This window comes from Spinacia oleracea, chromosome 2 (assembly GCF_020520425.1).
Source record: "Spinacia oleracea cultivar Varoflay chromosome 2, BTI_SOV_V1, whole genome shotgun sequence".
NCBI classification, from domain to species: domain Eukaryota; kingdom Viridiplantae; phylum Streptophyta; class Magnoliopsida; order Caryophyllales; family Amaranthaceae; genus Spinacia; species Spinacia oleracea.
Window position 1 is genome coordinate 18,107,603 of NC_079488.1, and position 144,179 is coordinate 18,251,781.

The 144,179-nt window shown below is 38.5% G+C and overlaps 5 protein-coding genes, 1 long non-coding RNA gene and 1 other non-coding gene across 8 annotated transcripts; 3 read left to right on the forward strand and 4 right to left on the reverse strand.

Moving 5' to 3' along the window:
* Nucleotides 1–36,685: 36,685 nt before the first annotated feature.
* On the reverse strand, nucleotides 36,686–39,943 carry LOC110775471 (uncharacterized). Of its 2 annotated transcripts, XR_002529763.2 has the most exons (5): nucleotides 39,789–39,943; nucleotides 39,615–39,685; nucleotides 38,348–38,439; nucleotides 38,045–38,212; nucleotides 36,686–36,972 (listed from the first exon to the last, which is right to left on the reverse strand). It is a non-coding gene; the product is annotated as an uncharacterized lncRNA (long non-coding RNA). The 2 variants fall into 2 exon arrangements; XR_008927501.1 differs by having other exon boundaries at nucleotides 39,615–39,912.
* Nucleotides 39,944–43,781: 3,838 nt separating this feature from the next.
* On the reverse strand, nucleotides 43,782–53,717 carry LOC110775470 (probable polygalacturonase). The gene is made up of 5 exons (XM_021980073.2): nucleotides 53,018–53,717; nucleotides 50,371–50,491; nucleotides 48,814–49,062; nucleotides 47,408–47,561; nucleotides 43,782–44,569 (listed from the first exon to the last, which is right to left on the reverse strand). Exons 1-5 carry the CDS (start codon nucleotides 53,417–53,419, stop codon nucleotides 44,044–44,046), a joined length of 1,452 nt encoding a protein of 483 aa, XP_021835765.2. The 5' UTR covers nucleotides 53,420–53,717; the 3' UTR covers nucleotides 43,782–44,043.
* Nucleotides 53,718–57,562: 3,845 nt separating this feature from the next.
* Nucleotides 57,563–58,974, reverse strand: LOC130466808 (uncharacterized). The gene is made up of 2 exons (XM_056835392.1): nucleotides 58,265–58,974; nucleotides 57,563–57,977 (listed from the first exon to the last, which is right to left on the reverse strand). The coding sequence occupies exons 1-2, from the start codon at nucleotides 58,956–58,958 to the stop codon at nucleotides 57,943–57,945; spliced, it is 729 nt and encodes a 242-aa protein (XP_056691370.1). The 5' UTR covers nucleotides 58,959–58,974; the 3' UTR covers nucleotides 57,563–57,942.
* An 851-nt stretch (nucleotides 58,975–59,825) lies between these two features.
* On the forward strand, nucleotides 59,826–62,365 carry LOC110775467 (photosystem I chlorophyll a/b-binding protein 6, chloroplastic). Its single transcript, XM_021980071.2, has 5 exons — nucleotides 59,826–59,972; nucleotides 60,120–60,287; nucleotides 61,104–61,141; nucleotides 61,229–61,743; nucleotides 62,057–62,365. Exons 1-5 carry the CDS (start codon nucleotides 59,926–59,928, stop codon nucleotides 62,072–62,074), a joined length of 786 nt encoding a protein of 261 aa, XP_021835763.1. The 5' UTR covers nucleotides 59,826–59,925; the 3' UTR covers nucleotides 62,075–62,365.
* Nucleotides 62,366–62,510: 145 nt separating this feature from the next.
* On the forward strand, nucleotides 62,511–66,639 carry LOC110775466 (pollen receptor-like kinase 3). Its single transcript, XM_021980070.2, has 2 exons — nucleotides 62,511–64,589; nucleotides 65,646–66,639. The coding sequence occupies exons 1-2, from the start codon at nucleotides 63,215–63,217 to the stop codon at nucleotides 66,218–66,220; spliced, it is 1,950 nt and encodes a 649-aa protein (XP_021835762.1). The 5' UTR covers nucleotides 62,511–63,214; the 3' UTR covers nucleotides 66,221–66,639.
* A 766-nt stretch (nucleotides 66,640–67,405) lies between these two features.
* On the reverse strand, nucleotides 67,406–73,928 carry LOC110775469 (uncharacterized). The gene is made up of 6 exons (XM_021980072.2): nucleotides 73,424–73,928; nucleotides 72,965–73,072; nucleotides 72,033–72,194; nucleotides 70,801–70,972; nucleotides 68,073–68,146; nucleotides 67,406–67,914 (listed from the first exon to the last, which is right to left on the reverse strand). The coding sequence occupies exons 1-6, from the start codon at nucleotides 73,772–73,774 to the stop codon at nucleotides 67,834–67,836; spliced, it is 948 nt and encodes a 315-aa protein (XP_021835764.2). The 5' UTR covers nucleotides 73,775–73,928; the 3' UTR covers nucleotides 67,406–67,833.
* A 12,292-nt stretch (nucleotides 73,929–86,220) lies between these two features.
* Nucleotides 86,221–86,327, forward strand: LOC130468333 (small nucleolar RNA R71). Its single transcript, XR_008928724.1, has one exon. It is a non-coding gene; the product is annotated as a small nucleolar RNA R71 (small nucleolar RNA).
* Nucleotides 86,328–144,179: the final 57,852 nt, after the last annotated feature.

A 144,179-nucleotide genomic window follows, 5' to 3' on the forward strand; every position in this document is an offset into this window, starting at 1 on the left:
CCAACCCCACTTATTTTATTACTTTATTTCATTCAATTCTTTTCCTTAATACCCGTGCCTAACCAAGTATATCTCTTAAAAAAATACGGAGGGAGTATAAGGTTAAAAAAACTGGGCCTACGTTCTAAAGTTTTGACTATAATGAATAGTTTATAGTAGAGAATTGAACGTTATACAGAGTATTGTCAATTCTCATTGAAATTTGTTAATGTAATTTTTTTTTAAAATATAAGAATGTACTTTGGCCTTGTTTGGTAGAGAGAGTTTTGAGTAGAAATTAGAGGTTTTGACCACTATTAGAGGTTTGACTAGTCAAAACCTCTAATTGTGGTGTTTGGTAAACAGAGGTTTTGAAGAGAGGATTTGGCTCAAACCTCCAATTTCAAAAACGTTGCTATGAGCAGCGTTTCAAATGGAGGATTGAAATTATGTAAATTGAAAGACAACTTTGCCCCCATCTTCACCCTCTACTCCTCTGGCCTCCATTAACACACCTGAAAAACTTTTCTGTAAGAAATTACTAAGTACTACTCCCTCAAAACTTTTCTGTAAGAAATTACTAAGTACTACTCCCTCAACTTTTTCATAGAACCACAGAAAACATACAATTGATAGGAAATGGTGATAAATGAATAATTACCCCCTCAAGTCTCAACTACACAATTGTTTATCCTACCAAAATTCATCAAAATTGCTGCTTGATAATTAAATCACAAGAAGACCATGAAAAATTTGTTTATCTACCCTAATTCATCAAAATTGCTGCTTGATAAGTAAATCATAAAAGACCAAGGAAATAAGGAGGAGATTAAATAGGCTGGGCTTTTTTTTTTTATATTTGGGCGATCGAATTAAATAAGGTGGAGATTGAATGGATGGAGTATTTTTGTTTCTGTTTGTAGGCGATGGAAACAAGAAGTTATAAGGAGAAATAGTGAAATACGGAGTACTTCTCATTACTCTGCAAAAATAATTTTTTTGGGGTTTGTTTACCTTTTTTTTTTAATAGTATTTACTTATAATTTATTAATTTTGTAATAAATTTTCATTAAGTTTGTCATTAATTATTAAAGGAGTTTAATTATCTATACTTGTCTAAATCTGTACACTTGTGCTTAAAGCAACTCACCATTTACATTTTAATAAAAAAAGAAAATGAATGTTACATAAGACCAATGTCCATAAATGTCATTTTACACAATAAATTAGTTAATTTTTTTTAACAAACCTCTAAATATTACCAAACACATTTATATAAACAGTTAGTCAAATCCGCAGTCAAATCTGCTAAACAAAAAAAAATCAGCTAACTGCTATTGTGAACAGTAAACAGCTAAACGCTAACCTCTAGTTGCCAAACAGGGCCTCGTAAGTAAGTAAAAAGTGCATTGGATTCTTGTGTGTGTCTCGTCATATACTTTCAACCTAGACACTACTCAAATATTTATGGCTGAAGTACCGACCCTTCACAAATATGGTATTCAAGAAGCTCTTAATCTTCATATAAAACATCTACACTTCGAAGCGGACATTCTACTTGTCATTGATCTATAAAAAGGAATCTGATCCGTCCCGCGAAAATTACAACGCACCATCTTTGACTTGATGCCAAGATTCTGCTATAATCTTTGGATTCTTGAAAAATCAAACTTGCATGTCTAACATGACGCTAACAAGACAACAAATTGGATAGCAAATATAAATCACTTAGTTGTAGTACGTATATTAATACAATAGTATGAGATTATCTTCGATTGTTTCTTAAGTTTATTTTTCTTAGCTTATATATATATATAAAAAAAAAGGGTATATAGGTATTATCACTACAAGTTGGACTCTTAGAAATATTTTCCTTATTATAAAAGTAATTATTAAATTAAGTAATAGGGCCCATAGTTGTTGGATTATGGGAATTGTCAGGGGTGGAATTAATAAAAAAATAAAAAAATAAAAAAATGGAAATTATGGAAGTGACTTGGAAAGAGGGGTTCACGGGGTGAAGGTGACAAGTCCCACTATCTCCACTAACGTAACGTATTAACCAAGTGTTTTTAAACTCCCACGTGATTTTTATGTCCGTTTATCAATGATTACTACCAAACCCAATTCTTCACTCTTCTTTAACTTTTAATTTGCTTATTTTTTTCCTTCATCATTTCCAGTTTTCTACGTACTCTTAACCATCATAATAATAACCTATATATCATTATACGAAGTGGAGTACTTCGTAGTTTCACTACAAAAAATTGTACCATTAACGACGGGAAATTCCGTCGATAAAGGCCAATAATCGTTGATTAATGACAGGATTTCCTGTCGCGAAATCGTTAAGGGGTCGTCGTTAATGGAAAATCACGTCGTTAACCCGTCATAAAAGACATTTACGACGGTTGTTCCCGTCTTTGTTTGTTTGTTAGCCCCGTCGTAAAAGGCTTTTGCGACAAGATTTTTGACCCCTCGTAATTAGGTTGTCGTTAAAGATACAAATTTTTGTAATGTTTCTACCGTATGCCGACTTTTAAAAGATCGAGTTGGTACATAACTCACATTGTAACTTAGATGTTATATGATCGAACCTCATCAGCTGAAAAATGTCTAAAAGTAGATCAAGCGAATTCTTAAGTAACTGAGCTGACTAATCTGTAATAAGTGTGTTCAGTAAGGTCTCATCGATCTTCTTACCTTTAAAAAATAAAAAAAAGTCCAACTACAAATCCTAGGTTGTACTGAGATCGGGTACATGCTCAAAAGTGAACAAGGAAATTAAATTCGTCATTTTAAAGTAGAAAAATCATCCTTCAATTACTCGTGCTTTGAGTTAAAGTACATTGATTAAGACTGGCCTTTAGTTAAGGGTGTATTCTTTTTCTTCTAATTACTTAGGGGGCGTTTAGTTGGGGGTTTTCAGAAAAGGGAAAGGGAATGATGGGGTTTCATTCCGTTTGTTGTTGTTTGTTTGGTGGTTTTTGTCATTCCCTTTACCCTATTTTCTTTTTCACTTACCCCCAAATCCCTCTACAATGATACCCTACCACCCCCTAAGGTTTGTCATTCCCTTTCCCTTGACCACTCTCTATAAATAATAATTAATAATAATAATTAATAATTAATAATTAATAATTAATAATTAATAATTAAATTAATAATTAATAATCAAATTAATAATTAATAATTAATAATTAATAATTCATAATTAATAATTAATTATTAAATTAATAATTAATAATCAAATTAATAATTAATAATTAAATTAATAATTAATAATTAAATTAATAATGATTAATTAATAATTAAATTAATAATTAATGATTAATAATTAATAATTAATACTTAATACATAATAATTAATAATTAATACTATTTATTATTTAGTATTTAGTATTTAGTATTTATTATTTGTTATTTATTATCTTACTTAGGAGAGAGAGAAGGGAGAAGAATGGACAAACCAAACAACATTCTTAAACAAAGGGTTTTCATTCCATTCTCCTTGATTCTCATTCTCATTCTCTTTCCCTTTCCCCTTCTCCAACCAAACGGTCCCTTAATCTCTTGTTCTTAATTATCCGATAACCCAACTTATAATAGCTTAGGTAGTTAGGTTTATGCAAAGATGTTGTTTGGGCTCCCAATTGAATATCAATTGGGCCATTAAGTCAAAAGCCCAATGACTCAACACAACAACATCAAACCCACTGTTCGCTTAACATGGCTATTCAGCCACCAACAAGGCCCACGGCCCAACAGTAATAAATGACCTATGGGCACATTTATTACACAAACACTATAAATAGGCCGCCAAGGCTCACACCTCAAGGTACGTCCAATTTATCGCCTTAAGACTCCTCTCTAGAGAACTTCTCTCTAGAATCCGAGCATCGTTCTTACTTAGGCAACGTAGGGGCTTTCCTCGGAAACACCCCTGTGAGGGGGTCGAAAAAGCACGAGGCTAATGCGTGACCTCGTCCCTCGTGGGCGTGACGTTTCTTTTTGTCAAATCAAGTGCAATTGGATTTTCTGTGAGTTTACACCCAATTGACTAGTAATATAGGAGTCGCCATTCAGTTTTTAACGATAATGAGAAAAACTGACAAAACTCGGTTATCGTGACATAAAGGGAGTGCAATTATGTTTGACCACGACGGACATAGGTTCCCTTGTGATCCCTGGTGTGGGGATCGCTCAACGTACACCCGCAGGGCAGAGATTGAGGGTTCGAGGGACTGTAACTACCGAGAGGAGTACTCGCTCTTCGATAACTCCATAGGCAGGATATCCTTACTAGCTCAGCATAAATAATTGAAGGGACATGCGTTAACTATTAAACTAATCTGAATTGATTTTAACAATATGCAACATATAATACTAGATCGATCGTGATTATCTTGTTTGGGTTGATTTAAGGGACCTAGCATGATAGTTCAATTGTCCAGGATATTATCTTTATTAGGCGTGATAGAACAATCAGATTTAATAGTTTAACAGTTTTATAAAAGGGCGAGGAAAGCGATTAAATCATGCGAAGGGACACATTACGACGTACCCTTGAGAGGTGCGTCATGGTTCTCAGAAAACTAACCACTTTGGCTTTGCTATTTCTCCTTTTATTTAACGAATCTCAAGTTTCCGGGCTTAATTCTTCAGCTACAAGGGACAGGATACGTTCTGTTCGATTTTTGGATCGATTGCGACAGAACGCGGGATCAATTTCGCAGCGTGAGGCTTAGGCTTAGGGGTTGGAGTCAATACTCAGAATATGAATTGTGTGCGTTGTCCTTTTCACGTCGAATTTGGGGCTGTATTTACAGGGAAGAGTTCGTGGAAAGATAGAATTTTAGAGCACTAATCCAAGGAGAATTAGGAGAGAACACATACCCGGGTAATTTCAGCGCCCAGGGCTGGGCGCCGAAGATTTCGGCGCCCTGAGCCAGGCGTTGAAAATAGGGTCTGGGCCGTATTTCCTTGTCAGATTTGAACTCGTGGAATACGGAGTCTTTGAGACTTATCCGAGTCTTTTAGTGCGTATTAACTTTATGACGTAATGCGTATGGGCCTGTTACGAACTCTAGGTTCATTAGGATTTTAATTAATACGTAACTCTTATTTACGAGCTATACTAGGAATATGATTCCTCTTGCAAATTCTATCTCTTTTAGGATTTATGTTGGAGTGCAACACCTAATTCTGACAGGTTTCTATCTTTTATGTCTTGCCACTTTTAGCGACTATCCGCTACGGCAGTTACTATTTTTAGCAGGTTTCTATAAATAGCAGGTTCAGGTGAAATGAAAAGGGTGATCGAGATTCGTTATTTTATAGGAGATGCGTTGCCAAGTGGAGATTTATGTTCTCATTATCGAACCTTCCCTTTCGGGAATGGGGACAAAAGTAGGTGTCTACAACCCCCGAGGCTAGTAACTTTATCGAACCTTCCTTTTCGTTTTGTGCCAAACATTTGCGAATCTTTTTTTGTGCGCCAAATGCTTCTTTTCCTCTTTTGTGCGTTTTGCAAAGTTTTTTTTTTTATCATAATTTAATTTTTTTTACGTTAAGCGTAGAACGTACTTTTCATTTGTTTTTTTTTATTCGTGACTCAAGACGTCTTGAAAGACGGGTCGAATGAGATAGGATAATTTGTATAGGTATTAGTCAAGCATGAGGATTACATCTGTTAGGGCTTACAATTTGTAGCCTCGTGCTAGTGTCATGAGTTTACATCAACCGAGGCCAATGAGTAGCATGGGGACGACTCAAGGGTGTATCCAAACAAGTTATATGGTCATTATACTAATGGTAGTTTAAGAGCAGGTTTGGGATTTGGAAATAATGGGTATGACGCACGTGTCAAAGGCCGTACGTGGTTTGCAGTTGACAATAAGTTCAAGAACAAGAGTCGAGGTAATGGTTTCTTGGGTTATGGAAATGAGAACATGGATGGGTTAAATGAGCTGAACAGGGGCCCCAGAGCGAAGGCGTCTAAGAACATAAGGATTGGAAAGGGTAGACATCGTAGAATTTTATGTAGTTTTTGTGGCATGATTTGGATTGGTTGACTCAATTCTTTTCCTTCGTTTACTTGGGTAAATGTTGCACTTTGGGAGGTACGGGCTAAGTATTTCATGGATCGCTCTTTTCGCTCTCCCTTTTCTCTTTCTCTTTTTTCTTTTGGGTAAATTTCGTACTTCGGGAGGTACGGGCTAAGTATTTCGTGGTTCGCTTGAAGGAAATAATGCCCTTGGTCCAAGTATGCATTCAATGATAAGTCTAATAAATGCGGTTCAGTATTAATTAACAAGTTAATAATTCAGTGAGATTAAGTGAGCTGAATGCCTAGCTAGAGGCCGCTTCAGTTCAAGTGGAATTAATGATATTAATCCACAGCTTACTCTTGACTGAACCCGTAGGGTCACACAAATAGTACGTAAACGGATCAAGTATTTAATGGCATTAAATACTCTATCTATGGATATTCGGAATTGACGGATCTTGGTTTCAGTGGGAGCTGAGATCGTCACAAGCAAGTGAATACTCCGGAAACGATGATATTGCCGGAAACGGAAATATGGATCGTATCGGAAATATAAATATTATCCAAATCGTAGATGTTGCCGGAAACGGAAACATGGTACGTATCGGAAAATATTATTGGAAATGGAAATATTGCCGGAATCGGAAATATTGCCAGAAACGGAAATATTGTCAGAATCGGAAATATTATCGGAATCGAAAAATAGTTCCGGAAACGGAAATATTAAATATTTGTTCGAAACGGAAATTAATTCCGGAATCGGAAATATTAAATATTGTTCGTATCGGAAATAAATTCCGGAACCGGGAATTTAATCGGAAGCGTATCGTACGAATAAACATCGGACGAGGCCTGCCGGACGACGGCCCAGTACGAAGCCAGGCCATCGCCCAGCAAGCAAAGATGCGCGCCAACGCCCAGCCCAAGGCAGCGCCAAGCCCACCGCAAGGCAGGCCCAGCGCGCCAAGGCGAGGCTGCGCAGCGTGGGCTGCGTGGGCCGAGCGCACGCGTGCTGGCGCCCTCGTGGCTCCGTGCGTGTGTGTGTTTGTGTCCATGCACAATTCCTAAATCTATTAGGATTTGGTGTATGATTAAATTCCTATTCCTAAAAGGATTATTTAATTAATTAGAGTCCTTGTGGGATTCTAAGTTTAATTAAATCGTATCCTACTAGGATTCCAATTCCCTTTCCAAACCTCTATAAATAAGGGCCTAGGGTCATAATTTATGTACATGGGATTGAAGTATTCTAAGGGTAAGTTTTGAAAGAAAAATAAGCCAAGCACTTGCAAACACTTAACCGAATTTTCTAGTAACCTTAAGGGCGATTCTAGTTGGTCTAACTTGAGGCGGATCCGGACGTACTGTGGACTTTCTACGGAGGGACGACATTTGGAGTCCTAAAGACTTGTTCTTGTTCGGTTCGGGCGCAGCTAGGGAGGGCACGCTAAAAAGTTTATGCTCCTAAATTATGCTAAATGATTATGTGTAAATAATATGTTTCCTGGCATTAAGGTTTTTCCGCATGATTTATGTTTTGTCATATGTATCATAACCTATCATCGCTCTTTTCGCTCTCCCTTTTCTCTTTCTCTTTTTTCTTTTTTTCTTGGGATTTCTCCCCCTTTTTATTTGGGCTAAAAGGTAGATGGTTGTGGTCTTTGAGTCACGAGGCGAGACTGAGTGAGCCTCGTTTGGTAGGCCTATAGTGGACCTTTAATTTTAGCAGGCCTAGGGTGGGCCTTTAAATTGTCTTTCTTTGCAAGCGTATTTAGTCGTTTCTTAAAATGTGCAAATAGCGTAGATTCAAAATGTTTTTTTTATTGAAATTTAACGAAAGAATTACATCGAAAATAATTTTTTGTTTCTTTTCAGATTCCAGTTTCAGGGATTTAATTGGAAGTCGTGATTTAGACTCGAACTTTCATTAATTTTCTGATTATAACCCGTGTATGAATACAAGGAGGTGGCCTAGACTCAAAATAATGACGTGGCGTAAGCCTATAATACTTGACCAAGCAACTTTCAGGTTTAGACTTATTGGACCATTACTTTCGTTTGGTTGACACTTTAGATTTTAACCCTTGGGTGTTCATTTGTCAAGCGCCATTTTGCTTAATTTGGCAAGGTAGTTAGTTGGGGAGATCGGATTTTTTTTGCAAGACTAGAATCATTAGTGCGGCTTCCCTCTTAGTGTGTATTGCTTTACCTCAATGGTAGCCTGATGGCATGCCGATTTGGGTATCTTCATGGTTCGTCATGTTGCATTCATGGAAAATCTTTTAGTCCGTACTTAGGAGTACTTCAAGGAGCGAGTGGCTCGAGAGGACTATGATAGCCGTGACCCAATGTGATCATAAGCCTTGAGGCCATTAAATTTTTTGCTAAAGGTATTGACACCTTAGGCTCACTTTGGGGGTTGTGCGACTATGGAGGAATAATTTTCAGAATGTGACTGTTTCCATTTTGCAAACACTTGAATTACATAATATATTCTTCTTATTGGTGAGAGAGAGTATTGAGGCCGTAGATTCTTAGCAAGGGATGACAATTACATATGGGTGCTTATTGATTTATATGTTAGGAAGGGAGACTCAATATGGTTTAACCTTTTAACTTGCAGAACGACACCAAGCATTAGGACCGATTCTATGTATAAGACAACTAAGACTTAGGATTTAGATTGTACTTTGGCATGGCCTAGTCTAGACTCGGATTTATTTATTTTTTATTCGATCATTATTTTTCCTTGAAAACTTTATTTGAACATCATTTTTTGAATACTTTGCCCATGTGACATTCAAGGTTATTTAAATTAGCATGCTCGGTTTTGGGGCCGAACATTGTCGTTTATAGGAAGCCTAACAACGACACAAAGAGTTATTTATATATATATATATATATTTTAAGTCGCTTTTAGAATCGAGTGCATTTTCGTACGCCCTTGTAGCAATTTTGCGAATTTTCTTTTATTGCTACGTATTTTTTTTTATGCGCGGGCACCGAGGCTGCTGTGCCTAACCAAAAGGCCAGGCAGCAACTTCAGCGCCCAGCGAAGGGCGTGAGAAATATTGGCGCCCAGCCAGGGGCGCTGAAAATGCGTCCCTGACTGGTACTCGTTTTCTGCTCGCGTATATTTTTTTGTTTAGGCGACTTAATTTTGCGTGCTTGCCTAATAACGTCCTTTACGCGTTGTGCAGCGTTTGTGGCGATCGTTCGGGGTTGCGGAACACGTATTTCGGTATAACTCTTTGGCTAATTGGTGTTTATAAATGTTTGGAAAATTTTTAAGGTCGTTGGTTTTCTAGCATTATTTGTCATGCAATCACATAATTCGCTACACATAACTAACGTACATTGCAACATGAAGCAAAATAATAATATGTCATGTAGTTTATGATAGGCTTCTATGGGTAGTATTTGCGCCGGCTTGGTACCGCTTCTATCGCAGATCCAACACATGCCCCGGTCGAGGTAGTGCCTTCAACAGACGAATTTCGCCCAAGAGGCCAATCACGATGTAAGCCAAGGGGGCATGCACCAATGAGAGGGACCTAATGGGTGAGCGATTGGGTTTGGGACGGGTGTACTACTAGCGAAAAGTCCCGAGTGGACAACATTCGAAGCGTATGCACCCCCCGGTTGGCGATGGGTATCCTTAGTCCCAACTCCCGAGATGAAACATCCAAGGGAGCCGAGATTCGTTATGCGGTTCTGTCCTTTCACATTAATATGCTGATTTTCAGGTTGTCCCAACTTGATGGGGAAATAAACGCGGGGTAGGATCGTTTCACCCTTCGGCTATTTTGATTACCTACGAGCACGAGTATTTCCTTCACTATCCCCAGTGGAGTCGCCACTGTGAGAGGGTCGAAAAAGCACGAGGCTAATGCGTGACCTCGTCCCTCGTGGGCGTGACGTTTCTTTTTGTCAAATCAAATGTAATTGGATTTCCTGTGAGTTTACACCCAATTGACTAGTAATATAGGAGTCGCCATTCAGTTTTTAACGACAATGAGAAAAACTGACAAAACCCGGTTATCGTGACATAAAGGGAGTGCAATTATGTTTGACCACGACGGCCATAGGTTCCCTTGTGATCCCTGGTGTGGGGATCGCTCAACGTACACCCGCAGGGAAGAGATTGAGGGTTCGGGGGACTGTAACTACTGAGAGGAGTACTCGCTCTTCGATAACTCCAGAGGCAGGATATCCTTACTAGCTCAGCATAAATAATTGAAGGGACATGCGTTAACTATTAAACTAATCTGAATTGATTTTAACAATATGCAACACATAATACTAGATCGATCGTAATTATCTTGTTTAGATTGATTTAAGGGACCTAGCATGATAGTTCAATTGCCCAGGATATTATCTTTATTAGGCGTGATAGAACAATCAGATTTAATAGCTTAACAGTTTTATAAAAGGGCGAGGAAAGCGATTAAATCATGCGAATTGAAGGGACACATTACGACGCACCCTTGAGAGGTGCGTCATGGTTCTCAGAAAACTAACCACTTTGGCTTTGCTATTTCTCCTTTTATTTAACGAATCTCAAGTTTCCGGGCTTAATTCTTCAGCTACAAGGGACAGGATATGTTCTGTTCGATTTTTGGATCGATTGCGACAGAACGCGGGATCAATTTCGCAGCGTGAGGCTTAGGCTTAGGGGTTGGAGTCAATACTCAGAATATGAATTGTGTGTGTTGTCCTTTTCACGTCGAATTTGGGGCTGTATTTATAGGGAAGAGTTCGTGGAAAGATAGAATTTTAGAGCACTAATCCAAGGAGAATTAGGAGAGAACACGTACCCGGGTAATTTCAGCGCCCAGGGCTGGGCGCCGAAGATTTCGGCGCCCAGAGCCAGGCGTTGAAAATAGGGTCTGGGCCGTATTTCCTTGTCAGATTTGGACTCGTGGAATACGGAGTCTTTGAGACTTATCCGAGTCTTTTAGTGAGTATTAACTTTATGACGGAATACGTCTGGGCCTGTTACGAACTCTAGGTTCGTTAGGATTTTAATTAATACGTAACTCTTATTTTCGAGCTATACTAGGAATATGATTCCTCTTGCAAATTCTATCTCTTTTAGGATTTATGTTGGAGTGCAACACCTAATTCTGACAGGTTTCTATCTTTTATGTCTTGCCACTTTTAGCGACTACCCGTTACGACAGTTACTATTTTTAGCAGGCTTCTATAAATAGCAGGTTCGGGTGAAATGAAAAGGGTGATCGAGATTCGTTATTTTATAGGAGATGCGTTGCCAAGTGGAGATTTATGTTCTCATCATCGAACCTTCCCTTTTGGGAATGGGGACAAAAGTAGGTGTCTACAACCCCCGAGGCTAGTAACTTTGTCTTTGTGCAGGTGAATTCGGACACAACTCATTCAAGCTAGCAAGATCTTCAACACACACGAAAGATCCTTCACTCGAAGCCCATTGTTTCCATCGTTACAACACCGGAACAATTTGAGGGACACGGACTAACAACCATTGCTTCTTCCACTCATGGATCGAAGAGACGTACGGATAGAAAGTCATGTAAAGATCCTCGCCTTTCATTTGTTCTTATTATTGATGGCCCACCAACCGGCCTCAGCATTTGAGTTCCTTACAAGCTCGTGCATCTCCTTGAAAACCTCGATCGACGGCTCGTAGCCGAGGTAGTCGCACATCCAACGATACCCCACAATATGGCGCATAGAGTTCGGAGTCAATTGGCCCAGAGAGACGTTGTACTCCTCCAACACACGAGCAATAAACGGATCCAAGGGGAACCGAATCCCGTAGTCAAAATGATGAAGATACACAACAATGTACCCCGGAGGAGAACGAGTCACCCTCGCATGCTTCTGGGTCGGGAGCTCATACCAGTAACCCAAGGCATGCTGAATGCCATACAAATCCTCGGCAAGACGATGATACCTCCCCTGCTTTGCTTTCACCAGCCATTTTCCATCAACTGGCGTACCATCGGGCCCAACAATCTCGGATGGTCATTGAAGAGGGGCGCGAGCCTCCCTGCGGGTCAGCTTCTTCCCATCTCCTCGGAAAGAAAGACCGAATTGGAAAGTGTCCAGTAATACTAGTTCCTCGACTGGACTCAGCGCAAGCTCCACTCTCCGAGCGCCCTTCGGCATCAACCTCGGAAGAGACCTGCTTCGCCTTCTCCTCAGGAACTCGATTCTCTTCCTCATCACTAGAGGAGGAAACCATACCAGACTTCTTCTTGTTAGGTTATGATACATATGACAATTCATAAATCATGCGGAAACAACCAATAAGCCAGGAATACATATTATTTACACATAATCATATAGCATAATTTAGATGCATACTCTTTGTTGCGTGCCTTCCCCAGCTGCGCCCGAACCGAACAAGAACAAGTCTTTAGGACTCCAAGTGTCGTCCCTCCGTAGATAGTCCACAGCACGTCCGGATCCGCCTTAAGATTGACCAACTAGAATCGCCCCTAAGGTACTATAAATTTTCGGCACTTTTGAGCAAGATGTGTGACTGAATTTTTCTCTCAAAAACTCACTTTGAATACATGAATAACTCGTTATAAATTGTGAACCCAGGCCATATATTTATAGGGGTATGGAAAGAGAATTGGAATCCTATTACGATACGAATTAATTAAATTAGAATTATAATAAAACTCTTATTTAATTAATTTATCAAATAGAATTAGGAATTTAATCATTAAACGAATTCTGCACGTTTTAGGTTTCGTATGCGAACACAAACACTTACGCTAGCATGACCCGCAAGCGTGCAGGCCATGCCCGCGCACAACCCACACGGCCGCACGGCCCACGCGAGCTACAAGCCCACGCGAGCTGCAGCAATGCTCGCAGCCCACTGCTCGCAGCTGCGCGCGCTGTGCGCGCTGCCACGGCCTGCTGGGCCTGGCCTTGCGCTGGGCCTGGCGTGGCCTTGGCTGTTCGTGTGGCGCGCTTGGCTTGCTGGGCGATGGCCTGGCTTCGTGCTGAGCCCTCGTCCGGCAGGCCTCGTCCGATGCTTATTCGTACGATACGCTTCCGATTAAATTCCCGATTCCGGAATTTATTTCCGATACGAACAATATTTAATATTTTCGATTCCGGAATTAATTTCCGTTTCGAACAAATATTTAATATTTCCGTTTCCGGAATTATTTTCCGATTCCGATAATATTTCCGATTCAGACAATATTTCCGTTTTCGGCAATATTTCCGATTCCGGCAATATTTCTATTTCCGATAATATTTTCCGATACGTACCATGTTTCCGTTTCCGGCAACATCTACGACTTGGATAATATTTATATTTCCGATACGATCAATATTTCCGCTTCCGGCAATATCATCGTTTCCGGAGTATTCATTTCTTGCCTGTGACGATCTCAGCTCCCACTGAAACCAAGATCCGTCGATTCCGAATATCCATAGATGGAGTATTTAATGCCATTAAATACTTGATCCGTTTACGTACTATTTGTGTGACCCTACGGGTTCAGTCAAGAGTAAGTTGTGGATTAATATCATTAATTCCACTTGAACTGAAGCGGCCTCTAGCTAGGCATTCAGCTCACTTGATCTCACTGAATTATTAACTTGTTAATTAATACTGAACCGCATTTATTAGACTTAACATAGAATGCATACTTGGACCAAGGGCATTATTTCCTTCAGTCTCCCACTTGTCCTTAGGGACAAGTGTGCATTTCCTAATTCCTTTGTCGCTCGATGCTTGCTCTTGAACATAAGGTAAGAGTTGTCATCCTTATTATGTCCAGAGGTGTTCCTCGGTTTCAGAGTTCAACTGATCAAATAAACAGATAATCATAGCCTATGATTCATCCGAGCACGGCCATGCATTTCACAGTTTCTAGCTCTCCGAGTGGCCTTGTACAACTTTTAAGCATCTCATCCCGATTTATGGGAGGACAATCCCAATCTTGTGATCTTGAGATTAGACTTCGTTTGATAGGTGATTACCTGAGCGTTGCCTTTATAGCCTCCTTTTACGGTGCGACGGTTGGTCAACGTCAAAGCAACCAGTTCTCAAACAAGTAATCTCAAATCACTCAGGTATTGAGGATTTAGTGTCTAATAATTTTAATGAAATTTACTTATGACAGATTTTCATCTCTTACAGTAAAGTTTCATAGGTCTTGTCCGATACTAGTCTTCCCAAAGTAAGTATCTATGCAAATGATTATGACATTGCCATGTCCACATAGTTCAAGAAACAGAACTACTAGTCATCTTGCATTCTAGTCGTCTAACGTTTTCTATGCGTCCGATTTTATAGAAAACTCCGACTAGGGACCATTTTCAACCTTTGACATTCAAGTTCACTTGATAGACATTTCTTAGTCACAGGACTGGTCCTGACAGTCTATCTTGAATATATCGTCAAATTGAAGGGACTCATCATTTAATACTAAACCAAGATTAAATGGAATATGAAAATTCATTTCATATATGATAAATGTTCAACCCCAATGTTTTACAACCATGGGCCTCGAACCCATCTTTAAAACATTTCATGGAATTCAAAGCTATGCTTGATTTCCAGTGCTACAATGTGAGTGTTGCTTTCTCACTTGTTGCATAGGTTTAGTTATCATGCTTTGCCAATCTTAATATCTTTTTCATCGAATGATATTCGAGATAGGATGATAAGATCTTTTGAGTTTGTTTATTATGTGATCTAGTCTTTCTTACTTCGATAGTGGTTCTACGCATTTTGCAATGAAGAGCCATCAAGTTAGTAGACATGTGATCCACCAAAGTTCAATGAAGAACTCATTAATATAAACAACTCTGTTTTATTGCTTCTTAGGCAATAAGTACTTTTACTTCGACTGTTTAGGTTGCTAGTGATGCTTTGTTTGGATTTACTTATCCAAGCAGTTCACAGACATGTGGAAGACTTTCCAGCTGTATCTTAGAACATAGAAATTAATATTTTAATTTCCCACGCAACAACTCATGGTCTCCAATCCATGTTGCCATTTCAAAACACGGTGCTCTATAGCTCGTCCTTATCAATGGTTAACTCCAAAGGGTCTTGCTTGATCCTTTGCCAGTGTTTATGCGTGTAGCATCAATATTTAGCATATCTTTATTTCCTTGAATCAAGAACTATTCCTATGTACCATTTCAAGTACCATAAGTATTCTTGATCTCAATCTAGTTGATCTTCACTTAGATCAATAGAGATTGGTATATGTTCGTCATGCCTAAATTCATACGATACGTTTTTGGCGATCCTCATATTATATCATACATGATAAATTCTTTTGCAGAATATTTCCCAATTGAATTCTATTCATGTAACTTTAGCTTATCTAGTTTCAGTAGATACTAAATTCAGCTAAATTCTTTGACATATAATATAGGTTAAGAATCTCATTTAGACTCTTTGATGTTTAACTTAGTAAATGCTTATACATAGTTCAAACATCCTTTACTTAGATTTATTCACATGGGTCGAATATCTCCAATGGAGACTTTCGTGTTTGATTTAGTAAATGCCATTACTTAATCTAAAACAATATTATAAGATCTTTGTAAATAGATCTTAATACCCAATATGTACTAAGTTTCGCCATGGTCCATTATTGATGAATAATTTCAAATCTAAGTCATTAGCATTTGAATGTTATTTCACAATAGAGAGATATGTGTGTGATACACATAGGACCAAATAAGTTTTTATGTACTCCCACTAAACTTCTTATACATCTATAAGAATCATGTATATTTTATGAAACTAAAATGCTTATTAGCTTCACTTAAAATACAGTTCCAATTCCCAATTGTTTGCTTAAATCTGTACTTAGATTTTATAAGCTAGCTTTCCTTTTCAAGCATTTATTTGGATCCACAAATTCTATGACATACCATGTACATATTATATTCCAACATTTGATTGAGGAATACGTTTTGTCATCCAATTGCCATATGTACCAATATGCAATCATTGCTTGAATTATAGACTTAAGCATTATGATTTTGCATGAGGTTTCAACACAATCCATGCCATGAATTTGCTTGTAACCTTTAGCAACTAATCTAGCTTTGTGTGTGAACACAATTCCATGTTTGATGGTTTTTATCCTTAAAACAAACTTGCAACCAATAGGTGTGAAACTATTCTTGCAAATCAACAAAATTTCAATTTTGTCATCAAAACATTGAGTATGTTTAATGGCCTTTAACCAATTAAACATATAGTCTATATATGGCCTCTAACCATTTTAGGGAATCTGGGTTTCGTCATAGCTTTCTTACAAGTCACTTCTTTTAGTTTGACTGCAAGTTGTAGGTTTCTTTACTATCTAATAGAAGAATTGCATAGTTTCAGTGACCTGAACTCCATGTTTCTTCACTATCTAATAGAAGAATCTCATAGTTCCAGTGACTTGAACTCTATGCCTACTAGGGTATAGAACATCAAACAATAGAATATCAATAGCCACTTGAAAGTCCTTTGAATATTCTGTTCTCCTTGAAGCACTTGTAAAGTCTTCTAAGAGATGTCTATTCTTTAAAGCCACTTCTAAAGTCCTTAAAGAATAAGTTCGGATTTTCTGAAGCACTTCGAAAAGCCTCCGGAATGTCCGTTTATGTTTGTTGTTCGCCTCGAAGACTTTCGAGGTCTATTTTCTCCCACTTGTCATTTTGGAAACGAATCTCCAAAAGGACATCATTTCGAGCAAACAAACATTATGTTCTCAAAAATTCGTGGTAGAAACAATACCCTTGTGTCTCATTTGAATAAATCACAATGAAACATATATCTATACTTGGGCCTTAGTTTGTTGAATAACAAACACTAAGCTCCCACTGAGTTTAGCAACTCTCTAGATATATATTATCGAAAAGATATTCTGAAATTTCTTTTCTATAGCTTTGACGAATTTAGTTTAGTTTGGTGGTAGTTGAGCATTTTGTTTTAGAAATTATAGGAAAAGTCTTTATGATTCATCATTGATCGAATCAAGTACTAATTGACTTCGATTATTCCAACTAAGATATGCCATATCTTATGGACCTAGATTGTGAAATTACAACACACAATCATTGATGATCATATTTGGTCTCAAGTAATCATCAACATGATCTAACCTAGATCTTTATGATTTCTTGCCAAGTGGATTTTATACTTCTGAATCTTTGAACTAGCCAAATAGATTCAACTTATATCACATTTGAGTAAATAAACCTATATTCACTCAAATCCATGTGAAATAATAAAGTCATAAAATCTTTCTTTAGCTTTGAACTCTATTGTCTAGGCGTTCTAACAATAGTTCATATCTTTTGTTACTTTCAACAAGTAAGACTAGTCGTCTTAAATTGATCTAGAAATCAATGAACTTTCAAAAAGTCCATCAAAATAGAGCTTATGAATGTTAACTTGTTGATATGGCCTAAGCAACAATGCCAAAGATTAATGGAACTCAAATCAAGGGTTTGATTTGAACCTAGTAAAGTTCTTTAAAGAGTTGTTTGTTTTAATCAAGCATATTGACTCAACCTGTAATTGACCATTTCATTCAAATAAACAAACAAACAAGCATTGTTTTTGTTCTTCTGAATGTGAGTCTTTCTGTGTTTGAAGCAGAAATTTAGGTATGTTGATTATGGAACAAAATAGCCATTAAGTTCCAGCCTTTGAAAGGACTTAAAACAAACTAGATGACCCTACAACTAATGTAGCATTGCCATGCTTCATTTCCCACTTGTAGGTCATTAGTGTTGAAGGAAATAATGCCCTTGGTCCAAGTATGCATTCTATGTTAAGTCTAATAAATGCGGTTCAGTATTAATTAACAAGTTAATAATTCAGTGAGATCAAGTGAGCTGAATGCCTAGCTAGAGGCCGCTTCAGTTCAAGTGGAATTAATGATATTAATCCACAGCTTACTCTTGACTGAACCCGTAGGGTCACACAAATAGTACGTAAACGGATCAAGTATTTAATGGCATTAAATACTCCATCTATGAATATTCGGAATCGACGGATCTTGTTTTCAGTGGGAGCTGAGATCGTCACAGGCAAGAAATGAATACTCCGGAAACGATGATATTGCCGGAAACGGAAATATGGATCGTATCGGAAATATAAATATTATCCAAGTCGTAGATGTTGCCGGAACGGAAACATGGTACGTATCGGAAAATATTATCGGAAATGGAAATATGGCCAGAATCGGAAATATTGCCGGAAACGGAAATATTGTCAGAATCGGAAATATTATCGGAATCGGAAAATAATTCCGGAAACGGAAATATTAAATATTTGTTCGAAACGGAAATTAATTCCGGAATCGGAAATGTTAAATATTGTTCGTATCGGAAATGAATTCCGGAATCGGAAATTTAATCGGAAGCGTATCGTACGAATAAGCATCGGACGAGGCCTGCCGGACGAGGGCCCAGCTCGAAGCCAGGCCATCGCCCAGCAAGCCAAACGCGCGCCACAAGCCCAGCCAAGGCAGCGCCCAGGCCTACCGCAAGGCAGGCCCAGCGCGCGCCAAGACCGCGGCTGCGTGGGCCTCGCTGCGTGGGCTGCTGCTCGCACGCACGCGCATGGGCGGCCCATCGTGGCTGCCGTGTGTGTGTGTGTGAGTTTGTGTTCATGCACGATTCCTAAAACGTGCAGAGTTCGGTTAATGATTAAATTCCTAATTCTATTTGATAAATTAATTAATTAGAGTTCTTGTAGGATTCTAAGTTTAATTAATTCGTATCCTAATAGGATTCCAATTCTCTTTCCATACCCCTATAAATATGTGGCCTGGGTTCACAATTTATAACGAGTTTTCAAGTATTCAAAGTGAGTTTTTGAGAGAAAAATTCAGTCACACATCTTGCTCAAAAGTGCCGAAAATTCTAGTACCTTAAGGGCGATTCTAGTTGGTCAATCTTAAGGCGGATCCGGACGTGCTGTGGACTATCTACGGAGGGACGACACTTGGAGTCCTAAAGACTTGTTCTTGCTCGGTTCGGGCGCAGCTAGGGAGGGCACGCAACAAAGAGTATGCATCTAAATTATGCTATATGATTATGTGTAAATAATATGTATTCCTGGGTTAATGGTTGTTTCCGCATGATTTATGTAATGTCATATGTATCATAACCTAACAGTGGTATCACGAGCCCCTTATTATTTTCATAATCTAATTTGCATGAACATGGTTAAATATTACAAATTTGCAAGAATTAAAAGGGGTGATTAATTTTCGTAATTGTTAATTAATTGCAAATTGCGTTTATTTAATTATACGTACGCAGTTTTTCGGCAGTTTCTTCGTTACTCATCCAAATCGAGTGATTTTTGTGTCAATTCCGCATGTAAAAGGCATTCTAAAATTTTGACAAATCTTAAATTCTCAAAATTTCAAAATTTCAATTCCGCCGAACCCAGAATTCTCAAATTCGAAGCCTAACTATGACTTTTCGAAGGTTTTAGTTTTTCGAATGCAAAATTTCGTAAATTTAAGATGTTAAATTAAATATTTGCGATTCTTGTTGATAAATCTTGAGTTTTTGATTGACCTACTGTATATGTTTAACAAGTTTGAATGCCTAGCCTTGTTAATTATGCAATCTAATTTGTAATTATGATTAATTTGTTGAAAATTAGAATAATTTAGAATTAATTTGATTTTCATAATTAATTATAATTTAATTAGAAACCTATGATTAAAAACCACCATAAAAATTGTAAATTTATGATAAATTTTAAATTTTTATGACCTAGACTTGAATCCATAACAATCGGAAATCAATTGAATAATAAATTTCCGATTTTTTCGCCCTAAAATTATGAAATTAATATTATTTATTAATTTGTCATTAATTTTAAATATAAATTTTAAATTTTTTATGCGATTCGTTCATATAACTTGCACGCACAAAGCAATGGACGCTTCGTGTTACCCTTAAGGGGTGTTGTATAGTGCGGGCATGCGACGACGAGCAAGGGAGCTCGTCGCCCGTGCGGCACCAATGCAATGAGCAAGGCATGGTGCACGAGCACAAGGCAGCAGCCCTGCCTTGTGTCGTGGGCCACGAGCTATGAACAAATGGGCATGGGCGAAAGGCAAGCCAAGGCAGTCGCGTGTGGGCAGCAAGCGAGCTGCGCCACAACGCGCACTGCCTCGCGCAAGAGCGCGCAGCCTCGCGCGCAGCGAGCGCAAGCTCGCGTGCCACGAGCGCTGCGCCCAGCGTTGCTCGCGCGCACAGCGAGCGATGTCGCGCGCCCAGCGAGCGATGTCGCGCGCACAGCGAGCGATGGCTCGCGCGCACAACGAGCGATGGCTCGCGCGCACAGCGAGCGATGGCTCGCGCGCACAGCGAGCGCTGGCGAGGGCGCACAGCGAGCGATGGCTCGCGTGCATCGAGCGCTGGCGCGCGCGCAGCGAGCACCACTTGTGCGATGGCTTGCGATGGAAGATGCAGCAGCTATGCAACGAGCGCATGGGCTGCGCGCACATGGCCAGCGATGGCTGTGTGCGTGTGGCCCATGGGCGTGCGATGCGTAGGGTGTTTGCGTTGCGATTAGATCGTTTTGAATGTTTAATTTGAAATTTTTCAGTTTACGTAATTTTAATTAATTTTAAAATTAATAATTTAAATTATTTTCTTGGATTTTAATTTTGAATATTGTAATTATAATAAATTTTATTTATTCTAATTATTTTACTAAAATTAAAATCATGAATTAATTTAAATACGACTGAAATTAAATTAAACTTTTTGGATTCAATTATAAATTCATATGAGCTTTAAATTTTAATTAAATTTGTATGTTTCCGGTTAGACTAGAAATACATTTTTATGTTTAAAATTAGTAAAGCATATAAATTTATTGGTTTAAGTGGGAGCGCTTTTTAGTCATAAACTCTTGATTAGGTCTACGAATCCTTAAGGTTAAAACAACTTGATTAGAATTAATAAGGACTGAATAATTGGTAGATTATTGGTGCCCTTGATTAATTGCTGCAAATGTTTACGTGATGCATAATGTGTTTTACTAACCAGCTATGTGGGCCATTCATGATAATGAATGGGTGAATGGTATATATATTGTATATGTACTGTTTTGCAGGTTATGAAGTGACTAGTATGGCCCAAATAGGATAGAAAATATGGTCTGCGTACCATTAATTTGAATGTAATTGGTCTAAAGTACCAAAGTTATTTTTCAATTCAAATATGGTCTGCGTACCATCAAATAGTTGTAATTAGTTATAGCTTATCCTATTTGAAGAAAATGGTGCCTCCCACGGAGATTTTCAAGACGGACTTTGAAGTCAAAGCTTCAAGATGAAGTCGGGCCATACTAGATCACATTTATCTTATGCATGTTTTAAGTTATTTATTGCTTTTAAATATGTCTTAAAATGCATGAGATCAAAAGCTTGATTATGTTGCATGATTAAGGATTTTAGTTCACTTAAAATCTAACCAACATAGTAAGAGCCTTAAGTTCCAAACTTAAAAATTGAGTTAAAAGGTGCCATGCCAAAATATACACTTGCTTGGATATCCTTTACATCAATCTAGTAATAGTTTTCGCTCAGCGAGGTGTTACTTATTGGTCCTAAAGGGGCAAGGTACACAAATAATTGTGAGTACATGTTAGTTTTGGTGAAACTCAACGATATAAGTAAGGAGTCCTTTTGTGTCGTGGCAAAATCGATAGGTTTACCTAATAAGTTCTTAGACGTACCTATCAACCAAGAATAGTTTCTAGACTATTAGCAAAAGGCTTTTGCTTACCTAAGATGTTTTAGGATTAAGTCGACAAACTGTGCTTAGTTCTTCAATGATTTTAGGATCTTGGAATCATTTTATTCACACCTGCCGGAACAATAAAATCGAATAAAATGCTAATAACTTGTTTGAATTGCATGGTTGCTTTAATTTCAAGTTATTATTCATGATAAATGTTTAGACTTTGCATGCTTCAATGTATGTTTTAATTATTGTTTATAATTAAATATCTTGCACTGCAATAAATCCTTTTAGAAAGGTAACAGTAAATTTCCTCGATTGGTAGTTAATCCAAGAACGATTCACGGAAAAGAGAGAAAGTGAGCAATTTAAAATGTACGTTTCTTATATCGACTTTTATGGTTGTTTTCGAATATCAAAATCGAATGGCAAACCAATTGGTGCTTGTGAATTCAAAATACAATGTAGTTTTGAGATCATAAAGCATTGAGTTTAAACGCTCAGCCTTACCAATGGTTAACAACCTAATATCTTTGTCCATTTAATTCTCGAATGAGTCTAATCCCTAGACATCCGAATAGATCGATACTTAGAGAACTTTAGAAGCTTCTGGTAAGATCATCTAGTTGAAACAAAATATTCAACATAAATTAAAATGGTAAAGAACCTTGTTGGTGACATTGGACATGTCTAACAAAGTATAAAAGTCAACACTAAAGAATTCAATTCTTAAGACTATAAGAAAGGGTACAAGAAATAGGAAAACGAGGAACAAATGAAAGGAATTTACGATTCCGTTTCTACCTATAAATTTATGTTTAAAGAGAAGTGACCTAGCAATCAAACTTCCTTGGTATCATATACCGCTTGAGGTTCTTACTTCGGTAATAACTCAAACAATGGAAGCTAGGATACACTAATGACCTACAAGTGGGAAATGAAGCATGGCAATGCTACATTAGTTGTAGGGTCATCTAATTTGTTTTAAGTCCTTTCAAAGGCTGGAACTAAATGGCTATTTTGTTCCATAATCAGCATACCTAAATTTCTGCTTCAAACACAGAAAGACTCACATTCAGAAGAACAAAAACAATGCTTGTTTGTTTGTTTATTTGAATGAAATGGTCATTTACGGAATGAGTCAATATGCTTGATTAAAACAAACAACTCTTTAAAGAACTTTACTAGGTTCAAATCAACCCCTTGATTTGAGTTCCACTAATCTTTGGCATTGTTGCTTAGACCATATCAACAAGTTAACATTCAAAAGCTCTATTTTAATGGACTTTTGAAAGTTGGTTGATTTCTAGATCAACTTAAGACAAGCTAGTCTTACTTGTTGAAAGTAACAAAAGATATGAACTATTGTTAGAACGCCTAGACGATAGAGTTCAAAGCTAAAGAAAGATTTTATGACTTTATTATTTCACATGGATTTGAGTGAATATAGGTTTATTGACTCAAATGTGATATAAGTTGAATCTGTTTGGGTAGTTCCAAGATTCAGAAGTATAAATCCACTTGGCAAGAAATCATAAAGATCTAGGTTAGATCATGTTGATGATTACTTGAGACCAAATATGATCATCAATGATTGTGTGGTGTAATTTCACAATCTAGGTCCATAAGATATGGCATATCTTAGTTGGAATAATCGAAGTCAATTAGTACTTGATTCGATTAATGATGAATCATAAAGACTTTTCCTATAATTTCTAAAACAAAATGCTCAACTACCACCAAACTAAACCAAATTCGTCAAAGCTATTGAAAAGTAATTTCAGAATAACTTTTCATAAAATATATCTAGAGAGTTGCAAAACTCAGTGGGAGCTTAGTGTTTGTCATTCGACAAACTAAGGCCCAAGTATAGATATATGTTTCATTGTGATTTATTCAAATGAGACACAAGGGTATTGTTTCTACCACGAATTTTTGAGAACATAATGTTTGTTTGCTCGAAATAATGTCCTTTTGGAGATTCGTTTCCAAAATGACAAGTGGGAGAAAATAGACCTCGAAAGTTTTCGAGGCGAACAACAAACATAAACGGACATTCCGGAGGCTTTTCGAAGTGCTTCAGAAAATCCGAACTTATTCTTTAAGGACTTTAGAAGTGGCTTTAAAAAAATAGACATCTCTTAGAAGACTTTACAAGTGCTTCAAGGAGAACAGAATATTCAAAGGACTTGCAAGTGGCTATTGATATTCTATTGTTTGATGTTCTATACCCAAGTAGGCATAGAATTCAAGTCACTGAAACTATGAGATTCTTCTATTAGATAGTGAAGAAACATAGAGATCAGGTCAATGAAACTATGCGATTCTTCCATTAGATAGTGAAGAAACCTACAACTTGCAGTCAAACTATTATCATGTAGATTAATGAGTTTGTGACTTGTAAGAAAGCTATGACGAAACCCAGATTCCCTAAAATGGTTAGAGGCCATATATAGACTATATGTTTAATTGGTTAAAGGCCATAAAACATACTCAATGTTTTGATGACAAAATTGAAATTTTGTTGATTTGCAAGAATAGTTTCACACCTATTGGTTGCAAGTTTGTTTTAAGGATAAAAACCATCAAACATGGAATTGTGTTCACACACAAAGCTAGATTAGTTGCTAAAGGTTACAAGCAAATTCATGGCATGGATTGTGTTGAAACCTCATGCAAAATCGTAATGCTTAAGTCTATAATTCAAGCAATGATTGCATATTGGTACATATGGCAATTGGATGACAAAACCTATTCCTCAATAGGATTTGTGGATCCAAATAAATGCTTGAAAAGGAAAGCTAGCTTATGAAATCTAAGTCCAGATTTAAGCAAGCAATTGGGAATTAGAACTGTATTTTAGTGAAGCTAATAAGTATTTTAGTTTCATAAAATGTACATGATTCTTATAGATATATAAGAAGTTTAGTGGGAGTACATAAAACTTAATTGGTCCTATGTGTATCACACACATATCTCTCTATTGTGAAATAACATTCAAATGCTAAATACTTAGATTTGAGATTATTCATCAATGACGGACCAAGGCGAAACTTAGTACATACTGGGTATTAAGATCTATTTACAAAGATCTTATGATATTGTTTTGGATTAAGTAAATGGCATTTACTAAATCAAACACGAATGACTCCATTGGAGATATTCGACCCATGTGAATAAATCTAAGTAAAGAATGTTTGAACTATGTATAAGCATTTACTAAGTTAAACATCCAAGGATCTAAGTAAGATTCTTAACCTATATTATGTGTCAAAGAATTTAGCTGGATTTAGTATCTACTGAAACTAGATGATCTAAAGTTACATGAATAGAATTCAATTGGGAATTATTCTGCAAAAGAATTTATCATGTATGATATAATATGAGGATCGCCAAAAACGTATCGTATGACTTTAGCCATGACGAACATATACCAATCTCTATTGATCTAAGTAAAGATCAACTAGATTGAGATCAAGAATACTTATGGTACTTGAAAAGGTACATAGGAATAGTTCTTGATTCAAGGAAATAAAGATATGCTAAATATTGATGCTACACGCATAAACACTGGCAAAGGATCAAGCAAGACCCTTTGGAGTTAACCATTGACAAGGACGAGCTAAAGAGCATCGTGTTTCGAAATGGCAACATGGATTGGAGACCATGAGTTGTTGCGTGGGAAATTAAAATAATAATTTCTATGTTCTAAGATATAGTTGGAGAGTCTTCCACTGCTTGGATAGGTAAATCCAAACAAAGCATCACTAGCAACCTATACAGTTGAAGTAAAAGTAATTATTGCCTAAGAAGCAATAAAACAGGGTTGTTTAAAGTTCTTCACTGAACTTGGGTAGATCACCTATCTGCTGGCTTGATGGTTCTTCATTGAAAAATGCGTAGAACCACTCTTGAAGCAAGAAAAACGTCTGCTAACTTGATGGTCCTTCATTGCAAAATGAGTAAAACCACCATCGAAGTAAGAAAGACTAGATCACATAATAAACAAACTCGAAAAGATCTTATCATCATATCTCGAAGAACATTCGATGAAAAGGATATTAAGATTGGCAAAGCATGATAACTAAACCTATGCAACAAGTGAGAAGCAACACTCACGTTGTAGCACTGGAAATCAAGCATAGCTTTGAATTCTATGAATTGTTTTAGAAGATGGGTTTGAGGCCCATGGTTATAAAACATTGGGGTTGAACATTTATCATATATGAAATGTATTTTCATATTCCATTTAATCTTGGTTTAGTATTAAATGATGAGTCCCTTCAAATTTGACGATATATTCAAGATAGACTGTCAGGACCAGTCCTGTGACTAAGAAATGTCTATCAAGTGAACTTGAATGTCAAAGGTTGAAAATGGTCCCTAGTCGGAGTTTTCTATAAAATTGGACGCATAGAAAACGTTAGACGATTAGAATGCAAGATGACTAGTAGTTCTGTTTCTTGAACTATGTGGACATGGCAATGTCATAATCATTTGCATAGATACTTACTTTGGGAAGACTAGTATCGGACAAGACCTATGAAACTTTACTGTAAGAGATGAAAGTCTGTCATAAGTAAATTTCATTAAATTATTAGACACTAAATCCTCAATACCTGAGTGATTTGAGATTACTTGTTTGGGAACTGGTTGCTTTGACGTTGACCAACCGTCGCACCGTAAAAGGAGGCTATAAAGGCAACGCTCAGGTAATCACCTATCAAACGAAGTCTAATCTCAAGATCGCAAGATTGGGATTGTCCTCCCATAAATCGGGATGAGATGCTTAAAAGTTGTACAAGGCCACTCGGAGAGCTAGAAACTGTGAAATGCATGGCCGTGCTCGGATGAATCATAGGCTATGATTATCTGTTTATTTGATCAGTTGAACTCTGAAACCGAGAAACACCTCTGGACATAATAAGGATGACAACTCTTACCTTATGTTCAAGAGCAAGCATCGAGTGACAAAGGAATTAGGAAATGCACACTTGTCCCTAAGGACAAGTGGGAGACTGAAGGAAATAATGCCCTTGGTCCAAGTATGCATTCTATGTTAAGTCTAATAAATGCGGTTCAGTATTAATTAACAAGTTAATAATTCAGTGAGATCAAGTGAGCTGAATGCCTAGCTAGAGGCCGCTTCAGTTCAAGTGGAATTAATGATATTAATCCACAGCTTACTCTTGACTGAACCCGTAGGGTCACACAAATAGTACGTAAACGGATCAAGTATTTAATGGCATTAAATACTCCATCTATGAATATTCGGAATCGACGGATCTTGTTTTCAGTGGGAGCTGAGATCGTCACAGGCAAGAAATGAATACTCCGGAAACGATGATATTGCCGGAAACGGAAATATGGATCGTATCGGAAATATAAATATTATCCAAGTCGTAGATGTTGCCGGAAACGGAAACATGGTACGTATCGGAAAATATTATCGGAAATGGAAATATTGCCAGAATCGGAAATATTGCCGGAAACGGAAATATTGTCAGAATCAGAAATATTATCGGAATCGGAAAATAATTCCGGAAACGGAAATATTAAATATTTGTTCGAAACGGAAATTAATTCCGGAATCAGAAATGTTAAATATTGTTCGTATCGGAAATGAATTCCGGAATCGGAAATTTAATCGGAAGCGTATCGTACGAATAAGCATCGGACGAGGCCTGCCGGACGAGGGCCCAGCTCGAAGCCAGGCCATCGCCCAGAAAGCCAAACGCGCGCCACAAGCCCAGCCAAGGCAGCGCCCAGGCCTACCGCAAGGCAGGCCCAACGCGCGCCAAGACCGCGGCTGCGTGGGCCTCGCTGCGTGGGCTGCTGCTCGCACGCACGCGCATGGGCGGCCCATCGTGGCTGCCGTGTGTGTGTGTGAGTTTGTGTTCATGCACGATTCCTAAAACGTGCAGAGTTCGGTTAATGATTAAATTCCTAATTCTATTTGATAAATTAATTAATTAGAGTTCTTGTAGGATTCTAAGTTTAATTAATTCGTATCCTAATAGGATTCCAATTCTCTTTCCATACCCCTATAAATATGTGGCCTGGGTTCACAATTTATAACGAGTTTTCAAGTATTCAAAGTGAGTTTTTGAGAGAAAAATTCAGTCACACATCTTGCTCAAAAGTGCCGAAAATTCTAGTACCTTAAGGGCGATTCTAGTTGGTCAATCTTAAGGCGGATCCGGACGTGCTGTGGACTATCTACGGAGGGACGACACTTGGAGTCCTAAAGACTTGTTCTTGCTCGGTTCGGGCGCAGCTAGGGAGGGCACGCAACAAAGAGTATGCATCTAAATTATGCTATATGATTATGTGTAAATAATATGTATTCCTGGGTTAATGGTTGTTTCCGCATGATTTATGTAATGTCATATGTATCATAACCTAACAAGTGTATCCTAGCTTCCATTGTTTGAGTTATTACCGAAGTAAGAACCTCAAGCGGTATATGATACCAAGGAAGTTTGATTGCTAGGTCACTTCTCTTTAAACATAAATTTATAGGTAGAAACGGAATCGTAAATTCCTTTCATTTGTTCCTCGTTTTCCTATTTCTTGTACCCTTTCTTATAGTCTTAAGAATTGAATTCTTTAGTGTTGACTTTTATACTTTGTTAGACATGTCCAATGTCACCAACAAGGTTCTTTACCATTTTAACTTATGTTGAATATTTTGTTTCAACTAGATGATCTTACCAGAAGCTTCTAAAGTTCTCTAAGCATCGATCTATTCGAATGTCTAGGGACTAGACTCATTCGAGAAATAAAAGGACAAAGATATTAGGTTGTTAACCATTGGTAAAGCTGAGCGTATTAAACTCAATGCTTTATGATCTCAAAACTACATTGTATTTTGAATTCACAAGCACCAATTGGTTTGCCATTCGATTTTGATATTCGAAAACAACCATAAAAGTCGCTAAAAGAAACGTACATTTTAAATTGCTCACTTTCTCTCATTTCCGTGAATCGTTCTTGGATTCACTACCAATCGAGGAAATTTACTGTTACCTTTCTAAAAGGATTTACTGCAGTGCAAGATATTTAATTATAAAAAATAATTAAAACATTCATTGAAGCATGCAAAGTCTAAACATTTATCATGAATAATAACTTGAAAATGAAAGCAATCATGCAATTTAAACAAGTCATTAGCATTTTATTCGAATTATGTGTTCCGGCAGGTGTGAATAAAATGATTCCAAGACCCTAAAACCATTGAAGAATTAAGCACAGTTTGTCGACTCAATTCTAAAACATTTTAGGTAAGCAAAAGCCTTTTGCTAATAGTCTAGAAACTACTCTTGGTTGATAGGTACGTCTAAGAACTTATTAGGTAAACCTATCGATTTTGCCACGACATAAAAGGACTCCTTACTTATATTGTTGAGTTTCACCAAAACTAACATGTACTCACAATTATTTGTGTACCTTGCCCCTTTAGGACCAATAAGTAACACCTCGCTGAGCGAAAACTATTACTAGATTGATGTAAAGGATATCCAAGCAAGTGTATATTTTGGCATGGCACCTTTTAACTCAATTTTTAAGTTTGGAACTTAAGGCTCTTACTATGTTGGTTAGATTTTAAGTGAACTAAAATCCTTAATCATGCAACATAATCAAGCCGTAATCTCATGCATTTTAAGACATATTTAAAGCAATAAATAACTTAAAGCATGCATAAGATAAATGTGATCTAGTATGGCCCGACTTCATCTTGAAGCTTTAACTTCAAAGTCCGTCTCGAAAATCTCCGTGGGAGGCACCATTTTCTTCAAATAGGATAAGCTATAATTAAAACTAATTACAACTATTTGATGGTACGCAGACCATATTTGAATTGAAAAACGACTTTGGTACTTTAGACCAATTACATTCAAATTAATGGTACGCAGACCATATTTTCTATCCTATTTGGGCCATACTAGTCACTTCATAACCTGCAAAACAGTACATATACAATATATACCATTCACCCATTCGTTATCATGAATGGCCCACATAGCTGGTTAGTAAAACACATTATGCATCACGTAAACATTTGCAGCAATTAATCAAGGGCACCAATAATCTACCAATTATTCAGTCCTTATTAATTCTAATCAAGTTGTTTTAACCTTAAGGATTTGTAGACCTAATCAAGAGTTTATGACTAAAAAGGGCTCCCACTCAAACCAATAAATTCATATGCTTTACTAATTTTAAAAATGTATTTCAAGTCTAACCGGAAACATACAAATTTAATTAAAATTTAAAGCCCATATAAATTTATAATCGAATCCAAAAATTTTAATTTGATTTCAGTCGTATTTAAATTAATTCATGATTTTAATTTTAGTAAAATAATTAGAATAAATAAAATTTATTATAATTACAATATTCAAAATTAAAATCCAAGAAAATAATTTAAATTATTAATTTTAAAATTAATTAAAATTACGTAAACTGAAAATTTCAAATTAAACATTCAAAACGATCTAATCGCAACGCAAACACCCTACGCATCGCACGCCCATGGGCCACACGCACACAGCCATCGCTGGCCATGTGCGCGCAGCCCATGCGCTCGTCGCATAGATGCTGCATCTACCCATCGCAAGCCATAGCACAAGTTGGTGCTCGCTGCGCGCGCGCCAGCGCTCGATGCACGCGAGCCATCGCTCGATGCACGCGAGCCATCGCTCGCTGTGCGCGCTCGCCAGCGCTTGCTGCGCGCGCTCCAGCGCTCGATGCATGCGAGCCATCGCTCGCTGTGCGCGAGCAATTGCTCGCTGCGCGCGATCGACGCTGGGCGCAGCGCTCGTGGCACGCGAGCTTGCGCTCGCTGCGCGAGAGGCTGCGCGCGCTTGCGCGAGGCAGTGCGCGTTGTGGCGCAGCTCGCTTGCTGCCCACACGCGACTGTCGTGCCTTGCCTTCGCCCATGCCTCATTCGTCCATAGCTCGTGGCCCACGACACAAGGCAGGGCTACTGCCTTGTGCTCGTGCACCATGCCCTTGCTCATTGCATTCGTGCCGCACGGGCGATGAGCTCCCTTGCTCGTCGTCGCATGCCCGCACTATACAACACTCCTTAAGGGTAACACGAAGCGTCCATTGCTTTGTGCGTGCAAGTTATATGAACGAATTGCATAAAAATTTAAAATTTATATTTAAAATTAATGACAAATTAATAAATTAATATTAATTTCATAATTTTAGGGCGAAAAATCGAAAATTTATTATTCAATTGATTTCCGATTATCATGGATTCAAGCCTAGGTCATAAAAATTTAAAATTTATCATAAATTTACAATTTTTATGGTGGTTTTTAATCATAGGTTTCTAATTAAATTATAATTAATTATGAAAATCAAATTAATTCTAAATTATTCTAATTTTCAACTAATTAATCATAATTACAAATTAGATTGCATAATTAACAAGGCTAGGCATTCAAACTTGTTAAACATATACTGTAGGTCAATCAAAAATTCAAGATTTATCAACAAGAATCGCAAATATTTAATTTAACATCTTAAATTTACGAAATTTTGCATTCGAAAAACTAAAACCTTCGAAAAGTCATAGTTAGGCTTCGAATTTTAGAATTCCTTTTACATGCGGAATTGACACAAAAATCACTCGATTTGGATGAGTAACGAAGAAACTGCCGAAAAACTGCGTACGTATAATTAAATAAACGCAATTTGCAATTAATTAACAATTACGAAAATTAATCACCCCTTTTAATTCTTGCAAATTTGTAATATTTAACCATGTTCATGCAATTTAGATTATGAAAATATTAAGAGCGCAAGCTCCACTCTCCGAGCGCCCTTCGGCATCAACCTCGGAAGAGACCTGCTTCGCCTTCTCCTCAGGAACTCGATTCTCTTCCTCATCACTAGAGGAGGAAACCATACCAGACTTCTTCTTGTTAGGTTATGATACATATGACAATTCATAAATCATGCGGAAACAACCATTAAGCCAGGAATACATATTATTTACACATAATCATATAGCATAATTTAGATGCATACTCTTTGTTGCGTGCCTTCCCTAGCTGCGCCCGAACCGAACAAGAACAAGTCTTTAGGACTCCAAGTGTCGTCCCTCCGTAGATAGTCCACAGCACGTCCGGATCCGCCTTAAGATTGACCAACTAGAATCGCCCCTAAGGTACTATAAATTTTCGGCACTTTTGAGCAAGATGTGTGACTGAATTTTTCTCTCAAAAACTCACTTTGAATACTTGAATAACTCGTTATAAATTGTGAACCCAGGCCACATATTTATAGGGGTATGGAAAGAGAATTGGAATCCTATTAGGATACGAATTAATTAAATTAGAATTATAATAAAACTCTTATTTAATTAATTTATCAAATAGAATTAGGAATTTAATCATTAAACGAATTCTGCACGTTTTAGGTTTCGTATGCGAACACAAACACTTACGCTAGCATGACCCGCAAGCGTGCAGGCCATGCCCGCGCACAGCCCACACGGCCGCACGGCCCACGCGAGCTACAAGCCCACGCGAGCTGCAGCAATGCTCGCAGCCCACTGCTCGCAGCTGCGCGCGCTGTGCGCGCTGCCACGGCCTGCTGGGCCTGGCCTTGCGCTGGGCCTGGCGTGGCCTTGGCTGTTCGTGTGGCGCGCTTGGCTTGCTGGGCGATGGCCTGGCTTCGTGCTGGGCCCTCGTCCGGCAGGCCTCGTCCGATGCTTATTCGTACGATACGCTTCCGATTAAATTCCCGATTCCGGAATTTATTTCCGATACGAACAATATTTAATATTTTCGATTCCGGAATTAATTTCCGTTTCGAACAAATATTTAATATTTCCATTTCCGGAATTATTTTCCGATTCCGATAATATTTCCGATTCAGACAATATTTCCGTTTCCGGCAATATTTCCGATTCCGGCAATATTTCTATTTCCGATAATATTTTCCGATACGTACCATGTTTCCGTTTCCGGCAACATCTACGACTTGGATAATATTTATATTTCCGATACGATCCATATTTCCGCTTCCGGCAATATCATCGTTTCCGGAGTATTCATTTCTTGCCTGTGACGATCTCAGCTCCCACTGAAACCAAGATCCGTCGATTCCGAATATCCATAGATGGAGTATTTAATGCCATTAAATACTTGATCCGTTTACGTACTATTTGTGTGACCCTACGGGTTCAGTCAAGAGTAAGCTGTGGATTAATATCATTAATTCCACTTGAACTGAAGCGGCCTCTAGCTAGGCATTCAGCTCACTTGATCTCACTGAATTATTAACTTGTTAATTAATACTGAACCGCATTTATTAGACTTAACATAGAATGCATACTTGGACCAAGGGCATTATTTCCTTCACTTCTTCCATCTTCCCCCAACCATGGCGAAGTGTAAAGCGCCGAAGAGCACAGAAAAGGGTAGAAAGAAAGAAAAACAAAATTAACTTTCCAGAAGCAGAAAACGCCGATGAAATGAACGAAGTGAGATCCCAAAGCAGATTCTCAGTGAATTTGCGAAGATCTGAAGAAAACACTCGAAGAAACCGCTGGAATTCTTAGGAAGTTTTGAGAGATTTGAGCGAATAAAGTTTTGGAATGAAGAAAATGGGCGATATTTATAGGCCACGATCTAAAAACCGCCCAACTTCCACTTTATTCCCAACCAATTAATCAAAGACACTTCCGAGGACTCTTCTCGACACTTGTTCCACAAGTACACGAATCCAAGTGCTTCTTTTGAAAAAAGGAGGGAACTTTTGGACTTCTGACAGTTGGAAACCCACCCATTTAATTCTAAATGGGTTGGGTCTGGGGGGCATGTTGTTTGGGCTCCCAATTGAATATCAATTGGGCCACTAAGTCCAAAGCCCAATGGCTCAACACAACAACATCAAACCCATTGTTCGCTTAACATGGCTATTCAGCCACCAACAAGGCCCACGGCCCAACAGTAATAAATGACCTATGGGCACATTTATTACACAAACACTATAAATAGGCCGCCAAAGCTCACACCTCAAGGTACGTCCAATTTATCGCCTTAAGACTACTCTCTAGAGAACTTCTCTCTAGAATCCGAGCATCGTTCTTACTTAGGCATCGGAGGGGCTTTCCTCGGAAACACCCCCGAGGCTAGTAACTTTGTCTTTGTGCAGGTGAATTCGGACACAACTCATTCAAGGTAGCAAGATCTTCAACACACACGAAAGGGCCTTCACTCGAAGCCCATTGTTTCCACCGTTACAACACCGGAACAGATGTTATGACTTTACATGTTTACTAAAATTTAAATCTTTTACGGGGAGATTAATTAAGGGTGATATTTCTTAAAAAGGTTTATTTTGATTATAACTTAGCGTTAAGTCTCAACTTGCTTCAACTTTTGTAATTAATGCTAGAAGGCTTGGAGCTATGCATATCAACATATAATTCGATATAGGGAGCTAGAGCATTATATAAACAGTGGGGCATGACTCGTAGGGCTCACAACCAGATCAAATCGACATCCGATAAAAATCGAAATGACCCGGGAAAAAAAATTCCACGCATTCAATCCTTATGAGCACAATGACCCCACACAACATTATTCAATTACACTCAATCCGTAACCGACTGCTAACTCAATTTTACATCCCCGCATGGCCGCATGAGACGATTCATGATCATCTTAGCGAGGCCAAGTTGTTAGCTAGCTATGTAATTTCTTAGGAAATTTCCACTTAACCTTTTGGTTAGACCAACTTGACCTACCTACCTCAATATTATATATAAAAGCGTCATGCTAAATTACTCTATTTAATACGAAGTATTTTACTTGCATTTATTTTGATAGGTAAGAAGAACAATTCCTATCAGACAGAAATCTATACATAATACAAGTCAACTCGACCCAAGTCCACAAGTTAAACCCTTCCAAAGTGGGAGAGAAGATCTATTACTATATACTAAAAGAGACATCAGGAATGATACGTGTCATTTCCTGATTCGATTTTTTCCCGTCAAATTTTTTTTTTTAACTTTTTTAAAAGATTTTACTTTGCATTTTTTTTTGAAAACTAAGATAAAAATTGAAGTAAAAATATAATTGAATTACCATTGATAGAATATGCAGTTATTTTGTAAATATTATGTATTAATTATATTCCTAATTAATAGCCTCATATCATGCTATTGTACAACAAATAGTTTGTATATATACTGACAATACATAATTAATGAAAGTCAGGGGAATTATTTCTCACAACCATAAATGTAACTACGTAATACATGATATATTATTGGAGGAAAGATGAATCAATATTATTTTCTCCTTTACAATTTGATTTTATTTATGTATTGTTATAACTTTTTAATTAATTTATATAATATTGAAGAATTGGTTTCTAAATTCTAATGTTAGTCTAATAATAATACACGGTGAGTACGTACGGATGTTAATTAAAATAATAATAAGTGGTAAGTATACAACTATATAATCCTTAACTTTGTACTCCGTATTGTACTAATATGCATATTTAGCTTATTTGGATATATATTTTATACACTATGAACTCATACTTTTGTATATATTCTTTTTACTTTCATGTTTTCCTAATATCACAAGTATTTTATTTAGATACTATTGAAATAATAAAATATTTTAGTAATCCGCACGGGACCTAACCTAGTAACTGCATAAGGAATACCAAACCAAAGAACCCATAGTGATAATTAATCTCTGACCTTAATTAAAATGCAATACCTCAAAATATCTTAGAAAATGTTTTCCTTTTTTTAAAGGACTGAGGTGACGTGGATATTCGGGCATGTGTGCAGACTAGGTCAAGTATTAATAGTTCATGTACTGCATGTCAAGTTTGGCCAAGAATTAATAATGCTGATCGATTAAGGTAGTCAACTACTTTAATTATGTTTTTTTTTGACATAATACTTTAATTATGTAAAAAGCATCTTCAAGTTGAAACCATTATTAAAAAAGAAAAATACTAGTACATGACTACATGCTTCCTGCTACTCCTTATAAAGCATTGTCAACCTTCTTATTTTTTAAAACACAACCATATATTAATGCCTATACTAATATGCTATAAACATTTCACCCATGTCTTGAAAATTAACTAACTAAAATCTACTCCATTATCAATGAGATTAACTCGGAAGCCTTTGCCGAAATATAATCCAAGGAAACACAGTGTGTGTTCTATTCACCGGATGAGATTTGAAATTATCTGCACTTTTTGAACTAATTAAGATTGATTGGAGCCTATTAGACTCGATTGTAAAAGAATAAACATTAGAGAGTACCTGATTGTATGAATGCAACAAATCTAAAGCGAAAATGATAAAGGTCGCAACATGCGACCTTTAAGTCGTGTCACAATGATGACATGGCATGCTTATGTGTCATTATTTTAATTGGAAAATAAAATATTTAATTTATATATCCTACACTACTACAAAACGCGTCATTTTTCGACGCTTTTTTGGCTATTTTTCGACGCCTAAAGGCGCCGAGAACATTTTTCTCGACGCCCAAAGCAAGCGCCGAGAATTTGGCCGTAGAGAAATTCTCGACGTTTTGCTGCGTCGATATTCTCGACGGTGTTTGTCGTCTACAGAATATTTTTGGCGCCAATCTGCGTCGAGAATCTCGACGGTGTTTGGTGTAGCTAATTATTTCTCGACGGTCATCTGCGTAGTAATTTTTTTTACGGGCTTACCAACAATTTTTTACGCGAATCATGTTTTGACACTATATAGCGTCGAGAATATAGTTGTTTTTTTTTTTTTATCGTTCATTGTTGCCCGAAGCAAAATCAACCTGAAACTAATTCAAACCAAACAGATGTAATTAACTATATATAGCATGAACACCTTTAAAATGTAATAATACGTACTTAGCTCGCTCCAAATCATATCATCAAATTAAGTTTACACATTATCCAAACTATTAAATTAGCTAGCTAGTATCTCCAAAACACAAATTTAATACCCAAAACACCATATCTACTATTATAATTCCAACTTATTATTCTAAAATGTCATCTTCAAATTAAAACAAAGGCCACTCAATACAAGTTCAAGAATATCAGCTTCATAGTTGAAGGAGCTATGCATCACCACTTGATTCTTTTCTTCCACCACCATTATCTCCAAATGCATCCTGGACCTTAAGAAAAAAAAATATACAAACGGTAAGTAACAGTTTCTACCACGGTGTAAAATAAATTAAGAGAAGTCCACGGTAAACAATAGCACGCAAAAATTCCCAATCAAAATTATTGAATTGGTTCACGAAAATAAATACTTTTCTAATTAATTGTAAGTATATGTTCTGATTTCGGCATATTTACTCCGTAGTAGTTTAGTACACTATTTAGGCTCCTGGATAGAATTCCTAGAAGTCTGAACATCAGTAATACAATTTTGGCAGCTATAAATTCAGTAACAAGTATATAAAATATCACATCAAGAAAATTATAGTTGATCCAAGTCGGACCAGCAACTTATAGTGGAAGCGAAAATGTAGTCCTTCAGATGTTTCACAACGGGCCATGCATTACCATCTGATACTCTATTACCCAGTTAAGAAGTAAGTTGGAAGCTCCCTATGCCTTTACTACTTATTGACATAAGAAATGCAACCATTGGTAACATTAACAGGTCAACGCTTTAACTACCAGACTCCAAAATACAACAGAGCCACCCACTGCAGATTAGCAGATATTCAGATTAGGGTGTTTCTGTCCCTAATCTGAATATCTGCTAATTATGTACAAATTATAGGGGCTTGTCTAATCAGCAGTGTGTTCATGGTATTGAATTGATTGGCTCGACTGATTTTACGGGCTTAGATGAATGTGAGAGGAAAAGGCAGTTGAAGCTTACATTCTGATAGTATATTGGATGTAGAATCTCATTTAGTAGAACCAGTATGGTCTAACTTTCTCAGGAGGAAGAATATTATACAACAAATTGATCCATTCTAAAAGAGGTAAACTGAGGAGATATTAGGGAATTAACAATTAAGGTGGACCGAAGTTTAATGTCAAATTGTGCACATTAGTAGTTAACTAGCCATCTTTAATTTGTTCTTTAGCATGTAGAACGTTTCATCAAAAACTCCCAGGCTAGCTGCTAATACATCACCAGAAGAACACCAACCCCAATCTTCCAGCACCACAAATAACCAAATCAAAAGGGTGAGACAATTTCCAAAAGCTACTATAATAAAAGAATACCTTGAATAGAAAAGCATGGAGTCTCCTTTGATTTGCACTATCCAGTATTCCAGTTCCAGAGCTAGTCATGTTCAACCAAGTTTCACATCAAAAGATTAAAGAGGTAAGCCTGCAGCTTCCGCTACTCATACTTCTGATGGTCTAGCAACTGTCATGTCTCTTTTTCCACTGCATATTCAGCCAGTGCACCACCGGTCAGTCAGTCAATGAAACACCAGTCACGTTGGTTTTTACCCCACTGTAAGCTTCTAAAAAAAACTATTCTGATTGAAGAATTATGGAATTGAGAAACAAGCAGCTTACATCATGGCTTAACAGGGTCAGAACCTTGTCACCAGCTTTGAACTTTGTTGCCGAAGATCCAACCTCGACTACCTCCCCTACAACATCAATTCCTGTAAAAAAAACAAGAGTTGGCCTTCAGCTTGAAGAGTAATGCAAGAAATACATCTTGGCAAGAACAAGAATCATTTATTTCTTGAAAAACACAAGTAGTGTTACGCCTTGTCAAACTTTTACGCTATACATAAGACATATTCAGCCAGTGCAACATTTACGCTATACGCCTAATCATGCAAATGACAATAAAATAGTAATTCAATACTCAACTGCCCTGAATCTAGTATTCCGTATGTAATAGTCTGAAATCTAAACTGGACACTCGTGTAAATGAGATTCTATGAGATTTTTTTAGATTAAATCCAGCCTCAGCAAATTTGTACAGCGTCGAGAAACTACGGAAATTGTAGTAGTGTTGATCAAGAAATATGAAATTAATCTAAATCCAGCAGATGCTCAAACAGTCATCATCAACTTAGATAGTGTAATGAAAATAATTCTAGTACCAAACTCGTAAAATTGGGAACATGGAAATTAACAGGAAACAGGAAATGTAACTGGTAGGAATAGAGACATAGACTTAGAATAGACAAGCATGTTTTCTATCCTTCCAGGCACTAATAGATAAAATTTATTCAGTATACTCTGTTATTCATGATGTAACTGATGCTTGATATTTAGAACTGAAAATATTACTGAAGCTTTCATTGTGCCTAAAATGGCCAGCAAACCACATGTGACAACAACTTAGAATAGCAGTTTACAATTACTCAATATAATCATCAATCAAGCATGATACAACGGAAGATATTAAATGCATCATGGCTGCATCCACAGTCAGATACAAGAGGGGGGAAAAATACTTGTAACAATTGAATTTTTATTCTAAAATTATCAATTAAGAAATCCCTTAGCATCTAATAACAAAAAGTGAAACGAAACTATAAAATTGTTCAAGCGGCAAATACTGCGAAAATAAAGAAGGGGTTGGACTGTCATAAACAATCAATTAAAAAACTCAAACTTGGATTTTAATGTTGATTACAAACTCAATTTCCAGATCATTCACATGGATCAATAAACCAACATTGCATTTCCCGAATCATCAAACCCGATAATCAAATTAAACAAATTCCGGATCAATTTTTCTAACCAGAAATTAGACCTAGATTACTTCACCAACAAAAGGGAGAAAATAAATAAATCAATGAGATTGTAATTGTGAACTGACCTGACTACCTTCAAAGTATCCGGAATCGTGTTGAACGAAATCATAGAACCGAGATCTGAGAGCGATGAATCCTGAAAAAAAAAAGGGGAAAAAAATTTAAAAAATTTAAAAAATTCAGTGGATTTTTAGGAGATGAAAAGTGAATTTCAAAGAAATGAAGAGAAAGAGGAGAACTTATTGAAAGAGATTATTAGAAATGTAGATCTGAAACCAGTGATTTGAGAGAGCGTAGAAGTTACGGAGTACTATCAGTTTAGGGTTAAGATTGAGAAGTGAGAACGGCGGGTGGTAGCGGGGCAAGTTCTCACCCAAAATGAATACGCGGAAAACCAAATAAGACCACGTGAGGGTCATGTGGCTGCTGACCAATATCTCGACGTTAATATTAGACGAGAAAATTGAATGGCATTTATAACCGTCGAGAAAACACGGATACCATAATTTGATACCAGCGGTTATCCTCACCGTCGAGGCTATAGTGTCGAGAAATGACGCATTTTGTAGTAGTGCTACTTTAAATGTTTTAAAAAAAACTAGGAAAATCTTAATATTCTAATTTATTTCCTTATTTATATCGACTACCTTATTTACATATTTTTATAGTAAAAATATTACATTGATAGTAAAAATATTATTATGACTCATAGCCTACGTGTCGCCTATATGTACCAATTAAACTGCGACACGTAAGATTGCGACAACTAAATGTTGTCGCAACTTGCGACCTTTATCATCACCCAATCTAAAGTTACTAAAGTTGACTTTTCTCAATGGTACACAAAATCTAATAGACTCCTCTTTGATACCCGTATACTAATGACTTATCAACTACGGAGTACATTAAATGCACCTAATAATAATTAAATGCTATTACATGTTACTCCGTATACCAATTGAGGTTGGCATGAATGGTTAAGGGCCTCTTGCTCCTTAACCAAGGTCTTGGGTTCGAGTCCTGGGAATGGAAAAAATCTCAACTGGGAGGGATGCTGCCCATCGAGGTACCCATGCAAACTCCCGCGGGAGATTAGTCCACTCGCCGAAAGCGGTGGGAACTCCTCGTAGTAGAACCAAAAAAAACATGTTACTCCGTATATTGGAGTGTGTTTAACGTTAGTTTGTATGTTAATAATATGATAACCACCACGTTAATAAACCACCATATGATACATTGATAATTACTAACTACTAAAAAGTTAGTAGTTCAATATAATGAAGTAACATATACAAATTGACCATAAGTACTCACTAATGTAACAATCTAATAACTTAATGTTATTTTGCAAGCGAAAGTTGAGGTTATTTTAGTAAATTCACTTTTAGTGTCTCTTTTTATTACTAAAATATCCTCCACACTTATAAAATATAGAATATAATGATAACCTACTCAATAGGAAAAATCAAAGAAATATTTTAATCAATCTAGCCCCTTAAATAAATTCTTACCATTTTCGCATCGCATTCATTTTATATTTTTTTACATGTTATCCCAGGTTTAAATGTAATAACACAAATTTGTTTCTTATATTCGCACGCATCTCGTGTATACAAGACTAGTAAGTCAATAGTATAAGAGTATAGGAGAGAACCCAATTAGATTTTGTGTACTATTGAAAAAACCAGAAACAAAAGGATACCAATGAGAATTTTTCCTTATTTATTTAAGGTGAATGTAACTTCCCGTGTTCAATTCAATGCAATCCGTTTATAAAGTTATCCACACATATATAATCTGCATTATGTACTATCTATCTAAACTATCTAAGACTGAGTAGTGAGTACCTTACATTTAGGAATGGTCCATGATTTGCTTAATATAGCTTCCACAAAAGCATTACACATAGGAAGGTCAAATATCTCTAGCTTGAGACTTGGAGTGTCCTACGAATGTCCTAATCAAACATGTTTACAAATTGGAGGTTTTGGATTTTATTGTAACAAATTAAATTAAAGGAAGTGGGTTGGAATGGAGGATATTAGGCATTATAGTGTAGATATAATTCTGGTACTTATATTTAGGAGTTTAATTATGTGGTGTTAGGGTTGTGACATTATAGTACAAACATCTTATAAAAATTACGAAAGGGTTAAGCCATTTTCTCCTAATCATTATTGAGTTTAACAGAGGATAACGAGTAACATACAATAGAGTATAAAATATAAAAAGTTTAAGTGTGCGTTGTTCATTTTCTTTATGTTTTTCTCAAATGCCCCGTTTGGTTTAGCGTAAAATATTTTCAATGAAAATGATTTTCCTTTGTTTGGTTCTTTATAAGAAAATCAATAGAAAAAGAAAAAAAAGGGAGAATGTGAGAAAAGATTGATGGGAAGAAGGAAGAGGGAGGTAAGGAATAAGAGTGGAAAAATGGTTTCCTTTCCTTTCAAATGGAAAAAGTTTTTCATCCCTTACAAAACCAAACAACGTAAGGAAAAATCGTTTTTCATGAAAACATTCTACAACAAACCAAACAGAGCATAAAAGTAAAACGAGAAAAGAAAAATATTCTGTATTTAAATTATTTATCACAAAATTATGCACACAGTATAGTTAATACTTCCTCTGTTCTTTTTTAAATGACACAATTATTTAGTCACGTTTGCCAATGCACATTTCAAACATTAATATCTTCAATTATGGATAACAAAAAATTATAAAAAGTTGATATTTAAAAAATATTTATTGAGATGATTCTAATAAGACCCCACACGGCTATGTTTTTTCTTAAGTATAAATCACAAAAGGAAGTCAAATGAGCTTGTGTGAATAGTATCGAAATCCAATTGTGTCATGTTAATAAGAACGGAGGAAGTAGTTTATGGTACGATAGCAATTGTCATGTTTCAAAGAGCTTCCAGTGAAGTCAACTTAACTCAAACAAGCCCAATATCGAGCTCGACCACTCTTGGATTAAAACATATGGATCCAAATTTGCCCGATTTCAATGGGTCTTAAAATTTGACCCAACACTTAAAAGAAAGGGCCAGGATTAACCGTCCGAGTCTAAAGTAGTAGAGGATCCACACAACCAAGCCCATCTATAGTTGGGCGACTTGTGACTAGACCTGGTTATCGGGCGGGTCGAATCAGGGTCAGTGCGGGTCAAAAGTGGGCCCGGTATGAAATGGTCCTTTTTAGTGGGTCGATAATGGGTGGGTCAAAAGTAGGTTGCGGGTCAATAACGGGTTGCTAGTGGGCGAGTCAATAAACGAGCAATGAAAAATGAAAAAGAACTATGTGCAAGTACAAGTGAAAACGAAGCTATGCACATAATTTTTGTATCATTACTATTTTAGTTTTCAAAATTATTTCTGTATAAGTTTAACCCTCTAATGACCCTGTCCAGAGCCATGCCTATTAAAAGCCCCGCAAAATAAAAGCCCTATTAACTTGACCCTAACCCTGTATTCATTAAACTACCCTATCCAATAACCAGGTTTTGTTGTGACTCAATATGACTCTGATTACTCGACCAGAGCTTGAAGTAGCACACTAATACACTATACATTAGATTCATTACCATCTGGTTTATCCGTACTCAAATTCATATGCATAACCAACTTCGCGATGAAGAGTTGTTAGAATGCGACTTGAATCGGGTTAAGTCCCTTTACTAACGCCACAACACTGAGATCTCGCTGCCCGTCAGCAAGTCGGTATCCGGGGAAGCAACGTAGTCCCTAATGGGGGGTCCGGGAGCAACGCCCCCGAATTTTACGAAATCTGTCATTCTGGACTTGTTTTATCTGTCTTGGACCTATTTTCTAGGCTTTTATGTAATCTGTATTCCCGAGAATCAATAAAACTTTCCTCTGCATGTAGACATGGCTAACATATTGCTAGTTAACCACGTTAAATCTCGGTATTCTTTATTTACTTACGTTTTTTATTGTCTTTTTTTACTTCTGTTATAGGAGTAACAAGGGTGCATCATGTAATATGAAATTTCGTCTACTTCTGAAGCAAAACTGGAAGTTCAAATGAGGGCGCAATAGTAAAAGTCTGATAAGTCTCATGTTCACATCTTTCAGAAACAAGAGGCATGATAATACAGAGTACTTTCTAGTCTCTATACACGAATAATCTCATCTCCAAAACAAAAATTTCAACAGATGATCAACAACACAAGCAAAATGCAATACACTACACATCTTCCTCTTTACTTAATCTGTATTCAAAACTCAAGATATATTGCTTCCATTCCCCTTCAATTTTGTATACATTATCTGTGTATCTCTGCTCTATTTACACATCCGGCATAAAAAAAAACCTAGCAACAACGAAGTAATACACAACATATATAAAAGGAAACCTAAATAACGCGAAAGGAGAATATCTTACCAATAAAACTAAAGCTATAATAATCCCCTGCACTTCAGCAAAAACTTCTGTATAAAGGCACAAATGCAGCAGCTAATCTGAAGAGAACCTTCAAATGGTATAATCAATGTCTGTTATATTTTGTGAAGAAGACGGTCTCACGAGTTTTCCTATTTCGTCATACAAATCAAGATTCTCACAAGGTGCAGGGAATATGGTCCCAATCACACGGCCATGGACATACGCACACTGGAAAATCCGTTTCTTCTTGTATGAAATTCCAACAGACATGTCACGGAAAGTGATGTTTTTAATGGGGATTTCTTCACTCCCGTGGATTCTAACGGGTACACGAACTCCCTGTCCATGGATAGAAGTAAAGCTAATGTCTTCAATGATTGGGAGAGCTTTAGGGTCGTATCCCTCATCCGGGTGTTCGTTGTAATCGGTCTTTATAACTATCCCGACCCTCACTTGGTCAAATGTTAGATTTCTGTAGGTAATTTGTCGTACGTATCCACCCCTACCTGGGGCTGTTTTGATACGGACAGCTCGCCTAGAATTCCATACAAGGACGTTCTCAATGGTAACGTTTGAGACGCCACCGGACATCTCACTCCCTATCGATATACCAGCACTGCACCAATTGTTAGAGAGTACATGAGTTATTATAAGTCTTATAACAACTTAATTTGTCAGTAAAACATAGCTGAGGGGTAAAATAAACAACTTCTAGGCTCCGTTTGATAGGGTGTAAAACGATTTTCCCCTTTTCAAATTTTACGTTGTTTGGTTTGGCAAGTGATGAAAAACAATTTTCCATAACTCCCTCAAAGGTGGAAAAACCTTTTCCATTACCTTCCTCTCCCTTCTTCCCCTCAATCTTCCCCATCTTCTCCCATTTTCTTTTAAGGAACCAAACAAAACTAGTTTGGAATTGTGTTTTCCTTGTAAAAATGTTTTCCATGGAAAATCATTTTGTACTGAAAACGTTTTACACAATATCAAACGGAGCCCTAATGTTCTTGAATTTCAACTAGAAATGATTTGCAAAATTCTCAAGCATATTCAGCTACTACCATCACATTTCATCTATTAGAAGGATCTCTAGATTTCACAACTAATCTTATCAGTCGATCCTCAGAGACTCCCAGTGTGCTACGAGATAGGATCCTGAACTACTACTGTATAACTAAACTTGGCCAGCCCTAGGAATCATAATTGAGGTTGTGGAACTGCCTATTGGATCTAAACTTATTATTAGATAATGCTCAGGCAAGGGAGACAACTTGTCTTCACATATAGAATATCTATGCTAAATGCTCAAGGAGCAAGATTATAGCTCAACTTCTTAAGCTTGTAGCTGATAATAATGTTCTAAAGAGAGGGACAGTAATGTCCGTCATAAACCTAAATGAAAAATCCAGATTTCAGCAGTGCAAGAGTCAAACGAATAGAAACAGATTAAAAATGTAAAAGTGAATTCTGAATAACTGCACACAAAAAGTTACTCCCTCCGTCTCAGATTAGTTGTTACACTTATCTTTGCACAAATTTTTAGGTGATAAGTGGTTGTGTGGTTATCAATTGTTATTTTATTGAAAAAGTAGATGTGATATGAATTAATGGGGTATTTTTTAATTGAATGGAAGAGGGTGTGGGGACAAAAAATATTTAGTGGGAAGAGATAGACAATATAATAATTGTGGGGTCATTCCTAATTTAGAAGTGTAACAACTAATCTAGGACAGACGAAAAAGGAAAGTGTAACAACTAATCTGGGACGGAGGGAGTAGTTAGTTATAATTAGCTTGTCGAGGAAGGCAACTTGGAGTTATATACTTCGTGTACAGGAGGTAAATGAGAGGGAAGGTTACGAAAAGAAAATTGTGTAAAATTTTAGGATAAATTGTTTTTTACCACCTAAAAAAATCGAAAAATTATTTTTTACCACCTAAAAAACTAAAACTTGTATTTTACCACCTAAAAGGTTTTAAAAAATTGTTTTTTACCACCTGAAAAATGGGACATTAGATGAAAATGTTATGTGGAGGGGCACAATAACGCTAATATTTCATATATGTTCTTTTCTTCCACTATTTCATGTAATTAACTCTCTTCTCTTCCCACGCTTTCTTATTTTTCATGAATTCACATAATTTTTCACCATTATTAATTCACAAAATTAACAAAATTTAATGAAAATAAAGAGAGAAGGGTGAAAGAGTTAAAGAAATTCATAAAGAGAGTGTAAAAAATTGGAGAGAAATTGAATTAGGTAGCCACACATAAAGGTTGCATCTACTTTTTTGTTTTTAGGTGGTTAAAAACAAGTTTTTATTCTTTTTCAGGTGGTAAAATACAAGTTTTAGTTTTTTAGGTGGTAAAAAACAATTTTTCGATTTTTATAGGTGGTAAAAAACAATTTGTCCAAAATTTTATGTTGTGTAAAATTTTATGTTACTTTTGTTTATCTTTAAAATGTGTTTGGTAACTTGACTTTAGATTCCTCAATTTTACCACGTATTGGGAGAGAAAACTATGAAAAAGAAAATGTGTGGAAGTATGTGAGTCGTTTTTGTTGTAATTGGGTCATTTAGTTTTCCTTTCAAAATCTATGGAAAACTAGGGAAATCTAAAATTCTCTTTTTATTTTCAACAGTTTTCCTCATTAAACTAACAAAACAATGGATAACTAGGTAAAATATTTTCAATAGTTTTACTCATTACACAATCAAACAAGTGAAAACTAGTAATTTCTTTAAATTTGTTTTTCCACATATTTCCGCAGTTTTGATTTTCCACATTTCACCAATAATTATATACCCAAACACAGTGCTAGTGTATCCCCAATTTAATGATTTAATCGCATTGAATTACAATCAACTACCGTTCCCCCCCCCCCCCCCCAACAAAATTCTCTTCCTTTTCTTCCTCATTTCCATTCTCTGATTTTCAGTCTAATACATAATCATCCCCGATTTGAGAAGCATCAAAAGGAAGAGACAAACAAAATAGTTGATAGTCTATTATATTATGTTTCTCTTTCTCTTTGTAGATTTGATTGTGATCAGCTGGATCTTAGAACCATCAAACTCAAAAAACTGAATCAGCAAACTAAGAAAAAAAGCTGATACCCCAATGTTGTAATTGTTTTCTACTGCGGAATGTGTGCGTGATTAGTGTGGTAAAAATAATCAGGGAGAAAGTATTTTTAAGAGCTTAACACATTCGGTCAAAACTGAAATTGAGATGACCCCTATTTAATTCCTTGAGGCTGACCCCTATTTAACACATAGGTTTAAAGTTGGTCCTCCAATGAGGTTGACATCACAACAGTCATTGCATGGTCCAACTCTGGAGTTCACATCACATGTTTACACAACTTTACTCATCACTATCAGTATTACTATAAAGGGAAAGGACAAGCAATAAATTCATGGAATTGTGCAGTTGTTAAACTGAATTCACTCACCTGACCATAGAGCGAACAACAAGATTTCGAATGAGAATGTTTTTAGAGGGTCGGGCATAAGCTGTACCATACTGATCCCAGCCACTCTTTATTGCTATTCCATCATCCCCCACGCTGATGTAGCAGTCCTCAATCACCATATCTTCACATGAATCTGTTACGTAGGAGCAAGGTTAGTTATTCAAACAGGGTTGCTGGCAAGATCAGTTTGATTATTGCATTCCACTCTTTGGGATGCGTAGTATGACACGGAGTATCTAATAACTCATTCAAAAGCCAACAAAATTCTACTATTGCCAAAAAAACAACAGACTTCAGGAATCACAATCACAGACATAAGTCCATTTATAAATCACTGTTACTTAATTCTCTACTACAAGATTGGGTATGGCCGTACGGGAACTCAATTCGTTTCCCAGTTTTGTAAATTAGGACAAAATCTACCATGTATTAAACTATTAATATACCTTTTTTGGTTCGCAGGGGATTAGTGAATTAAGTAACACTAATTTAAATCATATAATGGTTTAGCCGAAAGAAAGATTGATCTTCAACTTTCAACCCCCTGACAATATAGATTATCTACCCAACTCTATATCCGAAAAGACATGGAAAAAGAGAAACAAACAATGGTTAGAAACAGCAGAGCAGTTTGACTAAGTTGGAGTCAAGAGAGGTATTTTATCCTACAAAATAGATGCTGACCATATATACCATTGCACCAAGTGTATCTAGAGGCTCATGCGGTCATGCCTCAAGGGGACTCCTCCTGTAGAGTTGTGTGGGAGGAGGAGGGGGGGGGGGGGGGGGGAGTGGGGAGAGTTCAATGTTGCAGTCAAATCAAAGCAAGTGCAGCGATGTCATTGCCATTTCAAGCAATTGGACAATTCTGCAGCCAATGATCAACAAATCCCCGGAAATATAGAAACCTGTCAAACAGTTTCCTTAATTTTATAGTAGTGTTGGCTAGGAGGTGATTTGTCATGCAGACTCGTTAGTTCCAAATAATTTGCAAGCATCAAAATGTCACAATAATAGTCAGATGGAGTAGTATTTGGAGCCAAATCTTTCTTGACTTAGGAACTTTTACACCACATGGACCTTTTTTTAACCAATCATTGACATATATTTACTTTTTCTGGTAACAGTATCTCAAATTGACCAGAGGCGAACAAAAGAGCAGCCGTTTAAGGAGTTTGTACAGAGATAAACAGTAAGATGTCTAATACTGGGAAAGTTGACAAATTGGTAACTTAATGGAAAACTGAGAGAATTCTCTTTTTTTTGAGATGGGTCACTGGGCATTTTGACAAGAATGCAAATAATTTCTGGCTTTTTGCTCCTATATTTCTCAAACAGAGATGACACACTCTTTTTGCTCAGAACAATCTGTAAAATGAACTTACCGGGGTCTATTCCATCAGTGTTTGGTGCTTCAAATATAGGAGCCAAAATCGTGACATTCCGTATTGTCACATTCTTGCAGTCATAAGGGTGTAACGTCCAGAAAGGAGAATTACGTAGAGTAATGTCACTAATAACAATGTCACTTGACCACATGATCTGTACAAGAGGACCTCTAGTATTATTAAGGACCTTCCGCTTGTACTTCTTCCACCATGTTTGTCCTTGGCCATCAATTGTACCATTGTTCCCTGTCAGCAGGGGAATATTTCAATTATGATGGACGTGGTTGCAATATTATCATCAGCTATAGCACATCCATGAAAAATAAATCTATCTAGACAAATGTAACGACATCAAAAACAGCATCTATGTCCAATATCAACAAAATTGGAACTACCCATGCAGTAGATGCTTTATCCTAGGAAAGTACATAATCCCATATAATCTCAATATATTGGATCACAGCAAGCAGAAAATCTACCACAAATTCAAATCACGGGATACATATTTTTCAATCACAGCAAGAACAATATCTACCATGGATTATGTTTCCTCTGTTTGTTTTCAGTCGCTACATTTCTCTTTTATGGAAGTTCCTATTACTTGTTACACACCTATATTTGGTATATCATTGTTATACTTGAACTTATCAAGTATGACAATAATTGAACTTATCCTGCAACTCAACAATACTCTGAAATCTACACCTAAAGGTAACTTCTAAATCAATGTTCCATCCGGTACAGTAATTCATCTCATCAACACTTCGGTCTCCATTGGCAATTATACTTTAACAAATTGTTTCTGTGCTCAGTTTGCTTGTAACAAAGTCTTTGCTGAAACTCCAATCATAGTTTAACATTGGACAGAGCTCAGAGCCCAAGAGATGGGATTGCATCGAGTGTCACTTGGCTAAATAAAGATAAGAAGCCTCCATGCCCAAGGGGGATCAGTAATTTAAGCAAAAAGCAGAATGAATAAGAAATAAAGAATAAAAGGACGAGGATACTTTTAAAGGCAGAAGTTACTGAACAGTCTAGAAAGCATGAGAACTGTGAAGGCAACGGAGATTTTTTTAAGGACAGTGAAAAAATATTTTTTTTCACAAGTGAAATCAATGAAATAGTGGAAGTTTAAGATTACTAGAGTAGTACCTTAAGCAGGTCAACCTTGGAGAACTTGGTAGGTATAAAGGCCATATCTTAGTAAGATTACAATTAAAGAGCCTTTTAATTTTGTTATAACTCTATTCATTTATAACCAGTCTTTTTATGCAGACATTGTGCAAATTTTTCAGTTAGAAATTTTGAACAATCAACAAGCTCGCTGCCATGTGCAGTTTGAAATTTAGGCATACAAAGCTACAAGCTCATACATGCACATCTGCTATTAGGCTGAGCCGCTTAGACATTACAACACTACCACAGATGACTCCCGGTCCATTGTAGGCAAACGTGGCAACATTTTCTCTCATTAGTGAAGGTAAGAAAATTCTTCCTTTCAAATTCAATTACCAAGAAAAAAAATAAAATTGTTAAAATACTAAGCATACTTACCAGTTATGACAACATCTCTGAGATTTTGACCATGAATCAAGCTACCATACCGGGGCCCGGGATGCTCTCTCCCATATCCATATGACGGCAATGGTGGCATCAATGTCCACTTCTTCTCATCCTACCCAGTCAAATGGGAGCTCCACGGTGAGAAATAGCTTTATAGGGAATAAACCATAAAAATGACAGATTCCAGCAACATTCAACTCAGTGAGTGCAATGAAAGAAAGAATATTTAGAAAAATATGGTTGTTCACCCAGACGCTCTCAAGAAAATATCTGACATGCTATTCTTCTTTCACCAAAGCTCACACTTTCCAATACTAGATTGACTTGTTGATGATCTGTCCTTGCAAGGAGAGTAAATGTAAATTGTCACATGAAGAATTATAAATCAAACATTACTTGCTCAAGCTCTTTCCCCAACTCAATCAACCAATTCTCTCCGGTCATGGGGGTTCATATGTCAATTGATAGTAATACGATTTGCATCATTACGCTCAGAATAAGAACTAGAATGAATGTGTCTAATTTAGAGATAAACAGGAAAAATTAACAACGATACTCCCACCTGTTGATGACCTTCACAAAAAAGTCACAACTATTGATTAACTCACAGTAACGTACTACCCAAAAAGCCATAACAGTCTCGGTTCATTGTTAACTGTTCAAGAGTTCAACCGGTTAGAGTCATGATGTGTCACAATATAATTAGGCATGTTATGATTAATTTTCTCTCTTTTCCTCCCTCCTCTGCACCAGCCACAAGTCCACAAGCCAACCCAGCATCACCCTACCTAATCCTTGTCTTCTCCGTTTCTCCGGCCATCAACAGCCACCTCCCCTTATATTCCCTTGCTTCCTTCTCCAGCAATTCCTCCTGTTCCCTACAGCCTTCTCAAATCTAATGCCATTTTCATGGTTATTGAATAACTGTCAAACTTGAAATCAATTGTTTTACTAACAAAAACAATTGTCAAGCAAACCATGAAACCAATCGAATTGGAGAACACTTATCATGGCACCCAGTTGATGAATCATGCCATAAAAATAAGAAAAAAGAAAAAGAAGTATCCCCTTTGACAACAATTATAACACCATTTACCATGATATTCACCTCCACCATTAGTCCATTAGCACTCGTTTTCTCTTTCCTTTAATTTTTCGTCTTTCCCTTCTTACTCTCCCTAACTTCTTCTATTAGAGTTGTTTCCCTTATCTCGATATTTTGTCTAGAGAGGGAGGGGCTGCGGGTTCAGGGGATTGTGGAGTCTGGGACCGGCTAAAATGGCAATGGCTAATTGGCTATTATGGTTTTGATGGCGTCAAAGTGGGAGAGGGGAGAGATTACAATTTTAAAACAGAAAAGAGCAGAGATGATTAACTGGTACTAAAGATCATAGGTAAGGTTCGACTTTTTTGGGAAGGGTAGGCTAACAGTTGTGATTATTCTTGGAATTGTTATGCAGTGCGCTTCTCTGCAAAGAACCTCGTCACCACTAACACACACCACACACCGAATGGAAAACAACAATGCTGATTCTACAACATGAACATTAATTCTCCTCACCATATGGTCCCTTTTGACAAAAATACTCAAGAAATCATCTTATTTGGCTTCCTTTCCATATCCAAGTAAATATTCGCAATGTAATAATATGACACAAGACCACAAGAGGTAATTTTTATAAGCATTATTAATCAATGCAATTATTATGGTCCAATAGCCTCAGTTCCCTCTTTGCTAACACCACAATGTGTAATTGTAGCACATATAGTATGACTTGCAAATATTGCAGTAAGATATAGTATCAATTAACTTATAAACTACGCTAGAAAGAAGAGATTCAAACTTCTAAATTAGCAAATTTAATTCTTCAGAGTAAATGTTATATGGAGCTCCCAAATCAGCTTTACAGCTTTAAATGTGCACTGCAACGCTCAGTCTCTCACATTCTTGCACAGGCTCATATTAGATTATCAATTCAATCCCAAATTTCCAATGCTTTGGTCATTTACCCAAAAATGTCACTCCTTTGGTCTACTCAACTAACTCCATAGCCCATAGGGGACTCCACTTAACTAAAATTCCAAGGCACATAACCACCCCCCCTCCCACATTCCACGTTATAAGTACCTAACAACACAATCTAATTGAGGCATACTGCAAACAAGAAAGCGAATCACTCTAAACAAAGCAAATAAATTTTCAAATCCCTTTCACGCCAGCTTCCGCCAACGATATCCCTTTCCTCTTTCAATCAAACTGGAGCTAACTTACATTCTGGCATCATATTACCTCAAACAACTCCCAACATTTCGCCATTCAAACAGTTGACAAAGCACAATCCACAGGCGGGGTCATAAGATTAAACCTTATTCTTCTTTCCCTAAGAACTAATCAAACCAAATCCTCCTACACGAATTCGAACTTCAAATACCAAAACCATGAAAAGAAGATGAATGCAACCTTTTCTCCTCTAATAACAAACCTCAAATTAACACATCAAACGCTCAAAGCAACAAACTTAACTAACTGCAAACTAAACTAACTTAACTAGAAATTCAAAATCATAACCAAACTCAAATTAAATCATCAAAACCTATAAACATAACAAAACAAGTGCAAAGATTAGATTGAACTCACATCAACTCCAAGAATAACAGCTTCTTCAGCAAGATACAAAGTCATATGACTGGTCAAATTAAAAGGGCAAGTAAGCCAAACCCCAGGAGGCACATTAAGCTGAGCTCCACCTTTCTTCCCTAGCTTAGCTATAGTAGCAATAGCCTTCTCAAACGCCGCCGTGTTATCGGTAACGCCATCGCCTACCGCCCCAAAATCCGAAATGTTAAAAGCTACAGGGCGGAACCTCGGCATTGGCCGCCCCGGAGCTCGCCGGAAATTCAAAACACCGTCAACATTGTTGCGCTGCCATATGAAGATAGATGCAAACCCCACGATCCACAAAACGGTGAAAAGGGTTTTGTGATTTGACAAAATTGAGACTACCCATCTCCTTAATTCCACTCTTTGTTGATGAAACATGGCTTTATTATAGACAAACCCAGAAAAAGAATGGAAGTTTATTTTGGGGATTTTTAAGGTTATTGAGTGTGAAGCAGTGTGAGTTTGAGGAGAGAGAATGACATTGATGAGGTTAGATTTAGCGTTGATTAATGTTGAATTTTGGGAAGGAGAAATGTCAGAGATCAAAATCAGGTGGAAAAGTTGGAGTAATTGGAAAGGTATAGTGATGGAATTGGAATCTGGGAAATGTTTAGTGAAAATACTCCGTAGTTTGAAAGTTAGGAGGTTCGTTTCTTTGTCGACAAATCTAATCCAGGGTTCGGTATGAGAAATTACTCAATTAGCAATTGATTGCCTGTGATTGCCGAATTTGGTCAATCAACCGGTTTACTTCTTCTGTATTGTATTATAATACTTCCCCCGTCTTTTAATACTCGCAACGTTCCTTAATTTCACGCACGCAATGCACAACTTTGATCATTTATATCTTAAATTCTCTTTATGCAAAAATTATAAAAAGTTGATATTTTGAAAATACATATTGAGACGAATTTAACAAGATCCCACATGACTATGTTTTATCTTATATAAAAAATACTACGAATAGTCAAAGTATATTATATGAATAGTGGCAAAAGTCCAAACGTTGCGAGTATTAAAAGACGGAGGAAGTATGAGTTACAGTTTGATCGGTACGAGATTGAGTCTCACCATTGGATATTCGAGTTTCAAATACGGTTCGGTATGAGAATTTGGCAATTGATTGCCGTGATTGCCGAATTTTGTCAATCAAAAGACTTACTTCTTCCGTATTCCAATGCTTCGTATGAGTTACAGTTTGATCGGCACGAGATTGAGTCTCACCATTAGATAATTGAGTTTCAAAACGTATTTAGAGACAAGAACTCGCAAAAAAAAAAAAACACGATTGTGAAAGGTTTTTGAACCCCGAGTGAAGGTTCAAGGGTGATGCTCCTAAGGAGACACCAAACTGCATTCATATTAGTGAAGCTCGAGTTCGAATCTATTGTTAGATTGATTGTTCGGGATCGAGTTCGAACTGAAACAATTATCAAAGCGATGGATGAATATAATTATAGAATTTTTTTTTATCGCAGTGATGCAAAAGTCTTAGATTCCAACATTAAATTCTTTGGGACATAGTAAGGTTTCTCAAGCTTACGAGTCGAACTCTATAAAGTTTGAGTTTGGCTCATTAATTATTCGAACTATATTTTCCAAGCTCGACCTCGGCTTTGGCTCGTTTATAAACGACTCCAGCTCGAACCAAACTTTATTTGAACTGCCTATAAATTATCAGTTCATATCCACACCTATTTCACCTACTTATGGGCTTTCTCAAGACTCAATCTCGAAACATAGAAACAACAATTATTATTGTCAAATATTGTGTAATCTCGTATCATTCTCATTAATCACACACGTATATATAGTACAACTCAGTTACCTAAACCCTAGGTACACATTAGGTAACATACCATAGTTAGGACTCTACAGAATATTCACAGAATAATATCTAATATCTTAACATATCTTAACATCCCCCCTCAAGATGGAGCATGTAGATCTCGAATGCCCATCTTGTTCAAAAAAAACTCAAATTGCGCCTTCCCCAACGCTTTGGTGAAGATATCTGCTAACTGAACCTTCGTCGACACGTACGACGGACTGATGATCCCTTCCTTGATTGCATCTCGAATGAAATGACAATCTGACTCGATGTGTTTTATCCTTTCATGGAACACCGGATTCTGTGCAATATGCAACGCAGACTGACTGTCGCAATACATCCTCATGCCTTGGTCGTGTGTCACCCCCAAGTCGCGTAGTAGTTGTTTCAACCACTTCAACTCACACGTCAGAGCTGCCATCGATCGATATTCTGCCTCAGCAGACGACCGAGAAACAGTATGTTGTTTCTTGGTCTTCCAAGAAACTGGCGACATACCAAGTGACACAAACCATCCAGTCACCGACCGACGCGTCATTGGACACCCTGCCCAATCCGAGTCGCACCACCCCTCCAACTGCAACGCACTGTCCGACCGAAGTAGTATACCTTGACCCGGACACTTCTTCAAGTATCTCACTACTCGCAAAGCTGCTTCCCAATGTGCCTCCTTTGGTGCTTGCATAAATTGAGATAGGACATGTACAGAGTAGGCAACGTCTGGTCGCGTGACAGCCAAATAAACCAGACGTCCGATCAGACGCCTATACTGCTCACCGTCCGACAGGTCTGGCCCGTCTGCCAATGCCAACCTATGATTCTGTTCCATGGGAAAGTCCACAGGCTTTGCTCCCAACAATCCGGCCTCTGAGATGATGTCGAGGGCATATTTTCTCTGACATACATAGAACCCTTGACTACTTCGTGCCACCTCTAACCCAAGGAAGTACTTCAGAGCCCCGAGGTCTTTCATTTTAAAACACTCCTTCAAGTATGCCTTAAAACTCTCAAGCGCAAACTTGTTATTGCCTGCGATAATCATGTCGTCCACATAAATGAGCACACTCAGCTGCAACGTACCTTTAGACAGAGTAAAGAGCGAATAATCGGATAGCGACTGTCGAAATCCATAGTGCGTCAATGCCGTCGACAACTTCTGGAACCAACATCTAGGTGCTTGTTTCAACCCATACAACGACTTTCTCATTCGACACACTTTGTCAAAGTGATTCTTCTTGAATCCAGGAGGAATCTTCATATAGATCTCTTCCTCCAAGTCACCGTGCAAGAACGCATTGTGGACGTCCATCTGATGCACGTCCCACTGTTTGACAGCTGCGACAGCTAGGAAAGTTCGAACTGTCGCCATCTTCGCGACGGGAGCAAATGTCTCATTATAATCCAACCCTTCCTCCTGATGATTCCCTAAACATACCAATCGAGCCTTCAGTCTCAACAAATTCCCATCCTCATCACGCTTCTCAGTATACACCCATTTACTCCCCAATGCTTTCTTCCCTTCCGGCAAATTTTCCAACGTCCATGTCCCCTGTTCCTCCAACGCGTCGATTTCAGCAGCCATTGCCTGACGCCACCCCTCATGTTGCATCGCTTGTTTAAAACTCTTAGGAACTTGCCCTTCTTGCAATGCTGCTATATAATGCCTGTGCTTTGACGAAAAACGCTCATAATTAACAAAATATGTGATAGGATAAGGAGTACCTGAGGGTGGTGACGCCGTAGGTGTTTGGAAGTACTATATTTTTCCCGTATTGTATGTATCACACAGTCTTTCAGCTTTGTCGACGGAAACTTCACACGCTTCCCCCTTCCAAACTCCGTATCCTCCACACACTGCCTTGTCTCACTCTCATCACTACCCGTCGTCTCATCTACACCTGAGACGACGTCTGATTCACCTCGACTAGGTGTATCATGTTTTTCTTCCCTCACAGTCGACAAGACCTCCTCCGTGTCACCCGCAGGCGACGACACCTCCTCTGTGGCACCTGCAGGTGACGACACTTCCTCATTGTCACCTGCAGGCGACACCTCCTGAGTACATCCAGTCCCACTCTCATCCAAACCCCACTGGTCAAGCACCCCACCACCATCATGCATTGCAGGCAACATAGTCGACGTGTCTGCGAATGGAAACGTCCGTTCATGAAATTTTACATCCCTTGAGACAAAGAACTCGTGTGTCTCCAGGTTGTACAGTTGCCATCCCTTCCTGCCAAACGGGTAACCCAGAAACACACATTTGCGACCACGAGACGCAAACTTATCCCGTTTACTCCGGAGATTATACGCATAACACAGACACCCAAATACCCGGATAGACACATACGATGGTGGTTTTCCAAATAACATCTCATAAGGGGTTTTATTGTCAAGGACCGGTGTAGGTGTACGATTGATCAAGTGACAAGCAGCCAGAATACATTCCCCCCAAAATTTTATAGGAAGATTCCCTTGAAACCGTAACGCTCTCCCAACATTCAAAATATGTTGGTGCTTCCTCTCGACTCTCCCATTCTGTTGAGGTGTCCCAACACATGACGACTCAAACAGAATCCCATTTTTAAAGAAATAACCTTGCAAACAATTAAACTCAGTACCATTGTCACTGCGAACAACTCTCAGGGATCGATTAAACTAACATTTAATCATGGCAACAAAATTAAGAAACGACGATTCAACTTCCATTTTATTGCACAATAAATAAATCCACACACCCCTAGAATAATCATCCACAATGGTAAGAAAATACTTCGCCCCACTCGACGAGGGTGTTTTGTAAGGCCCCCATAAATCAAGATGAACAAGGTCGAATGGGCGACTTGCACGACTATCACTATTTGGAAAACTCTCCCTACATTGTTTCCCCCGTGGGCATACATCACAAATGTTTTTATTATTCCTAATCTTATGACTCACAGGAGGAAGTAACTGCAACACTTTTTCCGACGGATGCCCCATACGTTGGTGCCACAAGTCGACCACACACTCCACTGCTAGCACACGAACCCTTGGAGCCCCACGGAAAAAATATAGTCCTTCCTGTCGATCACCCACGCCAATCACCATCCTCGTCGAGCGGTCCTGAAGAACACACATTTTGTTAGTAAATTGAGCAGCACAATGTAATTCGTCACTTAATTGAGTTACAGAAATTAAATTGCAGTTCAATTTAGGCACAAATAGAACGTTATCGAGCACAAAACCATCCTCCAAGACCATCGAACCATATTGATTTGAATTTGCAGGTTGACCATCTGGTAACACAACCTGTTGATTACTCGATGTTTTGATATTTCTCAGAATTGAAATATCACCCGTCACATGACGTGAGGCCCCAGTGTCAACAATCCATCGTAAATCAAGATTACCTTGCAACTTGTTTGGTGGTCGTGATAAGATGTCAACAATTTGCTGGACTTGCTCCTTCGTCACACCAACAAGCTCATGATTGGTTGTCGTCACTGCTCCCTGCGATCCGCCTCCACTCGTCACAGTGGTTGTCGCCCCTGCTGTGGTATTACTCACGGCATTGGCGCGAGAGACACCACTGGTCGACGACGCTGCCCCACGAGCTCCTCTGCCTCCTCTAATCGACGTCCTGCCTCCTCGACCAGGCCCTCTACCACCTCGTTTCTTCTCATCCCACCATTCGGGAAAACCAATCAGCTGATAACAAGTTTCTTCCTCATGACCCTCACGATTGCAATGACCACAAAATCTGTCACTCGCATCTCCCGACCTCGACCGACCCTTAGTCTCGACCTTGAACGCCATGACACTCTCCTTACCTCTCGTTGCCTTGGCGCGCATGGTCTCGGTATTCATAACCGTCTGGTATGCCTCGTCGAGGCCTGGCAACGGCGATCTTGCTAACAGTTGTGCACGAATGGCTTCATAGTGATCGTCTAGGCCAATTAAGAAATAGTGCAGACGATCTTCATCATGAATGTCCCCCACCTGCTTCGCTATGTTGCACGTGCAACCCGCACATATACACCTTGGAACTCGTGCATACTGTACGTACTCCTTCCATACCTTCGACAAGCGGCCATAGTACTCCATGACGCCCTCAGACGTGCCCTGCGTGCAGCCACTCAGAGCCATCTTAATATGGCAGACCCTAGTTCCCGACACGACGCAGTACCGCGTCCTCAAATGACACCACAACTCGTGAGCAATATCAAAATCTTCCAGATTCGAACGCAAACTCTCGTCTATGGTGTTTGTGATCCAAGACACCACCATCGAATTGACCGCAATCCAATGTTTCATCTTCGTTGCGTCCGTAATGGGTTCCTTCACAGAACCATCAAGAAATCCAAATTTGAATTTTGAAATCATCGAGCGACGAACGGCTTTGGCCCATTCATCGTAGTTCGATGCTCCTCTTAGTTTCACAGGGGTGATAACAATACCGGGACCGTCGCCTGACCCGAGATAGTAGTCTAGGTCGACGGCGGCGGCGATGACCTTTGATGGTGCCTCCTCATCGGAACTCATGGTGATACTTAAGAAATGGTTAACTCCTAATCTCGATACTCAACAAGCGAAGAAATTCGCTCTTCTCAATACTCGGCTACACTCTCTCAGATTATTGCGGAAAAAAAAAAAAAAAAAACTAGGATTTTTAACCTAGGCTCTTGATACCATGTCAAATATTGTGTAATCTCGTATCATTCTCATTAATCACACACGTATATATAGTACAACTCAGTTACCTAAACCCTAGGTACACATTAGGTAACATACCATAGTTAGAACTCTACAGAATATTCACAGAATAATATCTAATATCTTAACATATCTTAACAATTATACATACATTTTTTATAGTATTTGATGTAAAAATAATCCATCAACTATGGGCTAATGGGCTTAACTAAGCTATAGGCCTGTAGGCTGTAGCTCAGCCACTGAAATCACTCCACATGTCAAAAATCCAAATAACTTATTTATCATCTCAAAAGCCAAGTGTGCAGATAAGCTATTTGTAATAAGCTTCCCTCCATAAACTAACTATTGGGAAGAAATGGCTCTAGCTGTATCTTCAACTGCACTGTCCAACCTACCAATAAGGTGATTAAGTAATAATCAAATGTTACATATTAATATACTTTTTATGTTATTCTAATTCATGTTTTAATCTTGTATTTTCTTTTCTTTTTTATCATCAAATTTCTAATTATATAGTTTATGCTTATTGTTTTTTTTATGGAAGAACAGAGAAATTCCAGGGAAATTATATCCAAGCCAATTGAAGAAATGTATGGTTGGAAGTAATAGTAAGGTGAGTGCAGGAAAAGGAGGAATTTCGAGTGTTTGTGAACCACTGCCACCGGATAGGCCTTTGTGGTTCCCTGGTAGCACACCACCTCAATGGTTAGATGGCAGGTACTCCGTCAGTTACATAATGATGTTCTAATTTAGAATTTTGACATTTATTTTTCAAATTTTTCAAATTTTCTAAATTATTTTCAATACATAAAAGAAAAATATATTCATACAGGGTCTTGTTTGATTTGTCTCAAAAAATATATTAAATGTATAATTAGAGATATAAATAATACAAAATGTGTGTTACCAACGTGAAAAATAAAAATTGAATCATCGTCATAGAGCGAAGGGAGTAGGTTATATCAGATTATCAGACATATCGTTGTACATTATGAACAATACTCCCTCCGGGTCCTAATATAAGTCGTTTTAGCTAATTAGTTTTGATCTAAATATAATCGACTTTACAATATCAATGCAATATTATAGATCATTTCATAACATTAATACAATATTATAGGTTAGTATTTAGTTTGTAATATCAATCGAGATTACGGCTCTATTATGTTCACCCTATTTCCACTTCTTTCAGGAAAAATAAGTTCAGATAAGTTAAGTTAAGTTAAGTTAAGTTCATATAAGTTCGGGAAAAATAAGGGTCGGTGAAGTCCAATTTATAATAAAAAAAAGGTTCTAATAAGCTTAGACAAGTTCAGTTAAGTTAAGTTCAGATAAGATATATTCAGAAAAATTAAGTGAAAATCAGGTGAATAGAACACACCCTACATGTATAACATGTCATATGTGATATGTCACATACATCCATGTGAATATGTGATGAAAGAGTTAGATGAATGTTTGTTGCAACTTTTTTAAGTATTCATCATCAACAATGCTGACTATGAACCTATCTTTTACCTCCATTGTTTGTAGTCTTCCAGGTGATTTTGGCTTCGACCCACTTGGATTAGGTAAATATTATTATTGTATACATCAAACTTAAGTTATAATTATAGGTTAACATATCAACTAAAAAAAATCAAAAAAACTAAATGCAGGGTCAGACCCAGAAACACTAAGATGGTTTGCACAAGCAGAGCTAATGCACAGCAGATGGGCAATGCTAGCAGTAGCAGGAATCCTCATCCCCGAATGGCTCGAGTCCATCGGTCTAATGGAAAACTTCAACTGGTACGATGCTGGGTCCCGTGAGTACTTTGCAGACCCAACCACCTTATTTGTGGTGCAACTAGCCTTAATGGGTTGGGTCGAGGGTAGGAGATGGGCTGACTACGTGAACCCTGGATGTGTCGACATTGAACCCAAGTTACCCAACAGGAAGAACCCGAAACCTGATGTGGGTTACCCGGGTGGGCTATGGTTTGATTTCATGATGTGGGGAAGAGGGTCGCCTGAGCCCGTCATGGTTCTAAGGACAAAGGAGATCAAGAATGGGAGGCTAGCTATGTTAGCCTTTGTTGGGTTGTGTTTTCAAGCTGTTTATACCGGGGAAGGCCCTCTTGAGAACCTTAGTAGGCACGTTGCTGATCCCGGTCACTGTAATATCTTCTCGGTAAATACATTCTAAACATGACTCTCATTTCAATTCCTACGTATTAGCAAGTCCCGTCTCTTATTTATGATTGTTTGCAAAGTACTACCTAAGTGTTTAGTTATTGTTGTCAATTATATCTTTAGCCCATATTCCAGCCAATTAGTCATTAAACATATCATAATCAAATGTTAATCATACTTTAATTTATCACTGATCCCGATCACTGTAATATCTTCTCGGTAAATACATTCTAAACACGAACTCTCATTTCCTAACGTATTATCAAGTCTCGTCTCTTTTTTCTTATGTTTGTTTGGTTATTTGATTAAAGGCCTTCTCACCACACTGATGCATGTTACCGCGGCTTCAAGCAAAGGCAGAGACTAGGGTTAGCACTATGCGCGTGGAAGCAAATATGTACAAACTAACAAGAAACCGGTAGAAAATTCCTACCGATACTAATTGATAGTAACATTCATGTATTTATTTATGTTATATACCAAGTATAAACAATAGCTACTTGCAAATGATTGAAGTTATTAACAAACCATGTTCAAATGTAAGGAAATGGATGAAACAATACATTTGTGAAATGCCTTAACGATTGTTTCATGTTGAATATCAACCCTAGATTCATTGTCGTTGTTGTTCCCTTTCCACAGCCGAAAATTCCCTGAATGGTAATGAAAAGAAAGCTAGTCGGGGTATATTTGGCGACAAGCTTAGTTCTCTTCACCTTATTCTTATTGCTTATTTGATACGGAGTACATAAGAAAAATCAGACCAGAAAAAGCAAAAAACATTCACATAAAACATTCATATCAGATCAGGTGAAGAGAACATCTTAATTACATTACCATGAGATTTTTCTTACAAAAACGCATACAAAACACGAAGCATAATTTTCACACTTTATTACTGCCTACCAATTACCAAATGGACGTAAATAGATAACACGTTTGTCTTGCAACAAAAAAAAACAGTTTGGTAGGTATACTGGATCACAATCTCTTACCCTATATTTCCTCCTAAAATTTATCAGCAATGAGTTTGGTAGAACAAAAATGGATGGTCCATTGAAAGTGTGTATCTGTATTGAAGCCTATCCCCTTAATTGGCGCTCAATCTCTCTGTCTTTTGTGAACCTATTCTTAGCAAATCCCCCTCTGATGGCAGCAATCTCTTAACATTTTTCACACATGAATCATGAAAGATAGAGAAAACTATGACACATTGCAACACTCAAAATTACCTAATTATCAATAACAATAATCAAGATCAACCAATTATCAAAATCCCTCAACCACCCACCCAAAAAAAAAAACAAAAAAAAAAAACAGAGGAATTTCCTTTCTTCCATAGCAGAGGAATTTCCTTCTCCCATTTTTTGCATTTTTCTCCTGAATTTCTTGTTTTTTTTGAACAGAGGTTAAAGAAACAAGAACAACAAAAAGAAAGAAAAAAACAAAAAAAACAGCAAAGTCTTTAAATGTCCGCTGTTCGATTCCTCCTCCTCCTCCTCTGCCTCTCATTATCACCTCCGTGTTCGGTGTCGATCACGGAGGCAGAAGCCCTCTTGGCGTTCAAGACTTCGCTGTCGAACACGGCATTATTAGACAGTTGGAAACCCAACTCAGACCCCTGCAAGGACAAATGGGAAGGTGTGTTCTGTAAAGAAGGGAATCCTGCTATGATCATTCGTTTACATTTAACAAGAATGAGCCTTTCGGGTTCCATTGATGTGGATTCTTTAGCTACATTTACAAAATTGAAGACTCTTAGCCTTTCGAATAACTCGTTTTCAGGTCCATTACCTCCTTTTAATCTGTTGAAGGGTTTGAGATCACTTTATATTAGCTCCAACAAATTTTCAGGGGAAATTCCTGGTGATTTTTTTGCTGATACAACATTAAGGAGAATATGGTTGTCAGATAATGAGTTTTCTGGTAAAATACCTGAATCATTAGGGAAATTGTCAGGGTTGATGGCACTTCATTTGGAAAGGAACAAATTTAATGGCCCTATACCTGATATTTCACAGGAAACTTTAACTGAGTTAGATATGTCAGGGAATATGTTACAAGGGCAGGTTCCGACGAGTATGGTGAGGTACGGGGTGGGTGCGTTTAAGGATAACTCGGGCCTTTGTGGGCCGCCAATGGGCAAAGAATGCAGAGGTTTGAGAAACAAAGGCGGTAATGGAAAGGTTACTATAGGGATAATGGTGGGAATTGTGGTGGTTATGACTGTAGTTCTCATCATAACAACCATGAAGAAGTCTAAACATCACAGGGATGAATCTTTCAATGCGTATAACAAGGCCCCGGTGGAAGATGTGGTGGAGGTTCGTGTACAAGGTAACTCCCGAACTGCTGGTGGTGGTGGGAGTGCTAGAAGTCAAGGAAGTGGTGGTGTTATTTCTGCTGGTGGTAGTGTTATTTCAGGTAGTGGTTCAAAAAAATCAAATGCTAGTGATTCATCAAATAAGAAGGGGAGTGAACATGGGAGTAGTAGAAAAGGGTCACAAGGAAAAAATGCAGGGATTGGGGATTTAACTGTGATTAATAACGATAAGGGCACGTTTGGTTTGGCTGATTTGATGAAGGCGTCTGCTGAGGTGTTGGGGAACGGAGCTCTAGGGTCGGCCTATAAGGCTATCATGTCTAATGGGGTGTCTGTTGTGGTTAAGAGGATAAGGGATATGAATAAGTTAGGGAAAGATGAATTTGATGCTGCAATTAGAAGGATTGGGAAACTTAGGCATAAGAATATCTTGACACCCTTAGCTTACCATTATCGAAAAGAAGAGAAGCTTGTGGTTTCAGAGTATGTTCCTAAAGGCAGCTTGTTGTATGTCCTGCATGGTACGTTTTCTTATTCTTACAATATAAATATAATGCTTAATTATCATATTCCTGTATGTTGCAATCCTCCTGTGACTGTAATTAGTAAATTACATCAATTAGAGAATCTGCTGTCAGTTAGCACTTAGCACCCTTCAATACTGTCCAAACATAGAAATTTTAGCACAAAGAACTTCCTGCAGTTCAGATTTTCAAAGATGAAAAGGATTTGTATGCTTATGTTAAGACCTGTCAAACAACGACCCGCCCCGAAAATACTGGGTCTTGAACAAGATTTTGTGACCTGAAACCGATTCTATCCGAACCCGAACAACCTAAAAGTAATAAGTCAAAACCCGATTGAACCCGTTTTGACCCTATTGATTAAAAATTGTTGTATTTATAGTAAGAAATGAGGTTTAAGAAATTTTAAGCACAATAAACACGTTGTTGTTAGTAATGTTGGGTGCAATTTGATTTTGATTTGAATTATACTCCATTTTATGGTTGAATTTGACCAAGTATAAATTTGTTTATTTGTGTGCATATTTTTTATATTTATTACACAAATTAATGAAAATATAATACTATGCATTTTAGAATCTCCCAACCCGTTGATTCGACCCGAACCTGAAAGTTTGGTCTAGAACAAGCATTTTGTAAACCCGAATCCAAGTGACCGACCTGAATTAAATCGGACCCGAAAGTAATTTTTTTTTATAACCCGGCCCGTTTGACAGGTCTACTTGTGTTATCTTTGTTTCTCCTTAATTCTTTTTCTGAAACTAAAGTATTTGATTGAACCCAAAGAGGTCTTATCTCCTCCAATTGAACATAACTGCATACGCTGAAGTACAGAAATCGATCCTGCAGGAAGTCTGACTTTGTTTTTTTCTTTTTTTTGTGTGTGGCCAAACACTCCTGTTTCTCAAAAGTGTTTCTCTAGAAACAGTTTCTGGAAAACTACTTCTGCGAAACAAAAGTCGTTTTGTAGAAGCTAGTGCCTACATAAACTGAAGGACAGAAATCCATCCTGCAGGAAGTCTGATTTTTTTTTTCCTGTGTATGGTGTTTCAGGGGATCGAGGACTAACTCATGCAGACCTCAACTTGGCTACACGACTAAGGATCATAAAAGGCATAGCCAGCGGGGTGCAATACCTATACGCAGAGCTCTCTGACTATGAGCTTCCACACGGGAACCTAAAGTCCAGCAACATTTTTCTGGGCAGCAACTATGAACCACTTCTAGCTGACTATGGTTTTTTCAGACTGGTAACACCTACACAAGCAGCACAAGGTCTGTTTGCTTATAAATCACCTGAATCAGTTGAGACCCAGCAAGTCTCTTCTAAAGGAGATGTATATTGTCTTGGGATTGTCATCCTCGAATTGGTTACAGGGAAATTCCCTTCTCAATATCTAAATACAGGCAAAGGGGGCACTAATGTAATTCAATGGGTTAAAACAGCCATTGAGGAGAAGAACGAATCTGGGTTTTTAGACCCGGAAATAGCATCCTCTACAGATTCTTCGCTCGAGGCTATGATACAACTCCTACATTTAGGGGCGACTTGTACAGAGACTGATCCTAATAAACGGCCTACAATGGAGAATGTAATCAAGAGGATAGAGGAGATACAGGGTGCTTAAAGAAGAAGGAATCCGACCATGATGCATGATGTGTGTGCTTGTATGTGCAAGAGAGTGGCGAATTTCTCAGCAATCTCATAATTAATGCCAAAATCAAAAGGCTAATCTCGGTAAATTCGAAAATTCAGAAGATCAATTTCAAGGCGTGTTAACAGGATGAAAATTACAGTAATTATTTTGGTTTTTTGAGTGCTTAAATGTGATATAACATGAGAGCTGACAGCTACTGTATTTCATGATCAAATTCTCATTTTGTTTTGTCTAGGTTTTTTGTTTTGTTTTGTTTTTCCTGTTCTTTAAGTTAGGATGTTTGGGAATGTTTGGGAAAGAAAACTAAGGTACAATAGAAAGATTTATGTTGTTTGTATTTTGTAGGAAAAAATAAAAAATTTGTCAGATTATTCATGCTTTATGTAAAACCATTTCTGTTGATGACCTTAATCATGCATGAAGCCATGAAGTATGTATCTGTGAATGGAGTCACTTCATGTACAACGGTTCTATGTTCTTTGGACTTCCGCCGTTCCTTTTTAGTTGACACGTTTCTTTTATCACGTTTTGTCAATACTTGTATTGCATGCCTTTTCGGTAGTGTTAGGGGAAGCAAGAATGATTGCATAGTTGCATCAAAAGGTTTTGCACGCACAAGATGTACAATAACTTTACTATACATCGGGATAATTTTTAAACAATTTTTTTTGTAACTTTTAACATGTTTTGATTAAATTTTATATTATGCAAAAAAAATGATGGATAAACATTTTAAAGGTTAAATGGTTACCTTTATAAGTATTAGTGATTTTGACAAAATACTTTTTATTTTTATTACAATGAAAAAATTTATCACCTAAAGAATAAACAACTTTTATATTATATCACGATAATTTTAAGTATTTTGAGTTATCTTTTACTCCGATGTACAATGTTTATTATACACCACCTTCACATAAGAATTTATTGGATACCTTTTTTCATTTTGACATACTTGGTACAGTACTTATTTATATTTCTATAGTCTATATAACCCTCAGTATATAACCCTCAGATAGGCCACCAGGCTTAATCTTCTACGCCATCCGGCTGCAGTTTCTATAATCAAAATTGCCTCATTCCCAGAAGTTTTCAATGATTCAGTTAACTTTTGATATATTCTATCAACCAATTAAAGCGAAAAATATCCAAGAATGCGTAAATGAGTTGCTTTCCATAAGTAAGAAAGGTATGTAAACATCATAAAAGTCGTAACAAACTAGCAGAATGACGAATGAAGTAATATCAACATCAAACAGAGTGACATTATTAGCACATCTGCACATCCAACAGTTTCATAAAAATTATTACTGTTTTATATAAAATGGAAGAGAAAATGAAGCCTTCTCTCTTTGCATCCCCTAATAGGTCACCAACAAGCAGGAGAAGCAAAAACACCAGCAACATTGCAATTCTGAATGAATTCTAACCTTCCAAACGGCACAAGGCTAGGTCATAAATCCTAGGCAGGAGTCGGACGAGCTGCTTCATGTGTTTTTGTATAGAGAGCATTCAAATTTCAGCATATCCATATAATTGTAACTGCATGTTAAATTGTTTACACGTTTTTCAGGAAGGAGGAATCATCTTTTGAAAACTCCTTTCACTAGTCCCTGAAACGAGCCACCAAAGCCTGCACCTACAGCTTCCGCTAAATACTGAGCCTGCGTTTTCAAGAGAAATACAAAGATGAAGGAAATACAAAAGATGAAGGAAATACAAAAATAGCAAACCTCTTGCAAGGTCTTCTTTAAATCAGAACACAAAGATTTCCTACTCTATTCAGAAAACAAAGATGAAGGAAATACAAAAGATAGCAAACCTCTTGCAAGGTCTTCTTTAAATCAAAGGCATCACTAACTCGTGCATCCAAGAATGCCCATGTGTCCCGAAAATCTGAAGAAAAAAATTGCATGCCCAGACTTGAGATTAAGTTATAACATATGCAGCCTACAGGGTAGACCGGTAGAAAATATATTTTAGAAAAATACGTGATAAACAGAAATTTCTTTCCAGCTTTAAACTGCTGCGTCTTGTAAAAGACCCCAAGTGAAACATCACTTCTTGGAAGTTGGATCTCAACCAGATAGCAGAGCATGTAATGAAGCGAAGAAATGAACATCATTTGACATTCATCTTTGCAGAATTACCATATGGAAAGGCAAGAAATGTGCATATTCTTCTTGCCAGTTCAAATTTAGATACTCCTGTAATAGACTTTTTTTTGGGGGGGAAATTACAATGGACTCTACAAAAAAACCATGGACAATAAAATAAAAAATAAAACATAAAAAATAGTTCTTGCCACTAAATTTCTCTCCTTCGTCACTACTGAAGTTTTTAAGGATCTTTACGAAAGTAGCTATATTAACAAAAGAGAAAAAACTAATTACAAAAATGACTACTTTGTAACTGTAATACCCAGTTTGACTAATTTAAAGTTCCATAAAAAACAATCCTTTTTTGGTTAGGTTTTGTACGTAGCTATCTCTCATTTCCTCTTTCACTGCGGTACCACTTCTCCTTTATCAACACCATATTCGTGTAATATCTTTATAGCGCTATAATCTAACCACCAACCTCAATCATCTTGTTTCCCTTCCCACTCTACCCTTGACCGCCCCACCTTCTTCTCCATCGTGAAGCCACTGTAAATACCATCACCGCGTTTTCTGCTCAACATAAAACAGAGACAACAACAATAAAGCCAGTCTTATTCCCAGATGGTGGGGTTGGTCTATCTTCTGATATGGTCATCCACAAAGACCCTCGTCCTCCATTCGATTCTATCTAGTCCTCTCAAACTCAGTTTCTCCATTTTAACTCCCTCCACCAAAGTTATTTGTGGCCTTTCTCGACTGCTCTGAGATCCCCATTACTCCCAACCCTCTACCTTCCTTACCGGTGCATCCTTTGGTGGACGTCTATGCCCAAACCATCATAAACCAATTCTCACTTATCTTATCCTCAATATCCGCAGTTCCAACTTTCCTCCAAATATATGACATTCCTAGTTCTATCACTGAAGGTGTCCCATATATACATCTCAAGAATTTTCTGTGTTCACAACATCATGTTGTTCTGTGTTTCTCCCTTCCCACTATTCCCTCTGTCACAACCAACAAGATCCCTAGAGGTTTCATTCGGTCATTAATGTGAAGTCAATCATCTGGTAAGTGACATAATGGGCCTGTTTGCAAACACCGTTTTGCCTCAAAATTAGAAGTTTCGGCCTACTTTGGCAGGAGTGGTCAAACCAGTTACTCCTAGTGTTGGGTAATGATCAGATTAGAAAAGAGGATAGGTGCTAAACCAGTGATTTTCAAAAAGCTCAAAGTAGCAGTGTTTTGCTATAGCTGTTTGGAATTGCAATTAAAAAACACACATTTTCCCAGCAGCTTCATATTAGACTGGTTTGGCCCCTCCATCCTTCGTCCTAGCTTTCTACTCAATATAAATTCAATACTCCCTCGATCACAATTTAATCGTAAAGAACTTACACAATACCTCACCTAGTCAAACCCACTAATACAAAACTATCCGCTAATTTCCAAATAGGGCCAATATATGGATAGGAAATTAGGAATGCATCCTGAGATGAGGGGAGGGGAAGGGAGGAGACTGAGAAAACAAAAATAGATAATCTTCTTTTTATATAACTGCATGAAGCATAATAATAAGTATCAATATGTGAAGCAGAGATAAGGTGACATTCAATCAGCTTGAAGGTAACTAGTTATTGACTTATTGTCCTCACTAAGTCATTACTCAATAGTAGCTACTAGCTACTCTAGTCTTGTAAGATAACTCTTGTGATGCCAAACCTAACACTAGAGAAACTGTTCATTATAAAATCTATCCCTATTTCATTTTCAGCCAACAGACAAGGCCATGTTATAAATTCCGAGGTACCTCTAGGGTAACTTGGCAGTAAATTGAAAGTTAAGACGACTATACAAAGAAAATGTGAAAGTGGTCAAACCTTTCTAAGGCCCTGTTTTGTTTGACTTATTTCATACAAATAAGAGTAAATTCAGATAAGTAAAATTAAGTTCAGACATAATAAGTTGAGATAAGTTCAAACAAAACAAGTTGATGATGATTTTCAGGCAAAATATGATGATAAGTTTAAGTTGATGATAAGTTCAAAAAGAAATAAGTTGATGATAAGTTAAAACAAAATAACTTTAGCTCAAATAAATTTCAGACAATTCCGGACAAAAAAAAAAAAGTATTAGACAAATATCACACACAAATTCATTTCAAACAAAATAAGTCACTTCCACACAAGATAATAAGTTCATTTCAATTTGCCCAAAATAAAATAAAATAATAACAAGTTCATTCAAACTGAACGAGTTTTTTTTCAACCAAATTAATTGCATATAAGTTGCGAAATTTCACAAAAGATAAGTTGAATAGTTCGGAGCCTAAGAGTAACAAAAGCAAATCATGGCATTGAGATAGTCTTGCACAATAAATAAAAAAACGTGTACGCATGTTATGAGAACCAACATAACAAACCATGCACACAGGAGGATTAAACAAACCTGGAGACTTGTCAGTTAACATGTAAACCTCAGTTGTGGAGTATATTCCACCAAGCACAGTACGTTTCACATACCAATCAAAATCAGAGGCATCATCACCGGCAGCATGCCATATCTCATCAACTAAAGCAGCACGTTGCTTGAAACTTGTAGGGATATTTGTAGGCTGTGCCTATCAATCAAGACACAGTGTCTATAATCAACAGTCAAACAAAAAGTTGTGAGTTCTATAGACCATCTCGTAAGCTATTGCATACTACAGATTACTACTTCCACTCTTTTTTAGTTGTACCATATTGACTTGGCACGTTCATCAATGCACAATTTGATTATTAATATCTTTAATCATCTACTACGTTTAAGTGAAAATATCCATTTTGAATATATCTAATTGAGATAGGTATAACAAGATCACACATTTTTTTTGTTTTTTCTTGTGTAAATAATCAACAATGGTCAAAGATGAGTATATGAAAAGCAAAAAAGTCAATATGGTACAACAACAAAGCCTTAGTCCAAAATGATTTCGGGTCGGCTAACATGAATCGTCATAGGAGATCGTCAATGTGACCAAATAAACAAGAAAGGAACGGGAAGTTAAAAGAATAAACAAAGAAGAGGGGGAAAGTGAAAGACAAAAGTCGACATGAATCCACAAAACTATAGATTATCATGACATGAATCGACAAAAGTCAATATGGTATAACTTAAAAAAAATAGAGGAAGTAATCTTCCCTCAAAGGCTTCAAAACTATACATTCGTATCCTTAATCAATACATACTAACGGATCAGGGTGAGAATGGACAACACGTCACAGAATTAATACTTCATTCAAGTACATATGCCATCAATCCCCAGCGATGTAAACAGTTTACATGATAATTACATCACCCATGTTTTCACGTGTAAGATAATATGTACGATTTTAGAATGTTATCTGTGTCCGAGACTCCAATAAATGTTTACATGCTTTTCCAATAGACAAATTTCATATTTACAATACCGGATTTTCCCCCTATTTGATTCAGATCACAATTAAAGTACTTGATAAAGCCCATTTTCTTTCCATTTTCATGATTTTGATAAAGCTTTGCCTTTTCTTTCCCAGTTTTCATGATTCAGAATTTCAGATCGTGTGAGCGTATCCTATTTCATTGACTTGGAAGTTGGAACAGAATTTGAAGAAAAATAAATGGCACGTCAAAGTCTGCAAATGACAGGGGAGAGAAACCTGAATACTAAGAGCCTGGGCCCATTTCGATATATATGGAGCCTGCATTTCCAGTCGGGTCCTCACAAGTTTTGATATGCGCTGACTGGGAATCAATTCCTTCAGCTCTGTGTCAGACTCAATTATATCAATAAGTCTTTCCAAACACTCATCCATGAAACACTGCAAAGGAAAAAGGAGAAGTGGAAAATATATTTAAAAAAGGGAGCGTCGGCATGTACGAAGTTTGATAAGAATTTAAGGTTTCATGGTAATAAAGGAATAAAGTTAATTGACAACAAAAACACCACAGACTACATGAAATGTTGATACATCAAGTACCAAAATGAGATATAATTACAAGTAAGGTTTCACTAGTAACCAGCCACTGATGCTACACAATCTTTGGCATTTACTGCCGTTACACAGTGATCCAATAAAGGGGTAAGAGCTTTGCACTCTCTTCCTTAACCCTAACAAGTGAGAAAATTCTCAGTTGAAAAATGTTAACATCGAAGTTCGCAACACCTCACTATTCCTACGCAATCTTTGAGTCATCTGGTGTCATCATGCAATAAGATGGAAACCCAGCCAGGCAACAATAAAGGAAAAGCATTCCAAGATAGTTTTAGGCATCATTCTTTGCAATGTAGAAAACTTATACTTTGTAAATGCCAAATCTTTATTTCTTCTAAACACGAGTCAAACAACAAAATGTATGAAACTAAATAGTCACATCATTCTTCAATTCCAACAAAATCACATGTTCTACACAAGATGGAACTTTTCACAGCTGCATCATTATGAAGTTTCTTATCAGGTATGGATGGTTAAATAAATCAGAATATCTCATAAAGATTAGCATCAAAATCGCTTTGTGATGTTGCAACTTCCATCAATATGCCAGCAATCAGCATGTTTTTAATTATTTAATCAATACAGAAGCAGTATACCTCAACAAGGGCAGCTTCTTTCCTAGCAAATGACCCAAAAATCGAAGGAGAAATACCAACTTCCTTCGCGCCCGCCATCATTGCTGCCTCACTCCAACCCAACCTCTCCTAGAGAACACAATCACAAAATTTAACGGATTAACCCCTCAACATTCCACTCTAAAACTAAGCCACGATTCAAGATTTCAACAACAGTACATATAATACCAACTTGATTTCATTTCCAAATCATTGTATTACAGGAACACTAAGACCAACATTTTTATCCCCACAAAACAAGAAGCTATACGAAAAAATCACTCGTTGATCAGTGTTAATAATGTTAAACAAAAACTGAATTATCAACAAATTTCCTCAAACTTAAGTTCACCCTGTAATGCGATTATGCTCACCATTTCATGACAGTAAACTCCCAGGAAAAAAAATGGTCCAAGGGTGGAGAAAGAGACAAGTGCTTACCACGTGACGTAGGGAAGCTTGAAGAACACGAGCCTGCTCCTCCTTGTATTCCACAATAGGGCGACTAGAGCGAGGTATTTCCGATGAAGACGACGTCGATTGAGAAGACGAAGAGGAATGATCGGAAAAATTAGGGGTTTCAGATTGAGTGGAGTCAAAACTGGGAGGATTGGGGTTAGGGTTAGAAGCGGAAAATGAGTGATTAGAAGTGGAAGTAGAAAATCGAGAGGAAGTGAGAATTGAAGAGCGATGATAGTTAAGAAGAGTAGTAGTGATGCTTCTACTATTGCTAACGGTTTTGATTGATCGGAGAGAGTCGGCGAGGAGGCGCATCGCCGCCGTGCGATACATGGTGGTTGACGGTGGTTGATGGTGTAGGACGGGAGGGTGGAGATTTGCAGAGTAGTGTCAACGACAAGGTGAAGAGAGATAGAGAGAGGGAGTTGGGGGATGCGAAAGAGGAGCAGGAGGTTTTCGGGGATTCAACCACGTACACTGTCTTTCCATCTATCACGTGTTGCCTTGAGAAACAAGACCATACTCCGTATTGGTTTGTTCATGTCAACTAGCTTTGGAGCCCGTTCTCAATAATATAGTGTTTGTTAAACCGTTTTCTTAAAGTGTTAATTTTATTGAGGCTCGTGATTATACTTAGAGTATACTAGATTAGATTCCGTGCACGCACAGATATTGACAATATTTTTCACAAAATATTTAACTGAATATTTCCCAAACGACTGCATAGTTATAACATTTTTAACATACTCTGCATATTTAAAATGCTAATATGTTAATTTGATCAAAATATTGAGTGATATATTTTCTATTATTAATATAGCGATTTGACTAAAATATTACTAATTTAGAATAATTATTATTACATCGTAGTTATTGTTGCCATAATTTATAAACTTAATTTTGTTTCCATACATAAATAGTTAACAAAAAAAAAGTAGAAAATAAAAATAAAATAAAATAGATACACTTTTTTAGGCAAATGGTTTTTGACGGGAAAAAATCGCACCAGGAATTGACACGTGTCATTCCTGGTGTCTCTTTTAGTATAAAGTAATAGATGATTTATATAGAGGTGATCAAATTTCTAAGTTGAAAAAAATATATAAATTATATGTTGAATTATTATTAAGTGTTAAAGAGGGAGATGAAGTAGAAGATGTTGAATATAAATTCAATGGTGAATTGATTTTGGATGAGGAAGATAAAATGGAAAACGCATCGAAGTTGTTAAATGATTCGTATAACAAACAACATGAAAAATTGAAATAATAATAATAATAATAATAATAATAATAATAATAATAATAATAATAAATCCATTGATGAAAGAAATAGGTGACATGTGTCATCTAATGAAAAAAAATATCTATGTATGAAAGAAGGAGGTGACATGTGTCATTTAATTATGTATGGTTATCCTTTTTAAATACTAGGTATAGACTAGGTATAGATTTGTCCTAATGCATAAGATTAGTATAGAGTGGAGTATAATACTTTCTCCGATCTAAAATATTAAGGAGTACTCCCTCCGGTTTTTTTTTTATCTTTACGTTTGATCTTTTGCATGTTTATTAACGACTAATTAATATGCATTGAGATTCTTATATTTATTTTATTTAAACAAGAAAAATTACGTTTATTTATAATGTTTTCAATTTTATCAAAATTCTGATATTGGGAGAATGAGAAAAATGTGAGAAATTAAATGACCCAAATAATTTAATTGGTTAAAATAATTAATGGACACAAATTTTAATAGAATAATAAAACATTTATGTGATAATATAAAAGAAAATGTAAAGAATATTTTGAGACACCCAAAAAGAAAAACGTAAAAAACAAAAAGAAACGGAGGGAGTATTTTTTTGTGTGTGAAAGTAGGTCTGAATTAAATTACTTCAAAGAGTACGAATACAAAACCCGAAAAGAATACAAATACAAGTTCAGGGAACATTCTCATCATAGTCCTGTAAACTAACATTCACAATATTCTGGAGTTCTGTTAAGAAGAATTGAGCACAAGATTGGTATGGCCGGTGCAGCAACATTGGGTTCTCTCCTTCCATTTGCTCTCCTCTAGCACTATGAGCCATCAAGTCCGCCAGTCCACTAGTACCTCTACCCTCGAACCGGAGGTGCGAATTTGAGAACTGGCTCATCAGTGCCTGACAGGCTAAAGTCGTATCACGTTATCAAAAATAAACCTAAGTCCACTAACAAAATAGTAAGGGAAGTAGGGATCGTATCCACAGGGAAACAGACGTTCTTTCCACTATTAATTAACTAGTCTAGACTATTGGTAACAAAAGGTTTGGATTGGTTTGTAGATTAAACTACGGCAATAATTAAAATGGAAAATATCAATGTTAAGGGAAATCTAGGGCAGCGGTTCACCACAAATGCAGACCGGGATTGGACAACGGACAACAACAATCAATTAATAATCATAACTAGGAAAACATGCATCTCTTGAATCTTATGAATTCCTTAGGATAATAAACCTAGCAGGCTCTCGCTGTGTATTAGAAATAATTCCTATCTAATAGCCACAGACCAAAAACATCAGATTTATACCTCTCAGCGCATAATCTAAGGTTAATCAAACTCAATCAAAATAGTCCGGCCGAACAGAATTGACGAGCAATAATAATAAGTTATAGAAATTACAATTAATTAATCAACTAATCAAGTTCACAATTAATCTCAATCATGCATTCATGGATCCCCTAAACCCTAGAAATTAAATTACTCACTCATAATAACGAATAATAAAACAATCAATATAATAGAAAACATGATCAAAAGCAATTAATAAAGCAAAATAGAAATCAATACCTAAATGAAGAACGAAAGGATGAACTATAAATTGAAGCCTTGATTGAAAATAAAAATAAGTGTTTGGAACAATTTAGAGAGAAAACTCAAATAAAACTAAGTACCAATACTAGAATGAAAAAGATCCCACTAAAAATAAAAGGGCTAGTATTTACAATTTGCCCAAAATACAAGCCCAAAAACCGAAAATAAAACACGCGCATAGTGCAGGAGGTTAGCGTCGCCCGATCGGGCAGCGCTTCGCCCGATCGGGCGAACTGCTCGATAGTCGGCCCGATCGGGCCAAATTTCGCCCGATCGGGTGGTTGTGAAAAGTTCACAGCAATGCCCAGAATGCCCACCCGATCCGGACCGGACGAAGCCCGCCCGATCGGGCTCGTGTTGAAAGACTTTAATTCCTTATATTTTCGCCCGGTCTTCTCATTTCGCCCTCAGCTCAAAGGGCGATTTGCAAAAGTCATGATCCTTCGCCCATATCACCGAGTCTAACTCCCGGGGCTCAACCGTAAGCATCTAAGGCTCCCGAAAGTCGACGATTTGGTCCCAAACTTCCTCGGGCTCGTGTAGTGGCCTAAATCACCATGAAACGGGTCTAAAAAAACCAATTTCTCACTAAGTAATCCTGAAACTCAAGGCACACTCAATAACACAGATTAGTACTAAAAACGGCTCCTAAGAGATCATTTGATGCATAAAAGTACTAAGGGACGGGGGTAAAAACTCTATATAAAACACACATATCAAACTCCCCCAAGATAGATCCTTGCTTGTCCCTAAGCAAGGAAATCATCGATGAATACAAGATCAACTTCACCCCTAACATATTTCAAAACAAAAGACACAATTCAAGGCAAAATTCAACGAGCATGCATCAATGTCAACCAATCAAATCCACCCAACCACAAATCCTCCCTAACAATCGTCACGCAAAGCAAACCACAAGTGCACAATGGAATTCAAGACTAGTGCTCACACACTCGTTACTCATTTATGTGGCGGGTAAAAGATGTACCTGTTCGCTCTCCTCCCAACATATAAGTGAACAATGCCCTCCCAGACTCACAACACTCATGTGTCTAGAAAAACATACACTCAACCTAGTAGTCGACTCGAAATGTGTCATGTCATAACTTGCATTGATAAACAACTACTTTCATATTAATACGACTCTATGCACAAAGGTCGGAAGGTCTTCAAAGCTTGTAATGATAGGCTTAGGTGAGGGTGCGGTAAATTTGGGTGAAATGTGAGCTTAAAGCCTTGGCTTTGGGGAGCATAAATCCTAAATAAAACCATGATCAACCAAAAATAATGACCACAACTCTCCCATTCAATACATGATAAAACAACAAATGAACCACACCATACTTTCTTGCCTTTTTTCACAATTTTAACCAATGAACTTACAAAACTTGAGTGAAACAATACTTTGAAATTTTTCTAAGAGTAACAGATTTTTCTCTTTTTTTTTTTTTTTTTTTTTTCAATATCTCTTTTTTTTTCTTTCTTTTAGAAACCTTTACATTTTCTATTCTTCTCATCTTTTTCATTTTTCAACTCATTTTTTTTCTTTTTCAACAACAAACATGATAAGAAGAACTCCCTTTTTTCAATACTCAATATGCTCAAAATGTACCACACTACAACTCCCTCACCTCACTACTATTAGCTCCCCCAAGCTAGGCTTGAGACTAGTAATCAATGGGGCTTTCACGAGCTTGTAACATGGTTAGTCACCGAATAAAGGGCACAAGCACAACATGAGTAGAAAAAGAGGGAACAAATGTATCTAATTTCATCTGAAGGCTACCTAAATAGAAAAAATGTCTTCGTCCTCCTCAATGTGCATGTATATGAGTCATAAAACATTACTAATAGTTGCAAACCTATACTCAAAATCAACGACACACCAGGAAACTATCACACATTCCTAACCAAGTCAACTAGCCAAGCACCAAGTCCACAAATAGTTAGTCAGAGTTGACTCATGTCATGGTATCAAAGTAATCGAATATCAAATCATGGCTAACACATCCACATTGCTCATCATCAAATACCAAGAATCAAAACAATTTTCAATCAAAGGGGCACAGGGAAGCATGATTTTGCATTCATCGGAACGTATTTTTGTTTTTTTTCAAAGCGATAAACTAATCTAGAACGCAATAACACACCAAAATAAACACACCAAAATAAGAAAATACAAAATGAAAAGAAAACATACCATAATAGTACAGGTACGAGAAACACCCCCCCAAGCTAAATCAGACAATGTCCTCATTGGCTCAAGGGGTACCGAACCATCTCCATCAACCTCAACATCATTGATGGCCTTGACCATCATCACCATCATCACCACCACGACCACCATGACCGCCAGGGCCCTCTCCATACCCACCGTAGTAGTGGGTGGGTATGAAAGTGCCCATGGCACCGGGAACTCCATATCCCTTCGCGGGATAGGTAAACCAGGAAGGGTGCTGGGCATCTTGAGGAATATAGCGCTGCCTGGCGTACTGATCATAAATGGGGAACATGGCTCGCTGGTGATCACTCTCAAAGTGATCAAATTTGATCTCGAGCCTGTCCAACCGCTCCTGAATAGAGCGCTGCTCCTCATCTAGAGTCGGGCCACCCTGTGGCCTCCCCTCATCTTCACGACTCCCCCTCCTAAAGTAGGTGCGAGGCTCGGGCTGAAACTGGTGGGGCTCTGGCTGTGGGTCGGGTTGGGGTTCTTGCTGCTGCTCTATGTGCTCCCCAACAAACAAGTAGTGAGCCTGACCGGGTCTAAAACAGGTGCGGCCCTGAGGGTCAGGCAAGGTGAAAAGCCTGTTCCCCTCAAACATCCAATACATGGCACCCGGGCGAAATAACCCATGCTTGCCCTGCAAGCGGCGAAGCCCAACAAAATAGGCCAAATCCAGCAAGTTGTTACCCAATATCGGTATCCGGTTGGCCTCTACAAACCCCAATGTGGCCATAGCAATGTGGGTGATCAACCCACCAATGGTGATGCGGGTGGTGTGTGAGCTAGTGGCCACCGAGTGGAGGTGGGAAGCCATATGATGGGCCAAATTCATTGTATACTTATCCTCCCCCTCCAACACATAACCACCCAAAATCTCCAACTCCGTGCTCCTAATATTTTGGTTCTCCTCCCTTCCAAAGATGGTGAACCCCAAGAATCTGTAGAACACAATGGGGACAGGGTGTTGAATCCGGGAAGCATGCAAGTGTTGTATACTACCGGGATCACTATTTCCGGTCAGCTTTCCCCACATTTCATTATTATTATGAGCACTCCCAGCTTTCCTACTGGGGGCAGTTGACAAACCAAAAATCTTACCAAAGTCACTAATGCTCAAATGCACATCACGGTTCATCAAACGAAAATGAACCGAAGAAACATCCCTATAACCATTCTTATGCAAATACAAAGAACTCAAGAACTCCAGTGTTAATCGCCTAAAAGTAAGACGCAACATACTATACATGCTTTTCATACCAACACCATAGAAGACTCGTTTTACATCATGTTCAATACCCATTTCATTCAATGACTTTTGACAAATATATCGGGTAGGAATTACCTCCCTCTTTTTGAGGTGGACGAGTCGTTCCTGCTGCCAATCCGTAGTAATGATAATATCCGGAAAATCCCGGTCAGATTCGAACTGGGGCGGCGGCAGTGGTGGTGTCGGCTCACGAGCCCGGCTTGTAGAAGCTTCTCGTTGATTCCTTGTTGTGATGGTGCAATTTCTTTTAGGTCAGTTGGCCATGGTTGAAGATCTGAGTTTTTTTGTAGTTTTTGGGGTTTTGGGTGAAATTGGGGATTTTGTGGAGAGTGGAAGAATCTGAAATTAATTGGGTGGAGGTTGTAGAGGATGATGAGAGGAAGATTTTGATGTAAGGTATGTTGAATTTGGTGAAGAAATGAGTGAGATATGAGGGTTTGAAGTTTTGTGAAGTTGGGGTTTAATGGAGGAAGAAAGAGAAAAGAAGTTGAAGGTGAAGAAAAGAATGAGAGGAAGAAGAAGGGTCGTGGCTTAAGTCCGCTGAAATCGTTGTTCGACTGCCCGATCGGGCGAAATAATATGCTCCAGATTTTATCAACATGCGCCCGATCGGGCGCTCCTCGCCCGATCCGAATTGGGCGCCTACAAATTTATGCCAGAATCTCCCCTTCAGCCCAAATTTCAACCGCTGACCACAAAGTGACGTCATCACCAACCGCCCGATCGGGCGAAATTAATCAGCATCCTTTCTTCTTTTAGCAAATGCCCGATCAGGCGGACCTCAGCAACCGCCCGATCGGGCGAAATTTTATTATTTTGCAAACGTCGATACGCGCCCGATCGGGCTCACCTCGCCCGGTCTCCACCTGGCAATTTGCAGGGTACTCCGTTTCAGCTATAATTTCACTTTTACGAACTTGGAGCCTTAGGCCTGCACACTATTAAACACCCAAATAGTAAAATACCCTCTTCTCACCTCTCCAAAACCAAAAACTTCACTAAAACATACACTTAAGAAAAGAAAACACTAAAAAACACACAAAAGAAAGAAAAAATTGAAACATTATACTACTAAAGCGATAAGATACAGGTTGCCTCTCGCAAAGCGCTGGTTTATTTCTAGGTCCCGCTCGACCTCATTACCTCAAATATGCAGTTCATGGGGAGGAAGGATTGAGGTGTTGAACCTCAACCACTCCTACAGTAGCCCCTTCATGGTACAACTTCAGACGTTGCCCATTTACTTTGAAGCGCTCACCATTGTTGTTTTCTACCTCAACTGATCCAAACTTGCTTACCATAGTCACGGTTAACGGCCCAGACCATCTAGACTTGAGTTTTCCAGGAAACAACTTAAGTCTAGAATTGAATAATAGAACCTTGTCGCCCACCGCGAACTCTCTATGCAGAATACGACTATCGTGCCACCGCTTAGTCTTTTCTTTGTAGATTCGAGCACTATCATAAGCTTGTAACCGGAACTCATCTAACTCACTCAACTGAAGTAACCGCTTCACTCCGGCTAACTTAGCATCCATGTTGAGCTGTTTGATTGCCCAATAGGCTTTATACTCCATTTCTACCGGTAAATGGCATGCCTTGCCATACACCAACTGATACGGGGAGGTACCAATAGGTGTCTTGAAGGCAGTTCTATATCATCAAGCTTATCGCTCCAGTTCTTCCTAGACTTTGCCACCACTTTCTCAAGTATATATTTGATCTCCCGGTTGGAGACCTCAACTTGCCCACTCGTCTAAGGGTGGTAGGCTAGTCCTGTGCGATGATAAACCCCATACTTGCGCAGGAGCGCATCTAGATGCCTCTAATGGAAGTGTGATCCTCCATCATTGATCAAAGCCCGCGGAACTCCAATTCTAGGGAAGATGACTTTCTTGAATAGAGAAATGACTGTTTTAGCATCGTTAGTAGGCGAGGCAACGACTTCCACCCACTTGGACACATAATCTATATCAACAAGGATATGCAGATTACCCTTGGACGATGGGAATGGTCCCATGTAGTCAATCCCCCACACATTGAAAACCTCGACCTCCAAAATCCCGTTCTATGGCATCTCATACCTCCCCGAGATAGTGCCGGCCCTCTGGCACGCATCACAAGCCATAATAAAAGCCTGTGCATCCTTGAACATAGTAGGCTAGTAGAAACCACACTGCGACAACTTAGCATTAGTCTTTGACAGTCCATGGTGACCACCATAAGGTGAAGAGTGACACCTACTGATAATACCATGGACTTCCCATTCTGGAACACATCGCTTGTACAGTCCGTCAGCAGTTTCCCGGAACAAATAAGGGTCATCCCAAAAGTAGAACCGAACATCATGCAGGAACTTCTTCTTCTGTTGATATGTAAGATCAGACGGAAGAATGCCTCCTAGAATGTAATTCGCAGAATCTGCGAACCATGGTGACTGATTGGCAAGTGCAAGTAAGTGATCATCCGGAAATGAATCATCAACCGGTGTAGACACTTTACCATCATCATATCTCAATCTAGACAAGTGGTCTGCAACCACATTCTCAGCCCCTTTCTTGTCGCGAATCTCTAAATCAAACTCCTGTAGCAGTAGTATCCATTGAATAAGCCTAGGCTTGGCTTCCTTATTAGAGAGAAGATACTTAAGGGCCGCATGGTCAGTATAGACTATCACCTTGGACCCGATCAGATAAGTGCGAAATTTGTCCAAGGCATAGACTATGGCTAGAAGCTCCTTCTCAGTAGTAGCATAATTAACTTGAGCCTCATCTAAGGTTTTACTTTCATAGTAGATGGCGTGCAAGACCTTTTTCCTTTCTCTGACCCAAAACTGCCCCAACTGCGTAGTCACTTGCAACACACATTATCTCGAACGGAAGATCCCATTCGGGAGAACGGATGATAGGAGCCAAAATTAGTGCCTGTTTAATCCTGTCAAAAGCCTCAAGACAAGCATCAGTAAAAAAAATGGGGCATCCTTGAGGAGGAGCTGAGTCAGTGGTTTAACAATCTTAGAAAAATCCTTGATAAAGCGGCGATAAAACCCCGCATGACCAAGAAAACTTCTAACACCCTTCACATTAACTGGAGGGGGCAATTGTTCAATCACTTGGACCTTAGCTCAATCCACCTGGATGCCCTTATAAGATATTAAATGCCCCAAGACCACCCCTTCAGTAACCATGAAATGACACTTTTCCCAATTCAAGACTAGATTACATTCTTCACACCTTTTCAACACTTTAGTCAAATTTATCAAACAAGAATCAAAAGAAGTACCATAGACACTAAAGTCATCCATAAACACTTCCATGATAGACTCAATAAACTCAGAAAAGATGCTCATCATGCAACGTTGGAAAGTAGCAGGTGCATTACACAAACCAAAGGGCATCCTACGATATGCAAAGGTACCATAGGGACAGGTGAAGGTAGTCTTTTCCTGGTCGTCTAGATGTATGGGAATTTGGAAAAAGCCAGAATAACCATCCAGATAACAAAAAAACTTGTGACAGGCTAGCCTTTCTAACATTTGATCAATAAAGGAAAGGGGAAAGTGGTCCTTTTTAGTAGCAACATTTAGACGCCTATAATCAATGCACATGCGCCAACCTGTAACTACCCTAGTTGGGATCAACTCATTTTTCTCATTTCTAACCACAATCGTCCCCCCTTTCTTAGGCACTACCTGAACATGACTCACCCACTTAGAATCAGACACAACATAAACAATACCCGCATCAAGCAATTTCATAACTTCAGCTTTCACAACATCTTGCATGATGGGATTCAACCGACGCTGGGGTTGAATGCATGGTTTTTGATTTTCATCTAGATGTATCCTATGCATACAAAAATCGGGGCTAATACCCTTTAAATCATCAATACTGTACCCAATGGCCTTTTTGTGCTTTTTCAACACAGTGAGAAGTTGGGACAACTGGTCTGCATCAAATGCAGTTCTGACGATTACAGGGCAAAGTTGTTCATAATCCAGAAATGCATATTTGAGATTAGCAGGAAGAGGCTTAAGTTCGGATTTCTTTACCTCTTTTACAGGACAAACCGGCCGAACTAACCTCCTCAAATTGGTGCTCTCCTCGGGTTCAGACCCTCCACCATCAAGAGCCAACTCTAGAGCATCCACTTCAGCACTCCAAGAACTGCTATCACCTGCAGAAGATTCACAACAAAGCACTGCCTCCAAAGGATCCCTTTCGAGAACTTGGGAGACGTTATCACGCATAATAAAATCAACTACATCAATTCGATAGCATTGTTCTTCCTCTATCATGGGACTATTTAAGGCACTATTCAGATTAAAAGTGACCTTATCATCCCCAACAGACAAAGTCAATTTCCCACTTTTAACATCAATGACCGCCCCCGCCGTGTGAAGGAAGGGTCTACCTAAGATAATGGGAATTTGGGAGCCCTCTTGCATGTCCAATACTACAAAGTCTACAGGTATATAAAATTTACCTACTCTAACAGGGACGTCCTCTAAAACACCTAAGGGGTGTTTAACAGAACGGTCGGCCATTTGCAGAGTGATATTGGTAACCTTAAGCTCACCCATATTCAGTTTAGTACAGACAGACAAAGGCATAACAGACACACTAGCACCTAAATCACATAAAGCCTTATCAATAAATACAGTGCCAATTTTACATGGGATGGAAAAACTCCCGTGGTCTTTAAGTTTAGGTGGAGACTTGTTCTGTAAATAAGCACTACATTCCCCAGTAAAAGCTACAGTCTCTATCTCACAAAAAGCACGTTTCCTGGTCAAAATATCTTTCATAAATTTAGCATATGCAGGAACCTGTAAAATTAATTCAGTAAAAGGAACCGTTACCTGCAAGTTTTTGACCACTTCAAAGAATTTTCCAAACTGTTTGTCTAGCTTATTCTTGAGTTGTCGGTTTGAGAAGGGGAGTACAATAGGTGGCACTTGAATATCTGTCCCCTTATTAACCTCAGTTGTAGCCTTATTTTTACAGACTACCTTTTCAGCTTCCTTACCATCCATGCCTATCTTTGGGATTTCCTCACTAACCAGACCACTAGCAGACACCCCAGAATCAACCTCAACGAGCATATAGGACCATCATAACCTCTACCACTCCTCAATGTAATAGCATTTGCAGTTTCCCTATTCTTAGGCTGTGAAGGGAGTTGGCCTGGGGGTCTCCCTGCAAGAGTAGTAGCCATCTGTGCCAACTGTGTATCAATGATCTTATTGTGAGAAGTAAGAGCATCGATTTTAGCATCCTTTTCACTTAGAGATTTCTGCATCTGTAGCATCATATCCTCATCTCTACTAGCATAGGGTCAGACTGTGTGGGTTGAGGTTGTGGTGGTGAAGGCGATGTGTGTTGTCTAGGGAACCCAGGTGGTCCACTAGACTGTTGGTTGTAGTTACTCCGTGGTTGGTATGATTGTTGTGTTGGGGGTTGATATGGTTGTTGTGGTGGTGGATGTTGGACCTGATGAGGGTTCTGAATATTATTACTCCTGTAAGATAGTAGGGGATTGTTTTTATATCCCTCATTGTAAGAGTTGGAGTATGGGTTATTCTGTTTATAGGCCTGGAATGCATTACATTGTTTAATAGAGCTCCTACATTCCTGTGCATAATGACCAGACATTCCACAACTATCAATGATCTTATTGTGAGCAGTAAGAGCATCGATTTTAGCATCCTTTTCACTTAGAGATTTCTGCATCTGTAGCATCATATCCTCATCTCTACTAGCATAGGGTCAGACTGTGTGGGTTGAGGCTGTGGTGGTGAAGGCGATGTGTGTTGTCTAGGGAACCCAGGTGGTCCACTAGACTGTTGGTTGTAGTTACTCCGTGGTTGGTATGATTGTTGTGTTGGGGGTTGATATGGTTGTTGTGGTGGTGGATGTTGGACCTGATGAGGGTTCTGAATATTATTACTCCTGTAAGATAGTAGGGGATTGTTTTTATATCCCTCATTGTAAGAGTTGGAGTATGGGTTATTCTGTTTATAGGCCTGGAATGCATTACATTGTTTAATAGAGCTCCTACATTCCTGTGCATAATGACCAGACATTCCACAACTATCACAGACATTGACAGTTTGAGCATCCATTGCAGCTACACTAACAGGTTGGGCAGATTGAGTATTTGCTGCTTGCATATTATCAAACTTATAATGTAAAGCAGTCAATTGGCATGGAAGTTAATTGTTCTATGGAATTCAGATCATGCTTACCACCCTTATTAGATAGGCCTCTAGGATCCATACTGGGCATTATGAATAACCATCTCCTCAATCACCTCCATAGCTCTGGTCACAGCAAGTTGCATGAATCTCCCACTAGCAGCTGAATCCAGAATAAGTCTAGACTCATTCCCCAGACCATTATAAAATTGCTGAATCAAGAACCAGTCATCAAACCATGGTCCGGGCACTCTCTCTGCAAATCCTTGAATCTCTCCCAGACCTCGAACAAACTTTCATCTTCTTGTGGAGTAATGGAAATTATCTGACCACTCAGACGAGCTGTCTTCTCAGGTGGGAAGTATTTCACATAGAATGCAAGGGCCAAGGACTCCCAATTCGTGATTTTCATGGCTGCCCGATTCAACCCATTGATCCACAACTTTGCTTTCCCACTTAGAGAGAACGGGAAAAGCATCTCCATAGTCTGCTTCGGTGTCAATCCCTTTTGCTTAATGGTGGAGCAATATTGGATGAAGGACTAAATGTGAAGATTTGGATCTTCACCTACCTCCCCACCGAACTGGCGTCTCTCAATCATGTTAATCAATGCAGGTTCGATCTTGAAGGTCTCAGCTGCAATAGAAGGCATGATGGCCTTGGGTAGCACAGACAGACTTGGCTTAGAATAGTCTGTAAGCCTTGGCTCAGGTGTTGGTGGTGTTTCGTCACCCATCTCTATCTCTGAAACTGAATCTGTATCTGAAGGAAAAAGATCGCCAATATTATGATCAGAATCCGAGTAATTCCCACATTGTGCAATGAAAGTTCTTCGTCTACGAAAGGTTCTTTCGGGCTCAGGATCAAATGGAGTAAGATTACTAGTACCTACTGTCCTGGGCATAGACAAAGAAACTACAAAAAGGTGTGAGATCCGGTCTCAAGGAACGGGAGTTCCTTGAGAAGTAACAAACAATAATCTAGAATAAACAATCAATAACAGAAAATAAAACCGTGTCCCCGGCAACGGCGCCAAAATTTGACAGGCTAAAGTCGTATCACCTTATCAAAAATAAACCTAAGTCCACTAACAAAATAGTAAGGGAAGTAGGGATCGTATCCACAGGGAAACAAGCGTTCTTTCTACTATTAATTAACTAGTCTAGACTATTGGTAACAAAAGGTTTGGATTGGTTTGTAGATTAAACTACGGCAATAATTAAAATGGAAAATATCAATGTTAAGGGAAATCTAGGGCAGCGGTTCACCACAAGTGCAGATCGGGAATGGAGAACGGACAACAACAATCAATTAATAATCATAACTAGGAAAACATGCATCTCTCGAATCTCATGAATTCCTTAGGATAATAAACCTAGCAGGCTCTCGCTATGTACTAGAAATAATTCCTATCTAATAGCCACAGGCCAAAAACATCAGATTTATACCTCTCGACGCATAATCTAAGGTTAATCAAACTCAATCAAAATAGTCCGGTGTGAGGGGGTCGAAAAAGCACGAGGCTAATGCGTGACCTTGTCCCTCGTGGGTGTGACGATTCTTTTTGTCAAATCAAGTGTAATTGGATTTCCTGTGAGTTTACACCCAATTGACTAGTAATATAGGAGTCGCCATTCAGTTTTTAACAACAATGAGAAAAACTGACAAAACCCGGTTATCGTGACATAAAGGGAGTGCAATTATGTTTGACCACGACGGCCGTAGGTTCCCTTGTGATCCCTGGTGTGGGGATCTCTCAACATACACCCGCAAGGTAGAGATTGAGGGTTTGGAGGACTGTAACTACCGAGAGGAGTACTTTGCTCGTCGATAACTCCAGAGGCAGGATATCCTTACTAGCTCAGCATAAATAATTGAAGGGACATGCGTTAACTATTAAACTAATCTGAGTTGATTTTAGCAATATGCAACATATAATACTAGATCGATCGCGATTATCTGATTTAGATAGCATTAAGGGACCTAGCATGATAATCCAATTTCCCAAAAAATATTATATTTGTTAGGCGTGGTAGAACAATCAGATTTAGTTAGTTTAACAGTTCATAAAAAGGGCGAGGAAAGCAATTAAATCATCGAGAAGGGGCACATTACGACGCACCCTTGAGAGGTGCGTCACGGTTCTCAGAAAACTAATCACTTTGACTTTGCTTTCTCCTTTTTATTTAACGAATCTCAATTATGGGACAGGATACGTTCTGTTCGATTTATGGATCGATTGCGACAGAACGCGTGAACAATTTCGCAGCGTGAGGCTTAGGCTAAGGGTTGGAGTCAATACTCAGAATATGAATTGTGTGTGTTGTGTTTCACGTCAATTTTGGGGCTGTATTTATAGGGAAGAGTTCGTGGAAAGATAGAATTGCAGAGTTCTAATCCACAAAGAATTAGGAAAAAACACGTCCCAGGTATTTTCAGCGCCCAAGGCTGGGCGTCAAAGATTTCGGCGCCCAGCTCTGGGTGTTGAAAATAGGATCCAGGCAATTTCAGCGCCCAGGGATGGGCGTTGAAATTGCTGTTTGGGCCGTTTCTTTGTCAGATTTGGATTCCTAGAATCCGGAGTGTTTGAGACTTAATCGAGTCTTTTATTGCGTATCAATTTCATGACGGAATGCGTCTGGGCCCGTTACGAACTCTAGGCTCGTTAGGATTTTAATTAATACGTAACTCTTATTTCCGAATCATATTAGGAATAGGATTCTTGCAGTTTTCTATCTCATTTAGGATTTATGTTGGAGTGCAACACCTAATTCTGACAGGTTTCTATCTTTTATGACTTGCCACTTTTAGAAGCTACCCTTTACGGTAGTTACTATTTTTAGCAGGTTTCCATAAATAGCAGGTTTCTATAAATAGCAGGTTTCGGGTGAAACGAGAAGGGTGATTGAGATTCGTTATTTTATAGGAGATGCGTTGTCAAGTGGAGATTTATGTTTTCATCATCGAACCTTCCCTTTCGGGAATGGGGACAAAAGTAGGTGTCTACAGTTAGCCCCCACTTTGACTGAGTCTTGGAGTAAGACGATGGTCAAAGTATTAGACGGAGTGCGTCACACAAGTCATGGTGACCTGCTTTTGCGAGGGTCTCACGAGCCCCCGAGTGATAACATTTGACTTAAGGGTCATCACTTTGAAGTGTCGACATATCCCTCACGTGTCATTGGGATTTGTCAACGAATAGTATAGAAACTTCCTCACTTTGTCATTGGAAGGATCTAAAGGTGCGCAGAAACTCCCTCACTTTGTCATTGGGAGTAGCTACAGATGTTTTCGAAATCAAAGCTATAAAGTGTAATTGGGCCTGGCCAAGCCCAATCACGAGGTAAAAATGTTTTTAAAGATTCTCATTTTTAGGTCTAGCTAAACGAGAAAACTCCCTTGTTTTTATGGGACGTAAAACGAAGGAAAATCCAGCACATCGCTCTTTTTTGGAAAAAACGGAAAACCAATCCTTTTAATTTTTGGAAAAGGGAAAACCAGAAAAAGTTATCGCTGCAGCGACTAAGGACCTGCGCGGTTAGTGGCGCAGACCCCACCGGCTAAAGATGGCGAGCCTGTCCGCTAAGGGTGGACACCCCGTCCGATAGAAGTGGACGAATCTGTTTTTGAAATTTGAAAATAAGGACCTACGCGGTTTGTGACGTAGACCCCGCCGGCTGAAGATGGCGAACCTGTCCGCTAAGGGTGGACGCCCCGTCCGAAAAAGTGGACGAATCTTGTTTTTTTGAAATTTGAAAATAAGGACCTACGCGTCTTGTGACGTAGACCCCGCCGGCTAAAGATGGCGAACCTGTCCGCTAAGGGTGGACACCCCGTCCGATAGAAGTGGACGAATCTATTTTGAAATTTGTTTTGCGTTTGTTTTTTGAAAATAAGGACCTACGTGGTTTGCGCCGTAGACCCCGCCGGCTGAAGATGGCGAGCCTGTTTCATTTTGTTTTTGAAGATTCTATTTTTCGAAAACTGAGGACCTGCGCGGCTAGTGACGCAGACCCCGCCTGCTGTAGGTGGGCGAGCCCTGTCCGCTAAGGGTGGACGCCCCGCTCGCTGGAGGTGAGCGAACCTGAATTCGTCTTTTGATTTGGGATTCGCGTGCCGCGGTATTGCCTGATTGAGGTGGACAAGTCCCTATTTTATTTTTTTCTTGTGATTTCTTTTGAGAATTTCTTTCATTCATTCTTGTAAGAGCGAATTCTTTCGAGGGATGCTCGGATTTAGTTGTAACTTGAATGTGGGTTGACAACTAGAGCTGGCAATGGGTTGGGTTGGGTCGAAATCAGGTCGACCCATTTATAAACGGGTTGAGATTTTTCCAACCCAACCCGACCTGTTTAATTAAACGGGTTGAAATTTTCAACCCAACCCAACCCAATTATAAACGGGTTGACCTGAAGTTGACCCGTTTAATTTTTTTTTTCACTTTTAAGTGTAAATTGACTTAACTATAGAGTCGCGAGGTGATATTTTTGTGGCATATCTCATAGAAAAAAGTAATACTTAAATATGTATTTGACATGTATCAAAATGTCAAATAATTATTCATTTTTGAAGGAAAAATGAGAAATAAAATATTTTAAATAAAATTCTACAGATGTATATTACATACTTGCTTGAACTTAAACGAGTTAGGCGGGTTGTTTTCGGGTTGAACATTTCAAACTGACCCAACCCATTTAATTAAACGGGTTGGGATGGGTTGACCTATTTAATTAAACGGGTTAAAAATCTTAACCCAACCCTTTATTATTGGGTTGGGTTCGGGTTGGGTTGGTGGGTTGGGTCAATTTTTGCCAGCTCTATTGACAACGTGCCTAGACGGACCATTGTCTTGCGGCCATCATCTTTTCATGGTTTTGAGCTAGTCTGTTCGGCTCAACTTTGCCACTACTCGGGTCCTTGATTAGGGGACTATGTATAAGTATCAACGGCGACCTTTGTCTTGAGGTCGTAATCCGGTTTTATTTTTTTTGAGATTATCCAAACACGGGACTTTGTACAGCGTAGTCTGGGAATATTGTTTTAACTTTGCATACCTTTTTTTGAGATATATATTTTTTTCTTTCGAGCCACCAAGTACTTGTGCTTGGCGGTCAGTTCTTGTCAAAGAGGTTCTTTGGGGATGCGCATTTTATAATGTCCTTGATTGTGTTTGGGATCGTGCTCGTAAGTGCGAGCGATCTTCGTAGTGGTGTGCTACTCTTGACAAAGTCGCGAGGTGCGACTTTCAGTAAGGAAATCGGTAATTTTCGAGTCGAATGGATGCGGCAGGGCCCAATAGAAGTTAGGGCCTTTTTGAGCCTGGGTTCATTTTCGGCGCCCAGGCCTGGGCGTTGAAATAATTCACGCCCAGGTGGGGTGTTGAAAGTGTTGTTTGGGCTGGTCTTTTGATGACACAGTTGGCCTCTTGTTCATTCGTTTATTTTACTTGGAAGTTCTATGTATTCTCTTTTCTTTTGTTTTTTTTCTTTGTTTTTAGATCGTGATGATTTTCTTGAGAAGCCGTAGCCGATTGGTGGACTAAGGCGTATATTTGGGCGAGTCTATATGGCCCGAGGAGCATACCTTGAGGCGTAAGACCTTGACCGCTCTTGTTGTTGTATATTTTTCCTTTTGAACGCGTTCGTGAATGTTCGATACTTAGAATGATGATATGTATGTGCGAACTAGCGTTCATAGAATGGCCGTTGTGTGCGGTCCATTAATCAGTTTGATTGAATCATTCTTTTTTTTTTTTGAGCAATGACTGATTTTGAATAGTTTGCTTAGAAGCTTGATAGGGTTCAGGCCCATTCATGAAGTGGGCTCAAACATCGTACCCTTTCAATTGTTCAAACATTTGCTTCGAGATTTTATTTTATTTTTCTATGGTCGTTTCGTAGCTTGGAGCCCCCAAGTATGCATGTTGGGATGCTTCCTTTTGGCGTACGATTTTTGTACGTTCTTTCGAGAAAGATGCCTTGGGGTTCCGCTCATGTAGGTGCGAGCTATCCCTTCCGTGGTAGGTAATGTTTTGCTACCTTTAATCCTTAATGTAGAAGTCGTGTGGCTTGCATTTTGAATTTGGGCGATAAGTAGTCTTTGCCTCTTTTACACATGCTCTTGGTCGTGCCTGCACTAGTGTAATATGCCTTACTCTCTTTTTTAGACTTGTACCGTGGGATGGTTGAACTTATGGTGCGACGTAGGCTTGTGTGGCCTAACCGCATGTATTAGAACATTTTTCCAGGTGTTGGGATATAACATTATTATTTTTTGCATTGGAGTACTTCATCATGCCTCGTTCAGGTGTTCGAACAAGTGTAGCACCTTCTGCGTGGGCGTGCACGGCTTATTACTTCGTTCGATGCGAGTATTCATAGATGTTTCTTTCTTGTTTTTATATCAGGGCAAGATTTAGCAAGCAGAGATATTCAGCGCCCAGGCTGGGGCGTTAAAGATATTGGCGCCCAGCTCTGGGCGTTGAAAATTATCTCTGGGTATATTTTGACAGTATTTTTTTCTTTCGCTTTTGCTTTGGAACGATGTAGACTGTGTAACGGGCGCTTTATAGGGCAAGCGTTATGTGCAGTGGTTTGATCGGAGTTTTGGTGACTCGCGATTTTCAGTTACCCTTGTTAGTGGGGTGACTTTATATATTCTAAGTAGTGCTTAGAATTTGGGAGGGGTTGTAGCCATTCTAAGGTTCATTTTTCACGATTAAAGCTTAGGATTGAGCCCCTATGACATATGTATAGCATTAGCGTCGAGAATTTGCGATAAAATCGTCATTTCGAGCATTTTTAGAGTGTTTTTCTCAAGCCCCCAATTGTAGCTACGGGATTGGTTTGGTGCTATAATGCTTTGCATACGTCTTTATGCATTCATGGTGACATGGATCATGAATATTTTGAACCAGACTCGTTTAGTACGAGGTACGTTCGAGTAGTGATCTGCTACTTCTCTTGTAAATGTCATATTATGCGGCATTGCCATGGTCAAGGTAGTCACATGTTGAAGTATGCCTTGACCAAAAAGCTAGGTGTCTTTCTTTACCCATAATCATATTTAGAAATCTTTTTGACTCACTTGCAATATCGAGATAAACACATACTTAGCTTTAAACCAACGACACTTTATTATGTTCGGAGAAGTCTTTTGAAAATTATTTGAAATCCGAGTCCTACTGTGTACAGTCCGAGGTGTCCTAAGTAAGTTGACTTATAGAAGGGTTTGTACAGGATTACATGAATGAATCAAAATACTGTTACGATTTTTGGAATGATGTCTAAGGATTTGCTGGAAGCCAGGGTGCAGGCGTCAAGATATACTTGTGCCCGTTTGGCATACGCTTTAGGCTTTTAAGGCCATCTTTTCCAGAATTGCGGGAATATAAACCGTTTTCAAATTGACTTAGATTTACTTGGTGTATGTCTGCACAAAAGGTCAAGGTATACTTAGTTCTTTCCCTAGCTCTTTCATTTCAATTTTTTTAGCCCCCAGTTGCTATTATGTCTTCTCATTAATGATGCTTTCAGATTTCGATTTTAGATGCCCGTGTCATATGTCTGAGTAGGGTGAGCCTTGGTTAAATGCCAAGTCCTATTGACAATGTCTGTTTTTTTTCAAAGGGGATTCACAAGCATTTGAATTACCATGAACGGGTGCCCTGAGTTCGAAGGAACGATGGGGTGATGCCGTAGAACAATCCTCTTTATTGCAAGCTTACTGCCTTTACTATTTGTCGGCGACTATGACTGTGTCTAGTGGTGAAAGAAGGTCTTTAAGCGAACGACTATGTCTAGTGGTGAAAGAAAGTCTTTAAGTGAGTTAGTTCGCTTTTAGGGAGGGTCAAGTTGAGTACTTTAGAGGTCATGGACGCTTGCGCTAGCCCCCATTCAATTGAGGCGAAGTGATCTTTTGAGTCTTGGCTAAGTGCCTAAGAGTGTGAGTGCTCCTTCTGGCAAGGGTATGTGCCCTTATTTTTCGATGTGTGCTCATTAATTTTGGCATCTTGATGAATTGGATTCTTCCTTTGACTTAAATTTTTTCTTTCGACCTGGATTGAAGGTAATTAAATTTCAATAAGGGACTTCTATTTTTATTCTTGTTTTTCTATAGGCTTTAATATTGGTTGGACCGAATCATGGATTGCCTACGTATTCGCCTTAAATAGATTTAATTTGGAATCAGGTATTGCGTAGTTCTTAGCCTAGAAGATGGTTTCTTAGAATGCCGATTTTAAACAAGTACGTTCTGAGGTGGAAACATATTATTTGAAACGGTAGAATAAGTGAAGTTTATTATTATTTTAATCCGCTGCCTTGCCGTAAGCCAAAAAATTTGTTTTATATTTTTTCAAGTACATGTATTTTGGTGGTACGTATATCTGAATACGTGCTGTACCCCTCCAAGTGTTCGTTATTTTTCCGTGTATGTGCGGATAAAATGACGAGCACTTCTGGACAAAATTTGGCAAGCAAAGAGATTCAGCGCCCAGGCTGGGGCGTTAAAGATTTCGGCGCCCAGCTGTGGGCGCTGAAAATGAATTCTGGGCGGATCTTCTTCGGTGCGCTAAATGCTTCTTATTCTTTTTAGACTAACTTTTAAAGGCGCTTTGCAAAGTTTTCTTTTTTTACATTTTTTTTATTTTTTTATTTTTACGTTGAGCGTAGAATGTACTTTTCATTTGTCTCTTTTTTATTTGTGACTCAAGACGGTTTGAAAGATGGGTTGAATGAGATAGGATAAGTTGAGTTGTATAGGTATTGGTCAAGCATAAGGATTACATCTTTTAGGACTCACAATTTGCAGCCTCAAGCTAGTGTCATGAGTTTACATCAACCAAGGCCAATGAGTAGCATGGGGACGGCTCAAGGGTATATCAACAGGATGTATCCAAACAAGTTACATGGTCATTATGCTAATGGTGGTGTAAGAGCAGGTTTTGGAAATAATGAGTATGACGCACGTGTCAATAGCCGTACGTGGTTTGCAGTTGATAACAAGTTCAAGAACAAGAGTCGAGGTAATGGTTTCTTGGGTTATGGCAATGAGAACATGTATGGGTTAAATGAGCTGAACAGGGGCCCCAGGGCGAAGGCGTCTAAGAACATAAGGATTGGAAAGGGTAGACATCGTAGAATTTTATGATTTGGATTGGTTGACTCAATTCTTTTCCTTCGTTTACTTGGGTAAATTTCGCACTTTGGGAGGTACGGGCTAAGTATTTCATGACTTGCTCTTTTCGCTCTCCCTTTTCTCTGTCTATTTTTTCTTTTTTGCTCGGGATTTCCCCTCTCAACATAAAATCCTTCAATCAATTTTTATTCGGGCTAAAAGGTAGATGGTTGTGGTCTTTGAGTCACGAGGCGAGACTGAGTGAGCCTCGCTTGGTAGGCCTATAGTGGACCTTTAATTTTAGTGGGCCTAGGGTGGACCTTTAATTTTAGTAGGCGTAGGGTGGACCTTTTAAATTGTCTTACTTTGCAAGCGTATTTAGTCGTTTCTTAAAATGTGCAAATAGCGTAGATTCAAAATGTTATTTTTACCTTATTGAAATTTAACGAAAGAATGACATCGAAAATAATTTTTTGTTTCTTTTCAGATTCCAGTTTCGGGATTTAATTGGAAGTTGTGATTTAGACTCGAACTTTCATTAACTTTCTGATTATAACCCGTGTAGGAATACAAGGAGGTGGCCTAGACTCAAAATAATGACGTGGCGTAAGCCTATAATACTTGACCAAGCAACTCTCAGACTTAGGCTAATTGGACCATAACTTTCGTTGGTTGACACTTTTAGATTTTAACCCTTGGGTGTCCATTTGTCATGCGCCATTTTGCTTAATGTTGGCGAGGTATGGGGAGATCGAATTTTTATTTTTGCAAGACTAGAATCATTAGTGCGGCTTCTCTCTTAGTGTGTATTGCTTTACCCCAATGGTAGCCTTATGGTATGCCGATTTGGGTATTTTCATGGTTGGTCATGTTGCATTCATGGAAAATCTTTTAGTCCGTACTTAGTAGTATTTCAAGGAGCGAGTGACTCGAGAGGACTATGATAGTCGTGACCTAATGTGATTATAAGCCTTGAGGCCATTAAATTTTTCTTTGCCAATGGTGTTGATACCTTAGGTTCACTTCGGGGGTTGTGCGACTATGTGGGAATGATTTTCAGAATGTGACTGTTTCCATTTTGCAAATACTATAATATATTCTTTTATTGGTGAGAGAGAGTATTGAGGCCGTAGACTCTTAGCAAGGGATGACAATTACATATGGGTGCTTATTGATTTAAATGTTAGGAGGGGAGACTCAATATGGTTTAACCTTTTAACTTGCAGGACGACACCAAGCATTAGGACCGATTCTATGGATAAGACAACTAAGACTTAGGATTTGGATTGTATTTTGGCATAGCCTAGTCTAGACTCGGATTTATTTGAACATTTATTTTTTCTTGAAGACTTTATTCGAACATTATTTTTGAATATTTTGCCCATGTGACATTCAAGGTCGTTTAATTAGCATGCTCGGTTTTGGTGCTGAGCGTTGTCGTCGTAGGAGGCCTAACAACGACACAAAGAGTTATTTTTTTTTTAATTTTTTAGTCGCTTTTAGAGTCGAGTGCCTTGTCATACGCCCCTGCAGCAATTTTTACGAAAAGTTTTTTTTTTGCTACGTATATTTTTTCATGCGCGGGCACCGAGGCTGCTGTGCCTGACCAAAAGGCCAGGCAGCAACTTCAGCGCCCAGCAGTGGGCGTGAGAAATTTTGGCGCCCAGCCAGGGGCGTTGAAAATGCGTCCCTGGATGGTTCTCGTTTTCTATTTGCGTATACTTTTGTTTTTGTGACTTTAGTTTTGCGTGCTTGCCTTATAACGTCCTTTACGCGTTGTGCAGCGTTTGTGGGATTCGTTACAGGCCATCCCGAGCGTCGCTTATTTTTGTGGCGATCGTTCGGGCTTGCGGAACACGTATGTTGGTATAACTCTTTGGCCAATTAGTTCATGAATGTTTGGGCAATTTTTAAGGTCGTTGGTTTTCTGGCATTATTTGTACGCACAATCATAACATAGTCACATAGTTCGCTACACATAACTACATTACAAACATGGATTTGAAAATTAAATATGTCACGTAGTTTATAATAGGCTTCTATGGGTAGTCATTTGCGCCTGGCTTGGTACCGCTTCTATCGTAGATCCAACACATGCCCCGGTCGAGGTAGTGTCTTCAACAGACGAATTTCGCTCAAGAGGCCAACCCGCAAGTGCAAGCCAAGGGGGCATGCAGGCGAGAGGGACCTAATGAGCGAGCGATTGGGTTCGGGATAGGTGTACTACCTGCACAAGTACCGAGTGGGAAACATGTGCGGCGTATGCACCCCCCTGTTGGCGAAAAAAAGGTATCCTTAGTCCCAACTCCCGAGGGAGCCGAGATTCGTTATGCGGTTCTGCCCGTTCACATTAATATGCTGATTTTCAGGTCCTCCCAACTTGATGGGGAAATAAACGCGGGGTAGGATCGTTTCACCCTTCGGCTATTTTGATTACCTACAAGCACGAGTATTTCCTTCACTATCCCCAGTGGAGTCGCCACTGTGAGGGGGTCGAAAAAGCACGAGGCTAATGCGTGACCTTGTCCCTCGTGGGTGTGACGATTCTTTTTGTCAAATCAAGTGTAATTGGATTTCCTGTGAGTTTACACCCAATTGACTAGTAATATAGGAGTCGCCATTCAGATTTTAACAACAATGAGAAAAACTGACAAAACCCGGTTATCGTGACATAAAGGGAGTGCAATTATGTTTGACCACGACGGCCGTAGGTTCCCTTGTGATCCCTGGTGTGGGGATCTCTCAACATACACCCGCAAGGTAGAGATTGAGGGTTCGGGGGACTGTAACTACCGAGAGGAGTACTTCGCTCGTCGATAACTCCAGAGGCAGGATATCCTTACTAGCTCAGCATAAATAATTGAAGGGACATGCGTTAACTATTAAACTAATCTGAGTTGATTTTAGCAATATGCAACATATAATACTAGATCGATCGCGATTATCTGATTTAGATAGCATTAAGGGACCTAGCATGATAATCCAATTTCCCAAAAAATATTATATTTGTTAGGCGTGGTAGAACAATCAGATTTAGTTAGTTTAACAGTTCATAAAAAGGGCGAGGAAAGCAATTAAATCATCGAGAAGGGGCACATTACGACGCACCCTTGAGAGGTGCGTCACGGTTCTCAGAAAACTAACCACTTTGACTTTGCTATTTCTCCTTTTTATTTAACGAATCTCAATTATGGGACAGGATACGTTCTGTTCGATTTATGGATCGATTGCGACAGAACGCGTGAACAATTTCGCAGCGTGAGGCTTAGGCTAAGGGTTGGAGTCAATACTCAGAATATGAATTGTGTGTGTTGTGTTTCACGTCGATTTTGGGGCTGTATTTATAGGGAAGAGTTCGTGGAAACATAGAAATGCAGAGTTCTAATCCAAAAAGAATTAGGAAAAAACACATCCCAGGTATTTTCAGCGCCCAAGGCTGGGCGTCAAAGATTTCGGCGCCCAGCTCTGGGCGTTGAAAATAGGATCCAGGCAATTTCAGCGCCCAGGGCTGGGCGTTGAAATTGCTGTTTGGGCCGTTTCTTTGTCAGATTCGGATTCCTAGAATCCGGAGTGTTTGAGACTTAATCGAGTCTTGTAGTGCGTATCAATTTCATGACGGAATGCGTCTGGGCCCGTTACGAACTCTAGGCTCGTTAGGATTTTAATTAATACGTAACTCTTATTTCCGAATCATATTAGGAATAGGATTCTTGCAGTTTTCTATCTCATTTAGGATTTATGTTGGAGTGCAACACCTAATTCTGACAGGTTTCTATCTTTTATGAATTGCCACTTTTAGAAGCTACCCTTTACGGTAGTTACTATTTTTAGCAGGTTTCCATAAATAGCAGGTTTCTATAAATAGCAGGTTTCGGGTGAAACGAGAAGGGTGATTGAGATTCGTTATTTTATAGGAGATGCGTTGTCAAGTGGAGATTTATGTTTTCATCATCGAACCTTCCCTTTCGGGAATGGGGACAAAAGTAGGTGTCTACATCCGGCCGAACAGAATTGACGAGCAATAATAATAAGTTATAGAAATTACAATTAATTAATCAACTAATCAAGTTCACAATTAATCTCAATCATGCATTCATGGATCCCCTAAACCCTAGAAATTAAACTACTCACTCATAATAACGAATAACAAAGCAATCAATATAATAGAAAACATGATCAAAAGCAATTAATAAAGCAAAATAGAAATCAATACCTAAATGAAGAACAAAAGGATGAAATAAAAATTGAAGCCTTGATTGAAATTAAAAATAAGTGTTTGGAACAATTTAGAGAGAAAACTCAAATAAAACTAAGTACCAATACTAGAATGAAAAAGATCCCACTAAAAATAAAAGGGCTAGTATTTATAATTTGCCCAAAATACAAGCCCAAAAACCGGAAATAAAACACGCGCATAGTGCAGGAGGTTGGCGTCGCCCGATCGGGCAGCGCTTCGCCCGATTGGGCGAACTGCTCGATAGTCGGCCCGATCGGGCCAAATTCCGCCCGATCGGGCGGTTGCGAAAAGTTCACAGCAATGCCCAGAATGCCCGCCCGATCCGGACCGGGCGAAGCCCGCCCGATCGGGCGCGTGTTGAAGACTTTAATTCCTTATATTTTCGCCCGGTCATCTCATTTCGCCCTCAGCTCAAAGGGAGATTTGCAAAAGTCATGATCCTTCGCCCATATCACCGAGTCTAACTCCCAGGGCTCAACCGTAAGCATCTAAGGCTCCCGAAAGTCGACGATAGTGGTCCCGAACTTCCTCTGGCTCGTTAGTGTCCTAAATCACCATGAAACGGTCTAAAAAAACCAATTTCTCACTAAATAATCCTGAAACTCAAGGCACACTCAATAACACAGATTAGTACTAAAAACAGCTCCTAAGAGCTCATTTGATGCATAAAAGTACTAAGGGACGGGGGTAAAAACTTTATATAAACACACATATCAGTGCCCTGCAGTCCAAGGTAAGATTACTATAGGTCCTAGAAATCGGATAGTTGGAGTTTACAAGAGATACAACCACTTTGCAATCAGATATCAACAACGCCCTTTCTCATCTTTGTTGGGCTACCATCTGTAGGCCTTGTATTATGGCTAAGAGTTAAACCATGAGACTCGAGTCTTGTAATATCTCGTATTTTTCGGAATTTATAAATATATTTTAATGTATTTATAAAGTATTTTGCGAATTTTAGAAATTTAAATTGCATTTAATATTGATTTAAATGTATTTTTATTTAAATAAAATAATTATTATTTTTATTAAACCCGAAATGTTTTAAATGAATTTATTATTTGTTACCGGGAATTTATTGGACCATATTTTAATAGTTTTAAATTAAATGTAAGCCCGATTCGTTCAGTTGGTGAACCCAACAGAGTTTTTAATCATTTAATCCTAAAGCAAACCCAATTGTGCAAAGCCCAATGTCAAACCCTTAAACCTAATCCCAACAGGGATTAAGAACCCATAAATACAACCCTCACATTAATTATCCCCACATAATATTCAGAATTTTCTCTCTCCTCCCCTTTCTCTCTTTCTCTCATGTCTCTCTTTGGCCTGTCGCCCCTCACCCGCACAGCACGAGCACGCTGCTCGTTGTGCCTTGTGCCTTTGTGCACCAACGCTCGTTGCCCCTATCACACAACACTCGTGCACTCTGTCGAGTGTTGTTGCGCAGCTGCTTGTGTTGTCGCGTGCCCTGCCACACACACCCGCACACTCTCTTCCTCTCACTCGTGCACGCGAGCCTTGCTGCCCGCGCTGCTCGTGCCTTGCTGCTGCCCCTGCTCGACGCCGCACCCCACACGCAACACACGCACATCAAGTGTGTGTTGTGTGTATTGTTTTTATTTCGGTTAGTTCTTTTTGCGCCCAATCACATTCAATTCGTGATTGTACCGTGCTAGAGGCCGGTTTGGTATAATTCTCTTCTTCCTTGCCTATTCTATTTTCTGATTTAATAAAGTAATAAAGTGTTGACTTTTTAAAGTAATAAACATGGTTTGGTATATTTTCTGATTTAATAAAGTGTTGACTTTTTAATGTTTTAAAATGACTTTTAATGATTATTTAGGGTTAGGGTTTTAAACCCAATTTAACGGTCAATTGATTTACATAAAATAAAGTTAGTTTCAATTATGGAAATTAAATCTAATTTTCAGATTTAATTCAAAGTTTTAAAAGTGTTGTTTTAATGATTTTTAAAGACAGAAAATTAATATTTTCATACTAGGACTTTAATTTTAAAGTGAGAGTATTATTTTAACTATGGGCAACCTATTTCTAATTAAATCAAAGGTTTTAAAATGTATAAAAGTTGCTGGAAATTTAGTGGACACGGATAATAACAAAGTTTTATTATTTTAATCATAGGAGTTGATTTCTAGCTTTGAGTCGCAAAGTGTCCCCGTACTTAGATATTCGAGGTACGTACATGCCTAGGGTGACCACCGATTACATTAGGATTATGTGATGATTATTAATTGTGAATCATGTGACTTGAAGTACTATTGAATTCATGTTTGACGTTGTGAATAAGCATGGTATGGATTATTGTTGAATTATGAAGCCTATGTGAACAGTCATGTTGTGATCATTTATAATCGCTGAATTATGTTAAACATGTTTTTCAAGTTTATATGCATGTATGAATGTTTCTGTAATATCCCGATTTTAAACAACTCTTAATTAAATAATAAATTATATTTTGTTAGCTTATTTATCTGTTTAATTTCTTCTAATAATTAAAATGAGTATTTTTAAATATAGATTGATTTTTTATGATTAAAATGCTATGTTTAAATAAAAAAAAGTATTTTTGGTTTTTCAAAAGAGTAAATAAATGATGAAAGCTGCTAATCCTCTTCATTTGGAAAACACGTGTCCTTCCCTTCAACCTCTTCTATTTCGTTTCATCTAGATCAAAAACCAGAACATTGAAATGTTCATCTAAAATCAATTGGAAATTTGGAACTAGAAACCCCAATGCCTCTTATTCCCTTCTCGCTCCTCTAAAACCCATCTCACTCATAAATTCTATCTTCTCTATCGTTGACGCTTCTATTTGCTAAAATATCTCCAGCATGAAATATCTTTTAGCTATTATTTCCTTCACAAAAGTTGTAGCCTTTGAAAAGTTAACCAATTTAGCATCAAAAATAACTCGATTTGGAACTCTGAGCTAGGAGATATGGTCTTCCAAAACTCACAGTTGATGTTGCCAACGTGTTGTTGCTATTGCTCTGTCTTCCTTGTTACTTCTCACTTCCCGAAGTTCTTTGTTGTGTTATTCGCTTCTAAAGGGCAAAGGTATTATTATTGGCCTAAGCTTTATTTTTTTAGTTGGGTTTAAAAAGCCTTGAATTTCAGTTTTAGTTAAGAATTAAAAACTATGAGTTTCTTATTCGGTTTTCGGGAGTCAAGTTATTGATTTTGTGTTATTGGTTGTGAGGTAAATTGTTGGTGATTAATTTATTGAGTTCAAGATAAAATTGGTGGTCAAGATTATGGGTTTTCATGGGAGATTAAAGTGTATCGTTCTTGGAGATTATTAAGGAAAATGCTTATTGTACTGAGGTAACTTTTATGTTCAGCAAAATATATTTATGCCCTTGTGTGTTTGAAATTATTTTTTATATATGATCATATATCCATTGCCATGAATTTCATGAATTGCATTTATATTGGATTGTTAATTAATTTGATTGATATTGTGAAATTGTTTATGGTATTGTTCAGAAATAATTTGTCTATTAAAATAGATTTCGAAATGATATCGTAAATAAAAATGTGATTCGTATTTGTTTGGCTGGAATTGGATTATGAACGGATATGGAAAAGTAGGCATGGTATAGGCGGAGGAAAGATTCTAAAAATTAAGCTAAGACCGGAATGGTCGAATATAAGTGATGCGTTGTGTTTGAAATTAAAGCAAGACCGGAATGGTCGAATATACATGATAAGTTTTGTTTTGTGATAATTAAGATACCGTGTATCCAAAGCCTGTCCTTACCACTGATTTGTGAAGGGAACGATCAATGCCAGCTATACGTTTTTTAAAGTTACCAAAGTCTATTTCCGAACAATGGCTAAGTTATATTTTGAAAACTCTTTGAACAGATGGTTTGAAATAAAAACGGTTTTAACGGGCTGAAGTAAAGGTTACGAGTTTTCCACTCATTTTGGAATTTTTGTTTTTCTATGTCTTTCTCTTTGTAAGAAGGTTATGTGGAAGCTCGGGTGGGATTCAAATGGAGCTTGATTGTATTTAAGGATTCAAATTATGTGTTATATATTAAGGTTGTATTTATTTGTGAGATTAGTTTATGAATTGTTGTAAGTGTGGTTGTGAGTTAATGGTTTGTTATTTATTCAAGGATTATTCATTTGATTTATTTAAGGTTATTTTGTGGGCCCATAACCCACAGGTCCAAGATCGCGCTTAATTAAGATTAAGGTTAATTTTTCCGCTGCATATTAAGAGTTAATCGTGATCATTAAGGGTTAAGTGTTCTTTATTAACAGCTCGAAAGAGCGGGCTGTTACACATGGTATCAGAGCGGACCTGCAATGGTATGCCGAGTCATTAGATGACTTAGGTACATAGTAGGGAAAAATATCTATGGGATTAGTTGTGGTTAATTAAGGATATTAGATATGGAAGTTTGAGGATTGAAATATGTGAGTATGAGTTGCTCAGGGAGAGTTGAGATTTGAATTTGGGGTAATGATTTGACGGAACTAGGAAAGGTATACAAGTTAAGGATTTTGTTGTTGATGTTTGGAGATTTGAACGAAATATCGATCTGAGAGTTAGTTAATGGTTGAGTTAGTATGAGTTTTGCTTAGCTTTGTTTGCTTTATATGATTCTTTATTTGCTTTTTATGATTCTTTGTTTTTAAACGATCTAAAAGTTTCTATTTTCATATTTTCAGGAAGAAATTTATTTTAAGGGTGGTAGTATGTAATAGCCCGATTTTAAGCAACTCTTAATTAAATAATAAATTATATTTTATTAGCTTAATTATCTGTTTAATTTCTTCTAATAAAATGAGTATTGTTAAATATAGATTGATTTTTTATGATTAAAATATTATGTTTAAATAAAAAATGAAAATTTGTAATTATTAATCCAACCTTTGCCCGGTTTTCTTTAATTAAGCCTACCTATGCGATATTTCTAAATAATCCAACCTTTATGACCCAACTACTATTATTAAGCCCGGATGACCGATTACCTGCTACAAAGTCAAGGAAAATTTGTAATTATTAATCCAACCTTTGCCCGACTTTCTTTAATTAAGCCTACCTATGCGATATTTCTAAATAATCCAACCTTTATGACCCAACTACTATTATTAAGCTTGGATGACCGGTTACCTGCTACAAAGTCAACGTTTTTAAAAATGTTGACAACCTAAAGTTGGTTTCCCTTCTAAATATTGGACACGTCATCATCACTTACCCCCTAAACAAGGATTTCATTTTTTTATCCAAAAAACCCTTAACCCTTCTCTTCTCTGTACCGTGTTTCAATTCCTCTCTCCTCCATTACTGCTGCTTCAACCACAATTGTACTGGTTCATGACATCATCAGCGATTTTCTTGTGGAAATAGGTGATTTCATCCACGCGCATTCAAATTTCGTCTCCAAAATCGTACAATTGAAGGTGAACTTACGAACCTTAGCGTTTTTGTTCCTTTTTTGGTAAACTTTGAATTTTGGGCTTCCTTGATGGTCAGTTCGTAAAAACCCGAGATGTTGCAATAATATAGTTTTTTTTTATGTTGTGGGATGTTGGTTATTGTGGTCTTGTTGAAAATTTAGAAAGAAAAAAAACCTTGAATTTGAAGAAGATCCCGATCCAACAGGCAATTGCTTTACCCCAGCCATAACAATTGCTGATTATTTTTGATGAACTTCGAATGGAGAGGTATGAGGGATCGACAATGGTGGAGAAGATGTAGAAGAGAAATAATGGAGAGGAGTGCAGAGATGAAGCAGAAAATCGCAGAGGAGAGAGGAACGAAATATAAAATAGCAATTAAAGAAAATAAGGGGAAAAAAAATTGTTATATGTCACGTAAGGGTGAATACCGCCTATAGCAGGTTAGTGACTTGTTAGGCTTAATAATAATAGTTGGGTCATAAAGTTTGGATTATTTAGAAATATCGCATAGGTAGGCTTAATTAAAGAAATTCGGGCAAATGTTGGATTAATAATTACAAATTTTCCAATAAATAAAAGTATTTTTGGTTTTTCAAAAGAGTAAATAAATGATGAAAGCTACTAATCCTCTTCATTTGGAAAACACGTGTCCTTCCCTTCAACCTCTTCTATTTCGTTTCATCTAGTTCAAAATCCAGAACATTGAAATGTTCATCTAAAATCAATTGGAAATTTGAAACTAGAAACCCTAATGCCTCTTATTCCCTTCTCGCTCCTCTAAAACCCATCTCACTCATAAATTCTATCTCCTCTATTGTTGACGCTTCTATTTGCTAAAATATCTCCAGCATGAAATATCTTTTAGCTATTATTTCCTTCACAAAAGTTGTAGCCTTTGAAAAGATAACCAATTTAGCCTCAAAAATCACTCGATTTGGAACTCTGAGCTAGGAGATATGGTCTTCCGAAACGCACAGTTGATGTTGCCAACGTGTTGTTGCTATTGCTCTTTCTTCCTTGTTACTTCTCACTTCACGAAGTTCTTTGTTGTGTTATTCTCTTCTAAAGGGAAAAGGTATTATTATTGGCCTAAGCTTTATTTTTTTAGTTGGGTTTAAAAAGCCTTGAATTTCAGTTTTAGTTAAGAATTAAAAACTATGAGTTTTTTATTCGGTTTTCGTGAGTCAAGTTATTGATATTGTGTTATTGGTTGTGAGGTAAATTGTTGGTGATTAATTTATTGAGTTCAAGATAAAATTGGTGGTCAAGATTATGGGTTATCATTGGAGATTAAAGTGTATCGTTCTTGGAGATTATTAAGGAAAATGCTTATTGTACTGAGGTAACTTTTATGTTCAGCAAAATATATTTATGCCCTTGTGTGTTTGAAATTAATTTTTATATATGATCATATTTCCATGGCCATGATTCATGAATATCATGTATTGCATTTATATTGGATTGTTAATTAATTTGATTGATATTGTGAAATTGTTTATGGTATTGTTCGGAAATAATTTGTCTATGAAAATAGATTTCGAAATGATATCGTAAATAAAAATGTGATTCGTATTTGTTTTGCTGGCATTGGATTATGAACGGATATGGAAAAGTTGGCATGGTATAGGCGGAAGAAAGATTCTAAAAATTAAGCTAAGACCGGAATGGTCGAATATAATAAGTGATGCGTTGTGTTTGAAATTAAAGCAAGACCGGAATGGTCGAATATACATGATAAGTTTTGTTTTGTGATAATTAAGATACCTTGTATCCAAAGCCTATCCTTCCCACTGATTTGTGAAGGGAATGATCAATGCCAGCTATACGTTTTTAAAGTTACCAAAGTCTATTTCCGAACAATGGCTAAGTTATGTTTTGAAAAGTCTTTGAACAAATGGTTTGAAATAAAAACAGTTTTAACGGGCTGAAGTAAAGGTTACGAGTTTCTACTCATTTTGGAATTTTTTTTCTATGTCTTTCTCTTTGTAAGAAGGTTATGTGGAAGCTCAGGTGGGATTCAAATGGAGCTTGATTGTATTTAAGGATTCAAATTATGTGTTATATATTAAGGTTGTATTTATTTGTGGGATTAGTTTATGAATTGTTGTAAGTGTGGTTGTGAGTTAAAGGTTTGTTATTTATTCAAGGATTATTCATTTGATTTATTTAAGGTTATTTTGTTGGCCCATAACCCACAGGTCCAAGATCGTGCTTAATTAAGATTAAGGTTAATTATTCTGCTGCATATTAAGAGTTAATTGTGATCATGAAGGGTTAAGTGTTCTTTATTAACTGCTCGAAAGAGCGGGCTGTTACAGTTTCACATGCAAGTATTATGTTTATGTGTAACACCCTAATAATTCATTGCTTTTTATAAAACATTTTCCAACTTAAAACACAGGAATTACCAAGATATTACTGCCACCGTGATAACGGCTAAGGCTATTTACCAGAATTGCGCAGCGGAATTAACTAACTTTCAAAACATAAATAAATAGTTAATGGTCATTAAAACAAACTGGAACCATCAAGGCCCAAAACCAAAGTAAAAGTATTTTAAAATCCATTAACTATAAGTAGTAGTCATGACTAGAAATAGAGTTTATAAAATACGGAAGAATAAAACTCTCAACTCGAATCCCATGATAACTTCTCCCGCAAGTTATCTCTACAAACCTGCTTTATTGAAAATCTACTCCCCAACAACGCAAATGCAATTGATGGATCATCATAGGTTCATTTAGGCAAAGGCCATGACCAGAAGACATGAAGCACGAAGTCAGCAAAAGCTGAGTACGAACAAGCTAGAATAACATTCTATCCTAACATGCTTCACTCGACAAATTAAATAATCCACATGCAAAAGCCATGTAATAAACAGAAAAACATGGAGACAAGACTCGACACCTGACACGACTCTTGACTCACAGATTAATAAAAAGTAGCTTCGAACGGGTAAAGTAAAGTATCCTCAAAAGGAAAGAAAAGGGTGATGGGAGCCAACCATACACCAAAATAAGTCGGGCTACTACCGACAGTCGGTCCATATCGACAGGAATTCCAATGCACAACGGCATAAAAGAAGAATGAAACAACGTCTTGTATCATTCTAGGAGTATAAGTTTTCCGGCAAGACTCCCCCCATTCTTCATACTCAAGGTATATACGTTCCAAGAGTTTTGAATCTCTTTGGGTTGCACTTTACATTAATTAGTATATTATGTTCAAGGCGACTCAAAACACAACGTACAAACATTTGAACAATTAAACAATTCAACAATCACACTTCATTATTTTTATTCTTTAGGACTTGCGATCAAACATAGACTCAAGTGAAATTACTCCCATTGTTCCTTCTCAAAAACACTGTTTGGGATAACCCGACATTGCCTATTAACAAGCGGGGTGTGCCCTTAGCACGAATTGTCCTTAATTCAATTCACATACGCTCTAACATATTCTACCCCTTGGTAGAATATATATTGCTCACTGGCAATATTTGTCTGGCTCAATAATTATGCTAGACATCCTGTACTATAGCATAACAATAATAACAACTTGCATGCGCAATACTCATACATGCAAACCAACTTGAACAACATGCTTGACATAATTCAACGATTATACAAGTCCATAACATGATAGTTCAATAGAATCTATAAAGCATAACTCAATTCATTAAATGCTCGTTCACATAGATTCAACAATAATAATAACATGCTCGTTCTCAATATCAAACATGAATTCATAATAACATACTCATTCCCAATCATCAAACATGAATTCATTATAACATATAAGTTCACATGATTCGCATTCAATACACTTCACAAAGTCCTCAAGGGATGGGTGGTCACCCTACTCTTGTACGTACCTGGAATACCTAAGTACGGGGGCCACTGTGCGAATCACGACTCACTAGAAATCAACTCCTATAAACAAAATAAGAGAACTAAATTATTATCCATGTTTAATAAATTTCCAGCAACTATTTAAGATTCTAAAACTCTTAGTTTAATTAGAAATTAATCATTAATCGTTGATTTAATAGTCTCAAATAGTCAACTCAAGCCTTAACATAAAAACATTGACTTTTTAGCTTTAAAACCATTAAAAACCAACTTTTTAAAGCTTATAAACAATCTGAAAATTTTAGTTGATTCCCATAATTTAAATTGTCATTAAATTATGTGAATCAATCGCTTAATTAATTTGAAACCAAAACCCTAACAATAGTTTACTCCAAGAACATGTTTTGACTTCAAAAATCAACACTTTATAAATTTTTTAAATCTGAAAATTATAAATTCAATCATCAAAACCAATCTCTTTAATTTAAATATGACAATAAACCAATACGGTGTTCATAACCGTTCTAATCAATTTATATAACCCAAATTATTAAATAATCATAATAATTAAAACAATTTAAAAACTGAAATTAAAGTTTAAAAAGTATACAATTGATTATCACCAATCAACAACACACACACCTACAACAATTGATGTGTTGTGTGTGTGGGGCGTCGAGCAACAACACAACAGCACGCACCGCAGCACGCAAGCAGCGCGACAGCGCGCAACAAGGGCGAGAGAGGAGAGGGCGCTGGCGCGGGGCACTCGACACAAGAGCAGTAGCGAGCACGAGGCTCTGCGCTGCGGGGCTGCGGGGAGGGACGAGGCACACGCGACACACAGTAGCAGCGAGGGCGCTGCGCTGCGGGACGAGGCAAGGAGAGAGGGGCAGCGAGGGCTTGCGGGCACGAGGCTGGGCACGAGTGCCTTGGGCTGCAAGCAAGGCTGGTCGGACGAGAGGAGAGGGTGCCGCAAGGAGAGAGAAAAAGAGGAGAGAGAGGGAGTGCTGAAATTTTTGTGAGGGTTTAATGAGAGGGTCTATTTATAGTTTTTCTCTCCTATGCATGTGGGCTAGGTTATGGTAGTTTGAGTTGGGCTTATTTCCGGGATCAATTCATTAAACTCCTTGCAAGATTTGTTGGGTTTGATCATGGAAAATCAACTGGGCTTTAATTAAATTAAATTCGTTTTCGAAATACGACCCAACAAATCCCGATTAAATAAATACATTGAATTTATTTAATAAAAATACGATTTTCGAAATAATTAATATTTAAATTAATTAAAAAAATAAAAATCATTTAATCCTCATTAAATGGAATTCATTTATAAAAATACTTTATAAATATAATAAAATATATTTATAATTATAGAAAAGTACGAGGTATTACATTATGCTATTGTATGGAATGTCTAGCATACTTTGAGCCAAGTGTTCGTACCTCGTTGCACTCTTTATACTGCCCCGTCTGTAGGGTATGTTTGGGAAGTCTATGTGAATTGAACTAAGGACTATTCGTGCCTTGTGCACACTCGGCTTGTTAACTGGCAATGTCGGGTTATCTCAATAGTATATAGAGAAGGAACAATGGGAGTAATATCATTTGAGTCATGTGTTTGATCACAAGTCCTAAAGGATTAAAATGAAGTGTCATTGTTTTGTTGCTTGTATTTTATGACTTGTTGTTGTGTCTTGAGTTCACCTTGTGAATAAAATATTAATTAACGTAAAGTGCAACCAGAACGAGCTTCAAAACTCTTGGAACGTATATACCTTGAGTATGAATAATGGGGGGAGTCTTGTCAGAAAACATGTACTCCTTGAATGATATAAGACGTTGTTTCATTTTTTCTTTTAAGTGCGGGAATTCCGTTGGTATGGCCCGACAGTTGGTATGGCCCGACATTTATTTATTATTTTGGTGTGTGGTTGGCTTCCAACATCCTTCCTTTCATGGATACTTTCTTTTACCCGTTCGAAGCTAATTCTTAATTAATCTGCGAGTCAAGAGTCGTGTCAAGTGTTGAGTCTTGTCTCCATGATTAGTTGTTATTAAATGACTTTTGCATGTGGATTATTATATTGTTGAGTGAAGCATGTTAGACTAGGATTTCATTCTAGCTTGTTCGCACTCAGCTTTCGCTGACTTCGTGCTTCATGTTTCCATTGGTCATGGCCTTCGCCTTAATGACCCTATATATGATGATCCATCATTGCATTTGTGTTGGGGAGTAAATTTTAAATAACAGGTTTGTAGAGATAACTTGTGGGAGAAGTTATCGAGCATGGGATTGAGTTTGAGAGATTGTTTTCTCTTCTGCATTTATAAACTCTCTTATTTTTATAGCCATGACTACATAAACTATTTAATTATTAGTTAATGGATTCTAAATGTTTTTTTTTCGGCCGTAACGGTTCCAATTTGTATGGAGGCCATTAACTATTATTATGTTTGAAAGTTAGTTAAATTCCGCTGCGTAATTCTGGTAAATAGCCTTAGCCGTTATACGGTGGCGGTAATATCTTGCTAATTCCTTATTTTAAGTTGGAAAAAGGTTTTATAAATATAAGGAATTATTAGGGTGTTACAAGTCTGCCATGGCTTTGCTCTTAAAGCCCATAATTCAGTGTCATTGGGAGTTCTGTGTTATACCTACAATACCAGTAGAGAGTCTTGTTTCCATGCAACATCTATGTTCAGTTTGATAACATCGGGACTTCTCTAGCACGAAAATTATTTTTGGCGAAGGAAAAATAGGCGTGGGATTTCTTGCGCGAAGCTCTGCGCGTAAGAGAGATCTCACGCGCAGAGCTGGGCGCAAGAATACGGTTGCGCCAGCTCGCAAGCGCGTGCTTTACTTTGTGCGCAGTTGCAAGCCTTATTGTGCTTCTTTGTTGCCAGAACAGTGCAAAAGAATTCTCACGCAGGGGCTTGCACGTGAGTATTCTTTAGCGCAGGGCGGACATGCGTGAAACTTATTATTGCGCCTAGTTCCATCACCGTGTCCCTAATTTCGTTTCTTTTTAATCGATTCGTAGCTAAATTGTTTATTTTCCAATGTTTTAAGCACTTTTATTAGTTAATTTAACATCGTTGACTTTAAAGTTTGCGTTTAGTCGATTTGTTTCCCACATAGCACATAATCTCTACATGAAACTAACAACGAGCATTATTGTGCGGAATTTGAAAATATGCACATTTAATTTTATGTAAGTCTCTATGGTCAATAATAGGATGGGTGTCAAAAAAGGTACCAAATCTATTGCTAGTTCCCCGAAAATCTTCTGTTAAAGTTGTCGGGTTCATGACAAATTTTATCAAGGCTTATCTGGTAATATGAGATAAGCGATTCGATTTGGGTGGATGTGCTATGATGCGAATGTGCCAAGTGGACAACATCCGACACGCGTGCTCCCCCCGGGGCTAGTAGGTATCCTTAGTCCCGACTTCTGAGATGAAACATGCCAAGGAAGCAATAATTCAGTGTGGGTCTGGCCGGTTCTGTCTTGTTTAATTGTGTACATTGAAATTTTAGATCTTCCCAACTTAATATGGAAATAAACACGGTGTAGCGGTAGATTTTTCTCTTGGGCTAGGTCCCCTTACTACTTGCGCAAGTATTTCAATAAACTCCCTAGTGGAGTCGCCACTGTGAGGAGGGTCGGAAAAGACGGATTTAGGGTCTTTCCTTACTTCTTCCCTCGCGGATGTGTGACAAGCAATATTAAGTAAAATCGGACTAACTGTGGGCAATTTGCCTCTTTTTACTAGTTTGTGGAGTCGCCATCCAGATTTACAAAACTGGCAAAACCTGGTTATTATGATACGTGCGTACAAGCTTGTGAGGCCCAAGCACACGTAATTGAGCACAACGGCCTTAGGTTCCCTTGTGATCCTTGGTGTGGAGATCGAGATCTGTAGACACCTACTTTTGTCCCCATTCCCGAAAGGGAAGGTTCGATGATGAGAACATAAATCTCCACTTAACAACGCATCTCCTATAAAATAACGAATCTCAATTCCCCTTTTCATTTCACCCGAAACCTGCTATTTATAGAAACATGCTATTTATGGAAACCTGCTAAAAATAGTAACTACCGTAATGGGTAGTTGTTGAAAGTGGCAAGTCATAAAAGATAGAAACCTGTCAGAATTAGGTGTTGCACTCCAACATAAATCCTAAATGAGATAGAAATTGCGAGAGAATCCTATTCCTAATACGATTCGAAAATAAGAGTTACGTATTAATTAAAATCCTAACGAGCCTAGAGTTCGTAACGGGCCCAGATGCATTCCATCATAAAATTAATACGCACTAAAAGACTCGATTAAAGTCTCATACACTCCGGATTCTAAGAATCCGAATCTGACAAAGAAACGGCCCAGACCCTATTTTCAACGCCTGGCTCTGGGCGCTGAAATTACCTGGGACGTGTTCTTTCCTAATTTCTCGTGGATTAGAGTTCTACAATTCTATCTTTCCACGAACTCTTTTCTATAAATAGGGCCCTAAGTTCGACGTGAAAAAAAACACAACACACAATTATTATTCTGAGTATTGACTCTAAACCCCTAAGCCTAAGCCTAAGCCTCACGCTGCAAAACTGATCACGCGTTCGGTCGCAATCGATCCAAAAATCGAACAGAACGTATCCTGTCCTGTAATTTGAGATTCGTTAAATAAAAGGAGAAATAGCAAAGTCAAAGTGGTTAGTTTTCTGAGAACCGTGACGCACCTCTCAAGGGTGCGTCGTAATGTGTCCCTTTTCCATGGTTTAATTGCTTTCCTCGCCCTTTTTATGAACTGTTAAACTAATTCAATCTGATTGTTCTATCACGCCTAATAAAGATAATATGTAGGGAAATTGGATTATCATGATAGGTCCCTTAATACAATCTAAATCAGATAATCGCGCTCGATCTAGTACTATATGTTGCATATTGTTAAAATCAACTCAGATTAGTTTGATAGTTAACGCATGTCCCTTCAATTATTTATGCTGAGCTAGTAAGGATATCCTGCCTCTGGATTTATCAAAGAGCGAGTACTCCTCTCGGTAGTTACAGTCCCCCGGACCCTCAATCTCTACCTTGCAGGTGTATGTTGAGAGATCCCCACACCAGGGATCACAAGGGAACCTACGGCCGTCGTGGTCAAACATAATTGCACTCCCTTTATGTCACGATAACCGGGTTTTGTCAGTTTTTCTCATTGTCGTTAAAAACTTAATGGCGACTCCTATATTACTAGTCAATTGGGTGTAAACTCACAGGAAATCCAATTACACTTGATTTGACAAAAAGAAACGTCACACCCACGAGGGACAAGGTCACGCATTAGCCTCGTGCTTTTTCGACCCCCTCACAGTGGTGACTCCGCTTGGGACAGTGAAGGAAATACTCGTGCTTGTAGGCAATCAAAATAAACGAAGGGTGAAACGATCCTACCCCGCGTTTATTTCCCCATCAAGTGGGGACGACCTGAAAATCAGCATATTAATGTGAACGGGCAGAACCGCATAACGAATCTTGGCTCCCTCAGGGAGCTTGGACTAAGGATACCCATCGCCAACCGGGGGGTGCATTCGCTTCGAATGTTGTCCACTCGGCACTTTCGCTAGTAGTACACCCGTCCCAAACCCAACCGCTCGCCCATTAGGTCCCTCTCATTGGTGCATGCCCCCTTGGCTTACATCTTGATTGGCCTCTTGGGCGAAATTCGTCTGTTGAAGGCACTACCTCGACCGGGGCATGTGTTGGATCTGCGATAGAAGCGGTACCAAGCCAAGCGCAAATGCTACCCATAGAAGCCTATCATAAACTACATGACATATCATTATTGCCTCATGATGTAATGTTAGTTATGTGTAGCGAAATATGTGATTGTGTGTGACAAACAATGTTAGAAAACCAACGACCTTAAAAATTTCCCAAACGTTCATAAACTAATTGGCCAAAGAGTTATACCGAAATACGTGTTCCGCAAACCCGAACGATCTCCACAAAAAAAAGCGACATTCGGGATGACCCGTAACGAATCCCACAAACGCTGCACAACGCGTAAAGGACGTTATAAGGCAAGCACGCAAAATTAAAGTCGCAAAACAAAAGTAGACGAAAGCAGAAAACGAGAACCAGCCAGGGACGCATTTTCAACGCCCCTGGCTGGGCGCCATAATTTCTCACGCCCTAATGGTCATTTGCTGAAGTTGCTGCCTGGACTTTTGGTCAGGCGCAGCAGCCTCGGTGCCCGCGCAAAAAAATATGTAGCAAAAAAAAACCATTCGTAAAAAATTGCTGCAAGGGCGTATGAAAAGCACTCGATTCTTAAAGCGACTAAAAAAATATATATAAATAACTCTTCGAGTCGTTGTTAGGCCTCCTACGACGACAATGCTCGGCACCAAAACCGAACATGCCAATAACTATGAATGTCACAATGGGCAAGTGTTTCGAAAATCCAAAGAATGACCAAAAGAAAGAACCAAAAGTGTACCAACAAAAGAAAGAGCGAAAAAACCAATAGAGAAAGTCAAAGCCTAGACTAAGTAATGCTTGAAACTTTGGGGCCTAAACTTTAGCTTATCTTATGCATAGGACTGGTCCTGCCACTTGGTGCCGATCGGGAAATCAAAGGTTAGTGCGTCTCGAAGATACATCGCCAACACCAGGTTTAGTGACTCCAAGCTCCGTCCGTCATCCCTCATTTCAAGGATCTCCGCTTCCCCAACCTCGATTCGCACCCTCAAACATGTCCATCGAAGAATTGCGAGACCAGATGGCCCAAATGACCCAACTCATGGACCAACTGAAAATGGAAAATGAAGCCTTAGCGGCTGCACAAGCCAAAAATGACCTCGATAACGAGAAGAGGATTGAAAAAATGGTCCTACAGCAAACCATGGGGAGCAAGTACTTCTCCCTTGACCCTGAACCTTTTCCTGGCAAACTACCAGAAAAGTTTAGTTCATCTGACTTACCAAAGTTTAAAGCCACGGACAATCCCCGTGATCATCTATTGAGCTTTGTGAATGCTATGAACTTGAAAGGCGTGGACAAGTCCATGTATTTACCTGCCTTTCCTTTGTCCTTGGAACCTGTGCCGCTCAAATGGTACTACCACCAGGACCCTAAGCTCTTCCCCACTTGGGAAGACTTTGTCAATGTCTTCATCAAGCAATACTCGTCGAACATGGATTTTCAAGTCACCATGCGCGAGTTGGAAGTTCTCTTCCAAAAGAAAAATGAAGGTTTCACAACCTACTTTGCTAGATGGAGGGACCAGGCGGCCCAGCTAATCAATAGGCCTCCCGAAATAGAATTGGTCCAAAAATTCATTGACAACCTGGACCCGGCTTACAGACAACACCTTAGGTACCTGGGACTTGACACTTTCAAAAGAGTTTATGATGTGGGAATAAAGATCGAGGATGACCTCGCAAAAAAAATACAAAGTAAACCCGCACACAAAAGCAACGCCTACAATAGGGGCAACACATCCCAAGCCCAAGAAGTCCATGCCGTAGAGGAGACTCCCGCCCGAAGAAACCCTGGAAGATGGGTCCGAGACCGAAAGTTCGCCCCACTCGGGTCGACTTTGGTACAAGCCTTTGAAAGACTAACCAATCAAGGAAAGTTAAGGCCTATAGGCCCCACCCGTGACCCTCCTGTCAAGAACAAATATTGGGTCGAAGGTACTTACTGCAAATTCCATCAAGGAAATAGGCATGACACTGAAAACTGCTGGAACCTAAAACATACGATCCAGGATATGATAGAGGATGAAGTGATACCGCTCCCTAACGTTGGCAAACCCAACAACAACAAAAGCCCACTCGGCTCTTGTCACGTCTCTCTCGACCAACCAGAAAATGAGAACTTCGACCCTACGGTGTATATTACACCTCAAGGTGCACCACTCGCTGTGGTCCCTATGGATCGAATCGAGAGAGGTGTGCGGTGTGTGGGATGATGATGCTGAAGATATCTACCTGTCTCAAGTCTCGGGCCAGGACCTCTTTACTGAAACTTGGCCCGGGTATGCTCTCATTGACACCACCCCTCAGGAACCCGAAGTCGACAATCTCACCCGATCCGGAAGGATATATCAATAGGATATTCGCCCACCTCCTATGGACGATATTCCAGTCAGACAAACTCCTGAGAATGGACGGCACACCACCGTCGCGGAAGTCATTAAAAATCCTCTCTTGAAGCAGCTAAAAAGAACCAAGGCCGAGATTACCATCTGGGACCTCATGTGTACTTCAAAGGAACATCGCGAAAAGCTTATCCGCTCACTTGACCTCATCTCGGTACCTACAGATATCACACCTGACTCATTGGTTAGCCATGTCACGAGAGATGCTGGAGAAAAGGCCATAGTTTTCACTGACAAAGACTTGCCCAAGGAGGGGGGTGCTCATAATAAAGCCCTTTATCTAGTGGTCGGATGCAAAGGACAAAACATCCCCCTAGCGCTCGTAGATAACGGTTCAGCGGTTAACGTTTGCCCATTGCGAACCGCCCATTGCTTAGGGCTAGGAAACGATGACTTCCAAACCTCCACGCAAGGGGTACGAGCCTATGATAACTCTCGAAGGCCTGTGTTGGGAAAAATCAACCTTACCATATAAACCGGGCCTGTGGCACGCACCACAGAGTTTCAAATAATCGACATCAAGCCCACTTTCAACCTCCTCTTGGGGCGACCTTGGCTCCATGACTTAGGAGGTGTGGCTTCTACCTTGCACCAAATGGTTAAACTTAACCATAACGGGGTAATACTGGAAATCCCCGCCCCTCCCCTCGACGTCAATTGTACTATGGTTGGAACGGCCGAAACTGCAGATTACCTTTATGGGTTTCAAATGGATGAAGCAATACAGTTCGTCGAAGATTATGATCCAGCATTCCTAGACCCGCGCGCATCCCGAGTTGTCCCTAGAATGCTGTTAGCTCAAGGTTATTTCCCAGGAACCCCATTGGGCATAAGGAAGAAGGAATGCACATTCCATCCTTTACCCAACAAATCTACTCCCTTTGGCTTAGGCTATGAACCAACGGAGGAAGATATTGCTGACCGCCTGTCTAGGCTACGCCTCAACAAGGCCAAACAAACCACCCTCCTTCCCCCATATCAAAGGACCCTTAACGGGATGTTCGTTCGGGAAGGAGAAGAACACCCATGCTGTGATTTCTCTGAACCCTTCGTTCAGGATGGCTTGCTAAAACCCGGATTTGAAATTTTCCATGACTGCCACACCTTGGATGAGGCACCCCACCTCACCAAGACCAAAATAGTTGAAATATTGGACAACCAGGCTCTATAGACATTGTTTAACGAATCGAGGCCTATGGAGGACGAGACTGTGATGACTACCCTAGCTTTACAAGATGAAGGTTTCGATCCAACCCGGTTAATCTCTCCTGCATCAACACTAGAAGAGATCGAGAACGGATGGGTGAAAACATATCAGTGGGTCAACGCAAAAGGAATAGAATTCAAGATGAGTACCGGTGAAGGACCAAAGTTTTACGAGACTAAACCCAAGGCTTGAGCCATATAGAGCACCATAGTAAAAAGCGCCTAGTAGTTCTTTAGATTGGTAGAAAAAATGAAGGCTTTAGATGGTCCTAAGACCCCTTAGAATATAGGTTAATTTTATTTCAGTGTGTTTTCCTTACTTTCCAAATTAATAAAGGCGTGATATTCCTCCTAAAAACCTTATTTCTAACACTAAAAGAGCACCAAACGTACTTACAAAGAGGCGGCCCACTCTAGGCCCAATAAACAAGGTCCACTCGGTCTTGAATCGTGACATCGAAATTCATCAAACCCCAAAAAGAGAACCACATTATCATATTACCAAAACATAAGGGTCTAACCCATACAACCCAAAGAAAGCAAAAGAAACCATACAAATGTTGCTCAAATAAAAAACTCATAAAAATAAACGCCGCCCCCGTCATCAACACGCACCTCAGCCCACTCAAAAGCCTATACAAAGATCTTCATATCCTCCACACACTAAAGCCATTCTCAAAACTGTTTCAAGTCACGAATAGAAAAAAATTAATCCGGAGAAAAATGCGTCTCACGCTAACAGTCAAAAAAGCCTCCGAAATAGCCTCAAAATTGATTTTAATACGAGTAAAAAAGCAAAAGCACAAAACAAAGAGAAAAGAAATAAGTACAAGAACATGTGAAGCAAAGCGACAAAAAACGACCGCCCAGAAATCACTTTCAGCGCCCAGGGCTGGGCGCCGAAATCTTTGACGCCCCAGCCTGGGCGTTGAAACTCTCTCCCTGCCTAACTTTTTTTTCCCCAGAAAGTGTTCGTCATTCTATCCGCACATAACGGAAAAATAACGAACACTTGGGGGGTACATCACGTATCTAGATATGCGTACCAAAAAAATAGCCGTACAAAAAATAGCCGTACAAAAAACACAGGGAATTTCATTTTTATACACGGCTTACGGCAAAAAACAGCAGACGAAAATAATGATACTTCACTCATTTGACCGATTAAATAACATGTTTCCACCTCAGGGCATATCTATTAAGATCCGGCATCCTAGAACTTATTCTAGCTAGAACTACGCGCGACCTGATTCTAACAAAGATACGTAGGCAATCCTATTTATGGATTCGGTCCAATTAAATAGCAAAATATATATACATTGTGCAAAAGTGTTAGACATATATAAAATATAAAAAAAGGGGGAGAAGCAAAAACGAAAGTAAAAAAAAAAAAATACGCCTTTATTAAAAAATAATAAGAAGGAAAACAAAAGTGCTAAGAAGGAAAAACAAACACAACTGAAATAAACAAAGGGCACCTACACCCTAGCAGGAACTACACTATTCTAGTTCTTCCAGATCATCAAATAAAGTCTTGTAGAGGGCAAGGTTCGCAGGATCCACCCCCACAGTCTTCTGCGCTGCCCCTATATCAATCTCCATAAGAACCGGCTTCTGGACACTAACTTCCAAAGATGCCAAGACTTCAAAAACATTCTCAGTTACAGCCTGCTCAGCCTCAAGGGCACAGACAATGGCGGGAGAAGGATTATCAGCATCAACTAGATTAGTCACTGTTTCTACAGGCGGCTGAGCCTTCCTAACCCATACATTGTTCCGGCGACGATCTCCGCGAGAGCTTGCATTTCTTTTAGCAATGGCAGACCCCTTCATGTTAGGCATCTTCTTAGGCCTAGAACTGGAACGGGGAGGAACTTCCTTTCGCTTTCGATCAGGACGAGCTTTCACAGTCTTAATGCCATGGGTGCGAGGATTGGCAGAATCACGGCCCTCATATCTAACCCGAATACGAGGTATCAAAAGCTCAGCCGACTCCCCATTTCGAGCCTCGGTCCTCACAGCTTTATCATCGGAGCTCATCCACAACTTATAGTTTTCAGAAAGACCCACAAAGCCATTTGTAGTTACGGCCCAACGCGGGAGACCATCATAATACTTAGCCCATGCTTGAACCCGTGCTTGTGAAAAGGCCGCTACTTTAGGTGGTACCATATCAGAAAAGGGGATGGTCTGCCTTAAGCCGTATTGACGCATGACTCGGTAAGGAAAGATATAAATGGGCCGGGATAGCCCCAACAAAGAAACATAAACCGATACATCAGAACCCCCCGTCATAGTAGTCAAACCCCAGCACGGTACCACCCACTTAATAGAACAGATACCATGAGTAAAAAAGGAGGCCCACTCGGCCTCGTCCTGGCCTCGGTGCAAACACTTCCGGTTACCCAAGGCTATAGGGCGATAGTGTTTAGGATCGGCAGGAATTTCTAAGAGCCTAAGTCGTTCCATGAGCCAAATCTGCAAAAACCGGGTACGATCAGATCAAAAAATAATAAATAAACAAACGAAGCCTGGGGCGCAGTTTCAACGCCCAGGACCAGGCGCCGAAAATTCTAACGCCCAGCCCTGGGCGCTGAAACTCAGCTTCAGGCAGGACGAGTAAAAAAGAATGCAAAAAAAAAACATGCGCAAGGAAAAGATCGATTACCTGCAGTAATAGGGGGCTCCCCTTAAAATATTCAGATTTGGCATCCTTCTTCAGCTCATCCGCACTCAGCAAGGTCTCGGCAACAACCAACGGTATGATAGAATAGCAACTTTCCATCTGGCTAATCAAGGGGATCAACCTTATGTCACCGAACTTACCATTGTTATTCGACAACAAATAATGATTCAACAAGCAAAATACAAGGGCTCGAATGTTCAATTTTTGTTCGCTCATATTTTTACTAGGTCTAAAATGATGTTTTACAAGCTTTGCCAAATTAACCTCATCACCAACAACAATCTCAGCAAGTGTGTTAGCATCTAGTCCTAGGAAAGCCCCTATGGTTGTTTTACCCTCTTCAATGGTGCCAGGGGTGGCAGGAGTAGCATTAGTAGGATAACCAAGGATCGCGGCAAATTCATCTGGCAAAGGACATATTTCGTTGCCCCGAAAGAGAAAAACATGATGATCGGAATCCCAAAAGCTTAGGGATGCATGCAGAAAGTTATAATCAATATTAATTTGTTGTAAGCCTAAGAGTGCCTCTAAGTGGTATTCTTTCAACAAAGCCTTTTCTGTAGGAGTAAGGGCTCGTAGCCAACGCCTAACAGCTCGTTGGAGTGAGAAGGGAGGAATCGACATGACAAAAGCAAGGAGGAATTAAAGCTAAGCAACTACAAGAGAGAAGAAAATTGATATTTATAGAAAATAGGGACGTATCTAGCCCCTATATATAGCTGAAGACATCAAGTGACATCCTGATCCCATTCGGAAACGCGTAAAGAAATCCGAAAACAAAAAATCGCCAGGAGAGGACTTTCAGCGCCCACGGCTGGGCGCCGAAATAATTAACGCCCTGCCTTGGGCGCTGAAAATGCAGCCCAAGGCCCAGATTTCACAAAACGCGGAACAGGAAAGGACTTAAAACCGTGTCGCTACACGCGAGGCCCTATTGCAATTAAGATCAAGCCCAAAAGCACCTTTAGCACCCAAATATCAAAAAATGAATGTTAAAACTTGGTCAAAACTTAGACTCGTCTCAAGGAATATATGTGTACACTTTTCAAAACAAATATGAGCAAAATAAATATCAAGGTCATTCTTCGAAACACCAAAAAAAAATATTGTTAAGTCGTTGGTTTCTCAAAATGAAAAATGTTTGTTTGTCAAAATATTAATCCGGGCCAAGCTAAACCGAATATTATTGGAAAATAAACTTTGTCGCCCGAAAACTGAAGTCGCACTCCACGACTTCGTCAAAATAGCATACCACTATAAAGGTCACTCGCACATACGAGCATGACCCCAGACATGATTAAAAGACGTTATAAGATACGTACCTCTCTTGGCAAACAAAAATGACCTACGAGCCCAATTGCTTGGGGGCTCGCGAGAAAAATATATACTCCAACAAAGAGTGTGCAAAGTTAAAATCATGTTCCCGGACTACGCTATACACAGTCTCGTGTTTGGATAATCTCAAAAAAAAAAAAAAAACGATATTTTTAAAAAAATATCGTTAACAGAAATGTACACAGTGTGGGCCCACTTATAGGAAACACCTAATCAGGAAATATTGCGACCCACCAACAGGTTGTAATCACAAAAGCCCTTCTACATAGGCAAAATGAAAAGAAAGTAAGAAATTCAAAATGGGCTCGCCCACCTTCAACGGGCGGCGTCTGCGTCACTAGCCGCGCAGGTCCTTAGTTTTCGAAAAATAAAGTCTTCAAATTCAAAACAGGTTCGCTATCTTTAGCCGGCGGGGTCTACGTCACAAACCGCGTAGGTCCTTATTTTCAAACTTCAAAAACAGATTCGTCCACTTCTATCGGACGGGGTGTCCACCCTTAGCGGACAGGCTCGCCATCTTTAGCCGGCGGGGTCTGCGCCACTAACCGCGCAGGTCCTTAGTCGCTGCAGCGATAACTTTTTCTGGTTTTCCCTTTTTCCAAAAATTAAAGGATTGGTTTTCCGTTTTTCCAAAAAAGAACGATGTGATCGGTTTTCCCTTTTTTCCAAAAATTAAAGGATCGGTTTTCCCTTTTTCCAAAAATTAAAGGATTGGTTTTCCGTTTTTCCAAAAAAGAACAATGTGCTGGATTTTCCTACGTTTTACGTCCCATAAAAACAAGGGAGTTTTCTCGTTTAGCTAGCCCTGAAAATGAGAATCTTTAAAAACATTTTTACATCGTGGTTGGGCTTGGCCAGGCCCAATTACACTTTATAGCTTTAATTTCGAAAACATCTGTAGCTACTCCCAATGACAAAGTGAGGGAGTTTCTACGCCTCTTTTGATACTTCCAATGACAAAGTGAGAAAGATTATATACTATCCGTTGACAAATCCCAATGACACGTGAGGGATATGTCGACACTTCAAGTGATGACCCTTAAGTCAAATGTTATCACTCGGGGGCTCGTGAGACCCTCGCAAAAGCAGGTCACCATGGCTTGTGTGGCGCACTCCGTCTAATACTTTGACCATCGTCTTACTCCAAGACTCAGTCAAAGTGGGGGGCTAACTGTAGACACCTACTTTTGTCCCCATTCCCGAAAGGGAAGGTTCGATGATGAGAACATAAATCTCCACTTGACAACGCATCTCCAATAAAATAACGAATCTCAATTCCCCTTTTCATTTCATCCGAAACCTGCTATTTATAGAAACCTGCTATTTATGGAAACCTGCTAAAAATAGTAACTGCCGTAATGGGTAGTTGTTGAAAGTGGCAAGTCATTAAAGATAGAAACCTGTCAGAATTAGGTGTTGCACTCCAACATAAATCCTAAATGAGATAGAAATTGCGAGAGAATCCTATTCCTAATACGATTCAAAATAAGAGTTACGTATTAATTAAAATCCTAACGAGCCTAGAGTTCGTAACGGGCCCAGATGCATTCCATCATAAAATTAATACACACTAAAAGACTCGATTAATGTCTCATACACTCCGGATTCTAAGAATCCGAATCTGACAAAGAAACGGCCCAGACCCTATTTTCAACGCCTGGCTCTGGGCGCCGAAATCTTCGGCGCCCAGCCCTGGTCGCTGAAATTACCTGGGACGTGTTCTTTCCTAATTCCTCGTGGATTAGAGTTCTACAATTCTATATTTCCACGAACTCTTTTCTATAAATAGGGCCCTAAGTTCGACGTGAAAAAAAACACAACACACAATTATTATTCTGAGTATTGACTCTAAACCCCTAAGCCTAAGCCTCACGTTGCAAAACTGATCACGGGTTCTGTCGCAATCGATCCGAAAATCAAACAGAACGTATCCTGTCCTGTAATTTGAGATTCGTTAAATAAAAGGAGAAATAGCAAAGTCAAAGTGGTTAGTTTTCTGACAACCGTGACGCACCTCTCAAGGGTGCGTCGTAATGTGTCTCTTTTCCATGGTTTAATTGCTTTCCTCGCCCTTTTTATGAACTGTTAAACTAATTCAATCTGATTGTTCTATCACGCCTAATAAAGATAATATGTTGGGAAATTAGATTATCATGCTAGGTCCCTTAATACAATCTAAATCAGATGATCGCGCTCGATCTAGTACTATATGTTGCATATTGTTAAAATCAACTCAGATTAGTTTGATAGGTAACGCATGTCCCTTCAATTATTTATGCTGAGCTAGTAAGGATATCCTGCCTCTGGAGTTATCGAAGAGCGAGTACTCCTCTTAGTAGTTACAGTCCCCCGAACCCTCAATCTCTACCTTGCGGGTGTATGTTGAGAGATCCCCACACCAGGGATCACAAGGGAACCTACGGCCGTCGTGGTCAAACATAATTGCACTCCCATTATGTCACGATAACCGGGTTTTGTCAGTTTTTCTCATTGTCGTTAAAAACTGAATGGCGACTCCTATATTACTAGTCAATTGGGTGTAAACTCACAGGAAATCCAATTACACTTGATTTGACAAAAAGAAACGTCACACCCACGAGGGACAAGGTCACGCATTAGCCTCGTGCTTTTTCGACCCCCTCACAAGATCGCTCAACATGCATCCAGCGGAGAGAGATTGAGGGTTCGGGGGACATTTACTAATACGGGGAGTGCCCAATATTAGCCCATGAAGCGTTCCTTACTAGCTCAATGTAACGAAGACGGGACATATGCGTTTAGACTACATTACTAATGTGAGTTGCTTTTAATGCACAAGTATTAACTAACAATCGTCAAAAGGGTGATTTATATTGATTTAAGGTACCTAACAATAATACGTATTGTTCAGAGATTATCTTATTAGGCGTGATAAATAATCAAATTAGGTTTGACAGATTTATAAAGGTGATTAAAGCGATAAACAGATCTGGCACGTTACAATATAGTTTTGGCTATATTGCGGTTATCAGGAACTAACCACTTGGCTTTACTGCATTCCTTTTATTTAACGAACGTTCCTCGACTTGACTAGACTCTTGGGCAGGATCCCTGTAATACCTCGTATTTTTCTATAATTATAAATATATTTTATTATATTTATAAAGCATTTCGCTGTATTTTTATAAATTAAATTTCATTTAATGAGAATTAAATGCTTTTTATTTTTAATTAATTTAAATATTAATTATTTCAAAAACCGTATTTTTAATAAATAAATTCAATGAATTTATTTAATCGGGATTTGTTGGGTCGTATTTCAAAAACGAATTTAATAAACTTAAAGCCCGATTTTTTTGTCTTGATCAAACCAAACAAAGCTTGCAAGGAGTAAACTTAAACGAGCCCGGTAATAAGCCCAACTCAAAACTACCCAAACCTAGCCTGCAAGGGAGAGAAAACCTATAAATAAACCCTCTCATTAAACCCTCACAAGAAAATTCAGCACTCCCTCTCTCTCATCTCTTTCTCTCTCCTTGCGGCGCCCCACACTCCCCTTCGCTCGTCTTTGCTTGCAGCCCAAGGCACGCCCAGCCGTGCGTGTGTGTGCTCGCCCAGCCTCACCCGTGCGCACCCAGCATCGCAGCCGCAACGTAGCACACAAGTGCCTGTGTGCCTGCGCCCCTTGCTGCCCCTCTCCTTGCCTCATCCCGCATCACAGCGCAGCCCACGCTGTGTGATGCGTGCGCGTCTCGCCCTGTGCCAACGTTAGCCTTGTCGCCCCTCTCGTCCCTTTGCGCGCGCGCGCGCCCACTGCTGCTTGCGGTGCGTTGCGTGTGTTGTTGTTGTTGTCGTGTGTGTTGGTCGGCACACACACACGATTAATTAATCGTTGTGTGTGTGTGTGTGTTGATAAATTGTTTAATCAAACATTTATTTTCTAAAATATTAATTTTCAGTTTTAAATTGATTTAATTATTGTGATTAGTTTAAATATTTGGGTCGTTTAGATTAATTAAAACGGTTATGAACACCGTATTGGGTTAGTATTGTGTTTTAATTAAAGAGATTGGTTTTGATGATTGAATTTATAATTTTCAGATTTAATAAGTTTATAAAGTGTAGATTTTTGAAGTCAAAACATGTTTTCGGATTAAACTATTGTTAGGGTTTTGGTTTCAATTAAATTGATTGAGCGATTGATTCACATAATTTAATGACAATTTAAATTATGGGAATCAACTTAAATTTTCAGAATGTTTATAAGCTTTAAGAAGTTGGTTTTTAAGGGTTTTAAAGCTAAAAAGTCAATGTTTTTATGTTAGGACTTGAGTTTACTATTTGAGACTAATAAATTACCAATTAATGAATGATTTCTAATTAAACTAAGAGTTTTAGAATCTTAATTAGTTGCTGGAAATTTATTAAACATGGATAATAATTTAGTTCTCTTGTTTTGTTTATAGGAGTTGATTTCTAGTGAGTCGTGATTCGCACAGTGGCCCCCGTACTTAGGTATTCCAGGTACGTACAAGACTAGGGTGACCACCCATCCCTTGAGGACTTTGTGAAGTAAATTGAATGCGAATCATGTGAACTTATATGTGTTATTATGAATTCATGTTTGACGATTGGGAATGAGTATGCTATTATGAATTCATGTTTAATGTTGAGAACGAGCATGTTGTTATTATTGTTGAATCTATGTGAACGAGCATGTTATGAATTGAATTATGCTTTATAGATTCTATTGAACTATCATGTTATGGACTTTTTATAATCGTTGAATTATGTCAAGCATGTTGTTCAAGTTAGTTTGCATGTATGAGTAGTGCGCATGCAAGTTATTGTATTATGCTATAGTACGAAATGTCTAGCATATATATTGAGCCTGTCGAATGTTGCCAGTGAGCAATATATATTCTACCAAGGGGTAGAATATGTTGGAGAGTCTATGTGAATTGGATTAAGGACAATTCGTGCTAAGGGCACACCCCGCTTGTTAATAGGCAATGTCGGGTTATCTCAAACAGTGTTTTTGAGAAGGAACAATGGGAGTAATTTCACTTGAGTCTGTGATTGATCAGAAGTCCTAAAGAAGTAAAATAATGAAGAGTCATTGTTGAATTGTTTGATCGTTTAATTGTTTGTATGTTGTGTCTTGAGTAGAGTCTTGAGTCGCCTTGAACATAATATACTAATTAACGTAAAGTGTAACCCAAAGAGCTTCAAAACTCTTGGAACGTATATCTTGAGTATGAACAATGGGGGGAGTCTTGCCGGAAAACTTGTACTCCTGGAATGATACAAGACGTTGTTTCATTCTTTCTTTTTAGGTCGTTGTGCATTGGAATTCTGTAGGTATGGCCCGAATGTCGGTAGGAGTCCGACTTATTATTATTTGGTGTATGGTGGGCTCCCATCACCCTTTCTTTCCTTTTGAGGATACTTTACTTTACCCGTTCAAAGCTGCTTTTCATTAATCTGTGAGTCAAGAGTCGTGTCATGTGTCGAGTCTTGTCTCAATCATTATCGGTTTATTACATGGCTTTTGCATGTTGATTATTTAATTTGTCGAGTGAAGCATGTTAGGATAGAATGTTATTCTAGCTTGTTCGTACTCAGCTTTTGCTGATTTCGTGCTTCATGTCTTCTGGTCATGGCCTTCGCCTTAATGACCCTATGATGATCCATCAATTGCATTTGCGTTGTTGGGGAGTAGATTTTTAATAAAGCAGGTTCGTAGAGATAACTTGCGGGAGAAGTTATCATGGGATTCGAGTTGAGAGTTTATTCTTCCGTATTTTACAAACTCTATTTTTATTAAAGTCATGACTACTATTTTCAGTTAATGGATTTCAAATGGTTTATTACTTTGGATTTGGGCCTCAACGGTTCCAACTTTTTTAATGACCATTAACTATTTATTTATTACGTTTTGAAAGTTAGTTAATTCCGCTGCGTAATTCTGGTAAATAGCCTTAGCCGTTATCACGGTGGCGGTAATATCTTGGTAATTCCTGTGTTTTAAGTTGGAAAATGTTTTATAAAAAGCAAGGAATTATTAGGGTGTTACAAAGTGGTATTTGCAGAGCTCTAGTTTGAGAGCTGCTTTGCATTAATTAATAGTGCAGAAGTGGTAAATCCTTAAACTACGATTGCGGAACTTTAGGATTTTCGAAAACTATTTTCCTAAAGTCAAAATGTTGTTTTTGAGTACTCAAAACTTTAAAAAGCCAAATACCAATTATTTCAAGAATTTGAAAATCGTTTTAATTACTCGATTTTTTTTTCTTTTCGAATTAATTATTTTAATTCCGAAATAATTTCGGGTTTTTCAAAAAAAAAAAAATTCTAATTAATTATTGTATTTTCGGATTTTCAGAATTTTACTTTTTTTTCGTAATTCCGAATTAATTATTTATTTAATTATTTATTTCTTTTAATTATTTTTGAAAATGATCGAATTAATTAATTAAATGATTCGATTAATTATTTTAAATTTTCGATTTTAATTTTTAATAATTTCGTGAATATTTGAAGTTATTTATTTAAATTAAATTCGAAATTTTTAATTTTTTTTAATTTTTATAAGTGAGGAAAGGGTAGAATAAGAAGGGTACAATTAGACTAAGTATGCATTTGATTTAAGTATGCCTTTCTAATCAAGTGTTTATGTGATTATGCCTTGATTTTGTGATCTTTTAATTAAAAGTCTGATAATGTTTTGTTTTGCTTTATGTGATTAATGCATCACGATTCATGATTAAGCATGTACTTGTGCATTGAAATTGTATGGCTCAAAGAACTTACTTTGTTTTTGGAACACTTTAGTAAGACTTTGTAGTTGTTAACTTTCAGGGTTAAGATGTTGATTTCCAAGTACGCAAATCTAGGAAACCTAGAGAAGCTAGACTGTGAGACCCCACACATTTTTGTGAAGAAGACCGAATTTGCTTGCAACTATTTTGCTACAGTAAAGAACCTACCTGAACTAAGAAAGAAAGATGTTATGGCAGAGATGGTTATTCATTGCTTACCTTCCAAGAACCCATACATAGAGCTTAAGAACCGATTTCGTGATATGCATATGGAGAATGGCATTCCTAATTACTACAAGTATGATACTCCAGATGGTAGATGGAGATATGATTTGGAGATTTTGACTACGATCATAGAGCTTGCGGAGGAGTGTTTTGTGGATGGTAAGATAGTGTCAAGTGTTCACAATGTAGGATTAGATCATGATACAGAAACTCAGAAGGATGAGGATAGTGATGATGATGTTGTTGAGATTGAAAACCCTAATCCTATCATTCCTGAACCCACTATTGAGATCTCCAGTGACACAGAAATTGAGCATGAAACCAACAATGATGAAGTGAACAGTGTGCTACAGCAGAACAATGAGGATATGGAGTATGAGTCTGATCCAGAGGAAGACTTTGATGACTTTGAAGACCATGAGCAATCTTCACCAGTTTGTAGAGGTGGTTGGATAGTAGAGTAGCATTCTAAAAGACTTTTCTAATGTAATAGCTAGTGCTAAAATTTAGTGAAGCAATAAAGTAGTACACTACTATTTATGGTTCTAGTAGTTCAGTTTTGTGGTTTTCCGAATAAAGTACGATCCAAAGGATGTATTATTTTCCATTGAAGTAATAAAGTTTAGAATTCCTTCTTTTACCTTTAATTCTAAGTTTATGCTTTCCTTGAGCGATTATCGCAAAGGAATTTCATGTATTTCTTCAATGAAATTATACTTGCAAGGTGGTCCAATTTCCACCACTTGAACTTTGTGATGCGGACTAAGGGGAAAAGCGGCCCATAACAGGCGCTTATCTTGCTTAGGGTCCGGAAATTTTCATGTATGTGTATCAATTGAATGACTAGTTAGTGCAATGTTTTAGTAAGGCAGTGTCTAACCTCAGTTGTTAAAGTTAGTCTTTTGTTCTATTCAGGAGAAGGGAAATGAATGCCCAAGGAATTGCCGACGTGGTTTGTTAGGTTATGATACATATGAATAAACATAAATCATGCGGAAAAACCATAAAGCCAGGAAACATATTATTTACACATAATCATTTAGCATAATTCAGATGCATACACTTTGTAGCGTGCCCTCCCTAGCTGCGCCCGAACCGAACAAGAACAAGTCTTTAGGACTCCAAGTGTCTTCCCTCCGTAGATAGTCCACAGCACGTCCGGATCCGCCTTAAGCTTGACCAACTAGAATCGCCCTTAAGGTACTAGGATTTTCGGCTAATAGGCAAGTGTTTGTGGCTGATTTTTGCTTGAAAATCTTACCTTTGAATACTTCGATTCTCGATATAAATATGTGACCGTAGACACCTATTTATAGAGTTATGGAAAAGGACTTGGAATCCTATTAGGATACTAATTTATTTAATTAGAATCTTATTAAAACTCTATTAAACAAATTCTATCTTTATTAGAATTAGGATTTAATCATATGACGAATTCCGATAGCATTAGGATTTGTCACGTACACGAGCACACACACACGCATGCACGCCCGCACGCAGGCCTTGCGGCCCACGCCGAGCGCACAGCGCATGGGGCCTCACTTCGCAGCCCATCTTGCTTTGTCGTGCGCGCGCGCCAAGGCATGGCTGGGCCGGGCCTTGCGCTGGGCCTGGTCGAGCACTTGGCGTGGATGCGTGTGGCTTGCTGGGCGTCGGCCTGGCCTCGTGCTGGGCCTTCGTCTAGCAAGCCTCGTCCGATGCTAATTCGCACGATACGCTTTCCGATTAAATTCCCGATTCCGGAATTCATTTCCGATACGAACAATATTTAATATTTCCGATTCCGAAATTAATTTCCGTTTCAAACAAATATTTAATATTTCCGTTATCGGAATTATTTTCCGATTCCGATAATATTTCCGATTTTGACAATACTTCCGTTTCCGGCAATATTTCCGATTCCGACAATATTTCCATTTCCAATAATATTTTCCGATACGTACCATGTTTCCGTTTCCTGCAACATCTACGACTTGGATAATATTTATATTTCCGATACGATCCATATTTCCGTTTCCGGAAATATCATCGTTTCCGGAGTATTCATTTCTTGCCTTTGACGATCTCAGCTCCCACTGAAACCAAGATCCGTCGATTCCGAATATCCATAGATGGAGTATTTAATGCCATTAAATACTTGATCCGTTTACATACTATTTGTGTGACCCTACGGGTTCAGTCAAGAGTAAGCTGTGGATTAATATCATTAATTGCACTTGAACTGAAGCGGCCTCTAGCTAGGCATTCAGCTCAATTGATCTCACTGAATTATTAACTTGTTAATTAATATTGAACCGCATTTATTAGACTTAACATTAAATGCATACTTGGACCAAGGGCATTATTTCCTTCAGTCTCCCACTTGTCCTTAGGAACAAGTGTGCATTTCCTAATTCCTTTGTCGCTTGATGCTTGCTCTTGAACATAAGGTAAGAGTTGTCATCCTTATTATGTCCAGAGGTGTTTCTCGATTTCAGAGTTCAACTGATCAAATAAACAGATAATCATAGCCTATGATTCATCCGAGCACGGCCATGCATTTTACAGTTTCTAGCTCTCCGAGTGGCCTTGTACAACTTTTAAGCATCTCATCCCGATTTATGGGAGGACAATCCCAATCTTGCGATCTTGAGATTAGACTTCGTTTGATAGGTGATTACCTGAGCGTTGCCTTTATAGCCTCCTTTTACGGTGCGACGGTTGGTCAACGTCAAAGTAACCAGTTCTCGAACAAGTAATCTCAAATCACTTAGGTATTGAGGATTTAGTGTCTAATAATTTTAATGAAATTTACTTATGATAGATTTTCATCTATTACAGTAAAGTTTCATAGGTCTTTCCGATACTAGTCTTCCCAAAGTAAGTATCTATGCAAATGATTACGACATTCCATGTCCACATAGTTCAAGAAACAGAACTACTAGTCATCTTGCTTTCTAGTCGTCTAACGTTTTCTATGCGTCCATCTTTATAGAAAACTCCGACCAGGGACAATTTTCAACTTTTGACATTCAAGTTCACTTGATAGACATTTCTTAGTCACAGTACTGGTCCTGACAGTCTTTCTTGAATATTTCGTCAAATTGAAGGGACTCATCATTTAATAAACCACAAATTAAATGGAAAAATGAATTCTATTCATTTATTGTGAATGATTAACCAATAATTTTTTACAAAGTATTAAACTCTAAAACTTTAAAACATTAAACAAGGACATCAAAGCCATTCTCCAATATGCTTGATTCCCATAGCTGCAGTGTGCGAGTTGTGCTTCGCCTGCAGCAGAGGTTTAGTCAATGGATCTGATATGTTGTCATCAGTTCCAATCTTGCTTATCTTGACTTCTTTTCTTTCAACGAACTCTCGTAGAAGGTGAAATCTACGAAGTACATGCTTGACTCTTTGGTGGTGTCTAGGCTCCTTTGCCCGTGCAATAGCTCCGTTATTATCACAATACAGGGCTATTGGTCCTTTAATGGAGGGGACTACACCAAGTTCACCTATGAACTTCCTTAGCCATATAGCTTCCTTTGCTGCTTCATGTGCAGCAATGTACTCCGCTTCAGTTGTAGAATCCGCAATGGTGCTTTGCTTAGCACTTTTCCAGCTTACTGCACCTCCGTTGAGGCAGAAGACAAACCCAGACCGTGATCTGAAATCATCTTGGTCGGTTTGGAAACTTGCGTCCGTATAGCCTTTAACAATTAATTCATCAACTCCACCATAGACCAGGAAGTCATCTTTGTGCCTTTTCAGGTACTTCAGAATATTCTTGGCAGCAGTCCAATGTGCCTCTCCTGGGTCTGACTGGTATCTGCTCGTAGCACTGAGTGCGTACGCAACATCCGGGCGTGTACATATCATAGCATACATTATTGAACCAATCAATAATGCATACGGAATCCCATTCTTTCGTCTACGCTCATTAAGTGTTTTTGGGCACTGAGTCTTGCTTAGAGTTATTCTATGAGACATGGGTAGGTAGCCTCGCTTGGAGTCTGCCATCTTGAACCTATCAAGCACCTTATTGATATAAGTGCTTTGACTAAGTCCAATCATACTTTTAGATCTATCTCTGTAAATCTTGATGCCCAATATGTACTGTGCTTCTCCTAGATCCTTCATCGAAAAACATTTCCCAAGCCAAATCTTGACAGATTCAACATAGGAATGTCATTTCCGATAAGCAATATGTCGTCGACATATAATACTAGAAAAGCAATTTTGCTCCCACTGACTTTCTTGTATACACAAGATTCGTCTGCGTTCTTGATGAAACCAAAGTCACTGACTGCTTCATCAAAACGTATATTCCAGCTCCTGGATGCCTGCTTCAATCCGTAGATTGATTTCTTTAGCTTGCATACCTTTTTAGCATTCTTTGGATCCTCAAAACCCTCAGGCTGTGTCATAAACACAGTTTCAGCGGTTTTGACATCCATCTGCCATATTTCGTAATCGTAATATGCAGCAATTGCTAACATTATCCGAATAGACTTTAGCATTGCAACTGGTGAAAAGGTTTCATCGTAATCCACACCGTGGACTTGCCTGTAACCTTTTGCAACCAATCTAGCTTTGAAAACTTCAAGTTTCCCATCCTTGTCCTTTTTCAGTTTGAAAACCCATTTGCTTCCAATGGCTTGGTAGCCATTTGGCAAATCGACCAAATCCCAAACTCGGTTTTCAGACATGGAGTCTAATTCAGATTGCATGGCTTCTTGCCATTGCTTGGAGTTAGGGCTCATCATAGCTTGTTTGCAAGTCGCAGGTTCATCACTTTCAAGTAATAGAACATCATAGCTCTCGTTCGTCAAAATACCTAAGTACCTTTCCGGTTGAGATCTATATCTCTGCGATCTACGCGGGGTTACATCTCTAGATTGTCCATGATTCTCACCAGATACTTCTAAAGATCTCTGAGTTTCATCCTGAATGTCATCTTGAGCATTCTCTAGAGTTTGTTGTTCGACTCGAATCTCTTCGAGGTCTACTTTTCTCCCACTTGTCATTTTGGAAATGTGATTCTTTTCCAAAAAGATACCATCTCGAGCAACAAACACCTTGTTCTCAGATGTATTGTAGAAGTAATACCCCTTTGTTTCCTTTGGATAGCCCACAAGGATACATTTGTCAGATTTTGGATGAAGTTTGTCTAAAGTTAATCGTTTGACGTATACTTCACATCCCCAAATCTTAAGAAAAGACACTTTTGGAGGCTTTCCAAACCATAACTCATATGGAGTCTTTTCAACAGCTTTAGACGGAGCTCTATTTATAGTGAGTGCGGCTGTATTTAGTGCATGTCCCCAAAATTCTATTGGAAGTTCGGCCTGACCCATCATTGATCTAACCATGTCTAGCAAGGTTCTGATCCTCCGTTCCGACACACCGTTCCATTGTGGTGTTCCAAGAGGAGTCAATTCAGATAGAATTCCACATTCTTTCAGATGGTCATCAAATTCATAGCTCAGATATTCACCGCCTCTATCAGACCGCAGTGCCTTAATCTTCTTGCCTAATTGATTCTCTACTTCACTCTGAAATTCCTTGAATTTGTCAAAGGATTCAGACTTATGCTTCATTAGGTAGACATAACCATATCTACTGAAGTCATCAGTGAAAGTGATAAAGTAGCTGAAACCACCCTTAGCATTTGTACTCATTGGTCCACATACATCTGTATGGATTAAACCCAATAGTTCAGTTGCTCTTTCTCCAACTTTAGAGAAAGGTTGCTTTGTCATTTTGCCAAGTAAACATGATTCGCACTTACCATAATCCTCTAAGTCAAATGGTTCTAGAATTCCTTCCTTTTGAAGTCTTTCCATGCGTTTCAAGTTAATATGGCCTAATCGACAATGCCACAGATAGGTGAGATCTGAATCATCCTTTTTGGCCTTTTTGGTATTTATGTTATAAACTTGTTTGTCGTGATCTAATAAATAAAGTCCATTGACTAATCTAGCAGATCCATAAAACATCTCTTTAAAATAAAACGAACAACTATTGTCTTTTATTAAAAAGGAAAATCCCTTAGCATCTAAGCAAGAAACAGAAATGATGTTTTTAGTAATACTTGGAACATGGAAACACTCTTCCAGTTCCAAAACTAGCCCAGAGGGAAACGACAAATAATAAGTTCCTACAGCTAATGCAGCAATCCGTGCTCCATTTCCCACTCGTAGGTCGACTTCACCCTTGCTTAACTTTCTACTTCTTCTTAGTCCCTGTGAATTGGAACATAAGTGTGAGCCACAACCTGTATCTAATACCCAAGAAGTTGAATTAGCAAGTATACAGTCTATAACGAAAATACCTGAAGATGGAACGACTGTTCCGTTCTTCTGATCTTCCTTTAGCTTCAAGCAATCTCTCTTCCAATGCCCCTTCTTCTTGCAATAGAAGCATTCGGATTCACAAGTGGGTGGTGATCATACCCGTTATGAAGAGAATGGAGGATGGTGTCTACAGCCATTTCCTGAGAGAACTGTTGATCCAGCCGACTCATATTCTCAATGAGTCCAATCATTTTGAGAACATGTGGACTTACGGGCTCGCCTTTCTTAAGCTTGGTCTCAAGAATTTGCCTATGAGTCTCGAATCTTTCGACCCGAGCCAGATCTTGGAACATGTTCTTTAACTCACTGATGATCGTGAAAGAATCTGAGTTGATGAACGTTTTCTATAGATCTGCACTCATGGTTGCAAGCATTAGACATTTCACATCCTTGTTGGCATCAATCCAACGGTTGAGGGCTGCCTGAGTGACCCCTTCGCCTGCGGCTTCGGGCATCGCCTCTTCCAGGACATACTCCTTTTCTTCCTGCATAAGAACTATTAGCAAGTTCCTTTGCCAGTCAAGGAAGTTTTTCCCGTTCAACTACTCCTTTTCGAGAATTGATCGAATGTTGAATGAATTGTTGTTTGCCATAATTAAAACTACAATTGAAAAAGAATAAATAAATAAATAATCATTCACAGTTGCTATTAATAAACTTAAATTCTAGCATACATGCATAATTTAATGTTCATTAAGCATTTTATTTAAGTTATGTGTTCTGGCAGGTGTGAATAAAATGATTCCAAGATCCTAAAACCCATTGAAGAATTAAGCACATTATGTATTTAGACTCAATTCTAAAATCTTTTAGGTAAGCAAAAGCCTTTTGCTAATAGTCTAGAAATTACTCTTGGTTGATAGGTACGTCTAAGAACTTATTAGGTAAACCTATCGATTTTGCCACGACATAAAAGGACTCCTTACTTATATCGTTGAGTTTCACCAAAACTAACATGTACTCACAATTATTTGTGTACCTTACCCCTTTAGTATCGATAAGTAACACCTCGCTATGGCGGAAACCTATTACTAAGATCGATGTAAAGGATATCCAAGTAAGTGTTATTTTGGCATGGCACCTTTTAACTCAATTTTTAAGTTTGGAACTTAAGGCTCTTACTATGTTGGTTAGATTTTAAGTGAACTAAAATCCTTAATCATGCAACATAATCAAGCTTCGATCTCATGCATATTTAAGACATATTTAAAAGCAATAAATAACTTAAAGCATGCATAAGATAAATGTGATCTAGTATGGCCCGACTTCATCTTGAAGCTTTAACTTTAAAGTCCGTCTTGAAAATGGTTGGAAACTTCGTTTTGAATTTCACCGTGGGAGGCGCCATTTTCTTCAAATAGGATAAGCTATAATTAAACTAATTACAACTATTTGATGGTACGCAGACCATATTTGAATTGAAAAACAAATTTGGTGCTTTAGACCAATTACATTCAAATTAATGGTACGCAGACCATATTTTCTATCCTATTTGGGCCATACTAGTCACTTCATAACCTGCAAAACAGTACATATACAATATATACCATTCACCCATTCATTATCATGAATGGCCCACATAATTGGTTAGTAAAAACACATTGTATGCATCACATAAATATTTGCAGCAATTAATCAAGGGCACCAATAATCTACCAATTATTCAGTCCTTATTAATTTAATCAAGTTGTTTAACCTTAAAGGATTTGTAGACCTAATCAAGAGTTTATGACTAAAATTGCTCCCACTTAAACCAATAAATTCATATGCTTTACTAATTTTAAACATAAAAATGTATTTCTAGTCTAACCGGAAACATACAAATTTAATTAAAATTTAATTAAAATTTAAAGCTCATATAAATTTATAATTGAATCCATTTTATTTAATTTATTTTTCAGTTGAATTAAATGAATTTAAATTAATTCAAGGTTTTTAATTTTAGTAAAATAATTAGTATAAATTAAAATTTATATTAATTAAAATATTAAAAATTAAAATCCGAGAAAACAATTTAAATTATTAATTTTAAAATTAATTAAAATTATTTCCGAATTGAAAATTTCAAATTAAAATTCAAAACGACTCAATCGTAACACGACGAGCACTTGGGCTTGCGCCCAAGCCCCGTCGAGTGCACGAGGCTTAACGCCCCTCGACCGATCGTACAACACCACGCAAGCAGGCCACACGCAACGCAGCAAGCACAGGCCACGCTGCGCGCAGCCCGCTCGCTCGTCGCGCCTGCTTGCTTCGCTGGGCGCGGCAGCGCGCGCTGTGGCGCAGCACGCTTGCTGCCCACACGCATCTGCTCGCTGGCTTGCGCCTTGGCCCATCGCCCTTGCCCACTCGCCCACTGTGTGCACAACACTCGACACAAGGGCAGCGGGATATCGTCGTCGCATGCCCGCACTATACAACACCCCTTAAGGGTAACATGTAGCGTCCATTGCTTTGTGCGTGCAAAATTTATGGGCGTGTTTAATAAAACTTTAAAATTTTTAATTCAAAATTAATGACAAATTAATAAATCATATTAATTTCATAATTTTAGGGCGAAAAATCGAAAATTTATTAATCAATTAATTTCCGATTAACATGGATTCAAATCTAGATCATAAAAATTAAAATTTTAACATAAATTAAAATTTTTTATGGTGGATTTTAATCATGGATACCTAATTAAATTATTAATTAATTATGAAAAACAAATCAATTCTAAATTATTCGAATTTCAACAAATTAATCATAATTACAAATTAGGTTGTATAATTAACAAGTCTAGGCATTCAAAGTTGTTAAACATATACTGTAGGTCAATCAAAAAACTCAAGATTTATCAACAAGAATCGCAAATACTTAATTTAACATCTTAAATTTACAAACTTTTGCGTTCGAAAAACTAAAACCTCCGAAAAGTCATAGTTAGGCTTCGAATTTGGGAATTCTGGGTTCGGCCCTTTAATTCTTGGTTGAATTTGGGAAGTCATAGTACATATAATTAAATAAACGCAATTTGCAATTAATTACGAAAATTAATCACCCCTTTTGATTCTTTGCAAATTTGTAAAATTTAACCATGTTCATGCAATTTAGATTATGAAAATAATAAGAGGCTCGTGATACCACTGTTAGGTTATGATACGTATGAATAAACATAAATCATGCGGAAAAACCATAAAGCCAGGAAACATATTATTTACACATAATCATTTAGCATAATTCAGATGCATACACTTTGTAGCGTGCCCTCCCTAGCTACGCCCGAACCGAACAAGAACAAGTCTTTAGGACTCCAAGTGTCGTCCCTCCGTAGATAGTCCACAGCACGTCCGGATCCGCCTTAAGCTTGACCAACTAGAATCGCCCTTAAGGTACTAGGATTTTCGGCTAATAGGCAAGTGTTTGTGGCTGATTTTTGCTTGAAAATCTTAACTTTGAATACTTCGATTCTCGATATAAATATGTGACCCTAGAAACCTATTTATAGAGTTATGGAAAAGGACTTGGAATCCTATTAGGATACTAATTTATTTATTTAGAATCTTATTAAAACTCTATTAAACAAATTCTATCTTTGTTAGGATTAGGATTTAATCATATGACGAATTCCGATAGCATTAGGATTTGTCACGTACACGAGCACACACACACGCATGCACGCCCGCACGCAGGCCTTGCGGCCCACGCCGAGCGCACAGCGCATGGGACCTCGCTTCACAGCCCATCTTGCTTTGTCGTGCGCGCGCACCAAGGCATGGTTGGGCCTGGCCTTGCGTTGGGCCTGGTCGAGCACTTGGCGTGGATGCGTGTGGCTTGCTGGGCGTCGGCCTGGCCTCGTGTGGGCCTTCGTCTAGCAAGTCTCGTCCGATGCTAATTCGTACGATACGCTTTCCGATTAAATTCCCGATTCCGGAATTCATTTCCGAAACGAACAATATTTAATATTTCCGATTCCGAAATTAATTTCCGTTTCGAACAAATATTTAATATTTCCGTTTCCGGAATTATTTTCCGATTTCGATAAATATTTCCGATTCTGACAATATTTCCGTTTCCGGCAATATTTCCGATTCCGGCAATATTTCCATTTCCAATAATATTTTCCGATACGTACCATGTTTCCGTTTCCGGCAACATCTACGACTTGGATAATATTTATATTTCCGATACGATCCATATTTCCGTTTCCGGAAATATCATCGTTTCCGGAGTATTCATTTCTTGCCTTTGACGATCTCAACTCCCACTGAAACCAAGATCCGTCGATTCCGAATATCCATAGATGGAGTATTTAATTCCATTAAATACTTGATCTGTTTACGTACTATTTGTGTGACCTTACGGGTTCAGTCAAGAGTAAGCTGTGGATTAATATCATTAATTCCACTTGAACTGAAGCGGCCTCTAGCTAGGCATTTAGCTCACTTGATCTCACTGAATTATTAACTTGTTAATTAATACTGAACCGCATTTATTAGACTTAACATTAAATGCATACTTGGACCAAGGGCATTATTTCCTTCATGGTTAGGCAACTAGCTGAAGTAGTGCAGAACTAAGTACAGAATAGGAATAACCATGGAGTTGATCCAGCTGGTGAGATGTTTAAGAAGGTGGCCCAGAGTAAGCCTCCTTTGTATCAAGGGGAGATAGACCCAACTGTACTCGAGAACTGGCTAAGGGAGTTCGATAAGCTTATCGTAGCTGTCAATTGCCCAGAGGACCTTAGGGTTAATAGTGCTGTTTATTACCTTAGGGGAGAAGCTGATTTATGGTGGCAGAGATGTGAGAATGCTTTGAGAGCTACTCCTGGATTTGAATGGGAATCATTCAAGGCAGCCTTAAGAAACAAGTTTTACCCACCATACCTGAAGAAGTAGAAAGCTCAAGAGTTCATCGAGTTGAAAATGGATGGTATGTCTGTGACAGAGTACTATTCTAAGTTTATAGAGTTGTCTAGGTTTGCACCAGAAGTGGTGGCAACGGAGGAGCTTAGAGCCCAAAGATTTGAGAGTGGATTGACTATGGACTTGCAACTAATGTTTGCTGGAGAGACCTTTACATCTCTTGACACCCTATATGGAAAAGCTTCCCATATGTATGGTCTGCAGCAAAGGAAAAATGGAATTGGTGAAAAGAGGAAGGATGTTGGTAACCATAACCAAGGTGGTGGCCAGCAGAATCAGGGGAACTTTAAGAAAAATAAAGCAAACAACCATTTCCAGTTCAGGGGAACCCAGGGAGGAAACAGGAACAATTTCCACAATAACAATGGAGATAAGAATCAGTCTGCAGGGAATGGAACGAGAGTCTATGAGTGTAGACGTTGACATACTAATCACCCAGGTCGAGACTGTAAGGGAAACCAAGTTGTCTGTAGTTTTTGTGAGAAGCTAGGCCATAGAGAATTTGAGTGTTGGGCCATGAATGCGAAACCCAACCAAGTCAACCAAGGCAACTGCCAAAACAACAACCGGAATAACCAAAACCGGAATGGAGGGAACAATGGTGGAAACCAAAGAGGTAACCAAAATGGTAATAATGGCAATAATGGCCAGGGTAATGGAAATCCCGGAGGGAACTATCAGCAGAATGGGAACCGAAATGCCAATGGAGGTGGTTATAACAAGGGAGTTGCCCAAGGAAAGCTGAATGTGATCACTAGGTAGGAAGCCGAAAACTCGTCTGACGTCATAGCTGGTAATTTTTCTATTAACTCCATTTTAGTTAAAGTACTATTTATATCAAAGGGTATCTTAGAGAAGTTAGGATTGAAAGAACCTGAAGAGATAGAAGTACCCATAGTGATACCAACTGGTGAGATCGTGAAATGCACTAAGATCCATAGGGATGTACCTGTAACCATAGCCAGGACCATATTCTTGTCTAGCCTAATTGAGTTTGAGTTAGGAGATTTAGATGTGATTTTGGGAATGGACTGGTTGGCCATGTTCAAAGCTAAGATTGATTGTGAGAAGCAAAAGATCCACTTGAAGTCTAGTCTAGGAAAGGTTGTATCGTATCGCCGTTTTGGGAAGCCTAGGAGTGTAGGGATCGTCACGGCAATGGAACTCGTGAAGTTAATACGCAAAGGGAACCCTGTCTTCTTATGCAATGTAAGAGACCTAGACCATGTAATGAAAGAGCAATCAGGGGATATTGTAGTGGTGAGCGAATTCCTGGACGTGTTTTCGGAGGAGATTTCGGGAATGCCGCCCAATCGACCAATCGATTTTGCCATAGATTTAGCACTCGGAACTACACCTATCTCGAAAGCCCCATACCGGATGGATCCAGCAGAAATGAGTGAGTTAAAGGGTCAACTTGAGGAATTTCTAGGGAAAGGTTATATTAGACCAAGTGCATCGCCTTGGGGAGCGCCAGTCTTGTTTGTGAAGAAGAAGGACGGTAGTATGAGACTCTATATAGACTACAGGGAGCTCAATAAGGTCACAATCAAGAATAAGTATCCTTTTCCTAGGATAGATGATCTTTTTGACCAGTTGAAAGGAGCGGGAATGTTTTCAAAGATTGACTTGAGGTCAGGTTATCATCAGTTGAGAATCGCAGAGCACGATATACCAAAGACTGCATTTAGGACTAGATACGGTCATTATGAGTTCACAGTTATGCCTTTTGGGTTAACCAATGCACCTGCAATCTTTATGGACTTAATGAACCAAGTATTTCATGCATTCTTGGACAAGTTTGTAGTGGTTTTCATAGATGATATTCTGGTCTACTCTAATAATGAGGAGGATCATGCGGAACACTTAAGGTCAGTGTTGAGTACCCTAAGAGACAATCAATTGTATGCCAAATTCTCGAAGTGTGAATTCTGGCTGGAAAGAGTTGCGTTCATAGGACATTTTGTATCCAAGGAAGGAGTTGCAGTGGATCCTGCAAAGATAAAAGCTGTTAGTGAGTGGCCTACACCTAAGAGTGTCACCGATATTCGGAGTTTTCTTGGTTTAGCGGGTTATTATAGGCGCTTTGTGCAAGACTTTTCTAGGATCGCCAAACCAATGACAACCTTGATGAAGAAAGAAGCGAAGTTTGAGTGGAATGACCAGTGTGAGGAAGCGTTCCAAGCCTTAAAGACGCGATTGACAACCGCGGCGGTGTTAACTTTGCTAGATGAGAGCGGTACTTATGATGTATATAGTGATGCCTCTAAGAATGGTTTAGGGTGTGTATCGATGCAGAACGGGAAAGTGATTGCGTATGCATCGAGGCAGTTGAAGCCATATGAATCCAATTACCCTACCCATGATTTAGAGTTAGCCGCCATAGTGTTTGCATTGAAGATATGGAGACACTATCTGTATGGTGTGAAATGTAGGATATTCACGGATCATAAGAGCTTGAAGTACATTTTCACACAGAAGGACTTAAATATGCGCCAGCGAAGGTGGTTGGAGTTAATCAAGGACTATGATCTAGATATTCAATACCATGAGGGAAAAGCCAATGTGGTCGCAGATGCCTTGAGTAGGAAATCAAGTCATGGTGTGAATGCGTTAGTAGTTGCCAACGAGCTGTGTAAGGACATGCAGCGATTGAATCTAAAAATAGTGAGTAGAGAATGCCTTGAGGGTATGATGAATGCCTTAACCATCCAGTCGTCAGTATTTGATGAAATTAGGGAGAATCAGGCTAGTGATGTTAAGTTAGAGCGGATCAAGGAAAAGATTTCGCAAGGAAAGGAGATTGATTTTAAGATCCATGAAGATGGAAGTTTGAGGTATAAAGGACGATGGTGCGTACCTCAAAAGTATGATGAACTAAAGGAGAAGTTGATGAGAGAAAGTCACAATACACCATATTCTGTTCACCCGGGAGGTGACAAGCTGTATAAGGATCTGAAGAAAGTCTATTGGTGGCCAAGGATGAAAAACGAAGTGGCTGAATTCGTGGCAAGGTGTTTGACTTGCCAGAAGGTTAAGATTGAGCATAGGAGACCTCAGGGAAAGGTCCAACCTTTAGAGATTCCGAGTTGGAAGTGGGACTGTATCTCAATGGACTTTGTCACTTGTTTACCCAAGTCGAAAAGTGGAAATGACACCATTAGGGTAGTGGTCGATAGGTTAACTAAGTCAGCAGTGTTCATACCAATGAAAGAAACCTGGAAAATGGAACAACTTGCCAAAGCCTACATCAAGCATGTAGTGAGATTACATGGAGTTCCTAAGGATATCGTATCAGATAGAGATTCTAGGTTCCTTTCGAATTTTTGGAAGAGTGTGCAGAGGAACTTTGGTACAACATTGAAAATGAGTACAGCGTTCCACCCAGCCACAGATGGACAAACCGAAAGAACTATTCAAACCTTAGAAGATATGCTAAGAGCTTGTGTGATTGATTTTCAAGGTGGATGGGAAGATAGCCTAGATCTAATTGAGTTTTCATACAACAATAGCTATCATGCCAGTATTGGAATGGCACTATTCGAAGCCCTGTATGGACGAAAATGCAGAAGTCCACTATGTTGGAGTGACATTAGTGAAACCGTTGTATTAGGTCCCCAATTGATAGAGGACACTATGAATCAGGTTAGGACTATTCAATCCAAAATCCAAGCCGCGCAAGATCGCCAAAAGAGCTACGTAGATTTAAAGCGTAGGGATGAAGAGTTCCAAATAGGTGACAAAGTGTTGCTGAAGGTTTCACCAATGGAAGGTATGATGAGATTTGGGAAGAAGGGAAAGCTTAGCCCAAAGTATATAGGCCCATATGAGATCCTAGAACGGATAGGGAAGGTAGCGTATAGACTAGCCTT

What these genes read in the sequence shown, in the direction of transcription:
- LOC110775470 (XM_021980073.2), bottom strand. Translation starts at nt 53,419, where the DNA reads ATGTTTCATCAACAAAGAGTGGAATTAAGGAGATGGGTAGTCTCAATT. An exon ending in CAGAGATGTTGTCATAACTG is followed by an intron (nt 49,063 to 50,370) that starts GTAAGTATGCTT and finishes CCCTGCTGACAG; the next exon opens with GGAACAATGGTACAATTGAT. An exon ending in GTTGTTCGCTCTATGGTCAG is followed by an intron (nt 44,570 to 47,407) that starts GTGAGTGAATTC and finishes CAATTGGTGCAG; the next exon opens with TGCTGGTATATCGATAGGGA.
- LOC130466808 (XM_056835392.1), bottom strand. Translation starts at nt 58,958, where the DNA reads ATGGAGTACTATGGCCGCTTGTCGAAGGTATGGAAGGAGTACGTACAG. An exon ending in ACCACCAAACAAGTTGCAAG is followed by an intron (nt 57,978 to 58,264) that starts GTAATCTTGATT and finishes TGTGTTCTTCAG; the next exon opens with GACCGCTCGACGAGGATGGT.
- LOC110775467 (XM_021980071.2), top strand. Translation starts at nt 59,926, where the DNA reads ATGGCTCTAGCTGTATCTTCAACTGCACTGTCCAACCTACCAATAAG. An exon ending in CTGTCCAACCTACCAATAAG is followed by an intron (nt 59,973 to 60,119) that starts GTGATTAAGTAA and finishes ATGGAAGAACAG; the next exon opens with AGAAATTCCAGGGAAATTAT. An exon ending in CCTCAATGGTTAGATGGCAG is followed by an intron (nt 60,288 to 61,103) that starts GTACTCCGTCAG and finishes CATTGTTTGTAG; the next exon opens with TCTTCCAGGTGATTTTGGCT.
- LOC110775469 (XM_021980072.2), bottom strand. Translation starts at nt 73,774, where the DNA reads ATGTATCGCACGGCGGCGATGCGCCTCCTCGCCGACTCTCTCCGATCA. An exon ending in AAGCTTCCCTACGTCACGTG is followed by an intron (nt 73,073 to 73,423) that starts GTAAGCACTTGT and finishes TGTGTTCTCTAG; the next exon opens with GAGAGGTTGGGTTGGAGTGA. An exon ending in AAGAAGCTGCCCTTGTTGAG is followed by an intron (nt 72,195 to 72,964) that starts GTATACTGCTTC and finishes TTTCCTTTGCAG; the next exon opens with TGTTTCATGGATGAGTGTTT.
- LOC110775466 (XM_021980070.2), top strand. Translation starts at nt 63,215, where the DNA reads ATGTCCGCTGTTCGATTCCTCCTCCTCCTCCTCTGCCTCTCATTATCA. An exon ending in CTTGTTGTATGTCCTGCATG is followed by an intron (nt 64,590 to 65,645) that starts GTACGTTTTCTT and finishes ATGGTGTTTCAG; the next exon opens with GGGATCGAGGACTAACTCAT.